This window comes from Pseudophryne corroboree, chromosome 8, assembly GCF_028390025.1.
Source record: "Pseudophryne corroboree isolate aPseCor3 chromosome 8, aPseCor3.hap2, whole genome shotgun sequence".
NCBI classification, from domain to species: domain Eukaryota; kingdom Metazoa; phylum Chordata; class Amphibia; order Anura; family Myobatrachidae; genus Pseudophryne; species Pseudophryne corroboree.
Window position 1 is genome coordinate 89,208,925 of NC_086451.1, and position 144,179 is coordinate 89,353,103.

Below are 144,179 nucleotides of genomic sequence, written 5' to 3' on the forward strand. Positions count from 1 at the left end.
TCCAGAATTTGGCCACAAACTGGGATCCGCGGTCAGAGACCACATCAAGTGGCAACCCGTGGAGACGCACAACATGCAGCATAAATAATTCAGACAGGCGTCTGGCCGATGGCAGCCCAACCAGTGGAACGAAGTGCGCCATCTTCGAAAACCTGTCAACGACAACCCAGATGGCTGTCATCCCCGAGGATTTGGGCAAGTCCACCACAAAATCCATTGAAATGTGGGTCCATGGCTTAGATAAAATAAAGAGTGGATGTAATGGGCCAACAGGAACCCCTCTAGGAGTCTTATTTCGGGCACAGATGTCACATGCCCGAACCCACTGATCCACATCCTTAGCCACCGAGGGCCACCACACCGCCCTAGATAGCAACTCCCGAGTTCTGGCAATACCCGGGTGACCTGCCGACTTCTTGGCATGGAATTCCAGGAACACTCGCTGTCTTAACCTAGGAGGCATAAACAAAAGACCTACCGGAAGGTCTGGAGGAGCCTGCTCCTGTGCTCTAAGGACTAATGACAAGAGGTCCTGGGTAATGCCCACTTTAATACATGATGGGGACACAATGGGCAACGGCTCCTCGGTGGTCTCTTGGTTTGGAGCAAAACTCAGCGAGAGCGCATCAGCCTTGATGTTTTTTGACCCAGGGCGATATGTTATCAAAAAATTAAAGCGTGCAAAAAACAAAGCCCATCGTGCCTGCCTGGCATTGAGACGCTTCGCTGACTCTAAATATGCCAAATTCTTATGGTCGGTGAGAATTGAGACCACAAACTTAGCCCCCTCAAGCCAGTGTCTCCACTCCTTAATAGCCAACAATTCCCGGTTACCCACGTCATAATTCATCTCGGCAGGCGAAAATTTACGGGAAAAGTAAGCACAGGGATGAAGGCGATTATCAGACACTCCCATCTGAGAGAGCACTGCCCCAATACCCATCTCAGAGGCATCCACCTCCACCACAAAAGGACACTCTGGATCTGGGTGTCGCAGCACCTTGGCCGAGACAAATGCCCTTTTGAGACGGGCAAAAGTCGATTTGGCCTCACGAGACCAGTGAGCAACATCCGCCCCTTTCTTAGTGAGTGCCACCAAGGGCGCCACTATAGACGAAAATCCAGCGATAAATCGTCTATAAAAATTTGCAAAGCCCAGGAAACGCTGAAGCGCCTTCACACTAGTGGGCTGCACCCAATCCAGGACTGCCTGTACCTTGGAACCCTCCATTTGGAAACCTTCTGGGGAGATAATATATCCTAGAAATGCGATTTGCTGAACTTCAAATTCGCACTTCTCCAGCTTCGCCCCAAGCCGGTGGTCTCTGAGTTTCTGGAGGACTAAGCGTACATGCTTCCGATGTTCCTCCAGGGAATGGGAGAAGATTAGGATGTCATCTAAGTATACGACTAAGAATCTATCCAAATATTCCCTGAGCACATCGTTCATGAAATCCTGGAAGACTGCTGGGGCATTACAGAGCCCAAAAGGCATCACCAAATATTCATAATGCCCTGAGTGGGTATTAAAGGCAGTCTTCCATTCATCCCCCTCTCTTATTCGGATTAGATTGTACGCACCGCGTAGGTCAATCTTAGAAAAAATGGTGGCAGTACGAAGCTGGTCAAACAAGACCGAAATGAGAGGCAGTGGGTATGAGTTTTTAATCGTGATACGGTTCAATTCCCTGAAGTCGATGCAGGGTCGCAATGACCCGTCCTTTTTACCCACGAAGAAGAACCCCGACCCAACTGGAGACTGTGAAGGTCTGATAAATCCTTTAGCCAAGTTCTCCTGAATGTACTCTGCCATAGCCTGAGTCTCAGGACGTGACAGGGAGTACAACCTGCTCTTGGGAAGCTTAGCATTCGGCAACAAATTAATGGCACAGTCATAGGGGCGATGGGGAGGTAGTACCTCTGCAACTTTTTTGGAGAACACGTCCGCAAAATCTGCATAACACCCTGGCAATCCTGGCAAACTTAGCTGCGAGAGCCTGACCGGAAGGCTCAAGCAACTCCTGAAACAATCAGTACCCCAACTAAGAATCTCCCCAGAGACCCAGTCAAATTGAGGATTGTGGGCCCTTAACCAGGGTAACCCCAACACCAATGGGGCAAAAGTACAGACAGTCACATAAAAGGACAATTTTTCAGAGTGTGTGGCTCCAATAAACAAAGAAATCTGGCTAGTGAAAGAAGTAATTTTACCCTGGGATAATGGTTCCCCGTTTAACCCACAAATCTCAATTTCCGACGCCAAGGGTACTAAGGAAACAGAGTGTTTCAGGGCGAATTGGCGGTCCATAAAAACCCCGTCGGCCCCACTGTCCACAAAGGCCTCAGTCTTGACAGTTTGACCGAGGATCTTCAAGGTCACCGGAATGATAAAAGTCTTCTTGGGAAATTCTGACTTCTGGCCTGACAGGATATTTCCCATCACCCTCAGGCCCTGAAGTTTTCCGGCTTTTCTGGGCATGATACTACCACATGACCCTTATTCCCACAGTACAAACACAACCCCTGCTGTCTCCTCCGCGTCTTCTCACGCGAGGAGAGGCGGGTAGCCCCAATCTGCATAGGCTCCTCGGAAAATTCCTCAGAGTCTGAGGTTCCCTTGGGAAAGAAGGAAACCTCGGTCTCCCTTTCAAGCCTACGCTCTCTCAGCCGTCTATCCACCCGGATGGATAACTGCATGAGCTGATCCAAGCTATCAGGCAAGGGATATTGTACCAGTTGGTCTTTTAGCTGGTTAGAAAGACCTCTTCGGTACTGGTGTCTCAGGGCTGGGTCATTCCACTGGGTATCATGGGCCAACCTCCGAAACTCTGTACAGTAAACCTCAACTGGCCTTCGCCCTTGCTTAAGGATCGAAATCTGAGCCTCGGCTGAGGCCGTCTTGTCAGGGTCATCATACAACATGCCCAGTGCCGTAAAAAAAGCATCAACACTTTTAAGCGACGGACAGTCAGGCTGCAACCCATATGCCCAGACCTGTGGGTCTCCTTGTAGCAAGGAAATCACTATGCCCACCCGCTGAATCTCTGACCCAGAAGACTGAGGCCTAAGCTGGAAATATAGCTTGCAGCTCTCCTTGAAACAAAAGAACTGCGAGCGATCTCCAGAAAAACGATCCGGAATATTTACTTTCGGCTCCTTAACCCCTGAAGGTGCTGCTGCTGCGGGAGCTCCGCCAGCGGCCTGGGAGGTGTGCATTTTAATGGACAAATCATTAAATTGTCGAGTCAGGACCTGCACCTGATCGACCACCTGTTGCAACGTATTTTGAGGGGTATGCTCCATATTCCCACAAAATTTCAACAGGAGTATTGGGCTGCTGAATACGTTATGCACACCAGTGCCTGCAGGAATGTACTGGTATTTGAACTGTTATGCACACCAGTGCCTGCAGGAATGTACTGGTGTCTGAACAGAGAGGGATGCAAAACAAATGAATTAACAGACAGACTGGGAAATATGACATTACGTACACAGAAGGTGATAGGGTAACAAAACCAACACAAAGTGAACAGAGAAGCCCAGAGGCTAAGAAACTGGGTGTCTCCCTAGTATTAGAAATGCTCAGATGGAAAAAGCAAGATGTTGTGTTTTAATATGTAGAGAACTCGAAATGCTGTTGCTAAGGGCAACAGCAAAACCCTAAAGGGTTACCAACGGGTGTGGCAGTAAACTACTTGGTCAGAGATGGAATAGTAGACACAAGGAGAGTCTCCACAATCCTAATTCTCACTTGCAGGGCCCAGGTTCAGCTTACTGCCACTAAACTGACACATGGACGCCCTGCACAGTGAGAGAGGATTAAGCAGGCAGGTCTGAAAGTACAGCACAAACCTGCTGGGTTCACAGAATAGCAAAAGAACCCCAGCAGGCTAAACGACTGACTCCAGTCTTACTGCTAGGTCTGGATTGGCAGAGTGTAGTACCAAATCCCCAGGCCTATTTGCAGTAAGCAACAACAAATACAAAGCTACACAGTACTGGCTAACTTTCAGGAACTGACTAACCAACAAAGATTCAGCAGCATCTGCTTAATCTGAGAAGAGGCCTTATAAAGCAGGTGCTGTCCACGCCCCACTCAGACCTCACAGACTGTGAGCACAAAAACCAGCACCGGATCCCCTGCCTGTAACCACTGCACAGCAAAAGACCCGAACCGGAGTATCAGCTGCGCTCAGGTTACTCCGCTAGCACTTGTCTCCCGGTTGCCATGACGACGTGGCAGCACAGGGCAGGAGCGCCTAACAAACCTGCATTGGTCTTCAAGCAGGATCTTGATTTGCTTTTGAAACGGGCAGTTGGTGAGGGGTTGATATCACAGGTAATTTGTGACAAGTTATCCACTAAATGGCCAGTGGTCCCATTGTTTTACACCCTCCCCAAGATCCACAAGGACGCACAGAGACCACCGGGCAGACCTATTATATCTGCCCGTGGGTCTCTGTGCGAGCCAGTAGTTGTGTTTCTTGACACATTCCTGCAGCCATGTATTCAAGCTACGTTTTCTTACCTCAAGGATACGAATATGCTGTTAGAGAGATTAGCAGGGTTGGGACCAGTGCCAGAGGTAACTAGCATGGTCACGTTGGACGTGACCAGCCTCTATACATGCATCCCCCATGAGGCTGGGCTGGAGGCGGTCAGACGGTTGATCACGGGCAATAGCCTTTACACGGGTCCAGACATAGATTTGTTTATTGAGCTGCTGACCTTCACACTGACACACAACTACTTTTTGTTTAACGGGAAGTTTTATAAACAACTCACGGGCTGCTCGATGGGGTCCCCAGTGGCCCCGTCATTCGCCAACAGCTTCATGTGGGAGGTGGAAAGGGACTTGTTTTTTCTGGATGGGAGCATTTCAAGTGCAATTCTTCTATATTTTCGTTACATTGACGACCTCCTGATGATGTGGAACGACGATATACAAAAATTGATTGGGCTCATTAATAAACATAATGATTCCAACAGTCCCATCAAATTGACTTTGGTATCTAGCAAATCAGACATCTGCTATCTGGATGTCTGTATTCAATTGATAGAGGGGAGAGCTGAGACATCCCTGTATAAAAAACCTACGGACAGGAATACACTGCTCCGGGCAGAGAGCTCCCATCCTAAGGCAATGATACGCAGCTTGCCCTACTCCCAATTGCTCAGGGTCTGCAGGAATAATACTGACCCAAATATACGAGAGGAGCAACTCGAGGAGATGATTCTCAAATTTAGTGAGAGAGGGTATGCACTATCAGAACTCAAAAAAGCTAGAGAGAGAGCCCTCTGTAATTTTCAAAAACAGGCCAAGCAGAGACACCGAACCGAATGTACCTTTTTGCACTTTTTTGTATTTTTGTGTATGGACTTTTTTATGTATATTAATGTGCACTGTGGTCTATATTGTACACATGGATTTGGGTGCAGGTCCCAGCCCTGTGTTCGGATCCCCTGCGATCGGCTCAGTATCACAGTCACGTGACCGGCCATGCAGTGACAGCCCTGGGTAGTGTGACGCGTCTTGGAACGCAGGCTTCCGCTCTTGTTGGAGCGCAGGCAGGTGGTTACCATGGCGACGTGACTACTTCCGCCGGGTGTACGTCACGCTCGTCAGTGCACAGCTGTGGACGCCGGCTTGACCGCGGGAGACTGTATTGGAGGTGATTGGTGATAGGGGGTTTAAATTGCGGGTAAGTTTGTTATTTCATTATCTGTCTTATCTGCTGTATAGTTCTGAGGACGGGGTGCTGTCCCCGAAAGTACTCAACTTCAATACAGATTCGTTTGCTTGTTTACTAATGCCGACTCTGAGTGCCATTTCTTACATGGAATTATCTATATATAAAGATAGAGAGAGAGAGAGAGAGAGAGAGAGAGAGAGGGAGAGAGAGAGACAGACTGCGTTTGGAATATAAACATTTATTAAATCAAAATTGAATAAAAACAATTAAATATCAGTTATTATGATACTATTGGACTATAACAATATGTTCTGATGTTTTTATATATATATATATATACACATATATATATATATATATATATATATATATATGCAATTTAAATTCCTCACATCAGTTGGAGGGTAAATAGATCAGTCTCTCTGTGATACAATGCCAATCTGTTTCTACATATATGTATACGAGAATTAAAAATCTCCAACTGAACTACCTTTTCATGGCTTGCTGGGTAATATACTGGAGATTTTTAATACTTGTATACATATGTGTGGAAAACATGACCTGTTGGGGGTAGCTATGTATTGGAGTGGACACCCCCTGTACTAGGCATTGAGGGGCAGGGGTATGCTACACACCCTAAATTGTAACACATATCATGAATAGAGAAACCCTTTATTGCTTCACATGTCTTCTGTTTATTATTATATCCACTTTATAATAAGAATAGCAAGCAACTGTAATTGGGCTGACATGAGCCAAGTGGTGTAGTATGCTTCGCTGGTGCTTGGGATCCTGACGGCCAGCATACTGGCGTGGGATCCCGGACGCAGGAATGCTGGGAGCGGGGCGAGTGCAAAAGAGCCCCTTGCTGGCATAGTGGAGCGCTATGCATGCCACGCTATTTATTTTCCCTCCAGGGGGGTCGTGGACACCCCAAGAGGGAGAATAGTTTTCGGTATCTTGGTGGTCGGAATTCCGGCACCAGTATGGTGCGCGTCGTGATCCTGACAGCCGGTATATCCAGTGCCACCCGAGCCGGGTGTACAGTGTTGTAATATAAGGAATTGCTGTATAACTTCTGAACCAGAAGGTGGCGCTACTACAACAGATTGTATAGATGCAGGATATTTGTGTCCGTTCTTTCTGTGCGGCACAATTTAAGTAATAGCTGTGTTTATTAATGCCAGCCTGTCTCACTAGGATAGTGTGCCCATCTCTGCAAATAGGACAGAAAGCTATTGTATATTTACATAAATTGGAAAAAAAAGTGTGAAGACTTTTTTTTTAAAAGTATATTTTATTTCAATGTTTTCTGTCTCCATCACATGATGATGATGGTCACCACTATGTAAACATATAAACTGTAGTACACCAAGACCCCGATGACGAAACTGTAGAATATAAGGGAGCGCGCTTTACGTGAGAACTCCTTAGCTTGCAGCACGTCGCCCCTCCTCAGAGCGGTCCGGGTCTGTAAGAGACAGAGGTGCATTTGTGGTTACTCCTAGTGTTCTGCTATCACTGCTGGGGCTTCCGATAAAGCTCATGAATAAATGTAATCTCATCTATTTAATGCACAGTCTACTTCTAAAGACATGCTCATTTCCTTCTGTCTTGTGATCTCTGTAAAATGTAATTGTGTAAATTCTGCAATAACCTGCAAATGTCACCTACCACTGATCTAGCTAAGTAGTTTAGATTTTAAATGAAGGTAGTATAGCCCAAAGAGTGAGAATAAAAGGAACACGGTGGATGTGTTCAAGGGTGAGCTGGGTGGCACCCGGGAAAACCACTGGTTGGAGACCTGGGACTTCGACGTGGGTCATTTCTGTTCACACGCAGCAAAAACACAAGTTTCTCTAACGTCCTAGAGGATGCTGGGACTCCGTAAGGACCATGGGGAATAGACGGGTTCCGCAGGAGACATGGGCACCCCAAGAAAGAACTGAACTCTGGGTGTGCACTGGCTCCTCCCTCTATGCCCCTCCCCCAGACCTCAGTTTTTGACTGTGCCCAGTGGAAGATGGGTGCACTGCAGGGAGCTCTCATGAGTTTCCTGCTAAGAAAGCATTTTGTTAGGTTTTTTTCTTATTTTCAGGGAGCTCTGCTGGCAACAGACTCCCTGCATCGAGGGACTGAGGAGAGAGGAGCAGACCTACTTAAATGATAGGCTCTGCTTCTCGGCTACTGGACACCATTAGCTCCAGAGCTAGTGGAACACAGGTTCGTCCTGGGCGTTCATACCAGAGCAGCGCCGCCGTTCTCCTCACAGTGCTGGAAGAAACGAAGAAAGAAGACTACTGAGGCGGCAGAAGCCTTCGGGTGCTTCACTGAGGTAACGCACAGCACCGCAGCTGTGCGGCATTGCTCCCATACATATTACACCTCCCATACTCCGGTCACTGTAAGGGTGCAAGGAGCAGGGGGGGCGCCCTGGGTAGCAATAGAATCTCTCTCCTATGGCAAATTACTATATACATGTACAGGTGGGCACTGTACATGTATATAAAAGAGCCCCCACCATATTTTATTAAGTTTGAGCAGGACAGAAGCCCGCCACCGAGGGGTCGGGGATTCTCCCTCAGCACTCACCAGCGCCATTTTCTCTCCACAGCACCGCTGAGAGGAAGCTCCCCGGACTCTCCCCTGCTTGACACACGGTGAAACAGGGTTTTAAAGTAGAGGGGGGGGGGGGGGGGCACATATTTGGCGATTATACATTACAGCAGCGCTACTGGGTAAACATACTGTGTTTTTTCCTGGGTCATATAGCGCTGGGGTGTGTGCTGGCATACTCTCTCTCTGTCTCTCCAAAGGGCCTAGGGGGGAACCTGTCTTCAGATAAGAGATTATGTGTGTGGAGTGTGTCAGTACGCGTGTGTCGACATGTTTGACGATGAAGGCTCACCTAAGGATGAGGGGGAGCGCATGGTTGTCAGGTCGCCGTCGGCAATGCTGACACTGGACTGGGTGGATTTGTGGAATGTCTTGAATGCAAATGTAAATTTATTGCATAAGAGGTTAGACAAGGCTGAGGCTAGGGAGCAGTCAGGTAGTCAGACCATGCCTGCCCCAGTGACATCGGGACCTTCTGGGTCTCAAAAACGCACTCCCAGATTACTGACACAGATACCGACACGGACTCAGATTCTAGTGTCGACTATGAGGATGCAAAATTACAGACAAAGGTGGCAAAAGGTATTCGTTACATGATTATTGCCATTAAAGAGGTTTTGCATATCACTGAAGAACCCCCTGTCCCTGACACGAGTGTACACATGTATAAAGGGAAAAGGCCTGAGGTCGCTTTTTCGTCCTCATTTGAGCTCAGCGAATTGTGCGAAAAGGCTTGGGAATCTCCAGATAGGAGACTACAAGTTCCCAAAAGGATTCTTATGGCGTATCCCTTTCCACAAAAGGACAGGATACGATGGGAATCTTCGCCTAAAGTAGACAAGGCGCTGACATGCTTATCCAAGAAGGTAACACTGCCTTCCCAGGATACAGCTACCCTCAAGGATCCTGCTGATCGTAAGCAGGAGGTTACCATGAAGTACATTTACACACATTCCGGTACTATCGTTAGACCGGCTATGGCATCGGCCTGGGTGTGTAGTGCTGTCGCAGCATGGACAGATTCCTTATCTACGGAGATTGACACCCTAGGTAAGGATACCATTCTAATGACCCTAGAGCATATCAAAGATGCTGCTTTATATATGCGGGATGCTCAAAGAGACATTTGTTTACTAAGCTCCAGAATAAATGCTATGTCTATTTCTGCTGGGCGACTCTTGTGGACCCGACAGTGGACAGGGGATGCCGACTCAAAGCGGCATATGGAGTCGATGCCTTAAAAGGGGGAGAAGTTGTTTGGAGTAGGCCTCTCGGACCTTGTCTCTACTGCTACGGCCGGTAAATCGAATTTCTTACCTTATGTTCCCCCGCAGCAGAGCCGGCCCTAGGTATAGGCAAACTAGGCAATTGCCTAGGGCATCTGGTATGCCTAGGGGCACAAGCAGCTTCTGCTGATTAAAATTATATGTGGCATGCCTATATTCTGTGTGTAGCATTTCGTATGCAGATACAGCCACAGTCGCACACAGAATATAGGCATGCCACATATCATTTTAATCAGCAGAAGCTGCTTGTGCATCCAAGCCACATAGCAATGCAAATAAGATGTATTTTTATAAAAAATAGGCACCTGACATTAGCAGAGCTGCCAGTTGACTCATGCCAGGAACTACATGCGTCATTATGTGTATAAGGACATTAATAATGTGTAACATATATGTAAGGGGCACTGTGTGTGTCATTATGTGTAGAAGGGAGCTAATAATGTGCGGCATATGTGATAGCCGGGCAGCGGCAGATCCGTCAGTCATATTAAAAAGCATTGCACACCAGGCCGTCTCATCACATAAGAAAGCAGTTTATTCACAGTTCAGACAGGGTTATCACGACAGTAACATTTAACTCCTTGTTCTCCTCTCCAGCGCAATATTCATATGGGTTACATCAAGTTACATCTCCTTTCATTTGCTTCACGGGCAATAACAGCATTTATAGTGATATGGCAGCATTACAGTATAGTACATACCAGCGCAGTCTCTGGGAATCAGTAGTGCGGCTTCCGCAAACTGAGATTCATTTCAGTGTGTTCTCCCCCATTCGCTAGGGGCTCTATCTAAACGGGATCTCATGTACACGTTACTGGGGGCCTTCCGCCAAACGTGGTTCCTACCACTCACCCAGCTCGTCTTATCCCGCAGACTCACACCTCCCGTCCTGCTTCTTGGGTACCCCTGAAGGTCCTTCGTTCCTGGTTCCTTCCACTGTACTCTGCATACTGTGGCTCTCACACTGCACTCTCCATCTCTCGCTGAAGCCCAGATCCTTAAAGTTATCGTTTAGGGCTGTTGTTTCCCCCCATAACCCACAGGTTTGTTTTTTACTTTGGTTTTGTTTCTCCTCCACCCCCAGCAGAGGGCAGCGCACAGCTCCTGTAAATATCCACATTCTGTTTCGGAGGGAGGCAGAAGTAATGTTATATGTATTATTATATATATTATTTTTTTTCTTTTATGCTGTTGCATGATAAGTATACAGAGACTGATTGTGTAATGTATATAGAGGAGAAATTACATGCCAGATCCAGAATCTGTGCAAGTGACATACCATGGGAGCAGTGTCTCACAATAGGTCAAATAAATGTTTTAAGCAGTTCTGTGCAGTCCTGCCTGGCTTCAGGAAGAAAACGGTTCATCTGTGGCGATACATGTGACCTGTGCGCTCTGCAACCAAACATTTTCCTACCTCTGCCTTAGACAGAAGTGGGTCACAATGAGGACCTCTGGGTGAGAAGTTGTTTCACTCTCTGGTCCCAGTGACGGAGCTGGGACAGTGGATTTCTACCATCAGGTTAGTCTGTGGATAGTGATGTCACACGCTTACATTGTCTCACCAGCTTGATCAGGAAAACATGATGGTTTGTTCATTGCACACAGCCCATTAGGGACATGTATTGCTTCTCCAGCAGGTCTTATTACCTGGCCGGCTCACTGCACCCTACTCCATCAGCCAGCTTTCCCTGGCAGGGATTTAATTATGGTTTTGCCAAATATGGGTTTGTTTTATATGCTGCTGCCTTATTCATTGCGTTAGGGCAGTGTCCTCAAGGTGTGGCACAGTTTGGACTTCCGCAACTAACAGCAGCGACAGTGGTTTGGGGATAGGAGCCCTGGAGTGACTTGGCATTGGGCCGCGCAAATGATGCCATTGCTGGTGTTTAAACACAACAGCAAATCACACATGTAGCCCAGAATTTAACTGGCCCCTCCCCCCCTAAGACTTTCCAAGGAATCGATCCCTGCCTTACATGCCTAAATGACCAGGTCACCCAGTCCTGGATCCGCTACCTCATTCTCTAGCTAGAAGTTTATGCAGTTTACAACTTTCCTCATACAAGGGTATTTTGTCCTTTGACCAGGCAGCCTTATGGGAACCTTAAAGTGTTTCCAGACCAGGGCCTCCTTTTATGTAAGATCATTTGACTTCACACATTTGTGAAAAATGTGGAGAAAATAGGCTGAGAATGGCGCAACTATTTAGCAGCTGTTAAGGAGTGTGTGAAGCGCCTATATGGACAAGCAAATAAATTAACGGAAGAACGGCGCTTGGGGTTTCTGGATAGAAATATATATATCTATATATAAAATAAATCCATATATTGCCGGCACTCACTTGTAAGTCAGCATGCCCTGGTGCAGCAAAATCCAATTCGTAATTCCATGTAAGAAATGGCACTCAGAGTCGGCATTAGTAAACAAGCAAACGAATCTGTATTGAAGTTGAGTACTTTCGGGGACAGCACCCCGTCCTCAGAACTATACAGCAGATAAGACAGATAATGAAATAACAAACTTACCCGCAATTTAAACCCCCTATCACCAATCACCTCCAATACAGTCTCCCGCGGTCAAGCCGGCGTCCACAGCTGTGCACTGACGAGCGTGACGTACACCCGGCGGAAGTAGTCACGTCGCCATGGTAACCACCTGCCTGCGCTCCAACAAGAGCGGAAGCCTGCGTTCCAAGACGCGTCACACTACCCAGGGCTGTCACTGCATGGCCGGTCACGTGACTGTGATACTGAGCCGATCGCAGGGGATCCGAACACAGGGCTGGGACCTGCACCCAAATCCATGTGTACAATATAGACCACAGTGCACATTAATATACATAAAAAAGTCCATACACAAAAATACAAAAAAGTGCAAAAAGGTACATTAAAAAACATATGTTAAAAAACATATATGTTCAGGGGTAAAAGACCAGTGGCTGCTTTTAGGCGTGGGAGTAACCTTAAAGATCTGTTGGTACATACCGATATTACAGGTCGTAATATCCCACAGACCCCGTATGTATATAGGAAACCCTTTGGATGTTATTCATGTCACGACTGTACTACTTGTCGTTTTATGATTCAATGTACTAAATTTAAACATCCACATGTCGACAAAACGTATTATATGAGATTTGTCCTAACCTGCAATATGTCCTTTGTGGTATACGTGGTGGTCTGTCCGTGTGGGTTATTCTACGTGGGGCAGACCACACGTAAATTCAAGGAACGTATGAACGCACATAGGTCAGCGATACGTTTATCATTAGCGGGTAAAGATATCAACCAACCTGTTCCCCGTCATTTTAAGCTGCTTAATCATAAATTAGAGGACATCAGATATTTTTTGATCGATCATGTCCCAGAATCACCTCGGGGGGGGGGGGGGGGGGGGGGGGGGGGTGATAGAGCTAAGGTTCTTTTATTTAAAGAATCTCAATGGACAGTGAGGCTTGGTACCATTAAGCCAGGCGGTCTCAATGACAAGATAAATTGGAACAGTTTAAACTAGTCCTGTCTGGGTTCCTGCCTCTTATTGTACGATTGGCCCCCTTATATATTGGTGATTTCCTGTTTATGAGCATTATGGATATAATGGTTTATTGGTTGTTTGTGTTATCCTATGGTGGGTGTATAGATCACCCTCTCTTTTTGCTCTATAGTGGATATGTACTTTTTAGTCTTATCCTGTCTCCTTCTGTGCACTTGTTCTCTCTGTATATCGAGGGAGCATACTGCTCGGTTTGAGATAGTCTCCACAACATTGTTGCTAGTATATATGTTTTTTAACATATGTTTTTTAATGTACCTTTTTGCACTTTTTTGTATTTTTGTGTATGGACTTTTTTATGTATATTAATGTGCACTGTGGTCTATATTGTACACATGGATTTGGGTGCAGGTCCCAGCCCTGTGTTCGGATCCCCTGCGATCGGCTCAGTATCACAGTCACGTGACCGGCCATGCAGTGACAGCCCTGGGTAGTGTGACGCGTCTTGGAACGCAGGCTTCCGCTCTTGTTGGAGCGCAGGCAGGTGGTTACCATGGCGACGTGACTACTTCCGCCGGGTGTACGTCACGCTCGTCAGTGCACAGCTGTGGACGCCGGCTTGACCGCGGGAGACTGTATTGGAGGTGATTGGTGATAGGGGGTTTAAATTGCGGGTAAGTTTGTTATTTCATTATCTGTCTTATCTGCTGTATAGTTCTGAGGACGGGGTGCTGTCCCCGAAAGTACTCAACTTCAATACAGATTTGGTTGCTTGTTTACTAATGCCGACTCTGAGTGCCATTTCTTACATGGAATTATCTATATATAAAGATAGAGAGAGAGAGAGGGAGAGAGACAGACTGCGTTTGGAATATAAACATTTATTAACTCAAAATTGAATAAAAACAATTAAATATCAGTTATTATGATACTATTGGACTATAACAATATGTTCTGATGTTTTTATATATATATATACACATATATATATATATATATATATGCAATTTAAATTCCTCACATCAGTTGGAGGGTAAATAGATCAGTCTCTCTGTGATACAATGCCAATCTGTTTCTACATATATGTATACGAGTATTAAAAATCTCCAACTGAACTACCTTTTCATGGCTTGCTGGGTAATATACTGGAGATTTTTAATACTTGTATACATATGTGTGGAAAACATGACCTGTTGGGGGTAGCTATGTATTGGAGTGGACACCCCCTGTACTAGGCATTGAGGGGCAGGGGTATGCTACACACCCTAAATTGTAACACATATCATGAATAGAGAAACCCTTTATTGCTTCACATGTCTTCAGTTTATTATTATATCCACTTTATAATAAGAATAGCAAGCAACTGTAATTGGGCTGAACATAACATGAGCCAAGTGGTGTAGTATGCTTCGCTGGTGCTTGGGATCCTGACGGCCAGCATACTGGCGTGGGATCCCGGACGCAGGAATGCTGGGAGCGGGGCGAGTGCAAAAGAGCCCCTTGCTGGCATAGTTGTGCGCTCTGCATGCCACGCTATTTATTTTCCCTCCAGGGGGGTCGTGGACACCCCAAGAGGGAGAATAGTTGTCGGTATCTTGGTGGTCGGAATTCCGGCACCAGTATGGTGCGCGTCGTGATCCTGACAGCCGGTATATCCAGTGCCACCCGAGCCGGGTGTACAGTGTTGTAATATAAGGAATTGCTGTATAACTTCTGAACCAGAAGGTAGCGCTACTACAACAGATTGTATAGATGCAGGATATTTGTGTCCGTTCTTTCTGTGCGGCACAATTTAAGTAATAGCTGTGTTTATTAATGCCAGCCTGTCTCACTAGGATAGTGTGCCCATCTCTGCAGATAGGACAGAAAGCTATTGTATATTTACATAAATTGGAAAAAAAAGTGTGAAGACTTTTTTTTTAAAAGTATTATTTATTTCAATGTTTTCTGTCTCCATCACATTATGATGATGGTCACCACTATGTAAACATATAAACTGTAGTACACCAAGACTCCGATGACGAAACTGTAGAATATAAGGGAGCGCGCTTTACGGGAGAACTCCTTAGCTTGCAGCACGTCGCCCCTCCTCAGAGCGGTCCGGGTCTGTAGGAGACAGAGGTGCATTTGTGGTTACTCCTAGTGTTCTGCTATCACTGCTGGGGCTTCCGATAAAGTGCATGAATAAATGTAATCTCATCTATTTAATGCACAGTCTACTTCTAAAGACATGCTCATTTCCTTCTGTCTTGTGATCTCTATAAAATGTAATTGTGTAAATTCTCCAATAACCTGCAAATGTCACCTACCACTGATCTAGCTAAGTAGTGTAGATTTTAAATGAAGGTAGTGATAGGGTATGTTAACCTATTCAGGTCTGGTCTATAAACTCTCTGCAGTCATCAGTCAGAATTCTGTTTCCCTTAGCAACCGGTTGGAGATCAGTGAATGAAAAGGTGACACAGGATCATTGTGTAACCTAAGCAGTTCATAGTTGATCTGTCTTAGGGGCCATATAAGGTTTATTTTATAGTAAAAGAACAAAGGATTCATGTGTGCCAATACATTTAGCCAATCAGAATACACCATGTATGTCTTGAAAACTGAAACACATCAATTGTCACACAAGATTATAATTAGCAATTAAAATATATTTATTGCTTTGCGATTATTGGTTTTCCCGGAACATCCTCTCTGGAGGTCAGGACAGGTCAAAATCCTCCTCGATGTTCAGAACTTTTGGCGATATGCTTGACTGGCCTTGGATACATCTGGCGCTATGACATTGAACAATTCATGCTTTGAATATAATTTTGAAAATATCTGTGAAGCTTTTAAGGAAACACGAACCTAATTGTGAGCAAGAGTAAATATCTTAGTTAATACGAAAAAGCTTGAATCAATATATATTTGCTATACTAAGAAAACCCCTACACCATCATTTCCCCTCTTTTTGATTCCACTTTTTCTCCCTATGTTACAGAAGAATCTCTTGGGCATTTCTGATCGCGTCCATTTTGTTCACATGTTTCCGGAATTTACAGGAAAAATAACAATTCCAAGCAACCAGCCCTATTAATATTATGACTATTGCTAGTAGTGGGTGTAGGAGAGTTTTCATTAATCCTGTAACCGATGGGGATTTTCCTGTGAATATATCCCACCAGTGATGCTGTAGATTGTTTTTTAGCTGTGTGGCCATGTGTTTTAATTCCCCAGCCTCTACTATTGTTTGCATCTGTGCATGCCTTGTAGAGTAATTAACTTTCCTTAGGTGCTCTTCCAATTTTTCTGTATTGTTGATTATGTTAATGATATCCTGTATGCTTACAGTTATGTTATGGGGGGACAGAGTTAATGGCTTAAAAGCCTGATCTAGGTAGTCAGTTTGGTCCTTATAGAAAACAATGGTCTGATTTTTCCATATTAAATGAGTTACATTGAACAGGCATCCTGAAAAAGGGTTTGGTAGCTGATATAGCTGACTGATCTGTTTGTCATATGTAATCATACAAACTATTTGTGGTGCCACTTCTATGAAGATGTCATCTTTTGGATCATGCAACTCCCAATTACAAACACTGGTAGGGTTCTTAAGCTGACATGATTCTGGTATGTATGTAGTATGAGGACATGCCAGCCCATTATCAGTGCTAGTGCATAGGGATAGGTCATGAGTTTTGTTGTTTGGATCAATATACTGCCCTCTGAACTGAGGTGTCCATAAATCTGAGTTACCTGCTTTTGTGGTGAAGAGTACTGCTAAAATGAAGTATTTACACATGATCTTAGGCTTTGTTATGTTGTAGGTTTCTATTTGGCCCCAACACCACCTGTCTGTGCAATAAACCTCATGTCCATATAGCCTAACCCATAATTCAGATGCTATATTAAACATTTTTCTATAAACCTGTATGTTCCCAGTCATTAACTGGGTCTGGGCTAGATTTTTCTGTTGCTCCTGATACACAGTTCTTATGGAGCACTCTGTCCACTTGAACATACTAGAGATGTTTTTGGTCAGTTTTAACGTGTTCATAAAAGAACTGTTGACCAAGGTTAGAAAAGAATGATCCCAATTGATGACCTTTAAAATCGGATTAAAGACAGTGGGCATCCATTTTGCCTGCATGTGAACCACTCCTTCCATATCACTGCCTGCGTCACTCATTTTGTTAGTCAGTGTTTCTATATCTATAGAATTTAGTGCTCCCATGGTTGTTCCTGCCCCTCCCAACAGGATATCATACCATTCTCTTTTTATCCGGTTACACTTAGGGCCTTTGGGGAATGAAATATTAAATTGATGTAGTATCCTAAATTGCTTTATACCCACTTTCTGACAGGTTGCTGGTATTTTAATCAAAGTTTCATTTCTTATTTCTGGCTTATTCTGCAAAATATAAAATTTTGATCTATGTCCTGTAGCATTACCAGGAAAACTGGATGTGTTAGTACACACAATCACTGTGCTTGAGTAGTCCTGCGCGGACAATTCAGCATTAAAAGGTAGTTCCTTAGAGCCATTTATACATCTCGATATAGCTTGAACTACCCCCTTATTTCTTATTGGGTTAGTGAATGGCTCTTCACAGCATTTCATTTTCATTCTGGTACCACGGGACAGTGTAAATGTGGTGCGGTTACTGGGCAATAGAAAAAGATGTATTTCTGCACCAATTCTTTTTTTATACATTTTTCCCTCATTTATAATAATCTTAAGAGCTTTACATGCTCTCCACCTCTTTACAGCTTTTTCTGACATGTTTTTTGGTGTCTTGTAGTTGAGAACTCCACCTTTTTTATAAAAGTAAAAACAGACAGAGGGTTGTACAGTTAGATTATAGTAATTCCACCGCTGGTCATCAAAGTTCCAGCAGCAGGAATCTGGTTCTCCCTTATTGACAGTTCCATCATTATGGCACTCCCTTTCAGTAAACCAGTCCCCTGGACTTATAGCACAAACCATGGGGATTACCCCTAACAACAACCAAAGGATAAGCGACTTCATTCTTCTGGTTGGAGAGTCACTGTCAGCTTCTTCGAGTGCGAGGCGTGTATCCAAATGTCACGACCTTTCACCTTGATCAAAGTAGGCGTGGTTAGCAGCACTTGATATGGACCATCATATCTTGGTTCAAAGGTCTTTCTCACATGTCTCTTTAAATAGACCCAATCTCCTGGATGTAGCTTATGCGTAGCTGATCCCTCTGGGTCTGGAATGGAAGACAACACTTGGCAATGGAGGTTAGTCAACGTTTTACAGACCTCCTGTACATAACCTGTTAAATCACCATGATTATGTTGTAACTGTTGTGGATAATAACAACCTGTTCTTGGAGCTGATCCAAACAATATCTCATATGGAGTCAGCTTACTAGGTCTCATAGGTGTGGTCCTAATATTGAACAAGACTATAGGTAGGCATTCTGGCCAAGTTCTTTTGGTTTCTGTCATCATTTTCTGTAGTTTTAGTTTAAGGTCAAAGTTCAAACGTTCCACCCTCCCACTCGCCTGGGGGCGGTAAGGCACGTGGAAGGCCTGCTGTATCCCCAAATCTTTCATTATGTGCTGCATGACTTCTCCCGTGAAATGTGTACCTCTATCTGATTCTATAACCTCAGGTACCCCAAATCTACATACTACTTCAGCTATCAGTTTCTTTGCAGTGGTTTTTGCTGTGGCTTTGCTCACTGGCCAGGCTTCGGCCCAGCGACTAAACATGTCCGTTGCTACTAGTACATATTCATATGGACTGCTTCGTGGCCAGTGTATATAGTCAATTTGTAGTCTTTCAAATGGGTAAGAGGCTTTGGGTATAGTTCCTAGAGGTGTCTTCCAGGAGCCATGGCTTCCTTTGAATGATGTACTTGTCCATGAGCTACTTGTAACATAGGTGGAAATAGAGCTGCTGGTAGACAGTACTTTAATTCTCTTGACTTCCAAAGTCCATGTTCATCTTCTTCTGCCCCCAATCATCTCCATTTCTCCTTTTCTCCTTGTGATGTTTGTTGTTGAATTTTGATCAACTCCTCTCACTGGGCATTTGCTTCACATATTGAGCTACTAAGACTTGCTCAAGTTCTTTTGATTGTAAGGCAATTCTCTTGGCTTCTGCATCTGCAAATGCATTTCCTTTAGCTTCCATGGTTCGGCTCTTAGTATGTGCTTGTACCTTGATTATGCCAATCCTTTTAGGTAGTTCCAATGCTCTGAAGAGTTCCATAATCAAACTGGCATGTTTGATAGGTTTTCCATTTGCACCTTTGAAGTCCCTACTTTTCCAAATAACAGCGTAATCCTGGGACTAGATGTTAGCTGTCATGTTTTCAGCATGTATGCAGGCTCTGGTCATTGCTATGAGTTCTGCTTCTTGTGCTGTCATTCTTGGTAGCAATGGTCCAGAGTCTATGACTTAAGTTTCAGTTGTTACTGCATATCCTGTCCTTGGGGATCCATTATCATAATATCTTGATCCATCGACGAACAGGTTCATGTCTGGATTGTCCAGTGGTGTATCTTGGACATTAGGAAGAGGTAAAGTCTCTAATTCCATGAGGGCTAGGCAATCACTTCATTTTTGGTAAGTCTGGCTGCAGAAAGATGCTTGCTTTTTTCTTGACTTAGTATTTCTGTTACAGCGTGCGGTACTTGTATACACAGTGGATGATCAAACACAATGATGTCTGTCACCTTTTCCTTCATTATTGCTGCTGCTGCCACTGCTCGGACACAGGATGGTGCTCCTCTGATAATCGGATCCAGCTGGGCTGAATAGTATGCCACTGGTCTTTGTTTTGGTCCGTATTTCTGGGTGAGCACCCCTAAAGAATGCCCTCTGTTTTCATGGCAGAATAGGTTAAAAGGCTTTTTGTAATCAGGCAATCCCAATGCTGGGGCTGTTATTATGGCTTGCTTTAGTTTTTTTTAGTTTTTTTTACTGCTTCTTCAATGGTGTCCCTGTTTTCTGCTGACGCCTCCTTTTTTGTTAATTCATATAGAGGTTGCATCAGTAATGAAGCTGAGGGTATCCATTCTCTGCAATAACCAATAAGGCTCAGAAAAGCTCTGATTTAATTTAATGTTCTTGGGGTTTTTGCTTGAGTTATTGCTTTTGTTCTTTCATCAGTAAGATGCCTTGTTCCTTGAGATATGCAGTGTCCTAAGAAGACAACTTTTTTCTGTACTAGCTGAAGCTTGTCTTTTGACACTCTGCAATCTTCTTCTGCCAAAAAGATGAGCAGTGATGCTGTTGTCCTTTTTTTTTTACTTCTCTTCTGTCTGTGCAGCAATAAGCAGATCATCGACATATTGAACTAACTGGATGTCTGTAAAGTGCGGTCTCCATTTCTGCAGGATTAATGCCATTGCCTCTGAGAAATCTGATGGACTGGTTGCTCCCCCTTGGGGTAATCGTGTCCAACAATATTGTTTACCTTCGTGAGTGAATGTTAGAAACTCCTGGCTTTCCCATTCATCAGTAGATAATCTGTTTTTCCCTCCTTTTGAATCTTGAGATTCAACACCTTTATTGATTAATGTTGGAAAAGGGTTGCTGCGTTGAGGGTAATACATCTTCTGATGGTTACTTGTCGCACTTTGGCAGTGCTACTTCATACATGGTTAGCCTTGCCACTGACAGGTGTTTGGTTCTTGCTTGTTGAAGCTTATATGTACCTGCATGTGGACCCTGGGTGATAAGTTCATGATTCAGCACTATGCCTGTGCTCTTGTCCTCTTCTAGGACTTCTGATTCATCACTGTCTCTGTGCTCTTATACTCTTCTAGGACTGTTGCTGCTATTACTGCTCTGATGCCGGTAGGTGCTCTTTGATTACCGCTGTCAAGTTTGCTTAAGTTGTAGGCCACTGGTCTTCACCTCAGTCCATGATTTTGCATAAGGACTTCTATGTATGGCCTCCTTCTTTAATAGTCAGGTAGTTCTAGGGCTTGAGATGAGGCAACTGCTGTTTCCAATTGTTCAATAGCTGAATTCATCTGTTGCTGTATGTAGGATGCGGACCCTCCTCCCTTTCAGTGTTGTCATACAATGCTTGCATGTAGACTGGTGCTAGAGGTATCCGTGTTCTGTAGTGTCCTACTAGGCCCAGGAATGATCATCTGACTTGCTTGACACTAGTTGGCATCTTAGCTTGCAGTCTGAATCTTTTCCTTCTCACTTTTGTTAGATGTCGGGTACCTTGGGTGTCCTAGGAAGATTAACTCTTGCTTGACTAGCTGCAATTTCTCCTTCTGAGGCTCTGCAGTCTTGTTCTTCCAGAAACTTCACTAAGGACACTGCCCCTTCTTGGTACTTCTTTTAGTGGTGGTGGCAATCAATAGTTCATTCACATCCTGTATTTAGCTGTGTGTTTTGTGGATAAATCACTTGGTGATATAGCCCCTCCACAAAGCTATCCTGGTCCAGTAGTATTGCTTCCTTTCTTCTACAACTGGTACTGCGGGAATGAGCCAATACTGAACTTCTGTTTTAACTTGCTTCTAAATGGCTTTTAGTTCTTTCCTTTGATAAGTTGCTGGAAAGTTAAACTTCTGCTGGTGTGTACTGTATTCTCCTTGGATAAGCTTTAGTACATTGTGCTTCAGCAAAGTCACTGGACATGTACTCCGAGGTCAAGAACTGGGCTGGTATTGGTGACTGCATTTCTCTCATCTCCTGTCCCTTTAAGAATTTCTGATATCACCAGTTCTTGTGGTATCTCCCTCTGCTGTCTTCTGCGTGTGCCGGCTCCAGCATTCATTAGGCACAAACGTATTTATCCAGTGGGCAAGGTGACTGTAATCATACCTTCTGCTGTTTCCTCTGGAGACATTATGTTCACTGGGGAGTACCCGAAGAAGCCCGTACCTCATATTGGCAGAAGAAGCATCATTCATTTGTCTTCTGGAACTTTTTCTGTCTTGTATCTTATTATTTGCTTTAAACTCCGGAGCTTCTGTTGCTTTAAATCATGGCATTATCTCTGTAATCTTGCCAGGTAGTACTGACCACTTGTCAGATGTCTTTCTTTGTCCTTCTTAAAGCAGACTTCCTTTAGTCTCCAAACTTTCATGCAACCTTCATATTGTTTCTCAACTTTTCTTTTTCCAAGTCCACCCAGGCTGGTGTTTAACATAATGATGTTTATGCTGGGAGTTGTTGTTCCTCTTTGTCTTACTTTTCCTGTGAGAGATAGTCTTGTATAGCAGCTTGTATTTCAGGTTACATCTTTGCTTTCTTGCAGGGGTAGGGCTTAACCTCCCAATCCAGTCGTTGCAATGGCTTGATCTGTAAGTAAACGTAGAGGAATCTGGTTGTGCATAAAAACAGCTCTTGAAACCCTTGGGTCTCCTGTGGGTAAAGTCACTTTTAGCGAACTGCCAGTGGTGACTGAGTACACTGTTGCCGACACAGGAGTTGCACACCTTCATATTCTATCATCTTGTGTGTCGTATAGTGACTTTATCATAGTAAGTTCTGATGGACTCAGTCTTTTCCTGTTTCAAATCTGGGGCTGCTGGTGCCCTGAGTGTCTGTGCATGACACCATCTCTTAAGTCTTGTCATGTACATCTTTCCACTTTCAAACGTTGTTCTATTTTTCTCTGTCGGAACGTCCGTTATGGCTGGGCAATCATCTACTGCATCTTCTTTTAACATGGTGCTTACTGTTTAAGCAGTTGCAGGTCCTAGTATAGCCTCACACAACTAGTGGTAGTCGACCCATGCCGGTGTCCATATGGTTTGAATTCTTTCCATACAGGCATAAAATGCTATTGGGTTTTTTCTAGGATCTGGGGACTCTGCAACTATATTTGCGAGGCCATTGCCATACCATGGTTTGTGGTGTTGGCTCTGTACGATGTATGGTTCGTTCGTCCTGGCTGCATTATCTGGGTTGCGTATTCTCTGTACTTGTGCTGGATACAGAGAAATAGGCAATGATGACCGTCTTTCAGTATTTCTAGTCGCATAGATATCTTGGCATGGTGGTTCACGGTGTGAAATCCAGTTTCCACAATTTGGGCAATGTTCATATCCTTCTGGAACGCAAAACTGACATACCGGACACAATCTTTCTGGAAAATATGTCAGTTTATTCTGTACATTATGCACCTGGGCATAAAAAGCTGTAGAGGCTGTGTCTTGACCCCTTGCTTCTCCTCTTCACCTGATTTGCACCCTTTCGCCTATAGTTCCTGATTGTGGACAATTGTTTACTGGACTCATAGCTTGATTCCAGGTGTCCACCACTCGTTTAAACATGAGGGGAACTTTAGCTGCCCAGTTTCTTTGGTTGGACTTGTTGGGGTTTCTTGTGATAAAGTATCAGGACACTGGGGCATACTCTGTACACATAGCTCAGGTAAATCATTCGGATTTTCAACCACAGATCCTTCTAAGATAGGGCTGATTATTCGTCACTCTTTTCCTGGCTCATCTTTTTTTCAATTTTACTGTTAGTGAGCTTGCAGATGATTTCATTCTGTTCATACTATGGGTACCTTGGTGTGCATGCATGTCTGGGTATAGGGGTGGGGTATAGTGTGCAGGTGCTGTTGCTGCAATTACAGGCAGTGAGTTTAACGCTGGTTGTGGTGCTATTGAGTACTCTGGTACAATGGGGAAATCATTTTCCTCATCTCTTCTTCTATTCTCTGCTCCTAATTCTTTTGCTACAGTGATCCAGATGGATGCTTGATCTCTACTATTATGCTTAATTATCCAATTCTTGTTACAGGAGGCAAATTTTTCCCATTTCTCTAAGTCTAGTGTCCCTTCTGACGGAAAACCTGCTCTTTTGAAAATTTTACTTATACCTTTCAGAGATTTCCTGTTACTAACAATATCCACGGGTTTGTCGGGCCCTGACATCTTTACAGACCGCGCTCCCATGCCTGGGTGAACGTGCGCGGAACCTCTCCTGATGTGGTATTTTAGTAACTCCTTATGAGGGACTTAAAATCTCCTTTTAAAGCTTTTCTTACCCTCCCTGTTACTAACAATATCCACGGGTTTGAACCCATCCTGATGTGGTATTTTAGTAACTCCTTATGAGGGACTTAAAATCTCCTTTTAAAGCTTTTCTTACCCTCCCTGTTACTAACAATATCCACGGGTTTGAACCCATCCTGATGTGGTATTTTAGTAACTCCTTATGAGGGAATTAAAATCTCCTTGTGAGACGCTGACTCTGAAGAATCTCTTCTATCCTTGTACCTAAAAAGCTCCTTAAATCCGTCTGTGGACAAATGACTGGGGTTGTAGTGTTGCCCCTTCCTCCCTGCTTTTGTGGAAAATCTGTTAGTACTGCTCCCCAAGTGAGACCTGCATAATAGATTATTTCTTCTGGATCACTGAGATGCGTCCCTAATATTTATTGTTAAGTCACTCCAAGGGTCTATCCCTCTGCCTATATAGACTCCTGCTTGTACCTTGTGTTCTTGGTAAACTCCCCACTATTCTTGGAATACGTTCACCTTGTGTCTCTTTCAGACAGTAGCTGTTCTTTATTACTGACCCAATCCTACCCCTTTAACTGTCTTGCATAGGGACATACAATATATACAGTACAATGTGTGCAGCAGAATCTAGTTACACTGGTTTCATTATTCAGCAGACAACCCGACTCCCCCCCACCTTTTCAAAAGCATATTGACAGAGTACATATAACAGTGCAAGGATACAAAAACAAGGATGACAAATGCTATATCTCTTATCTGTGTGCACGGCAGCTGTTTGAGGCTGCACGGGCACATGGGTCTTAGACCTGGGATTATGTGGTTCCTAGGCCAATAGGTTATGATGTTAAATCAATCATTCTCAATGTAATGTTCCAACAATTCCCTTTTTAAAATGACAACCTTTTGTACAATAAAATTCATCATAATTTTCCACATAACCAAATGAGACTTCAGTGCTTGTAATTGCCACCAATCTCGGTGCTACAGACCCTTTGTATTTTCTTAACACAACAACACAGGTACAAGATTTGCATACACCTCTTTGGTTATTTATCAATTCAAACTGGTTATCAGCATTAGAACATATCTTGGCCATGCGCCACCTTTATAAAACGGCTCTATTTTCTTAATAAACATGTATTAGTACTTTCACAATTTAAAAGTTTTCTGCATATTTGATTAATTCCCCCTGTGCACTTGTGACAAATTATCTGAAATTATTTACCCACAATTCAACAATATAACATAAATGTATGGTACCTTTAAAGAATTTCTTCTGACTGACACTGGGCTCTTTAAGATATTCTCTGACCTTCCCGACTGGACTTCCCCAGATTTCAAGAAACGCTGAGTTCAAGTGAGCAGGTAGAAATCTACACAATAAATCTCACTTACCGGTTTTTTTTATCAGCGGTTCCTGAAAGATCAGAGGATTTATTGCCAGTGGAGGAGATGCTGGAAGATCTCCGGACAAGGTCCCAAATTGACCATGGCCATATAAGGTTTATTTTATAGTAAAAGAACAAAGGATTCATGTGTGCCAATACATTTAGCCAATCAGAATACACCATGTATGTCTTGAAAACTGAAACACATCAATTGTCACACAAGATTATAATTAGCAATTAGAATATATTTATTGCTATGCGATTATCAGTTTTCCCGGAACATCCTCTCTGGAGGTCAGGACAAGTCAAAATCCTCCTCGATGTTCAGAACTTTTGGTGATATGCTTGACTGGCCTTGGATACATCTGGCGCTATGACATTGAACAATTCATGCTTTGAATATAATGTTGAGCTTATGAAATATCTGTGAAGCTTTTAAGGAAACACGAACCTATATTTGTGAGCAAGAGTAAATATCTTTAGTTAATGCGAAAAAGCTTGAATCAATATATATTTGCTATACTAAGAAAGCCCCTACACCATCACTTCCTTGGGGTGTGAAAAGTGTAGCCAGAGAGAGATGAGAGACTCAGATATACAAGCATGAAGATGGTGTTTTTACCTCCATAATTATTATAAATGCCATTTTTGCAGCCAGTATATGCCAGAACTGCATGGTGTGTAAGTATCTCTTCTCGTGGTCGGGAGGATAACGATAGTCTCTGTACCTGCAAAATGTAACATTCATTATATTCTCCAGCGGCATGCTGATGTTATTGAAATCATTGATGTCAAACACGGACAGACTGCTGCTGATATAACCCGAATCGCCGCTTTCCGAGTAGGCGTAATAGTACACCAGGCGGGGGATCATGTCGGAAGTAAAGGCGACAATAAAAGCATTCGTCACCACGGACAGAATGGCCACTGCGTTCAGGATCTCCTGCCACACCCCGATGCTGTGGGCTTTGGCCGCAAACGGGCACCTGAACTGCGTGGTCAGTTTCCAGGAATCAACGCGGATTTTCAGGATGATGTTGAGCAGAGCGAGAAGCGGTGCCAGTGGGAAAGACGCCACGAACAACATGATGAACCCAAACTGAATTACCATTTCAAGGTATTCATAGAAGAGGCCCAGAGGACCAAACACCTGCAGCTCGTAGTCCTGCTCCCAGCGGCTGCATAAATTCTCTGGGCTGTGAGTGGTTTTCCGTCTCCTCCACCAGTTCATCATCCACGGAACAAGGGCCTCTTGAATATTCCCCCAGATCTGCTTTCCATCCATGACGATAGTGAGCTGAGTGGTGAGTTCTATTAGACAGCCGGCCGGATCGCACTCCTCATTGCGCCAGCGGCTGAACATATAGGTGTATTCTCCGGAGAAACCCACAAACTTGCCCTTGAAGAACGCCACGTAGAAACAAGACGAATAGTAATTGACGAACTGGAAGAGGAACATTTTCATGGTGAGGCGGTTCTCGTACTCCAGGTGCGTCCTCGGGATTTCCATGTCGGTAATCCAGATCGCCACGCGTTCATACAGGAAGTTCAGGATCATGATCATGATAAAGTTCAGACAGGACGCGGTCACTGAGGTGGCCAGCTGCGGGGTCAGCAATCCGCTGATGGGTTCCAGCGTGTCGTTGTTCTCCATGACACTGGCGAACGCAGCATAGACGGCCAGCCGATACACTATAACCGCGATCGTGCTGGCTATGATCAGGGTGATCCAGAAGAGCACCATGGTTCCAGAGAAGCAGAACCGTGCTACCTTGCTAGTTACGGGCAGGTAAGGCTCCAGCTCCTGAGTGACTGGATTTTTTTTTCTTCTGAGTACATTTGGCTTCATATTCCGGTCTTAGCTGAAGTTGTTGCTGTTCTTCTTCAAAATCCACCAAGTCCCATTCGTACTCCAGCCTGGCCTGTCTCCGCTTCCAAAACTCCAGGAACAAAGTTACCCATATTCCCATGTATATTGCAAAGAAAAGCGTTGCCACATTATCAAACAAATGAGAATACTGCGAGGGTTCACAGGTGGAGTTTAGCCTCCAGAACTCACATCTCTGATCGCATAAAGGATACATGATAATCTGACCGCCAATGTCCTTATCACAGATTTCTTTACTACTGTTGCTGTCATCCATGGTTACCAAGCCATAAAGGAAGCATAAAAATCCCACAACCGCAGCATAAAATAACATTTCCGTGTAGAAACCCAACCAGGCAAAATAGATTCCGATCTTCTCTCCGTAATATTTCCTAATGAGGTCCAGAGGCTGCTCTTTGTAAAACTTGCCAAACCTAGCCCAATGACTGTACAGGGTGTAGCGCTCATTGTCGCACTTCTCCTCCGGAGACTTCTTCCAGTACTGACAATCATGGAGTGGAAAGGTGGCGTTGTAAGTCCCGTTGCTCAGTAGCCTCTTCAGTCCAAACTTTCTCTTATCTTCTGATGTTCCGTACGGGCAGCGGGAGAGGATGTAATACACTATCCTGTTCCTGGTGGCCGGGGAGAAGAACGTGTTCTCATCATGGATGAGGAACAGCTCCTGTCGATGCTTGCTGAATGGGGCGGTGAAATAGTCCGGCTCCAGGTTCATGACTTTGTCCGGCAGTCTGAAGAGCTTCAACACGTAATTCAAAGGGTTGCCAGCTTTGTCGTCCAGGTCATTCTCCTTAATGGGCACCTTAATGTTCAGCACCTCCGCGTAGGTGGAGAGGACCTCCCAGGGTGCGTGGATTTTAACAAAATAGATTTTTCCATTTTCAGATTCCTTCTTGTCTTCAGTCTCTAGCTCCAGCCCTAGGCAATACTAGGCAAATGATGCCCCAAACTCACCCAGTTGCTGCCAGCAGATGTAACTTACCCCCCTCACACACACAGATGCCGTCCCTGTCCCCACTGATCCCTATTACTAACACATAGCACATATATGTCTGACTTTCATCACTGTTAGTTACCTGTGTCTATAGGAACATAAGGGTCTTCTGTCCCCTGGACACCGGCATAGTCAGCGGACCCAGCCTGGAGGGACGACAGCTAGGGGAAAAGAGACATTGTCACCGTGTGCCCACTCCTTCCACGACGGGGAAAGTTGGCACACCGGGGTGGCCGCGACGTTCACCGGTTAGGTGAATGTCATCACTGGCCCGCGGGCCTCAGCCACCCAAATGTCACCTACTCGGCACTTGCGCACCTAGGTGAAAGCGAGCCCGCTAGGCCTAGCCGGGTTTCGCCAACCGACGCTCAATGCGAACCAAGACACACACACACAGAGTATACTCACACTGGAACTCTTGTCAGCTTGCCTGCTGTGAGTCGCTGTTCCTGGAAAGAGAATGACAGCAGCCTCCCTACAAACTAATAAACCGCAAACAACGGAACTGAGCCAATTTACTTTAAATTCTAAACAGTACAACCTGGTTAGCTACTTTATCTAACTCCAGCAAACAGTACAAGCAAATACAGGGTGACAGAATGACAATAGCACGAAATGTGAATTACCTCTCTAGTCCGGTATGGTGAAGATTCAGCTGCTTCGCGCCTGGAGGATAAGTGCTGGTGCAACCCAATCCCCTATGGGGGGGTGCCGCACACTCTAGAGTCTCGGAAATGACCGTGGGAGGCCGGACAGTCTCTCCACAGTTCCTCCAGACCCCAAAGTGGTGACGATGTGCCAACCCCAGACTAGAGCTCCCTACAGTAGAGATCACAACCCAATCCTATCCTTACCGTGGCCAAATGTCAGTATTACCCCTCGGGCCTAATGCCCGCCTCCCTAGGGCCGCAGGCCTAGCGCCTGCCCTTCAGGTGAGAGGTAGCCTTGGCCTAATGCCAAGGCTACTTGTACCAGTTGTGGCCTCCTTACTCCTAACTGTGCCACAGGCCTAGTGCCTGACTGCAGCCTCAGGCCTAGTGCCTGCCTGTCAAGTGGGGTGTAGACTTGGCCTAATACCAAGTCTACTTATGCTGGTTGTGGACGCCTTCCTCCTAACTGACACAGGCCTAGCACCTGACTGTAGCCTCAGGCCTAGTGCCTGCCTGCCAAATGGAGGTGGGGTGTAGACTTGGCCTAATACCAAGTCTACTTATGCTGGTTGTGGACACCTTCCTCCTAACTGCCACAGGCATAGCACCTGACTGTAGCCTCAGGCCTAGTGCCTGCCTGCCAAATGGAGGTGGGGTGTAGACTTGGCCTAATACCAAGTCTACTTATGATGGTTGTGAACTCCCTCCTTACTGCATCACAGGCCTAGTGCCTGCCTACTGGGGGGAAATTAGTAATCCCGACCTAATGCCAGGATTACTTAATTGTGCGGGGCCCCTCTTTTCCTACCTGCTGCTCGGATCTATTGCCCGTCTGTGGCCACAGGCCTACTGCCTGACACCCTGGTGTTCTACGGGGAGTCCACGCTTGGCACGAGGCTGCTTACCCTGGCCGTAGGGAGAGGCTGCAGTGGGGAGCTTCGTCAGCTCTTTTGCTACCCACACACTGCAGCACTCTCTGCCGGACCTCCGCGCTGGATCCCGGGCTCCACCTCCTCTTCTTTCCGCCGCCGCTTCTTCTCCTTCTCCGGCCACCACTTCCTCTTCTTCCCGCCGCCGCTTTTTCCGTCATTGCCAGGCCTTCTTCCGTCTTCTTCTCTTCTGGAGCTCTTCACCACTCCGTCTCCGGCGCCCAACTGACTGCTCCCGCTCCGCAGCGTCTGTTATATGACGCTGGGAGGGGCCGGAGCTATGATGCGACGAGCCCTGGTTGGCTTGTCGCAGCCCGTTCTTATTGGCTGACCGGGCATGAGCCGCGATTGGCTCACGCCCGGTGCCAAATTCAAATGGCCACGACGCGATTGGAGGGGCTTGAATCCCAGCGGATGCAAGCCCCTCCGTGACGGAAGCGCGCCGCGATGCCACTTCCCGCCGCGTACTGCCGCTGCCTGCCCGGGGAAAACGGAGGTAAGAGACCTCCCTCGTTCCCCCAGCCTGGTGCCCGCTCACACCTACACCTGCTATAGGCACAGGTGAGTAGGCCTGTGTAAGTCACACATGTCACCCCAGTACTATTCTCACACAGTATATTTAGTATAACACTCAGTATGTAACTAGCGCTATATAGGGTGTGATATAGACAGTATAGTTGTATGTATGTCATGCTTGTAGAGGTCTGTATGTTGTGTATTATGTACTGTGCGCCCTTATAAATGCCGAGGTATACTTGGGTCTATGGCTCTATTTGGCCAAATAATATCATTTATTTGTACTTAGTAACAACTCTTACAATAAGGAAGATGGCGCTTACCTTCAGTTGCCACAATAGGTGCTCCCTGACCAGCCGTAATAATGAGAAATATCCACAAAAATGTCTGTAAGCACGAGAACATCTCTGCATGTCTTTCTCTGCCAAAAACTACCTATCAAAATGCTAACACTCTAACAGTCTGTGACATCACCCTGGCCTCAGCTGCATTGTGATGCGGCTGTGATGTCATAATGACAGGAAGGGGCTGGGGCCTTATTAGGCATTTCACAGTGCAGTGTATAGAGGCACATTATATAACACGGTAGCATAATGTATTACAGTACAGCACAGGAACACAGGGCAGCCTATGATATCACAGTATAGCACAGCAATGCAGGACTGGTTGTGTTCTACTTTCCACTATATATCCTGCTAAGTGCAAACAAGAGTTCTGATAAAAGGGACAGGTCTGCAAGTTATTGTCACTCTATTGGCTGTGCTAATATAGCATATTACTGTATATTAGTGTGTCAGTAAAATCATATTCTCATACGCTGACAGCAGAGTGCCTGTATTAACCCTTTCTATTATACTGGTAATAACGAATACTCCTGTTGTCTACTGTAGGTAAATAAACTGTAACATTGAATGTTATTCAGGTTTATTAGCAAACCAAAAAAGCCCACTAATGGGTAAAATCATGTTGCTCTGTGGGTAGGGCAGATGTAACATGTCCGGAGAGAGTTAGAATTGGGTGGGTTATATTGTTTCTGTGCAGGGTAAATACTGGCTGCTTTATTTTTACACTGCAATGTAGATTTCCGTTTGAACACACCCCACCCAAATCCAACTCTCTCTGCACATGTTACACCTGCCCCACCTGCAGTGCACATGGTTTTGCCCATTAGTGGGCTTTTTCGGTTTGCTATCAACTTTGAATAGGGCCCTTTATCTGTAAATGATATCACTGAGTTACCAGATGTAAATGCAGAAGGCCAGCATTACCGCCAATGAGAAGAAACAGAAACATGTAGCGGCAATCAGGAATCCTGCAAGAAAGAAACAGGTTCTGTGAATAAGCGTCATGTCATTTACAGCCGTGTTACACGTGGATCAATTCCTTATATGAAACAATTCTGAAAACAGCTTTGTTGTCACTAGTAAGTGCAGAATATGCTGAAGCTCAGCGTATATCATTTCCTAGAAATCCTGCGTTTGCCCCTGATGGTGTGTAACCGTCACATGTATTTTGGGGAGTAACCTGCGCCCTAACCTGGGAATGCCTCACTGAGTACTCTGCACCTGCTGATATATTATATTCTGCAGCACAAAGCTGATTTATGGGCATAAGCGCAATAGAATCAGAATCAGCTTTATTGGCCAGGTGTACTCACGTACACTAGGAATTCTTTGTGGTACAATGCATCGCCAAGCAGCAACATGAAGGGGGAGTACATAGCATAAGAAGGGGGAAGAACATAGCATACATTACACACATCACACGTATGAGTTGATACTGCACATTGCAACTGTACAATAGACTCAACATATTAGACATATTATACATGTAAGACTAAACACAAAGGCTGCTTGGCAGAGCAGCACCGAGGCAGCCATCCGCGGCGCCAACTAGAACTCAAACAATGCACATAATACAGAAGATTTAAGTATTACATCAAAAGATAAACCACACAGACAATAAAGACAGAAAGCATAATGCAGGGTTGGTGTAAGCATTTCTGGTAATAACCTCCAGGGGTTGTGTATTCCACCCTCACAGGGTACCAGGTGCGGCAGCCATCTTAGGCGCACTGCGTAGGATTACCCAGGGTGGAATAGTCCACCCCTAGAAGAGAACACAAAACGGGGAGATTGCAGAGTCCTTAGGTTCAGAGTAGGGTTCCAATAAAACCATCAGGTCCATGTATTTTTCATCCCATCCACAAGTTTACCAGATAAGGCTGCCATGTTGGGCGCACTAGGAAGGTTACACAGTGGGAGATGAGCCATACAAGGGCCAAATGCATTTATGGGAAAACTGACACGTGTGTAGGAGTATGCTATACCCTGCATGGAAAGATCCAAATGAAGCACACCCTGCCCATGGAGGAACCATCCGAGGCAGCCATGTGAGGCGCACTGTGTAGGTTACTGCTGGCAGGGTGTGCAACCAATGGAGGTACACATTACAGGAATAGCACACAGTGGGGGGAAAGTACCCTGTAAGAAGAAAGAAGAGAAAGACACATTTGCAGGAAAACATTAATTTGTGAAAATGATAAATGTCCTGGTCTCAAGAGAGCAGTGCGGGTGGGTGTGAGAGTGTGGGGAGCAGTGCAAGTGGGTGTGAGAGTGTGGGGAGCACACTAATGTCCAATGGAACTGACCCAGCAAAATCTGGTCCTGATGCGCACGCCCCTCAGTTCCCTGCTCAGCTTGAGGGGTAGTCTTGGGGGCAGTCATGATGTTCTTGGACAGAGAAGTAGTAGGCATTGGTCCTGGTGTTCTCAAGGCAGAGGTGAGGAGAGGCCACATGATGGTCCTGAGTTGCAGTGTTTGGGGAAATTGTTTTATTCGAGATTTTAGCGTAGTCCAAATCCAGTTCAAACTCCGGTTCTAACTCCATTCTTAAAACACATTCTTAACAAATGCATTCTTCACAATTGCAAGCAGGCCAAGTCCTGACTGCAGGCCTTGATAATATTGCTCTTAAATGCTCCAACTATATCAGCTCGCAAAGGGGGAGTTATGCAATCAGAAGTTCAGCTAATTAACAGAGGTTATTTTGCATTGAAGAAGGGTCACAGACATTTGCAGACAAACTTCCTTGGAGTGTGAAAAGTGTAGCCAGAGAGAGATGAGAGACTCAGATATAGATGGTGTTTTTACCTCCATAATTATTATAAATGCCATTTTTGCAGCCAGTATATGCCAGAACTGCATGGTGTGTAAGTATCTCTTCTCGTAGTCGGGAGGATAATGATAGTATCTGTACCTGCAAAATGTAACATTCATTATATTCTCCAGCGGCATGCTGATGTTATTGAAATCATTGATGTCAAACACGGACAGACTGCTGCTGATATAACCCGAATCACCGCTTTCCTAGTAGGCGTAATAGTACACCAGGCGGGGGATCATGTCGGAAGTAAAGGCGACAATAAAAGCATTCGTCACCACGGACAGAATGGCCACTGCGTTCAGGATCTCCTGCCACACCCCGATGCTGTGGGCTTTGGCCGCAAACGGGCGCCTGAACTGCGTGGTCAGTTTCCAGGAGTCAACGCTGATTTCCAGGATGTTGTTGAGCAGAGCGAGAAGCGGCGCCAGTGGGAAAGATGCCACGAACAACATGATGAACCCAAACTGAATTACTATTTCAAGTTATTCATAGAAGAGGCCCAGAGGACCAAACACCTGCAGCTCGTAGTCCTGCTCCCAGCGGCTGTATAAATTCTCTGGGCTGTGAGTGGTTTTCCGTCTCCTCCACCAGTTCATCATCCACGGAACAAGGGCCTCTTGAATATTCAACCAGATCTGCTTTCCAGCCATGACGATAGTGAGCTGAGTGGTGAGTTCTATCAGACAGCCGGCCGGATCGCACTACTCATTGCGCCAGCGGCTGAACATATAGGTGTATTCTCCGGGGAAACCCACAAACTTGCCCATGAAGAACGCCACGTAGAAACAAGACGAATAGTAATTGACGAACTGGAAGAGGAACATTTTCATGGTGAGGCGGTTCTCGTACTCCAGGTGCGTCCTCGGGATTTCCATGTCGGTAATCCAGATCGCCACGCGTTCATACAGGAAGTTCAGGATCATGATCATGATAAAGTTCAGACAGGACGCGGTCACTGAGGTGGCCAGCTGCGGGGTCAGCAATCCGCTGATGGGTTCCAGCGTGTCGTTGTTCTCCATGACGCTGGCGAACGCAGCATAGACGGCCAGCCGATACACTATAACCGCGATCATGCTGGCTATGATCAGGGTGATCCAGAAGAGCAGCATGGTTCCAGAGAAGCAGAACCGTGCTACCTTGCTAGTTACGGGCAGGTAAGGCTCCAGCTCCTGAGTGACTGGATTTTTTTTCTTCTGAGTACATTTGGCTTCATATTCCGGTCTTAGCTGAAGTTGTTGCTGTTCTTCATCAAAATCCACGTGTTCTCATCATGGATGAGGAACAGCTCCTGTCACTGCTTGCTGAATGGGGCGGTGAAATAGTCTTTCTCCGGGTTCATGACTTTGTCCGGCAGTCTGAAGAGCTTTAACACGTAATTCAAAGGGTTACCAGCTTTGTCGTCCAGGTCATTCTCCTTAATGGGCACCTTAATGTTCAGCACCTCCGCGTAGGTGGAGAGGACCTCCCAGGGTGCGTGGATTTTAACAAAATAGATTTTTCCATTTTCAGATTCCTTCTTGTCTTCAGTCTCTAGCTCCAGCCTTAGGCAATACTAGGCAAATGATGCCCCAAACTCACCCAGTTGCTGCCAGCAGATGTAACTTACTCCCCTCACACACACAGATGCCGTCCCTGTCCCCACTGATCCCTATTACTAACTGTCAAAGTCAGAAAAATATCTCTATGCACACTGCCATATTTGCACCTCATACAGGTCCGTGCTGCGCATGCGTACGCTCTCCCGTGTGTGCGCATACTCACAGTCGCGGGCACCCGCAGGCGCACGGTATGCGCATTTACGGTAGAGTTTGTGATCGTAGCGTGCGACTCAATCGTTACATATTTTCACTATATAATGTATTTTGTAGATAATGGTCCCTTTGATAGATTCTGAAAGTTTAGTTAATATAGCATGTTCCTGGACAGAGAGATCCCTCTTTGTATTGTACGAAGGGTCCCACAGGGGTCATACAGTGGTGTTTAGTACCCATCGGAAGAGTATTTAATCAGCAATATTCCGGTGTTGGTTTGGAGCGAATTAATCGCTCATGCGAATAGTTATGGACATAAGAAGTTTATGTCCATTTACTATTATTTGTTCTTATTTAGTCATGCGGCGGGAAACCCAGTATCCCACCCACCTGAACAGTTGGAAGTAGCCACAGCCCACCTGTATGAATCAACCTATGACCTTTTGTTATAATGCAAAGCCGAATTCCTGTGTCCAATGAACAATGGGATTGTAGGGACCATTGAATTGTATTGTGTGTGGGGCATAAATAGACAAGCCGACCATATCCAGTTCACTCTCTTCAACGGTTCTCATTGCTGATAATCGGGAGCTGGATATCGAGGCGCATGCGATCGTTTCCCCTTGTGCGTAAGTGTTTCTCCGCAATCATATTGATCTTCTTGTTATTGTGAGCCATTTCTTTCTCTCTCTCTCTCTTCTCCTCTTTCTCTCTTATTTTCCCTTAAACGTAATTGTATTGTATTGTATTTTCTGTGTAGTTATCTGGTTAGGTAGTCTATGTTATATTGTAGTGTATGACTTGTATTGTGTTAAATTCTTTTGCAAGTATATCATTCATAATATATATATTAGGCGTTGGACCCTGAGCACGGTATCTGTGTATTTCTTATAGTGTTAAGTATTCTCAGAGCGTCGGTGACGCTCGAACAGCTTTAAAGGTAATAAGGTTATACTGTGTTGCATTTACACTCTATCGTTACAATAAGGTTTTACTGCACAATACACTGTTTATGGTTTAGATACAAAGGTTTAACATTGTGAGCGTCTGCGCCGCTGGTGATCTCCTCGTGGTCCCTAGCGTCCGCTACGCTATAGCGAATCATTACGTTAGTCGTCAGCCAATAGCGTGCCTGCCTGTGATCTCTTGGCCGTGAGCGAACGTGACGCTTGAGCGTCTCGACTACGGCTAAGCGATTGTTACGCAACTAGCGTACCCTTACGGTACTCCATACGTAAATAGCGTACATTGTTCTTAGACCTCATAAAGGGTTTTATATAAGATAAATATTTAGCTTTATCAATTGGCGGCTCGTCCGTCCTTCACATATCTGCACTAGGTAGATACAGCAGACATTATCCATCAGCAAAGGGCGGGAGGTTATATTCCTCGTAGTGCTGTCTGGATAAGCGTCTGCTTCGCTTAAGTAAAGAGTGCTGAAGGAATCCGGGAACCGGAGGTAAGAACAAAAACACGTGTCTTTTAAAACTGTTTATTCTTCTGTCTTGTGTACGCACACACGCATATCTGCATTTCTTTTCATTTGTGTATTTTCGTATATCACTCTCCTGTTTGCCAGTTTTATAGTTGATAAACGTGCTAAAAGAGATTTGCCGCTATTTCAGAGTTTAAGAGTAAAGGTAATATAGTTAAAGTATAGACAAACGCACAGCTTTGCCTGGGAGACAAGGCGAAGTCAGTGTGGAGCGCGGTAGATGATAAAGGATCATCTGCATTGATAAACGTATAAATTGTGTTACGTTGGACATTTGCTTTGCGTCCACGTGTCTCTAACAAAGGGAGACTCGCGTACGCAACCCAAAGGCCGACGCACGCAGCGTATATTACGCAACGGAGCGTCCGTGTACGCCCACGTAACTCAAATCACACAAGTGTTGTTTTTACAGGCGATAAGTAGCGCAACGCGATAAATAACGCAACAGGCGATAAATAGCGAAAAAAAAAAAAAATTTCAAAATTTCAATTAATAGATCCTTCTCCTAACTTGTAACACATCTGGTCTAAAGAGAAATTTCTGCGCAGAAATAGAAATAGAAACAAAAGTGTACATGTGGTGAGTGAGTGTTTTCATACTTTTATACAATTTTGAGGTTGAACCAAAAGAAATCATCGAGTTCTCGTGAGGTACATACGTGTAAGTGACATGCACGGTGGCTAGGGAGGCATCCTTGGTTAAACATAATATATGAGCATTAGAGTATAGCGGACCAGGAGGTCATACGGTAACAGACCAGGAGGTCATACTGCAACAGACCAGGAGGTCATAACAGACCAGGGGGTCATAGCAGACCAGCAGGTTCAGGTACAGTAGACAAGGAAGTCCGCTATACAGTCCACAGGCACAACACCGAAAAGGGTTGGTGCAACACCCATATAGGCCATACAAGCTCTTGCTGAAGGAATTCGCAGCCGCAATTTTCGATTCCATTGGTCGCTCCGTACATAAGATTAGTTGCTTATGTACTGAACGATTGTACCGCACGTAATTGTGTGCATTAGTAAACCTGACCAGTACCATTTACGTACCCAAGGTCATAAACGCTATTTGTACATTCTGACGTGATTTGTGTAATTTTTTATTTTTACAAAGGGAAGTTCGCTGGTCACTCAGGAATTATCCAACAACCTCACCTTTACTGGAAAGAGTAAGTGTTCTGCGGATATCCCTCGCATGTTCCAGTAAACAAAGGTTAATAGGTGCCCTGGGTCGAGTACGCCAGCACCATATCGGTGTGATCAGGTCGTATTGGTCGGCGTGGGCAGAGTGAGTAAGGTGCTCGGTAAACCTTACCGTCAACCTATCGTGAATTTCTTGTTTTTTTGTAAGGGTCCGTAACACCTGCAAATTATGGGGGCCAGTTGTTCAGGAAGGGGGCGATCAACCTCGGTTCGGGTTGATTCCATAAACCGACCAGTCGGGTCGGCAAGATACGTAATGTGTGAAAAGTACGGGAGTCACACAGAAGCTTTATGTGATGAATGGGAGAGAATGACAGTACATGACGGGGAGAAATTCCCAAGAGTAGGTAGCTTCAGCTCAGAAGTGTTAGCGAATTTAAGGAGAAGGATATGTCTCATTAAATCAGCAAAGAGACGAATCAAGCATTATGATCATTTGCAGTTGTGGCAACAGGAAGGTGACATACAGAGAGGATTGGCTCAGGCGGCGGGATCTGGCTCTATCAGGAAACTGATCGCCACGGCCCCACCGCCACCATATATATCGGGAGAAAAATTGGTTGCGGAGAATGACGCACTAAGGTGTAACAAACAAACACTTAGCAACTGTGTAAATGTTAAAGATAATGTTAACCAATTAACCAATGCAAGTATTAACCCGTGCAAGTTGTATCCTGTTTTGAACTTTCCCCAAGAGTGTGATCAAGAAGATGAATCGACAACAATATCAGCTCTCTCTCTCGCAGCCACCATAGCAGAGACAACAGTAGGAACAGCTCAACCCCCGAGATTAGTAACAAAGGCCCCTAGCGGAGGGATAGGTGAGGTCGTATCAACGGGTAAGTACGGCACCATACACTATGCTGAAACTATTTCACCACAGGCTGTAGAATCTACACCAAATGATGTTGTTAGAATTACTCCTGTTAGGGTAATAGCAGTGCCAAATGGGAAAACGGACATCTCAGGAGCCACTCCCATTAGGAACATAGCCATGTACAGCCCATTTTCCCGAATGGAATTAAGGACCATAGTGTCTGAATTCCCTGACCCTAGAAAAGACTTAGTTGCCAGCCAAAAATACATCAGAGACCTAGGTAACACTGTAGAGCCCAACAATAAAGACTGGCAGATATTGCTGAGAGCATGTTTACCCTCCAATGTCGATGCAGCTCAATTTTTAGCTGACTGTGGATTAGATCAGGATGTACCTCTTACAGATGTGTACAACAAAGATAATGTAAAAAGAATAAGCTTACAGTTAAAGGAATATTTCCCAGCGGTAGTTAAATGGAACAAGATATTCTCCATTAAACAAAAGGAGTCAGAAACAGCTACAGAGTATTTTCACAGAGCATTATTAAGAGATGGCAAAATACACAGGCATAGAGGACATTAAAACAAACATAAACCATCGAGAAGTAGCAGTATCGGTACTGATGGATGGTTTAAAAGAGTCATTGAAGACTAGGGTACAGACCACACAACCATGTTGGCGAGGTCTGTCTGTGGCTACTTTGAGAGAGGCTGCTATTGATCACGACCGGAACATCACCAAACACAGGGAATCGCAAGGTGATAAGTTAATGGCAGTAAGTATACAGGCCCTGACCACAAAACAGCCTGTGTTTATATCACCGAACCCTGTGGGTAAGTCAAATGTGGTAACATGTTATTCTTGTCACAAACAGGGACACTTTGCACGAGACTGTAGATCGAGAAATATACACAAATCTTATCAACCCCCTAGACAACGACACGACACACGACATTGGGACCAGGGTCCACAGAAACGGAGTTATGAGCCACATACAGGGGAAACAAAAAGATACCCCCCGAACAGAGACTGGCACGCCTCTGATAGTTCCCAGCTAACTCCCGCACAAGTAGTTGCTGCCAGCGGGATTCAGGGAGGTCACCATACCCGATAGGGGTGTGGCCACACCTGTAATCTGCAGCCAGTAAAATTGATTGCAAGCCTTGGAAATGAACCCGAAATTGCAATTAATGTAGCTGGTAAATCATTAAACTTTCTTGTAGATACGGGGGCGGCCAAATCAGTGATAAATTCGACAGTGGGCATGAGAACCACTGGTAGGACAATTCCAGCCATGGGAGTAACAGGAGTAGTCCAGCATTACCCTGTTAGCAAACCAGCCGAGATTACAATAGGGCCTTTACATACCAAGCATTCCTTTTTGCTGGCTGCATCGGCACCGACCAATCTCCTGGGTAGAGACTTACTGTGTAAAATGGGGTGCGTCATTTATTGTACTCCTGAAGGTGTATTCTTGGACATACCTGAGAATCACGCTCAGGAAGTGCGAGACATGTTAGACTCCCCATCAAAATTAATGTCACATACCATTATGACAAATAGAACTCCATCCCAAGTAGAAGAAATGACATCTCAGATACCAGAGTCACTTTGGACTAAAGACGGACAGGACACTGGATTAATGGCAAACGTAGCTCCGGTAGTTGTACAAGTAAAAGATGGTAGGATAGCTCCAAAAATCCCACAGTACCCTCTGAAGCCAGAGGTGGAGTTAGGAGTTTACCCAGTAATAGAGCGCTTGCTACAACAGGGCATTCTGGTAAGAACGTCCAGCACTGCTAATAGTCCCATCTTCCCTGTGAAAAAGAGTGGGGGGAGGGGTTACAGGCTAGTGCAGGATCTAAGGGGGATTAACAAAATAGTTGAGAGTCAGTTCCCCGTAGTGCCAAATCCAGCTGTCATCCTTATGCAAATCCCTCCCACTGCGAAATTTTTCACTGTTATTGACCTCTGCTCCGCTTTCTTTTCGGTACCTCTGCACCCTGACAGCCAATATTTGTTCGCATTTACATACAGAGGAGTCCAATACACATGGACTCGATTACCACAAGGTTTCATAGACAGTCCAAGTATATTTTCCCAGGCTTTGCATGATTGTTTACAGTCTTTCCAACCAGAGAGTGGATCAGTATTGATACAGTATGTGGATGATTTACTGCTGTGTTCAGATTCATTGGAAGCATCCCTGAAGGATACGAAACAGCTCCTGTTTCATCTTTCAGACACAGGACACAAGGTTTCCAAAGACAAGTTGCAATTATGCCAAACTAAGGTAAAATATTTGGGACACTGTCTAACACAAGGACTGAGACACCTGACCGCTGATAGAATTCAGGCAATTAGAGACATGACTCTGCCACAAACCCAGCAACAGATCAGAACATTTTTAGGAATGTGTGGGTATTGCCGTAATTGGATTCCAGGATTTTCCATTCTAGCGTTACCTTTGCAGGAGATGGTCTCCTCAAACAAACCTGATCGGATTTCGCATACAGACGAGTCTGAGACAGCATTTGAGAGACTTAAACAGTGCCTAACGCAGGCACCAGCATTAGGTATGCCAGACTATGGGAAACCCTTTGAGCTATACGGAACAGAAAGTGCTGGTTGCGCGGCAGGCGTACTAACCCAAAAGCACGGTGATGCCAGCAGGCCAGTAGCATACTACAGCGCTCAGCTAGACACGGTAGCGCGATCCCTCCCCACATGCTTGCGAAGCGTTGCAGCGATAGCATTGCTAGTAACGAAATGCGAAGATGTAGTGCTAGGTCACAACCTCACAATTCATACGCCACATGCAGTGTCAGCCTTGTTAAATTCTGCCCAAACCAGGCACGTCTCATCAGCGCGGTTTACAATATGGGAATTGGCACTAATGGCCCCCGTAAACATCACCATAAGGAGATGCAGTGCATTAAATCCTGCAACATATCTCCCAGGTGTGCCTGGACAGGCACAAAGGGTGGAGGATGAGAGTGGTGGGGAAGGAGGATTTAATACAAAGGAGGACACTCATGATTGTATGGAATATTTGACCCAAAATTTTACCGCAAGGCCTGACATCAGTGACAACCCACTGGAAGATGTAGAACTTACGTTCTACACGGACGGTAGTTGTCACAGACAGTCAGACTCGGGAGACTTGTGTACTGGATACGCAGTCGTAGATGACCAAGGCACCATAGAAGCGGAACCGCTAGGCCCACCTCACTCAGCCCAGGTTGCTGAACTGGTCGCCCTAACCAGAGCATGCGAATTGGCTAAGGGTAAGTCAGCCAATATCTACACCGATTCTAGATACGCATTCGGGGTAGTCCATGATTTCGGAGCCCTATGGCGCCTCAGAAATTTCATGACGGCAGCTGGTACACCGGTAGCGCATGCAGCTCACATAAAAAGACTTCTAACAGCGATACAGGAACCCGACAGAGTGGCTGTTATCAAGTGTAAAGCACACACATATAGCCAAGACCCAGTATCACTTGGTAACAGCCGAGCAGACGAAGCTGCTAAGTTAGCAGCTGCTACCCCCAGACATACAGACACCACACAACTGATGGTATTTAATACCATCAACACACAGAAGTTGTGTGAAATGCAAAATTTGTGTTCCACACAGGAAAAGGCAGTCTGGAAGGCAAAGGGATATGGCCAGGAGTCCTCAGGACTCTGGACGGATGGACATGGTAAACCAGTGGCCCCCAGAGCATACCTTCCATGTTTAGCTGAGGCAGCTCACGGGCTGACTCATCTGGGCAAGGAAGGGATGTGCAAGTTGGTAAGAGCATATTGGTGCGCCCCAGGATTTTCATCTCATGCGAGTAAAAGAGCAATGTCATGCCTTACCTGTTTGAGAAAGAACATCGGAAAGGCAATACCAACAGAACCATCTCATATCCCACCTGCAGGTGGTCCTTTCCAGGTAATACAGATTGACTTCATACAATTACCCCCTTGTCGGAATTTGAAATATGTACTTGTTTGTATAGATGTTTTCTCAAATTGGGTCGAAGCATTTCCTGCGGCCACAAATACCGCTATGTTTACTGCTAAGAAAATTGTGCAGGAATTTGTATGTAGATATGGTATCCCTAGAATAATCGAAAGTGATAGGGGTACCCATTTTACAGGTGATGTCTTTCAAGGAATGTGTAAGTTGATGGGAATTGATAGCAAGCTGCACACTCCATACCGTCCACAGGCGAGTGCGAAAGTGGAAAGTGAACAGCACTATTAAAAATAAACTGAGCAAAGTTATGGCAGAGACAGGATTGACATGGCCAGAAGCTTTACCCATTGTACTGTACAGCATCAGAACCACTCCCAGGTCCCCTCTTAATCTGTCTCCTTTTGAAATCTTGTTTGGTCGACAACCGCATGTTATGATTAACCCTCAGGAAGATTTGAAGTGTAACAATGAAGTGACTGTAAAATACTTGATTAACATGAGTAAACAGTTAAGGAATCAAAATGATAATCTGAAGTTGGTGATTCCTGATTTACCAGATAGTAATTGTCATGACATTGAACCTGGGGATTATGTAATGATACGGAATTTTCTACGCTCAGGTTGCCTTATTGACAGATGGGAAGGACCATACCAGGTCTTATTGACTAGCACTACAGCATTGAAGGTTGCTGAGAGAGAGACTTGGGTTCATTCGTCCCACTGTAAGAAGGTCGCTGATCCAGAGAGGTCCCGTGATAAGGAACAGACGGTAGCGGTTGTATCACTGGAGTGTCTGTTCCAGGAGGACTAAGGCGGCACCTGAGCATTGAAGATTACAAGACCGAAAGCAGTTGTCGATCCCCTGTTCCCTTTTATTGTTTTTCTCCAACTTCCCACCCCATCTCCCTCAATTATTTTTTCCCCCTTCTCATTCTTTTTCGTTTCCTCCTATAAGATGGACTTGCCCCAAGAGACTGTGATCCGGATTTTCCTGTTGACCATGATGTTGACCAGAGCAGTCTGTTCCGGCGAGAGTACCATGGAGGTCGAGAGAGGTTCTGGAATGGGTTCTGATGATAAAGATGGAGGCGTAGTTTTCCAAGAACAACTTAACCAACAAGTAAAGGCGAGTATCAGAAAACGATCCGATAGCATTGACCATAGAAGGAATTGTGAAGGATTGTTAGCTGAAGAAAACTGTATCTGTAGGCTCTGTAACAACGTAATTGAGGATGGGTGCATTAAGAAATGCCAATCCAGTTTTAATATCCATATGGACCGGCATCCATTGAGTGACTATCACTCCTTAGTGGGTAGTGTGTTAAATAAAACAGATTGTTGGGTATGCTCTCAAGTACCTCAAGGTCATAGCAAATCAGGGCTAGTACCATTTCCTTTAACGTTAGGGGAGGTACTTGAGCTAAGTGGTGGGAGACCGGTGGACAGGAGGTTTAATATCTCCATCCCTCCTAGTTTGAAGCTCCACCAATACCATGTGGATAGGTCCCTATTATGTTTTAACATCTCCAATCCCCGAAAGCCGGGAAATTGGGAAGTGTCATGGAGTAACCAAACCATGACCTTTTCGCATAGAGCAGATAGAATGCCTACAGATACAGAGCTTATACGCCACATAGCCAGTAGAGGAAAATCTTTTCGGTATAGGTATACCTTAGGAAATAGGATTACGAGAGTTGGAGAGGTATCACCAGGATACTGTGCACATATCGTACAACCTGATACGTGTACTAAGCAGATGGAAGAATTAGGGTTAGGAGATTTCACATGGAAGGTGTGTAATATGGTTATGTCCTACTCCGTCCCATATGTTCTCCCCGATGATGCATATTTCATATGCGGGAGAAAGGCGTATAAGTGGCTTGCCCCAAACTCTGAAGGATTGTGTTATATTGGAAAAGTACTGCCTGAAGTAATGACTGTATCACATGACAAAATGAAAGACATACACCGTGGTGCCCAAGCTCCTTATACTCACACCCATTACGAGCACGTTGTTAAAAGGCAACTGACAGAGAGAACAGAGCATTTGGCCTCTGACATGATCCATGAATCCACCGGGATTCAGGTTCTACTCGCGTTAGACTTCACTCGCACCGCTCGAGGAGTGATGAACTATAGATACATTTCTGCGCTTGCAAATTTGTTAGATAATATCACTGAAATGTATGATGACACGTTTAGGTATACTGGAAGAGAACTTCAAGCTTATAAAACAGAACTAGTACAGCATAGAATGGTTCTCAATTACCTCACAGCAGTGACAGGCGGATATTGTGTCACACTGGCAACACAATACGGCGTGAAATGTTGCACATATATTACGAATAGCACCGAGGACCCGGTCGAGGTCATAGATCAAAAGATGGACGATATTCTCCAACTGAAGTGGGAATTTCGCAGGAGACACAATCTCACTCTTGCTGCTGTAGGTAATGAGCTGACTGGTTGGGTGTCATGGTTGAACCCGCGAAATTGGTTTTCTGGTTTAGGAGAATGGGCTCAAGGAGTCATAATGGATGTTGGGAAGTTCCTCCTATGTATCTTAGGTGTTGTCATATCAATTGGTTTGATATTTAGATGCGGTCAGGCATTAATGAAGTGCAAACGTCGTACCAGGGTAATGATTTTGAGGAGTGAGGAAACTGTAATCCCAATGGACTTGATTTATGACCCAACGGTAGAAACAATGATGTAATGAAAATGCGATTATACGGTCCGTTTCTTTCACCTGTTTTTCCGTTTTCCTCCAAGGTAAAAAGACCCACTTGGACGAGGAATTTGATGAGCCGATATGCAGACAACAGATAGATTAAAGAAGAAGTTTTGACAACCTTATACACAGATTTTTGATGAACAATGCCATGGGTCCCCAGTTTCCCTAGAAATTTTAAAATTACGCTAGCCCAACACTTTTGTAAATCTATGGACATTGACAAAGCTTTTTGCTCGCACCTAATGGGCAAAAGCGCAAAGAAGACTACAACCAACAGACACCGAACAAGACTTCAACCAACAAATGTACATTAACCTGACATAGAATACCACTGCATTTACCATAAGTGTTCTTTATCTTCATTTCTACAACCCTCAGGTAATGACACACATAGTCGATAGGGAATACAGGCACAGATATCAGCAATCACATATCTCCCCCATTCATGTATCATCAACTAAAATGTGCTCCCCCATTTTGTTGCAACCACAGCCGAAAAGAGCTCGGTAGAGTTTGACAGCCCATCCACAGACCCTTAATACGGGATAAGAAGGAATTCAAATGTATACTTCGCAATACCTCGAAGCTTGATGTACAACACGTACAGCACGATGATACATGACCCCCCCAAACATGGATTCATACACACATGCTTCTGCTATCTCACTAGGTCATACCCTCTTCACACCTACTCCTCTCTCCTCCCTTACCCAACCATGGAAATGTATTAACCCCTGACATATATTTTTCTCTTTTTGAAATGTTTTAGAAGGTGGCAGTTATTATTGACTGCCAAAGGGTGGACTGTCAAAGTCAGAAAAATATCTCTATGCACACTGCCATATTTGCACCTCATACAGGTCCGTGCTGCGCATGCGTACGCTCTCCCGTATGTGCGCATACTCACAGTCGCGGGCACCCGCAGGCGCACGGTATGCGCATTTACGGTAGAGTTTATGTGATCGTAGCGTGCGACTCAATCGTTACATATTTTCACTATATAATGTATTTTGTAGATAATGGTCCCTTTGATAGATTCTGAAAGTTTAGTTAATATAGCATGTTCCTGGACAGAGAGATCCCTCTTTGTATTGTACGAAGGGTCCCACAGGGGTCATACAGTGGTGTTTAGTACCCATCGGAAGAGTATTTAATCAGCAATATTCCGGTGTTGGTTTGGAGCGAATTAATCGCTCATGCGAATAGTTATGGACATAAGAAGTTTATGTCCATTTACTATTATTTGTTCTTATTTAGTCATGCGGCGGGAAACCCAGTATCCCACCCACCTGAACAGTTGGAAGTAGCCACAGCCCACCTGTATGAATCAACCTATGACCTTTTGTTATAATGCGAAGCTGAATTCCTGTGTCCAATGAACAATGGGATTGTAGGGACCATTGAATTGTATTGTGTGTGGGGCATAAATAGACAAGCCGACCATATCCAGTTCACTCTCTTCAACGGTTCTCATTGCTGATAATCGGGAGCTGGATATCGAGGCGCATGCGATCGTTTCCCCTTGTGCGTAAGTGTTTCTCCGCAATCATATTGATCTTCTTGTTATTGTGAGCCATTTCTTTCTCTCTCTCTCTTCTCCTCTTTCTCTCTTATTTTCCCTTAAACGTAATTGTATTGTATTGTATTTTCTGTGTAGTTATCTGGTTAGGTAGTCTATGTTATATTGTAGTGTATGACTTGTATTGTGTTAAATTCTTTTGCAAGTATATCATTCATAATATATATATTAGGCGTTGGACCCTGAGCACGGTATCTGTGTATTTCTTATAGTGTTAAGTATTCTCAGAGCGTCGGTGACGCTCGAACAGCTTTAAAGGTAATAAGGTTATACTGTGTTGCATTTACACTCTATCGTTACAATAAGGTTTTACTGCACTATACACTGTTTATGGTTTAGATACAAAGGTTTAACATTGTGAGCGTCTGCGCCGCTGGTGATCTCCTCGTGGTCCCTAGCGTCCGCTACGCTATAGCGAATCATTATGTTAGTCAGCAGCCAATAGCGTGCCTGCCTGTGATCTCTTGGCCGTGAGCGAACGTGACGCTTGAGCGTCTCGACTACGGCTAAGCGATTGTTACGCAACTAGCGTACCCTTACGGTACTCCATACGTAAATAGCGTACATTGTTCTTAGACCTCATAAAGGGTTTTATATAAGATAAATATTTAGCTTTATCACTAACACATAGCACATATATGTCTGACTTTCATCACTGTTAGTTATCTGTGTCTATAGGAACATAAGGGTCGTCTGTCCCCTGGACACCGGCATAGTCAGCGGACCCAGCCTGGAGGGACGACAGCTAGGGGAAAAGAGACATTGTCACCGTGTGCCCACTCCTTCCACGACGGGGGAAAGTTGGCACACCGGGGTGGCCGCGACGTTCACCGGTTAGGTGAATGTCATCATTGGCCCGCGGGCCTCAGCCACCCAAACGTCACCTACTCGGCACTTGCGCACCTAGGTGAAAGCGAGCCCGCTAGGCCTAGCCGGGTTTCGCCAACCGACGCTCAATGCGAACCAAGACACACACACACAGAGTATACTCACACTGGAACTCTTGTCAGCTTGCCTGCCGTGAGTCGCTGTTCCTTGAAAGAGAATGACAGCAGCCTCCCTACAAACGAATAAACGGCAAACAACGGAACTGAGCCAATTTACTTTAAATTTTAAACAGTACAACCTGGTTAGCTACTTTAACTCCAGCAAACAGTACAAGCAAATACAGGGTGACAGAATGACAATAGCACGAAATGTGAATTACCTCTCTGGTCCGGTCTGGTGAAGATTCAGCTGCTTCGCGCCTGGAGGATAAGTGCAGGTGCAACCCAATCCCCTCTCTGGGGGGGCGCCGCACACTCTAGAGTCACGGAAATGATCGTGGGAGGCCGGACAGTCTCTCCATAGTTCCTCCAGACCCCAAAGTGGTGACGATGTGCCAACCCCGGACTAGAGCTCCCTACAGTAGAGATCACAACCCAATCCTATCCTTACCGTGGCCAAATGTCAATATTACCCCTCGGGCCTAATACCCGCCTCCCTAGGGCCGCAGGCCTAGCGCCTGCCCTTCAGGTGAGAGGTAGCCTTGGCCTAATGCCAAGGCTACTTGTACCAGTTGTGGCCTCCTTACTCCTAACTGTGCCACAGGCCTAGTGCCTGACTGCAGCCTCAGGCCTAGTGCCTGCCTGTCAAGTGGGGTGTAGACTTGGCCTAATACCAAGTCTACTTATGCTGGTTGTGGACGCCTTCCTCCTAACTGCCACAGGCCTAGCACCTGACTGTAGCCTCAGGCCTAGTGCCTGCCTGCCAAATGGAGGTGGGGTGTAGACTTGGCCTAATACCAAGTCTACTTATGTTGGTTGTGAACTCCCTCCTTACTGCGTCACAGGCCTAGTGCCTGCCTACTGGGGGGGAATTAGTAATCCCGGCCTAATGCCAGGATTACTTAATTATGCGGGGTCCCTCTTTTCCTACCTGCTGCTCGGATCTATTGCCCGTCTGTGGCCACAGGCCTACTGCCTGACACCCTGGTGGTCTACGGGGAGTCCACGCTTGGCACGAGGCTGCTTACCCTGGCCGTAGGGAGAGGCTGCAGTGGGTAGCTTCGTCAGCTCTTTTGCTACCCACACACTGCAGCACTCTCCGCCGGACCTCCGCGCTGGATCCCGGGCTCCACCTCCTCTTCTTTCCGCCGCCGCTTCTTCTCCTTCTCCGGCCACCACTTCCTCTTCTTCCCGCCGCCACTTCTTCCGTCATTGCCAGGCCTTCTTCCGCCGTCTTCTTCTCTTCTGGAGCTCTTCACCACTCCGTCTCCGGTGCCCAACTGACTGCTCCCGCTCCGCAGCGTCTGTTAGATGACGCTTGGAGGGGGCGGAGCTATGATGCGACGAGCCCTGATTGGCTTGTCGCGGCCCGTTCTTATTGGCTGACCGGGCGCGAGCCGCGATTGGCTCACGCCCGGTGCCAAATTCAAATGGCCGCGACGCGATTGGAGGGGCTTGAATCCCAGCGGATGCAAGCCCCTCCGTGACGGAAGCGCGCCGCGATGCCACTTCCCGACGCGTACCGCCGCTGCCTGCCTGGGGAAAACGGAGGTAAGAGACCTCCCTCGTCCCCCCAGCCTGGTGCCCGCTCACACCTACACCTGCTATAGGCACAGGTGAGTAGGCTTGTGTAAGTCACACATGTCACCCCAGTACTATTCTCACACAGTATATTTAGTATAACACTCAGTATGTAACTAGCGCTATATAGGGTGTGATATAGACAGTATAGTTGTATGTATGTCATGCTTGTAGAGGTCTGTATGTTGTGTATTATGTACTGTGCGCCCTTATAAATGCTGAGGTATACTTGTGTCTATGGCTCTATTTGGCCAAATAATGGGGGTCATTCCGAGTTGTTCGCTCAGTAAATTTTTTTGCATCGCAGCGATTTTCCGCTTAGTGCGCATGCGCAATGTCCGCACTGCGACTGCGCCAAGTAAATTTGCTATGTAGTTAGGAATTTTACTCACGGTTTTTTCTTCGTTCTGGTGATCGTAATGTGATTGACAGGAAGTGGGTGTTTCTGGGCGGAAACAGGCCGTTTTATGGGTGTGTGCGGAAAAACGCTACCGTTTCTGGAAAAAACGCGGGAGTGTGCTGGAGAAACGGAGGAGTGTCTGGGCGAACGCTGGGTGTGTTTGTGACGTCAAACCAGGAACGATAAGCACTGAACTGATCGCACTGGCAGAGTACGTTTCGAGTTACTCAGAAACTGCACAGAGATGTCTTCTCGCAATATTGCGAATCTTTCGTTCGCAATTTTAAGAAGCTAAGATTCACTCCCAGTAGGCGGCGGCTTAGCGTGAGTTAATCTGCTAAAAGCAGCTTGCGAGCGAACAACTCGGAATGAGGGCCAATATCGTTTATTTGTACTTAGTAACAACTCTTACAATAAGGAAGATGGCGCTTACCTTCAGTTGCCACAATAGGTGCTCCCTGACCAGTCGTAATAATGAGAAATATCCACAAAAATGTCTGTAAGCATGAGAACATCTCTGCATGTCTTTCTCGGCCAAAAACTACCTATCAAAATGCTAACACTCTAACAGTCTGTGACATCACCCTGGCCTCAGCTGCATTGTGATGCGGCTGTGATGTCATAATGACAGGAAGGGGCTGGGGCCTTATTAGGCATTTCACAGTGCAGTGTATAGAGGCACATTATATAACACGGTAGCATAATGTATTACAGTACAGCACAGGAACACAGGGCAGCCTATGATATCACAGTATAGCACAGCAATGCAGGACTGGTTGTGTTCTACTTTCCACTATATATCCTGCTAAGTGCAAACAAGAGTTCTGATAAAAGGGACAGGTCTGCAAGTTATTGTCACTCTATTGGCTGTGCTAATATAGCATATTACTGTCTATTAGTGTGTCAGTAAAATCATATTCTCATACGCTGACAGCAGAGTGCCTGTATTAACCCTTTCTATTATACTGGTAATAACTAATACTCCTGTTGTCTACTGTAGGTAAATAAACTGTAACATTGAATGTTATTCAGGTTTATTAGCAAACCAAAAAAGCCCACTAATGGGTAAAATCATGTTGCACTGTGGGTAGGGCAGATGTAACATGTCCGGAGAGAGTTAGAATTGGGTGGGTTATTATGTTTCTGTGCAGGGTAAATACTGGCTGCTTTATTTTTACACTGCAATGTAGATTTCCGTTTGAACACACCCCACCCAAATCCAACTCTCTCTGCACATGTTACACCTGCCCCACCTGCAGTGCACATGGTTTTGCCCATTAGTGGGCTTTTTCGGTGTGCTAACAACTTTGAATAGAGCCCTTTATCTGTAAATGATATCACTGAGTTACCAGATGTAAATGCAGAAGGCCAGCATTACCGCCAATGAGAAGAAGCAGAAACATGTAGCGGCAATCAGGAATCCTGCAAGAAAGAAACAGGTTCGGTGAATAAGCGTCATGTCATTTACAGCCGTGTTACACATGGATCAATTCCTTATATGAAACAATTCTGAAAACAGCTTTGTTGTCACTAGTAAGTGCAGAATATGCTGAAGCTCAGCGTATATCATTTCCTAGAAATCCTGCGTTTGCCCCTGATGGTGTGTAACCGTCACATGTATTTTGGGGAGTAACCTGCGCCCTAACCTGGGAATGCCTCACTGAGTACTCTGCACCTGCTGATATATTATATTCTGCAGCACAAAGCTGATTTATGGGCATAAGCGCAATAGAATCAGAATCAGCTTTATTGGCCAGGTGTACTCACGTACACTAGGAATTCTTTGTGGTACAATGCATCGCCAAGCAGCAACATGAAGGGGGAGTACATAGCATAAGAAGGGGGAAGAACATAGCATACATTACACACATCACACGTATGAGTTGATACTGCACATTGCAACTGTACAATAGACTCAACATATTAGACATATTATACATGTAAGACTAAACACAAAGGCTGCTTGGCAGAGCAGCACCGAGGCAGCCATCCGCGGCGCCAACTAGAACTCAAACAATGCACATAATACAGAAGATTTAAGTATTACATCAAAAGATAAAATACACAGACAATAAAGACAGAAAGCATAATGCAGGGTTGGTGTAAGCATTTTTGGTAATAACCTCCAGGGGTTGTGTATTCCACCCTCACAGGGTACCAGGTGCGGCAGCCATCTTAGGCGCACTGCGTAGGATTACACAGGGTGGAATAGTCCACCCCTAGAAGAGAACACAAAACGGGGAGATTGCAGAGTCCTTAGGTTCAGAGTAGGGTTCCAATAAAACCATCAGGTCCATGTACTTTTCATCCCATCCACAAGTTTACCAGATAAGGCAGCCATGTTGGGCGCACTAGGAAGGTTACACAGTGGGAGATGAGCCATACAAGGGCCAAATGCATTTATGGGAAAACTGACACGTGTGTAGGAGTATGCTATACCCTGCATGGAAAGATCCAAATGAAGCACACCCTGCCCATGGAGGAACCATCCGAGGCAGCCATGTGAGGCGCACTGTGTAGGTTACTGCTGGCAGGGTGTGCAACCAATGGAGGTACACATTACAGGAATAGCACACAGTGGGGGGAAAGTACCCTGTAAGAAGAAAGAAGAGAAAGACACATTTGCAGGAAAACATTAATTTGTGAAAATGATAAATGTCCTGGTCTCAAGAGAGCAGTGCGGGTGGGTGTGAGAGTGTGGGGAGCAGTGCAGGTGGGTGTGAGAGTGTGGGGAGCACACTATTGTCCAATGGAACTGACCCAGCAAAATCTGGTCCTGATGCGCACGCCCCTCAGTTCCCTGCTCAGCTTGAGGGGTAGTCTTGGGGGCAGTCATGATGTTCTTGGACAGAGAAGTAGTAGGCATTGGTCCTGGTGTTCTCAAGGCAGAGGTGAGGAGAGGCCACATGATGGTCCTGAGTTGCAGTGTTTGGGGAAATTGTTTTATTCGAGATTTTAGCGTAGTCCAAATCCAGTTCAAACTCCGGTTCTAACTCCATTCTTAAAACACATTCTTAACAAATGCATTCTTCACAATTGCAAGCAGCCCAAGTCCTGACTGCAGGCCTTGATAATATTGCTCTTAAATGCTCCAACTAGGGGGGTCATTCCGAGTTGTTCACTCGGTAAATTTTTCGCATCGCATCGATTTTCCGCTTAGTGCGCATGCGCAATATCCGCACTGCGACTGCGCCAAGTAAATTTGCTATGCAGTTAGGAATTTTACTCACGGTTTTTTCTTCTTTCTGGTGATCGTAATGTGATTGACAGGAAGTGGGTGTTTCTGGGCGGAAACAGGCCGTTTTATGGGCGTTGGGTAAAAATGCTACCGTTTCTGGGAAAAACGCGGGAGTGGCTGGAGAAACGGAGGAGTGTCTGGGCGAACGCTGGGTGTTTTTGTGACGTCAAACCAGGAACGACAAGCACTGAATTGATCGCAGATGCCGAGTAAGTCTCGAGCTACTCAGAAACTGCACAGAGATGTATTTTCGCAATAATGCGATTCTTTCGTTCTCAATTTTAAGAAGCTAAGATTCACTCCCAGTAGGCGGCGGATTAGCGTGTGCAAAGCTGCTAAAAGCAGCTTGCGAGCGAACAACTCGGAATGACCCCTATATCAGCTCGCAAAGGGGGAGGTATGCAATCAGAAGTTCAGCTAATTAACAGAGGTTATTTTGCATTGAAGAAGGGTCACAGACATTTGCAGACAAACTTCCTTGGGGTGTGAAAAGTGTGGCCAGAGAGAGATGAGAGACTCAGATATACAAGCATGAAGATGGTGTTTTTACCTCCATAATTATTATAAATGCCATTTTTGCAGCCAGTATATGCCAGAACTGCATGGTGTGTAAGTATCTCTTCTCGTGGTCGGGAGGATAACGATAGTCTCTGTACCTGCAAAATGTAACATTCATTATATTCTCCAGCGGCATGCTGATGTTATTGAAATCATTGATGTCAAACACGGACAGACTGCTGCTGATATAACCCGAATCACCGCTTTCCGCGGATTTCCAGGATGTTGTTGAGCAGAGCGAGAAGCGGCGCCAGTGGGAAAGACGCCACGAACAACATGATGAACCCAAACTGAATTACCATTTCAAGGTATTCATAGAAGAGGCCCAGAGGACCAAACACCTGCAGCTCGTAGTCCTGCTCCCAGCGGCTGTATAAATTCTCTGGGCTGTGAGTGGTTTTCCGTCTCCTCCACCAGTTCATCATCCACGGAACAAGGGCCTCTTGAATATTCCCCCAGATCTGCTTTCCAGCCATGACGATAGTGAGCTGAGTGGTGAGTTCTATCAGACAGCCGGCCGGATCTGTTAGGCGCCGAGGGTCCGCCCGTCAGTGCGGCCCGGCGCCTAGCAACTAGGGACGCCGCAGGCAGACAGCCGCCGGCTTCCTAGCAACGCTAGACGCCGGGCGCACGGAGCCGCTCAGACCCTAGCAACGGGGACGCCACGTTCAGGCCGCGTTCCCCGTTGCTGGGTATTAATTATCAGTGCTTGTGTATTCCGGCCGTGCAGCATGCAGCTGCACGGCATCACTTTATAATTACCCTGTCTGGATCATGATTGGAGGGCTCCCAAATATAAGCACTCCCAGGACTTATCACAGACGCCGGTGATAGCTTCCTGTTGGCTGTGTCAGTTACTGAGAGTTTCCAGTCCTGCTCAACCCGGTTGTTCCTGTCCTCAGTGATCCAGTACTCGGAATTTGTCATCTATTCCTGGAGTCCGACCGAGCACCTTTGACATCCTGTGGTGTTCGTGAGTCGCGGCGTAGCCGTGTGTTGCGGCTTGACCGCTTACTATTTATTATTTGGTTTATTGTGTTCTGGAGCTTTTGCGGAGGATTCCGCTCCCACAAATCCACTCTGGTATCCAGCGGTGCTGGATAGGAGTAACGGATCAGTGGATCTTTGGTTGTCCTTTTCCCTGGCGGTTTGTCCGCACATACTTTTGGTTTAAGTTAGATAGCTTGTAACCCCTGGCCTGGTTGCTTAGTCAGAGGGCCCCTTGTTATCACCCTGTCTCGGATTTCCCTTTGTCTCCCATTAAGACCTGAGGGGGCATCGGGGTTGGGCAGACATAATCCGCCCTTCGAACGCGGCTGCCATGGGCTCAAGCAACCATAGTCTCGCAGGGGATTTCTGATAACACGGGCGAGACAACGGAGTTAGGGCGCCAGGGGTTACTAGGCTTTCCTGCTCCCGTACCAGCATATCTTTCCAGTACTCAGACCTCTGTCATTAAGATCTCCTCTGGTCTGGAGTACGGGAATCATAACATTATCACCGGCCAGACTAAAATTTAAAATTAAACAGGAGTTAATTTTTTCCCTTATTCTGTTGGGAGATTTGTCAGCCTCATGAATCCCTCCGGTGTTGGGCCAAATCCTGGCCAGCTTTTAGTTAGCCAGATTCAAGAGCTTACTCAGATGGTTCAGGATCTGTCCCTTCGGGTGAGGTCTCAGGAAGATCTGTTACGGACTTCCCCGAGGGTCATTCCTGAACCAAAAATGCATCTGCCTGACCGTTTTTCTGGGGATAGAAAGCAGTTTTTTAATTTTAAAGAGTCTTGTAAACTGTATTTTCGTTTAAGACCAGTCTCCTCAGGTACGGAATCTCAGCGGGTAGGAATTATTATTTCTTTGCTACAGGGGGATCCTCAGACCTGGGCTTTTGGCTTAAAGACAGACGATCCGGCTTTATTGTCTGTAGACGCCTTTCTGGGGTCTTTAGGGCTATTATATGACGACCCTGATAGAGAGGCATCCGCCGAGAGTCAGTTGCGTGCTCTCAGACAGGGTAGGAATCCCGCAGAGATGTATTGTACGGAGTTTCGCCGTTGGTCGAACGACTGTGGATGGAATGACCCAGCCCTGCGCAGTCAGTTTCGCCTCGGCTTATCCGAGTCTATAAAAGACAGTCTCCTTCAGTATCCCGCTCCTGAGACTCTCGATAAACTCATGGAGCTCTCTATTAAGATTGATCGTCGTCTCAGAGAGCGGAGGGCTGAAAAAGGAGCATCTGTCGGGTCTTCTCCTTGTGTTGTTTCCATTCCTGTGGACATAGAGGAGCCCATGCAGATAGGCCTCTCCAAACTGTCTCCTGAAGAAAGAACCAGAAGGCAAAATTCTGGTCTTTGTTTATACTGTGGGGGTAAGGGACATTTTGCCCGTAGTTGTCCGAACAAGTCGGGAAACGCCTCGACCAAGTGAGTTGTGAGGGGGTTCACTTTGGTCTGCAGCTTATCTCCTCAAATAATTCACTGTTGGTTCCAGCTAAAGTTTCCTTTGGCAGCCTCTGTTCCTCGGTCTCGGCTTTTGTGGACAGTGGAGCTGCAGGGAACTTTATGGATTTAACATGGGCTAAGGCCTTAGGTATTCCTCAGTTAGCCTTGGGTAGGTGTATCACCATGCATGGTTTAGATGGGAGTCCCTTGTCCAATGGGGTTATTTCTCTCTGTACCCCTTCTGTTCTTCTTTCAGTAGGAGCTCTGCATTCTGAAAAGATTGAGTTTTTCCTTACCCATTGCCCAGCAGTTCCTGTGGTTCTGGGTCACCCCTGGCTGGCCTTTCATAATCCCATCATTGATTGGCAGTCAGGGGAGATCTTACAATGGGGTACCATCTGTAATAAGGAATGTGTTACGCTTCCCATCAGAATAGCTGCTCTCATTCCCGCACCCATTCCTGTGGAATACCAGGATTTTGTTGATGTATTTTCCAAGGGCAATGCGGATATTCTGCCTCCCCATAGGCCTTATGATTGTGCTATCGAGTTAATTCCTGGTGCCACTTTGCCTAAGGGAAGGTTATATGCATTGTCCGGACCTGAAACTGTGGCCATGAATGAGTATGTTAAAGAAAGCCTAGGGAAAGGATTTATCAGGCCATCTAAATCCCCTTTAAGTGCAGGCTTCTTCTTCGTGGAGAAGAAGGATGGATCACTCAGACCTTGCATTGACTTTAGAGCCTTGAATAAAATCTCAGTGAAGAATACTTACCCTTTGCCGCTGATTTCTGTCCTCTTTGATCAGCTACGTTCGGCTGTGATTTTTTCTAAGATTGACCTAAGAGGAGCATATAACCTCATCAGAATCAAGTCAGGGGATGAGTGGAAAACGGCATTCAGTACTCAATCAGGCCACTATGAGTATCTGGTTATGCCATTCGGCCTGTCCAACGCTCCGGCAGTTTTCCAGGATCTCATTAACGATGTGCTCCGTGAATTTCTTGGAAGATTCGTTGTAGTCTACTTAGACGATATTTTGATATATTCTGACTCCATTGAACAACATGTTACCCAGGTGCGTCAGGTTCTAAAAAAATTACGTGAAAATCACCTATATGCCAAGCTGGAGAAGTGTGAATTTCATGTCACGGAGGTATCCTTTTTAGGGTACATTATTTCCCCTCGGGGATTCTGTATGGAACCAAAGAAGCTCCAAGCCATCCTTAGTTGGGCGCAACCCACCAATTTAAAAGCAATTCAGCGCTTTTTAGGGTTTGCGAATTACTATAGAAGATTTATTCACTCTTTCTCTGACCTAGTTGCTCCCATTGTGGCACTGACTAAAAAGGGAGCAGATCCTACCAACTGGTCACGTGAAGCGGAGTTATCTTTTCAGGCCTTGAAACAAGCCTTTGTCTCAGCCCCGGTCCTCAGACATCCCAACCCAGAATTGCCTTTCATTGTTGAGGTTGATGCCTCGGAGGTTGGAGTAGGGGCTATCCTATCTCAGAAGGATCCAGATTCCCTGGAATTACATCCTTGTGCCTTTATGTCCAGGAAATTCTCATCTGCTGAATCCAACTACGATGTTGGTAACCGGGAATTACTGGCTATTAAATGGGCTTTCGAGGAGTGGAGGCATTGGCTTGAAGGAGCCACTCATACCATTTCAGTTTTGACTGATCACAAAAATCTTCAATACATTGAATCAGCTAAACGGCTGAATGCCCGGCAAGCTCGGTGGGCTTTATTTTTTACTCGTTTCAAGTTCTTTATCACCTTCAGGCCAGGTTCCAAGAATACCAAGGCAGATGCCCTGTCACGCAGTTTTCTTCCAGTTCAAGACAACAGTCCTGTTACTCCCATACTTCCGTCTTCAGTCATTCGGGCAGGTCTCACACAAGATTTATTTACCCAGTTAAAGCAGCTTCAACATCAGGCTCCTGGAAATACTCCTGCTGGTCGTCTTTATGTCCCCGAGTTTTTGAGAGCAACGGTTTTGACGGAGTTTCATGATAGCAAGGTTGCCGGGCATCCGGGGATCGCTAAAACTTCTGAATTAGTTTCCCGCTCGGTATGGTGGCCTGGTCTTTCCAAAGACATTAAGGAGTTTGTTTTTTCTTGTCAGGTCTGTGCACAGCATAAGGTTCCCCGTTCCTTGCCTATCGGTCAACTTATGCCCTTGAATGTTCCTCTTAGGCCATGGTCTCATATTTCCATGGATTTTGTGGTGGACCTCCCTCTGTCAGCCGGATGCCGAGTCATATGGGTGGTAGTGGACCGTTTTAGCAAAATGGCCCATTTCATTGCTCTTCCCCGATTGCCATCTGCCCAGGGATTGGCAGTCTTGTTCCTCCGCCATGTTTTCAGACTCCATGGGTTACCCACTGATATCGTTTCTGATCGGGGTCCACAATTCATTGCACAATTTTGGAAGTCTTTTTGTGCCTCATTAAAGATGAAATTATCTTTAACGTCTGGCTACCATCCCCAATCCAACGGGCAGACTGAGAGAGTTAATCAATCATTAAAACAATATTTGCGTTTGTACTCGGCCAAACTCCAAAATGACTGGTCTGAGTTTCTTCCGTTTGCAGAGTTTGCTTACAACAATGCCTGTCATTCCTCCACCAATGTATCTCCATTTTTTACAGTTTTTGGTTTTCACCCCAGAGCTAATTCCTTTTTTCAACATTCCTCTGTCTCCTCACTGACCTTGACCTCTCATCTCAAACTCATTTGGAGAAAAGTGCACCTGGCTCTCAGAAAAGCGGCATTTCGGGAGAAAAATTTTTCTGACAGGCTCCGGCGGCCGTGCACTTTTAAAGTTGGAGATAGGGTTTGGTTGTCGACTCGCAACATTAAACTTCGACAAACCTCAGCCAGATTGGGTCCTAAATTTATTGGACCATTTCATATTATCAAAAAAGTCAATCCAGTGGCTTTCCGGTTACGTTTACCAAAAACTTTACGGATCGGAAATACCTTCCATTGCTCCTTGTTAAAACCATATGTTTCGTCCAGTAGATTTCCTCGCAAGATCTCTCAGGGGAAATCACCAATAGATGTACAGGGTCAGCAGGAGTTCTTAGTGGAGAAGGTTCTCGATTCCAAGTTGTCCCGGGGTCGGCTTTATTTTTTGGTACATTGGAGAGGTTATGGTCCAGAAGAAAGGTCTTGGGTCCTGAATGAGGATCTCCATGCCCCGAGGCTCAAAAGGGCATTTTTTCGAGAATTTCCTCAGAAAGCTGGCCGTAGGGGTTCCTTGACCCCTCCTCAAGGGGGGGGTACTGTTAGGCGCCGAGGGTCCGCCCGTCAGTGCGGCCCGGCGCCTAGCAACTAGGGACGCCGCAGGCAGACAGCCGCCGGCTTCCTAGCAACGCTAGACGCCGGGCGCACGGAGCCGCTCAGACCCTAGCAACGGGGACGCCACGTTCAGGCCGCGTTCCCCGTTGCTGGGTATTAATTATCAGTGCTTGTGTATTCCGGCCGTGCAGCATGCAGCTGCACGGCATCACTTTATAATTACCCTGTCTGGATCATGATTGGAGGGCTCCCAAATATAAGCACTCCCAGGACTTATCACAGACGCCGGTGATAGCTTCCTGTTGGCTGTGTCAGTTACTGAGAGTTTCCAGTCCTGCTCAACCCGGTTGTTCCTGTCCTCAGTGATCCAGTACTCGGAATTTATCATCTATTCCTGGAGTCCGACCGAGCACCTTTGACATCCTGTGGTGTTCGTGAGTCGCGGCGTAGCCGTGTGTTGCGGCTTGACCGCTTACTATTTATTATTTGGTTTATTGTGTTCTGGAGCTTTTGCGGAGGATTCCGCTCCCACAAATCCACTCTGGTATCCAGCGGTGCTGGATAGGAGTAACGGATCAGTGGATCTTTGGTTGTCCTTTTCCCTGGCGGTTTGTCCGCACATACTTTTGGTTTAAGTTAGATAGCTTGTAACCCCTGGCCTGGTTGCTTAGTCAGAGGGCCCCTTGTTATCACCCTGTCTCGGATTTCCCTTTGTCTCCCATTAAGACCTGAGGGGGCATCGGGGTTGGGCAGACATAATCCGCCCTTCGAACGCGGCTGCCATGGGCTCAAGCAACCATAGTCTCGCAGGGGATTTCTGATAACACGGGTGAGACAACGGAGTTAGGGCGCCAGGGGTTACTAGGCTTTCCTGCTCCCGTACCAGCATATCTTTCCAGTACTCAGACCTCTGTCATTAAGATCTCCTCTGGTCTGGAGTACGGGAATCATAACAGGATCGCACTCCTCATTGCGCCAGCGGCTGAACATATAGGTGTATTCTCCGGGGAAACCCACAAACTTGCCCTTGAAGAACGCCACGTAGAAACAAGACGAATAGTAATTGACGAACTGGAAGAGGAACATTTTCATGGTGAGGCGGTTCTCGTACTCCAGGTGCGTCCTCGGGATTTCCATGTCGGTAATCCAGATCGCCACGCGTTCATACAGGAAGTTCAGGATCATGATCATGATAAAGTTCAGACAGGACGCGGTCACTGAGGTGGCCAGCTGCGGGGTCAGCAATCCGCTGATTGGTTCCAGCGTGTCGTTGTTCTCCATGACGCTGGCGAACGCCAGCCAACACACTATAACCGCGATCATGCTGGCTACGATCAGGGTGATCCAGAAGAGCACCATGGTTCCAGAGAAGCATAACCGTGCTACCTTGCTAGTTACGGGCAGGTAAGGCTCCAGCTCCTGAGTAACTGGATTTTTTTTCTTCTGAGTACATTTGGCTTCATATTCCGGTCTTAGCTGAAGTTGTTGCTGTTCTTCTTCAAAATCCACCAAGTCCCATTCGTACTCCAGCCTGGCCTGTCTCCGCTTCCAAAACTCCAGGAACAAAGTTACCCATATTCCCATGAATATTGCAAAGAAAAGCGTTGCCACATTATCAAACAAATGAGAATACTGCGAGGGTTCACAGGTGGAGTTTAGCCTCCAGAACTCACATCTATGATCGCATAAAGGACACATGATAATCTGACCGCCAATGTCCTTATCACAGATTTCTTTACTACTGTTGCTGTCATCCATGGTTACCAAGCCATAAAGGAAGCATAAAAATCCCACAACCGCAGCATAAAATAACATTTCCGTGTAGAAACCCAGCCAGGCAAAATAGATTCCGATCTTCTCTCCGTAATATTTCCTAATGAGGTCCAGAGGCTGCTCTTTGTAAAACTTGCCAAACCTAGCCCAATGACTGTACAGGGTGTAGCGCTCATTGTCGCACTTCTCCTCCGGAGACTTCTTCCAGTACTGACAATCATGGAGTGGAAAGGTGGCGTTGTAAGTCCCGTTGCTCAGTAGCCTCTTCAGTCCAAACTTTCTCTTATCTTCTGATGTTCCGTACGGGCAGCGGGAGAGGATGTAATACACTATCCTGTTCCTGGTGGCTGGGGAGAAGTACGTGTTCTCATCATGGATGAGGAACAGCTCCTGTCGCTGCTTGCCGAATGGGGCAGTGAAATAGTCCGGCTCCGGGTTCATGACTTTGTCCGGCAGTCTGAAGAGCTTCAACACGTAATTCAAAGGGTTGCCAGCTTTGTCGTCCAGGTCATTCTCCTTAATGGGCACCTTAATGTTCAGCACCTCCGCGTAGGTGGAGAGGACCTCCCAGGGTGTGTGGATTTTAACAAAATAGATTTTTCCATTTTCAGATTCCTTCTTGTCTTCAGTCTCTAGCTCCAGCCCTAGGCAATACTAGGCAAATGATGCCCCAAACTCACCCAGTTGCTGCCAGCAGATGTAACTTACCCCCCTCACACACACAGATGCCGTCCCTGGCCTGTCCCCACTGATCCCTATTACTAACACATAGCACATATATGTCTGACTTTCATCACTGTTAGTTACCTGTGTCTATAGGAACATAAGGGTCTTCTGTCCCCTGGACACCGGCATAGTCAGCGGACCCAGCCTGGAGGGACGACAGCTAGGGGAAAAGAGACATTGTCACCGTGTGCCCACTCCTTCCACGACGGGGAAAGTTGGCACACTGGGTTGGCCGCGACGTTCACCGGTTAGGTGAATGTCATCACTGGCCCGCGGGCCTCAGCCACCCAAACGTCACCTACTCGGCACTTGCGCACCTAGGTGAAAGCAAGCCCGCTAGGCCTAGCCGGGTTTCGCCAACCGACGCTCAATGCGAACCAAGACACACACACACAGAGTATACTCACACTGGAACTCTTGTCAGCTTGCCTGCCATGAGTCGCTGTTCCTGGAAAGAGAATGACAGCAGCCTCCCTACAAACTAATAAATGGCAAACAACGGAACTGAGCCAATTTACTTTAAATTCTAAACAGTACAACCTGGTTAGCTACTTTATCTAACTCCAGCAAACAGTACAAGCAAATACAGGGTGGCAGAATGACAATAGCACGAAATGTGAATTACCTCTCTAGTCCGGTCTGGTGAAGATTCAGCTGCTTCGCGCCTGGAGGATAAGTGCTGGTGCAACCCAATCCCCTCTCTGGGGGGGCGCCGCACACTCTAGAGTCACGGAAATGACCGTGGGAGGCCGGACAGTCTCTCCACAGTTCCTCCAGACCCCAAAGTGGTGACGATGTGCCAACCCCGGACTAGAGCTCCCTACAGTAGAGATCGCAACCCAATCCTATCCTTACTGTGGCCAAATGTCAATATTACCCCTCGGGCCTAATGCCCGCCTCCCTAGGGCCGCAGGCCTAGTGCCTGCCCTTCAGGTGAGAGGTAGCCTTGGCCTAATGCCAAGGCTACTTGTACCAGTTGTGGCCTCCTTACTCCTAACTGTGCCACAGGCCTAGTGCCTGACTGCAGCCTCAGGCCTAGTGCCTGCTTGTCAAGTGGGGTGTAGACTTGGCCTAATACCAAGTCTACTTATGCTGGTTGTGGACGCCTTCCTCCTAACTGCCACAGGCCTAGCACCTGACTGTAGCCTCAGGCCTAGTGCCTGCCTGCCAAATGGAGGTGGGGTGTAGACTTGGCCTAATACCAAGTCTACTTATGTTGGTTGTGAACTCTCTCCTTACTGCGTCACAGGCCTAGTGCCTGCCTACTGGGGGGGAATTAGTAATCCCGGCCTAATGCCAGGATTACTTAATTGTGCGGGGCCCCTCTTTTCCTACCTGCTGCTCGGATCTATTGCCCGTCTGTGGCCACAGGCCTACTGCCTGACACCCTGGTGGTCTACGGGGAGTCCACGCTTGGCACGAGGCTGCTTACCCTGGCCGTAGGGAGAGGCTGCAGTGGGGAGCTTCGTCAGCTCTTTTGCTACCCACACACTGCAGCACTCTCCGCCGGACCTCCGCGCTGGATCCCGGGCTCCACCTCCTCAGAGAAACACGAGGCTGGAGATAGCTGTTAACATAAGCTGAAAGATTAGAGGTAAGAGAATTAACACCCGAAATAATAGGACGTCCCGGAGGTGAAGTGAGGGACTTGTGAATTTTAGGTAAGTGATAGTAAATAGGTATACAGCCATTTAATACAATATTTTTAATAACTTTGTGTATTAAACAAAGTTTGTGTACATTGAGCCATCAAAAAACAAAGGTTTCACTATCTCACTCTCACTCAAAAAAGTCCGTATTTCGGAATATTCCGTATTTCGGAATATATGGATATGGGATACTCAACCTGTAGTAGGAAAGGAAGGAAACAAAAACTGGAACTCCTCCCTGGATATGACCCCATCAGACATTGCTTCTGCCAATAGTTTCTTTAATTCCATGGTGAATAAATTAGATGGATCTGAAGTAAGTTTCTTATAAAAATTAGTGTCCTCTGTCTAAATGCTTCTTTAGTATAGTCTGCTCTGTCTTGAAGAACCAAACCGCCCCCTTTGTCTGCTTCTCTGATTATTATGGAGGTATCCTTGTTAAGTTTTTTGAGGGCTTTCCTCTCTTGTTTACTGAGATTACCATAGATCTTACATTTGCTATTGTTATCGCATAGATTTTTGAAATTATCTAGAGTTACCTTATAGAAACATTCTATACTATTGCTTTTTGATTTGATAGGAAAGAAATCAGATTTTAGTTTCATATTCTTCCTATTCACATCATAGAGTTTGCAGGCTTCAAGTGTATCTTTTCCTACAGAGTGTTCTAATGAATCTGTTTAACTCAACAAATAAATCAAATATATTGGGATCTGAAGTGGGGGAAAATTTTAAACCCTTACTCAGTAAAGATAATTCATTTGTTGTCAAAGTTCTGCTGGAAAGGTTAAAAATGCCTTTGTAGGATTTTTTTTGAAGATAGCAGTTTCCTTTGTTTCCTATGTTTCTCCTTCCCCCCCCCCCCCCCCCTTCTCCTTCTGAACTGATATTTCTGTTTCTTTTGGGTGTGTAGGGGGTTTCTTCTTCTGTATACGTGCTGTCTTTTCGAAACTGGGGTTGTTTTTGTCCTAAAAAAACTTCCTCAGTAGTTGTTCCCTGGTGGTCAGATTCTGACTTATTATAAATTTTGGGCACCTGTTTTTAACCATCTTACTGTGTCCTGTTTGTCAATTGGTTTAACACAACTGGGAGCAAGTAGCGTTTTCAAGGACCTATTTTTCTTGAAAATAAAATTAGGGTCTGTTGGAATGAGGTTTTTAAGAATTGGGTCAGAGTTCAAAATATTGTAGTTGTTCTTAATAATTTTTATTTTTATTTAGGACATGAAAACATCTAATAGATTCCATGGCAGCCAGTCTGACGCTGATCCTAGAATGTGTTACATTGCTACAAATGCAACAGTTGTTTCTATTGCAATCATGGATTAGTTTTTCCCTATAAAGTTGTTATTACAGGCAGTGCTGCAAGTATGGTGGCACGGGGCGGTACAGCGTTCCGGTAAGAAATTCCCAGCCGGTACGCTGTACTGCCGGGCCGTCCACCTTACCTGCATCCCGCTGGCTGCTGGCCTGCTCTCAATTCTCTGTGATGTCCGGTCTCCGCTCCGGCGACTGATCTCAATAAGACACCGGTTTGTCAGCTCACATACCGGCAGCCACGGCTCCTGATTGGCTGCCTGTCCACGAGCTCTGATTGACTAACGAACCGGCGCCTTATTTGAGATACCCGTCGCCGGAGCTGCAGAGACAGGACTTCACGAGCAATGAGGGGCAGGAGAGGCACTGCGCTCTCCGCCCCTCACACAGCACAAACAGAGGCAGCGGTGAGCAGAGGCGGGGGCACTCTGGGGCAATGTATATCTGGCACTGTGGGGGCATTTGTGTATCTGGCATTGTGGGAGCATTTGTGAATCTGGCACTGTGGGGGCATTTATGTATCTGGCATTGTGGGAGCATTTGTGAATCTGGCACTGTGGGGTATTTGTACATCTGGCACTGTGGGGGCATTTGTACATCTGGCACTGTGGGGGCATTTGTGAATCTGGCACTGTGGGGGCATTTGTGAATCTGGCACTGTGGGTGCATTTGTACATCTGGCACTGTGGGGGCATTTGTACATCTGGCACTGTGGGTGCATTTGTACATCTGGCACTGTGGGGGCATTTGTGAATCTGGCACTGTGGGGTATTTGTACATCTGGCACTGTGGGGGCATTTGTACATCTGGCACTGTGGGGGCATTTGTGAATCTGGCACTGTGGGGGCATTTGTGAGTCTGGCACTGTGGGTGCATTTGTACATCTGGCACTGTGGGGGCATTTGTACATCTGGCACTGTGGGGGCATTTGTGAATCTGGCACTGTGGGGTATTTGTACATCTGACACTGTGGGGGCATTTGTACATCTAACACTGTGGGGGCATTTGTATATCTGGCCCCCCATATGTGTATCACGACCCCATTTTCATTGGCCACGCACCATGTGGCATTTGACCACACCCATTTTTGGCGTGCGCACACAGTACCTATAAGACATTTTTTCTACTTGCACCACTGAGTACAGGAGAGACCATCACAGTGCCAGCCCAGTGGTCAGTGTGACAGGCAGGACGCATCACAATGCACTGTGCTCCAGGTGATGTCACAGACGCTCACAGCTTGTGTCTTTTGATATGAAGTTTTCAGAGGAGAAGGACACAATGTTTGGTGTCTGTGTTATATTGCTTTTACTACTGACAATTCCAGTCAGAGGAGTGCCTGTGCCATCTACACCATGTAAGTGCAATCTCCACTTATATCATTCACTTTTACATAGTGGAAAATAATGATTTATTTGGCCAAATAGACACATAGAGACAACTGTACCTCAGCAGCCAGATGTCAGGGCGCAGGATATATGTGTGTATGTATGTGTGTATAACATAGCATGATATAATGACATAAAAATCAGTAACACGATTGGACACATTAGATCACATGAGCATACAATAATTCCCAATGTAACCGCTCAGCTGCACTACTGCCAACTGTCACATGACAATCAGTAACCAACAACATTAGGGGTCTGACCGTGTTGCCCATATGCCACCTGTGCTGTGGACGAGGACTGACCGCGCTGACCATATGCTCCCTATGCTGTGGCAAGGACTGGCTGTGCTGCCCATACACCCCCTGTGCTATGAGGGAGGATGGACCGTGTTGCCTATATGCCCCCCTGTGTCATGGGGGTATAGGAAGGTAGTAATAATGGTGGGGGATATGGTGTGGGAGGGCCCTGCCTGTCGTTACTTGTACTGTGCCGCACAATACCTGATGGCAGCGGGTCACCCCAGCGATCACAAGCTGACTGCTGCGGATAGCAGTAAAGACGACGCAGGACTCCTCTGTATATGTCTGTGCTGAGTCAGGTGCAGTTCAGGCTCCTCCCCTTGGTCCAAACAAGAAATGAGAATTTAGCACAATATATGACTTTATTATATGTGTTATATTATTATTGCTGTGTGTAAAAGGTTCCTCGTTATCAGCACTGACCCAGTATCCTTTCTGTGTCTCATCTAGCTGCCGGGCACTCACCTACTATTGATCAGGCGTTTCCTGCTTTATTTGCGCTAGTTAGCACCAGCAACAGCTCGGCGGTGTCCCAGGGTCACTTCAATCATATGGTGCCCAGTCTACATGGGCACCATATGATGGGTAAAGGGGGGGTCTCCCGGGGCAGGGAGAGCAGGGTCAGACTGGCACATAGGGGTACAGAGAAAACCATCAGTGGGTCCCACTGACTGAGAGCCCACCCCCTCCTCTAGGGATCAGGTTTTGTGCACTTGAATTATACATTATACATTAGTTATATTATACTGGACAGGACTATGGTGTACTCACTACAGTGCATTGTGGTTGTTAATCTGCTACATCACCATGCATGCACTAGCGGTATTTACTATATATATTTATACAGGGGCCCAAATCATCCCATCTCTAATAGTTATCCAATCCTCTGTGGTGGATGGCACACCCCTAAGCATGGGCCCCTATCATTACATTCCCCCTGAGGGCCCTTTATGTCTCAGTACGACACTGAATGGGAGCGGTGTCTGGAGCAGACAATGGGCCTGGTGTGATTACAGCAGTTACAAGGAGGGGTTCAGAGACATGAACGGACTAGGGGGGTAATTCCAAGTTGATCGCAGCAGGAATTTTTTTAGCAGTTGGGCAAAACCATGTGCACTGCAGGGAGGCAGATATAACATGTGCAGAGAGAGATAGATTTGGGTGTGGGGTGTTCAATCTGCAATCTAATTTGCAGTGTAAAAATAAAGCAGCCAGGATTTACCCTGCACAGAAATAAAATAACCCACCCAAATCTAACTCTCTCTGCAAATGTTATATCTGCCTCCCCTGCAGTGCACATGGTTTTGCCCAACTGCTAAAAAATGTCCTGCTGCGATCAACTTGGAATTACCCCCTAGAACAGGGCATTTCCCTGACATGTTCCTGACTGTAACTGAGGAGGGTAAATGGCTTTAGAGCCGGCCGGAGCATCAGGGAGTGTGGGTGAAGGGTCTGCGCTGTTATAACAACTGGCTCAGAGACTGGTGTGCGCAGATTGCTATGTAGAGACTATGGGGGTCAATTATCATAGATTGCATATTCAGTGCGTTCTGGGCAGGATCTTACCACCCAGGATCACATTGCAATATGCAATCCTATCACCTGAATATATGATTGTTCACATGCAGAGACAGGGTCTACAAAATGAGCCCGTCCCTGTGATATGCTGTACATATAGGTACACATTATGCGACTGGCCGGGCCAGGGGAAATACACATCGTTGCCACCCGGCTCAGCCTCAACATACCAGTGGCAGGAGGGAAGGCGGGGCAGACCAGGGGTGGGATGGAGTAGAGAAACTGCAGACACCGAGGGGTTAGGCTGAGCCACCCCTATATTTTGCATATAGACACCAGGCTCCACCCCTATCTCCTCCGAACACCAGCATGCGAATTCCAGATCTCAGACAGCACTGGGGGAATACAGGAGATTTACTAAACTTTGCGGGGCAGCGTGAGAGTGGCACAGAAAACGGGAGCGCAGGAGGGTTGGCAAGTATGTGTCTGCCCTTCCCTGCCCACCTGGCACAAGGATGGTCCAGCACCACCATGACTGATGCAGGGATTTCCGCATCAGCTGTGCACACCTCCCAAAATTCCATTTTACTAAGGAGGGACACAAGCGCGGCAAAGCCACCCGCGCTCCCAGAAAAGGGGTGTGGCCTAAGAAAAGGGGCGTGACTGCACAGGAGGACCCGCGATCGCGAGCCACGCTCCCCGTTTTTGTCACTGAGGGGGCATGCCCAGTGCTCTGTGAGCCGCCGGCATGCCCCCTCTCTCCCTCTGACTCCAGTGAATAGACGCCGTGCGCAGCGAGTGCAATGAGTCTCCCAACTGCCCCCCCCCCACCGCTGGACACTGCTGCCCGCGGGTGGGACAGCGATCAGTCCCCAAAAAACGGGACTGTCCCATGAAAATCAGGACAGTTGGGAGGTATGGCTGTGTGTCACCCCATGGTGCTGCTGGCCTCGGGTACTCCCAGATCAATTGTTTTATATGGCTGCGCTGAGTTTATTATATTGTTTTATATTATTATTGCTGTGTGTAAAATGTTGATCTTTGTCAGCACTGATCCAATATCCTTTCTCTGTGTTCTCCTAGATCCAATCGAGGAGCGTAAGTATCACCCTGCACTACTTATGCTTTGGGTCCAGGCATGCTGTGTATCACTTGCAGCCGCCAGTCAGGGTTTCTGGATCACTCCCACCGGCGGCTGATGCACTGGGGGCACCCGGATCTGGATCTCAGATCTGGTTACCAGGCACAGATAGTAGTACCCCCCCCCCCCCCCCCCCCCCATCTCCTCCAGGCTGATCTCTGCTAATTTATCATAGCCGGCCCAGGCTTCCTCAGTCAGGGACAGTGTATAGAGTATATACAGATGTGTCCTCTGCTTTGTTGCTGCACAGTGTACACAGCGATACTCCCACCTCCCGAGATTAGCGGTGGCGAGTGTTTGCACGCACACGTGATCAATTCACTTGCATGGTTGCGAAAGCTAACAGCCTCTAGCAGCATAGCTGCAACGTTATAAGAGGAGACATCTGTAGGAGCCACGCTGCCTTATTCCCCTTACTACCTATATTACCAGCACTGCCCATAGTAAGGACGCTGCTCTATAAATGTATGACATAAGGGACTGATATGTGTGACCTGGCTGCAAGTTACAGGCATTTATTCAGCCAATCTCATTCTTCTTATATAGGTATTAAGTCTATGGTGCTTACAGGCATTGGGATCATGCTGGGCATCTTTATTCCAGTATTATTCATTCTGTGGATTGGGTAAGTCAGAAACATCGCCTACAAAGAACAGTACCTTTATATACAGAGATAGTAATAATACTATCAGCCATATTATTTATACAGAGCCCATCTGCAGGGAGCACATATATACCGTGTCCCATCCCTAGGGGGCAGTATACTGTACAGGGCAGTAATAGAGGGAGGTCTGTAGTAGGGAACGGACACTACACTCAGCACCACCTCTCATTCTATGTATTATATATACAGCCCCATCCCTAGGGAGCACATATATACCATGTCCCATCCCTAGGGGGCAGTATACTGTACAGGGCAGTAATAGAGGGAGGTCTGTAATAGGGAGCGGACACTACACTCAGCACCACCTCTCATTCTATGTATTATATATACAGCCCCATCCCTAGGGAGCACATATATACCATGTCATATCCCTAGGGGGCAGTATACTGTACAGGGCAGTAATAGAGGGAGGTCTGTAGTAGGGAACGGACACTACACTCAGCACCACCTCTCATTCTATGTATTATATATACAGCCCCATCCCTAGGGAGCACATATATACCATGTCCCATCCCTAGGGGGCAGTATACTGTACAGGGCAGTAATAGAGGGAGGTCTGTAGTAGGGAGCGGACACTACACTCAGCACCACCTCTCATTCTATGTATTATATATACAGCCCCATCCCTAGGGAGCACATATATACCATATCATATCCCTAGGGGGCAGTATACTGTACAGGGCAGTAATAGAGGGAGGTCTGTAGTAGGGAGCGGACACTACACTCAGCACCACCTCTCATTCTATGTATTATATACACAGCCCCATCCCTAGGGAGCACATATATACCATGTCATATCCCTAGGGGGCAGTATACTGTACAGGGCAGTAATAGAGGGAGGTCTGTAGTAGGGAGCGGACACTACACTCAGCACCACCTCTCATTCTATGTATTATATATACAGCCCCATCCCTAGGGAGCACATATATACCATGTCATATCCCTAGGGGGCAGTGTACTGTACAGGGCAGTAATAGAGGGAGGTCTGTAATAGGGAGCGGACACTACACTCAGCACCACCTCTCATTCTATGTATTATATATACAGCCCCATCTCTAGGGAGCACATATATACTATGTCCCATCCCTAGGGGGCAGTATACTGTACAGGGCAGTAATAGAGGGAGGTCTGTAGTAGGGAGCGGACACTACACTCAGCACCACCTCTCATTCTATGTATTATACATACAGCCCCATCCCTAGGGAGCACATATATACCATGTCCCATCCCTAGGGGGCAGTATACTGTACAGGGCAGTAATAGAGGGAGGTCTGTAGTAGGGAACGGACACTATACTCAGCATCACCTCTCATTCTATGTATTATATATACAGCCCCATCCCTAGGGAGCACATATATACTATGTTCCATCCCTAGGGGGCAGTATATTGTACAGGGCAGTAATAGAGGGAGGTCTGTAGTAGGGAGCGGACACTACACTCAGCATCACCTCTCATTCTATGTATTATATATACAGCCCCATCCCTAGGGAGCACATATATACCATGTCATATCCCTAGGGGGCAGTGTACTGTACAGGGCAGTACTAGAGGGAGGTCTGTAGTAGGGAGCGGACACTACACTCAGCATCACCTCTCATTCTATGTATTATATATACAGCCCCATCCCTAGGGAGCACATATATACTATGTCATATCCCTAGGGGGCAGTGTACTATACAGGGCAGTAATAGAGGGAGGTCTGTAGTAGGGAACGGACACTACACTCAGCACCACCTCTCATTCTATGTATTATTTATACAGCCCCATCCCTAGGGAGCACATATATACCATGTCATATCCCTAGGGGGCAGTATACTGTACAGGGCAGTAATAGAGGGAGGTCTGTAGTAGGGAGCGGACACTACACTCAGCACCACCTCTCATTCTATGTATTATATATACAGCCCCATCCCTAGGGAGCACATATATACCATGTCATATCCCTAGGGGGCAGTATACTGTACAGGGCAGTAATAGAGGGAGGTCTGTAATAGGGAGCGGACACTACACTCAGCACCACCTCTCATTCTATGTATTATATATACAGCCTCAGCCCTAGGGAGCATATATATACCATGTCATATCCCTAGGGGGCAGTATACTGTACAGGGCAGTAATAGAGGGAGGTCTGTAGTAGGGAGCGGACACTACACTCAGCACCACCTCTCATTCTATGTATTATATATACAGCCCCATCCCTAGGGAGCACATATATACCATGTCCCATCCCTAGGGGGGAGTATACTGTACAGGGCAGTAATAGAGGGAGGTCTGTAATAGGGAGCGGACACTACACTCAGCACCACCTCTCATTCTATGTATTATATATACAGCCCCATCCCTAGGGAGCACATATATACCATGTCATATCCCTAGGGGGCAGTATACTGTACAGGGCAGTAATAGAGGGAGGTCTGTAGTAGGGAACGGACACTACACTCAGCACCACCTCTCATTCTATGTATTATATATACAGCCCCATCCCTAGGGAGCACATATATACCATGTCCCATCCCTAGGGGGCAGTATACTGTACAGGGCAGTAATAGAGGGAGGTCTGTAGTAGGGAGCGGACACTACACTCAGCACCACCTCTCATTCTATGTATTATATATACAGCCCCATCCCTAGGGAGCACATATATACCATGTCATATCCCTAGGGGGCAGTATACTGTACAGGGCAGTAATAGAGGGAGGTCTGTAGTAGGGAGCGGACACTACACTCAGCACCACCTCTCATTCTATGTATTATATATACAGCCCCATCCCTAGGGAGCACATATATACCATGTCATATCCCTAGGGGGCAGTGTACTGTACAGGGCAGTAATAGAGGGAGGTCTGTAATAGGGAGCGGACACTACACTCAGCACCACCTCTCATTCTATGTATTATATATACAGCCCCATCTCTAGGGAGCACATATATACTATGTCCCATCCCTAGGGGGCAGTATACTGTACAGGGCAGTAATAGAGGGAGGTCTGTAGTAGGGAGCGGACACTACACTCAGCACCACCTCTCATTCTATGTATTATACATACAGCCCCATCCCTAGGGAGCACATATATACCATGTCCCATCCCTAGGGGGCAGTATACTGTACAGGGCAGTAATAGAGGGAGGTCTGTAGTAGGGAACGGACACTATACTCAGCATCACCTCTCATTCTATGTATTATATATACAGCCCCATCCCTAGGGAGCACATATATACCATGTCATATCCCTAGGGGGCAGTGTACTGTACAGGGCAGTAATAGAGGGAGGTCTGTAGTAGGGAGCGGACACTACACTCAGCACCACCTCTCATTCTATGTATTATATATACAGCCCCATCCCTAGGGAGCACATATATACTATGTCCCATCCCTAGGGGGCAGTATACTGTACAGGGCAGTAATAGAGGGAGGTCTGTAATAGGGAGCGGACACTACACTCAGCACCACCTCTCATTCTATGTATTATATATACAGCCCCATCCCTAGGGAGCACATATATACTATGTCCCATCCCTAGGGGGCAGTATACTGTACAGGGCAGTAATAGAGGGAGGTCTGTAGTAGGGAGCGGACACTACACTCAGCACCACCTCTCATTCTATGTATTATATACAGCCCCATCCCTAGGGAGCACATATATACCATGTAATATCCCTAGGGGGCAGTATACTGTACAGGGCAGTAATAGAGGGAGGTCTGTAATAGGGAGCGGACACTACACTCAGCACCACCTCTCATTCTATGTATTATATATACAGCCCCATCCCTAGGGAGCACATATATACCATGTCATATCCCTAGGGGGCAGTATACTGTACAGGGCAGTAATAGAGGGAGGTCTGTAGTAGGGAGCGGACACTACACTCAGCATCGCCTCTCATTCTATGCATTATATACAGCCCCATCCCTAGGGAGCATATATATACTATGTCCCATCCCTAGGGGGCAGTATACTGTACAGGGCAGTAATAGAGGGAGGTCTGTAGTAGGGAGCGGACACTACACTCAGCACCACCTCTCATTCTATGTATTATACATACAGCCCCATCCCTAGGGAGCACATATATACTGTGTCCCATCCCTAGGGGGGCAGTATACTGTACAGGGCAGTAATAGAGGGAGGTTTGTAGTAGGGAACGAACACTACACTCAGCATCACCTCTCATTCTATGTATTATATATACAGCCCCATCCCTAGGGAGCATATATATACTATGTCCCATCCCTAGGGGGCAGTATACTGTACAGGGCAGTAATAGAGGGAGGTCTGTAGTAGGGAGCGGACACTACACTCAGCACCACCTCTCATTCTATGTATTATATATACAGCCCCATCCCTAGGGAGCACATATATACTATGTCCCATCCCTAGGGGGCAGTATATTGTACAGGGCAGTAATAGAGGGAGGTCTGTAATAGGGAGCGGACACTACACTCAGCACCACCTCTCATTCTATGTATTATATACAGCCCCATCCCTAGGGAGCACATATATACTATGTCCCATCCCTAGGGGGCAGTGTACTGTACAGGGCAGTAATAGAGGGAGGTCTGTAGTAGGGAACGGACACTACACTCAGCACCACCTCTCATTCTATGTATTATATATACAGCCCCATCCCTAGGGAGCACATATATACTATGTCCCAGCCCTAGGGGGCAGTATACTGTACAGGGCAGTAATAGAGGGAGGTCTGTAGTAGGGAGCGGACACTACACTCAGCACAACCTCTCATTCTATGTATTATATATACAGCCCCATCCCTAGGGAGCACATATATACCATGTCCCATCCCTAGGGGGCAGTATATTGTACAGAGCAGTAATAGAGGGAGGTCTGTAGTAGGGAACGGACACTACACTCAGCACCATCTCTCATTCTATGGGTGATATTCAAATGACATATCATGCCCAATTTCCTTCTAAAATGATCTCCGTTATTGCGCATATTGCGCCCATAGTGATCAGGTTTAGCTGTGTAAAGGGTTGGGTGCCTCCATACTCCGGAGGTAGCAAGCTGAAATAATGATACCACGCCCCTGAGGGCAGAAACAGAATGGGTGTGAAGAGGGGTGAAAAGAATTTAATCTCCCCCTATGTATTATATATACATAGCGTGTCCTCCATTTCCATGCGATGGCCTATTCTACCCCACCAACCACAATCAGGAGGATGGGAGGGTCTCTACCAGCATACGGGAGTAAATAGCCTCAGAAGTGATACTCGGGTATTCCTAACCGATAGAACAGGAATCATGGACAGTCCCGCCAGATATGGAAGGGTTCTTGGTATAAGGCTCAGGGCTTAAAGTGGTCCTGAAGAGGTGGTGGAGCGCTTTATCCCAAACACCTACCCCCCCCCTCCCCTCCCATTAGGTGGAGCCAGGGCCAATGCATGGGTTTTCAGCACCCCCCTGCAAACTATACATTTGTGCCCTACCTCCCATACTTTCTAAAGGGACATATATATATATATAGCAGAGGGAATTAGGTGGCACTCACAGACTTGTAGCTTGTGGAATCAAACTTCACACAGTGAAGATGTTTAATGAAAAAACAGTGACGTTTCGGGGACGTATCCCCTTCCTCAGACAGTGAGACAATGCAATAACAGTGAATAAATACCCTAAAATGACCCCACTTACCCCCATGATCACGACTCCCAGCTGCGTGGACCACGGCGTGTCTCGGCGTCCCCCGACCCGCACTTCCGGCTTCGACGTGACCGCCTGACCGGAAGTGAGTCATACAGGCTTCGCCGGTCACCATGTCAACGCCCTGGGAGCGCTGCAATGTAAACAAAGCACAACACACTTGTATTATTAATGAAAAGGACTAACAAAGTGTAAAAAAACACACACATCTCAAAGATTGCTCGCCTGGAGCTGGAGTGTGTGGATAAAACCATCATATCTGTGATAAAAACAATACATATATATGTGCATACATGTTAAAAATACTTATTTTACAACACCCAGTCTGACACATCTGAACCTGAACTATTCCAAACTCGCCAATGTTACTACTTTCTGAATAAAACAATGATGATATATATGGAATGAAAATAGGAATAAAAATCACTGGCGATGGACAGGCATGGATGACTCTACTTTTGGAAAGATATATTTTATATGTTTATTAGCCAAAAGGTTTATTATGGGTGAATGGTTCTATTGCATATTGAGTCTTATTATAAAGGCTGCTATTGTTAATCTAGCTGCATTAGGCAATGAACCTGAAAAGGCTGGCCCATAACTAGGGACTCGCCTGCAAAAAGAAGGATGTATTGAAAAGTGACAACCTTTATTATATGTCTTTTAATCATTAATGTATAGTGACCTACAGAAAGTTACTAAGTCCTAAGGACTCGTTTAATCCTTTGGGGGCTAAACAATCCAGGCGAAAAATCCACCTGGATTCTAGTTGCAACAGTTTTTTCCCCCTGTCACCACCTCTTATGGATGCTGGAACATGATCAATGGCCCTATATCTCAAACTGGCCAACGTGTGATGCTGTGTGGCAAAGTGCCTGGCAACTGGTTGATCACTAGCCCCTGTTGACAGGGCTGCTCTGATGGCAGACCGGTGTTGGGTTAAACGGATCTTCAATTGACATTCAGTTTTGCCCACATAATAGAGCCCGCAAGGGCACACTATTATGTAGACCACATATCGGGAAGTACAGGTCAATGGCCACCTAATTTTCAGGCGTCGGCCCGTATGTGGGTGGGGGAAGGTCTCGCCGACTATAAAGAAGGAACAAGTCGTGCATCCCAGGCATTTAAAACAGCCATTCTTCTTGCTTCAAAAATGCCTGGGTGCACTCCTGGCATCAAAACCTGTGATATCAGTCTTGACAACTAAATCCTTCAAGTTCTTGCCCCTGGCGTAACTCGCCATGAGTTTGCTATTTTGGAAGCATTTCAGGTCAGGGTCCGAGGTGACCATTTGCCACGTGTCCCTGACTTGCTTGACCAGTGCCGGGCTGTTGGCATTGTACTCCGTCACCCATGGAATGATCTCCCTGGGTAGGGTTCGGTGACTCTGCTTGGCCTGTTTTTGAAAATTACAGAGGGCTCTCTCTCTAGCTTTTTTGAGTTCTGATAGTGAGAGAGGGTATGCACTAAATTTGAGAATTATCTCCTCGAGTTGCTCCTCTCGTACATTTGGGTCAGTATTATTCCTGCAGACCCTGAGCAATTGGGAGTAGGGCAAGCTGCGTATCATTGCCTTAGGGTGGGAGCTCTCTGCCCGGAGCAGTGTATTCCTGTCCGTAGGTTTTTTATACAGGGATGTCTCAGCTCTCCCCTCTATCAATTGAATACAGACATCCAGATAGCAGATGTCTGATTTGCTAGATACCAAAGTCAATTTGATGGGACTGTTGGAATCATTATGTTTATTAATGAGCCCAATCAATTTTTGTATATCGTCGTTCCACATCATCAGGAGATCGTCAATGTAACGAAAATATAGAAGAATTGCACTTGAAATGCTCCCATCCAGAAAAAACAAGTCCCTTTCCACCTCCCACATGAAGCTGTTGGCGAACGACGGGGCCACTGGGGACCCCATCGAGCAGCCCGTGAGTTGTTTATAAAACTTCCCGTTAAACAAAAAGTAGTTGTGTGTCAGTGTGAAGGTCAGCAGCTCAATAAACAAATCTATGTCTGGACCCGTGTAAAGGCTATTGCCCGTGATCAACCGTCTGACCGCCTCCAGCCCAGCCTCATGGGGGATGCATGTATAGAGGCTGGTCACGTCCAACGTGACCATGGTAGTTACCTCTGGCACTGGTCCCAACCCTGCTAATCTCTCTAACAGCATATTCGTATCCTTGAGGTAAGAAAACGTAGCTTGAATACATGGCTGCAGGAATGTGTCAAGAAACACAGCTACTGACTCGCACAGAGACCCACGGGCAGATATAATAGGTCTGCCCGGTGGTCTCTGTGCATCCTTGTGGATCTTGGGGAGGGTGTAAAACAATGGGACCACTGGCCATTTAGTAGATAACTTGTCACAAATTACCTGCGATATCAACCCCTCACCAACTGCCCGTTTCAAAAGCAAATCAAGAGCCTGCTTGAAGACCAATGTAGGGTCATGATCAAGCCGGCAATAGGTTTTACTATCACTGAGTAATCTGTCGCATTCTGCGACGTATGAGGAAGTGTCCTGAATGACAACAGAGCCGCCTTTATCGGCGGCCCTAATAATGATGTCAGTCCTCTGTTGTAGACTCTTAAGTGCTTGTCGTTCATCACTGGATAAGTTGTGTTTCACCGCTGGTGCTCTAGTTCCAATGGCCCCCTCCATTAATCTGTGAAAGGTTTTAAGAGTGGCGTTGTTTGACTGTGGGTCGAATCTGGACCGGTTCCCCAATCTGGAGATGCGGCTGGGTAATGCTGGTTCAGTGTTGACCGTGGGATGTTTAGAAAAGTATTCTTTGATCTTAAGTGAGCGTGCCAGTTTGAACGCCTCCACCTTCCATTTAAACGGATCCACAAAATTGGTGGGAATGAAAGTTAGTCCTTTGCTCAGCAGTCTCTGTTCGGACTCCTGCAGAGTGTGTGAAGATAAATTAAAGATTAGGTGGCTCTGTGCTTCGGTGGCCTTCCCACTGTTCTGCCTCCTCGTTTGGCCTCCCCGTCTTGTTTTGGTCTTCACCGGGTAGAGGCCACCGCCCGGGTGTTTGCCACTAAAGGTGTCACAGTGTGTCTAGCTTCCGTATCTGTCGCTCCAATTTCGTCGTTATCATTTGCTGAGGTGCTCGAGAAGCGAACCCGTTGTGGTCTCCTTGGGTTATTGGCTCCCCGGCCACGTCCACGGGCCTGATTTCCTTGTCCAAGCCAAGTGTAAACCCGATGTTGGGCGTAATCTGTCACAACCTTTCTGTGTTTTTCTTTCTTATATTTCACTAGGTTGTTTTTGTATTCATCCAATTGGATCTGTAATTTGGATGTCCAATCTGTAGATTTATCAGCTGCCATGGTGGTCAGATGTTCCTTTTCAAACGCATTGATCTTCTCTGTTGTTGATCTTAGCTCCCTCGTGGACTCCTCAATGACCAATAAGATAAGGTCCATGGAGCATTTGTTAAGTATTGATATCCAGCGTTTGCAAAAGGTCGTATTGTATCTGCCAATAGTTGGTGTGTTATGGACCGGGGCAGTTGTTTGGGAGTATTTGGTTCCACGCTCCGCTGCGGTGGATAAGTTCGTTGAACCAGCCCAGGGCACCCTCCCACAGGACCTCCTCCCTCGATTTTTAAACTTTTTTAGTTCACTGGGAGCACTTTATATGCACGCATTTGGCACTTTAATTACACCGACAACGCAACCCGGTCTGTTAAGGCATCCGGACGGAGGCATAGGATGGCCACCTCAGAAGGTGAGGGTGATTTCACATCGTTTCTATTAGAGTGTGACAATTATGAGACTCTCAGTTTCTCAGACATTGATGCTGAGAAAATTCTTCATAAGGACAGGCCACTGTCTGAAGATTACGTGGAATTCTGTGCTGATGTGTATCGTGAATTGTTCAAATTAAAGAAAAGAGAAATGGACTTCCTCTATCACAGTCGCACGTTATCTGATTACTACCGGGCTAAACAAATACCCCGGGGGTTCAGGGTCCATAACACACCAACTATTGGCAGATACAATACGACCTTTTGCAAACGCTGGATATCAATACTTAACAAATGCTCCATGGACCTTATGTTATTGGTCATTGAGGAGTCCACGAGGGAGCTAAGATCAACAACAGAGAAGATCAATGCATTTGAAAAGGAACATCTGACCACCATGGCAGCTGATAAATCTACAGATTGGACATCCAAATTACAGATCCAATTGGATGAATACAAAAACAACCTAGTGAAATATAAGAAAGAAAAACACAAAAAGGTTGTGACAGATTACGCCCAACATCGGGTTTACACTTGGCTTGGACAAGGAAATCAGGCCCGTGAACGTGGCCGGGGAGCCAATAACCCAAGAAGACCACAACGGGTTCGCTTCTCGAGCACCTCAGCAAGTGATAACGACGAAACTGGAGCGACAGATACGGAAGCTAGACACACTGTGACCCCTTTAGTGGCAAACACCCGGGCGGTGGCCTCTACCCGGGGAAGACCAAAACAAGACGGGGAGGCCAAACGAGGAGGCAGAACAGTGGGAAGGCCACCGAAGCACAGAGCCACCTAATCTTTAATTTATCTTCACACACTCTGCAGGAGTCCGAACAGAGACTGCTGAGCAAAGGACTAACTTTCATTCCCACCAATTTTGTGGATCCGTTTAAATGGAAGGTGGAGGCGTTCAAACTGGCACGCTCACTTAAGATCAAAGAATACTTTTCTAAACATCCCACGGTCAACACTGAACCAGCATTACCCAGCCGCATCTCCAGATTGGGGAACCGGTCCAGATTCGACCCACAGTCAAACAACGCCACTCTTAAAACCTTTCACAGATTAATGGAGGGGGCCACTGGAACTAGAGCACCAGCGGTGAAACACAACTTATCCAGTGATGAACGACAAGCACTTAAGAGTCTACAACAGAGGACTGACATCATTATTAGGGCCGCCGATAAAGGCGGCTCTGTTGTCATTCAGGACACTTCCTCATACGTCGCAGAATGCGACAGATTACTCAGTGATAGTAAAACCTATTGCCGGCTTGATCATGACCCTTGTTATGCACACCAGTGCCTGCAGGAATGTACTGGTATTTGAACTGTTATGCACACCAGTGCCTGCAGGAATGTACTGGTGTCTGAACAGAGAGGGATGCAAAACAAATGAATTCACAGACAGACTGGGAAATATGACATTACGTACACAGAAGGTGATAGGGTAACAAAACCAACAGAAAGTGAACAGAGAAGCCCAGAGGCTAAGAAACTGGGTGTCTCCCTAGTATTAGAAATGCTCAGATGGAAAAAGCAAGATGTTGTGTTTTAATATGTAGAGAACCCGAAATGCTGTTGCTAAGGGCAACAGCAAAACCCTAAAGGGTTACCAACGGGTGTGGCAGTAAACTCCTTGGTCAGAGATGGAATAGAAGACACAAGGAGAGTCTCCACAATCCTAATTCTCACTTGCAGGGCACAGGTTCAGCTTACTGCCACTAAACTGACACATGGACGCCCTGCACAGTGAGAGAGGATTAAGCATGCAGGTCTGAAAGTACAGCCACAAACCTGCTGGGTTCACAGAATAGCAAAAGAACCCCAGCAGGCTAAACGACTGACTCAAGTCTTACTGCTAGGTCTGGATTGGCAGAGTGTAGTACCAAATCCCCAGGCCTATTTGCAGTAAGCAACAACAAATGCAAAGCTACACAGTACTGGCTAACTTTCAGGAACTGACTAACCAACAAAGATTCAGCAGCATCTGCTTAATCTGAGAAGAGGCCTTATAAAGCAGGTGCTGTCCACGCCCCACTCAGACCTCACAGACTGTGAGCAAAAAAACCAGCACCGGATCCCCTGCCTGTAACCACTGCACAGCAAAAGACCCGAACCGGAGTATCAGCTGCGCTCAGGTTACTCCGCTAGCACTTGTCTCCCGGTTGCCATGACGACGTGGCAGCACAGGGCAGGAGACCCTAACAGTACCCCCCCTCTGACGAGGGGTCAAAGAACCCCTACCACCGGGTTTATCGGGGAACTGCGAGAAGAAAGAGCGTATCAGTCTGGGGGCATGAAGATCACAACTGCGCACCCACGACCGCTCCTCCGGGCCATACCCCTTCCAGTGCACCAAAAATGACAGCCGACCCCGAACCATCTTGGAGTCAAGAATCCTTTCAACAACAAACTCCCTCTGGCCACGTATCAGAAGAGGGGAAGGTCTTCCTCTGGAAGAAGGATTACTAATCGCCCGTTTTAAAAGGGAACAATGAAATGTTTTATTGATACCCAAAGAACGGGGCAGATCTAACTGAAATGCCACCGGATTGATAACCCTGGTTATCTTATAAGGGCCGATGAACCGGGGGCCTAACTTATGAGATGGCTGTCTCAACTTCAAATTCTTGGTAGACAACCAGACGAAGTCTCCTAATTTGAAGCTGCAGGGTCTTTTCCGCTTATCAAAAACCCTTTTGGTCACTAATGACACAGACACAAGGGCTTTCTTCACTTTCCTCCAAATACCTCTAAGGACCGAAACGACAGAGGAACCACCAGGCGTGGAGTCCAGGGGGTCAAAAGAATTGGCCTTAGGATGATGCCCATACACACAAAGGAAGGGAGATATCCCTGTAGCAGAGTGAGCCGCGTTGTTATAGGCAAACTCCGCCATGGACAGATGAGCAACCCAGTCAGTCTGACACTTGGAGACATAACACCTGAGGAACTGCTCCAAGGACTGGTTCACCCTTTCAGTCTGCCCATTAGACTGCGGATGGTAGCCTGACGACAAGCTGACAGAAATCTGGAGATCGGAACAAAATGCCCTCCAGAATTTGGCCACAAACTGGGATCCGCGGTCAGAGACCACATCAAGTGGCAACCCGTGGAGACGCACAACATGCAGCATAAATAATTCAGACAGGCGTCTGGCCGATGGCAGCCCAACCAGTGGAACGAAGTGCGCCATCTTCGAAAACCTGTCAACGACAACCCAGATGGCTGTCATCCCCGAGGATTTGGGCAAGTCCACCACAAAATCCATTGAAATGTGGGTCCATGGCTTAGATAAAATAAAGAGTGGATGTAATGGGCCAACAGGAACCCCTCTAGGAGTCTTATTTCGGGCACAGATGTCACATGCCCGAACCCACTGATCCACATCCTTAGCCACCGAGGGCCACCACACCGCCCTAGATAGCAACTCCCGAGTTCTGGCAATACCCGGGTGACCTGCCGACTTCTTGGCATGGAATTCCAGGAACACTCGCTGTCTTAACCTAGGAGGCATAAACAAAAGACCTACCGGAAGGTCTGGAGGAGCCTGCTCCTGTGCTCTAAGGACTAATGACAAGAGGTCCTGGGTAATGCCCACTTTAATACATGATGGGGACACAATGGGCAACGGCTCCTCGGTGGTCTCTTGGTTTGGAGCAAAACTCCGCGAGAGCGCATCAGCCTTGATGTTTTTTGACCCAGGGCGATATGTTATCAAAAAATTAAAGCGTGCAAAAAACAAAGCCCATCGTGCCTGCCTGGCATTGAGACGCTTCGCTGACTCTAAATATGCCAAATTCTTATGGTCGGTGAGAATTGAGACCACAAACTTAGCCCCCTCAAGCCAGTGTCTCCACTCCTTAATAGCCAACAATTCCCGGTTACCCACGTCATAATTCATCTCGGCAGGCGAAAATTTACGGGAAAAGTAAGCACAGGGATGAAGGCGATTATCAGACACTCCCATCTGAGAGAGCACTGCCCCAATACCCATCTCAGAGGCATCCACCTCCACCACAAAAGGACGCTCTGGATCTGGGTGTCGCAGCACCTTGGCCGAGACAAATGCCCTTTTGAGACGGGCAAAAGTCGATTTGGCCTCACGAGACCAGTGAGCAACATCCGCCCCTTTCTTAGTGAGTGCCACCAAGGGCGCCACTATAGACGAAAATCCAGCGATAAATCGTCTATAAAAATTTGCAAAGCCCAGGAAACGCTGAAGCGCCTTCACACTAGTGGGCTGCACCCAATCCAGGACTGCCTGTACCTTGGAACCCTCCATTTGGAAACCTTCTGGGGAGATAATATATCCTAGAAATGCGATTTGCTGAACTTCAAATTCGCACTTCTCCAGCTTCGCCCCAAGCCGGTGGTCTCTGAGTTTCTGGAGGACTAAGCGTACATGCTTCCGATGTTCCTCCAGGGAATGGGAGAAGATTAGGATGTCATCTAAGTATACGACTAAGAATCTATCCAAATATTCCCTGAGCACATCGTTCATGAAATCCTGGAAGACTGCTGGGGCATTACAGAGCCCAAAAGGCATCACCAAATATTCATAATGCCCTGAGTGGGTATTAAAGGCAGTCTTCCATTCATCCCCCTCTCTTATTCGGATTAGATTGTACGCACCGCGTAGGTCAATCTTAGAAAAAATGGTGGCAGTACGAAGCTGGTCAAACAAGACCGAAATGAGAGGCAGTGGGTATGAGTTTTTAATCGTGATACGGTTCAATTCCCTGAAGTCGATGCAGGGTCGCAATGAACCGTCCTTTTTACCCACGAAGAAGAACCCCGACCCAACTGGAGACTGTGAAGGTCTGATAAATCCTTTAGCCAAGTTCTCCTGAATGTACTCTGCCATAGCCTGAGTCTCAGGACGTGACAGGGAGTACAACCTGCTCTTGGGAAGCTTAGCATTCGGCAACAAATTAATGGCACAGTCATAGGGGCGATGGGGAGGTAGTACCTCTGCAACTTTTTTGGAGAACACGTCCGCAAAATCTGCATAACACCCTGGCAATCCTGGCAAACTTAGCTGCGAGAGCCTGACCGGAAGGCTCAAGCAACTCCTGAAACAATCAGTACCCCAACTAAGAATCTCCCCAGAGACCCAGTCAAATTGAGGATTGTGGGCCCTTAACCAGGGTAACCCCAACACCAATGGGGCAAAAGTACAGACAGTCACATAAAAGGACAATTTTTCAGAGTGTGTGGCTCCAATAAACAAAGAAATCTGGCTAGTGAAAGAGGTAATTTTACCCTGGGATAATGGTTCCCCGTTTAACCCACAAATCTCAATTTCCGACGCCAAGGGTACTAAGGAAACAGAGTGTTTCAGGGCGAATTGGCGGTCCATAAAAACCCCGTCGGCCCCACTGTCCACAAAGGCCTCAGTCTTGACAGTTTGACCGAGGATCTTCAAGGTCACCGGAATGATAAAAGTCTTCTTGGGAAATTCTGACTTCTGGCCTGACAGAATATTTCCCATCACCCTCAGGCCCTGAAGTTTTCCGGCTTTTCTGGGCATGATACTACCACATGACCCTTATTCCCACAGTACAAACACAACCCCTGCTGTCTCCTCCGCGTCTTCTCACGCGAGGAGAGGCGGGTAGCCCCAATCTGCATAGGCTCCTCGGAAAATTCCTCAGAGTCTGAGGTTCCCTTGGGAAAGAAGGAAACCTCGGTCTCCCTTTCAAGCCTACGCTCTCTCAGCCGTCTATCCACCCGGATGGATAACTGCATGAGCTGATCCAAGCTATCAGGCAAGGGATATTGTACCAGTTGGTCTTTTAGCTGGTTAGAAAGACCTCTTCGGTACTGGTGTCTCAGGGCTGGGTCATTCCACTGGGTATCATGGGCCAACCTCCGAAACTCTGTACAGTAAACCTCAACTGGCCTTCGCCCTTGCTTAAGGATCGAAATCTGAGCCTCGGCTGAGGCCGTCTTGTCAGGGTCATCATACAACATGCCCAGTGCCGTAAAAAAAGCATCAACACTTTTAAGCGACGGACAGTCAGGCTGCAACCCATATGCCCAGACCTGTGGGTCTCCTTGTAGCAAGGAAATCACTATGCCCACCCGCTGAATCTCTGACCCAGAAGACTGAGGCCTAAGCTGGAAATATAGCTTGCAGCTCTCCTTGAAACAAAAGAACTGCGAGCGATCTCCAGAAAAACGATCCGGAATATTTACTTTCGGCTCCTTAACCCCTGAAGGTGCTGCTGCTGCGGGAGCTCCGCCAGCGGCCTGGGAGGTGTGCATTTTAATGGACAAATCATTAAATTGTCGAGTCAGGACCTGCACCTGATCGACCACCTGTTGCAACGTATTTTGAGGGGTATGCTCCATATTCCCACAAAATTTCAACAGGAGTATTGGGCTGCTGAATACGTTATGCACACCAGTGCCTGCAGGAATGTACTGGTATTTGAACTGTTATGCACACCAGTGCCTGCAGGAATGTACTGGTGTCTGAACAGAGAGGGATGCAAAACAAATGAATTAACAGACAGACTGGGAAATATGACATTACGTACACAGAAGGTGATAGGGTAACAAAACCAACACAAAGTGAACAGAGAAGCCCAGAGGCTAAGAAACTGGGTGTCTCCCTAGTATTAGAAATGCTCAGATGGAAAAAGCAAGATGTTGTGTTTTAATATGTAGAGAACTCGAAATGCTGTTGCTAAGGGCAACAGCAAAACCCTAAAGGGTTACCAACGGGTGTGGCAGTAAACTACTTGGTCAGAGATGGAATAGTAGACACAAGGAGAGTCTCCACAATCCTAATTCTCACTTGCAGGGCCCAGGTTCAGCTTACTGCCACTAAACTGACACATGGACGCCCTGCACAGTGAGAGAGGATTAAGCAGGCAGGTCTGAAAGTACAGCACAAACCTGCTGGGTTCACAGAATAGCAAAAGAACCCCAGCAGGCTAAACGACTGACTCCAGTCTTACTGCTAGGTCTGGATTGGCAGAGTGTAGTACCAAATCCCCAGGCCTATTTGCAGTAAGCAACAACAAATACAAAGCTACACAGTACTGGCTAACTTTCAGGAACTGACTAACCAACAAAGATTCAGCAGCATCTGCTTAATCTGAGAAGAGGCCTTATAAAGCAGGTGCTGTCCACGCCCCACTCAGACCTCACAGACTGTGAGCACAAAAACCAGCACCGGATCCCCTGCCTGTAACCACTGCACAGCAAAAGACCCGAACCGGAGTATCAGCTGCGCTCAGGTTAATCCGCTAGCACTTGTCTCCCGGTTGCCATGACGACGTGGCAGCACAGGGCAGGAGCGCCTAACAAACCTACATTGGTCTTCAAGCAGGATCTTGATTTGCTTTTGAAACGGGCAGTTGGTGAGGGGTTGATATCACAGGTAATTTGTGACAAGTTATCCACTAAATGGCCAGTGGTCCCATTGTTTTACACCCTCCCCAAGATCCACAAGGACGCACAGAGACCACCGGGCAGACCTATTATATCTGCCCGTGGGTCTCTGTGCGAGCCAGTAGTTGTGTTTCTTGACACATTCCTGCAGCCATGTATTCAAGCTACGTTTTCTTACCTCAAGGATACGAATATGCTGTTAGAGAGATTAGCAGGGTTGGGACCAGTGCCAGAGGTAACTAGCATGGTCACGTTGGACGTGACCAGCCTCTATACATGCATCCCCCATGAGGCTGGGCTGGAGGCGGTCAGACGGTTGATCACGGGCAATAGCCTTTACACGGGTCCAGACATAGATTTGTTTATTGAGCTGCTGACCTTCACACTGACACACAACTACTTTTTGTTTAACGGGAAGTTTTATAAACAACTCACGGGCTGCTCGATGGGGTCCCCAGTGGCCCCGTCATTCGCCAACAGCTTCATGTGGGAGGTGGAAAGGGACTTGTTTTTTCTGGATGGGAGCATTTCAAGTGCAATTCTTCTATATTTTCGTTACATTGACGACCTCCTGATGATGTGGAACGACGATATACAAAAATTGATTGGGCTCATTAATAAACATAATGATTCCAACAGTCCCATCAAATTGACTTTGGTATCTAGCAAATCAGACATCTGCTATCTGGATGTCTGTATTCAATTGATAGAGGGGAGAGCTGAGACATCCCTGTATAAAAAACCTACGGACAGGAATACACTGCTCCGGGCAGAGAGCTCCCACCCTAAGGCAATGATACGCAGCTTGCCCTACTCCCAATTGCTCAGGGTCTGCAGGAATAATACTGACCCAAATATACGAGAGGAGCAACTCGAGGAGATGATTCTCAAATTTAGTGAGAGAGGGTATGCACTATCAGAACTCAAAAAAGCTAGAGAGAGAGCCCTCTGTAATTTTCAAAAACAGGCCAAGCAGAGACACCAAACCCTACCCAGGGAGATCATTCCATGGGTGACGGAGTACAATGCCAACAGCCCGGCACTGGTCAAGCAAGTCAGGGACACGTGGCAAATGGTCACCTCGGACCCTGACCTGAAATGCTTCCAAAATAGCAAACTCATGGCGAGTTACGCCAGGGGCAAGAACTTGAAGGATTTAGTTGTCAAAACTGATATCACAGGTTTTGATGCTAGGAGTGCACCCAGGCATTTTTTAAGCAAGAAGAATGGCTGTTTTAAATGCCTGGGATGCACGACTTGTTCCTTCTTTATAGTCGGCGAGACCTTCCCCCACCCACATACGGGCCGACGCCTGAAAATTAGGTGGCCATTGACCTGCACTTCCCGATATGTGGTCTACATAATAGTGTGCCCTTGCAGGCTCTATTATGTGGGCAAAACTGAATGTCAATTGAAGATCCGTTTAACCCAACACCGGTCTGCCATCAGAGCAGCCCTGTCAACAGGGACTAGTGATCAACCAGTTGCCAGGCACTTTGCCACACAGCATCACACGTTGGCCAGTTTGAGATATAGGGCCATTGATCATGTTCCAGCATCCATAAGAGGTGGTGACAGGGGGAAAAAACTGTTGCAACTAGAATCCAGGTGGATTTTTCGCCTGGATTGTTTAGCCCCCAAAGGATTAACCGAGTCCTTAGGACTTAGTAACTTTCTGTAGGTCACTATACATTAATGATTAAAAGACATATAATAAAGGTTGTCACTTTTCAATACATCCTTCTTTTTGCAGGCGAGTCCCTAGTTATGGGCCAGCCTTTTCAGGTTCATTGCCTAATGCAGCTAGATTAACAATAGCAGCCTTTATAATAAGACTCAATATGCAATAGAACCATTCACCCATAATAAACCTTTTGGCTAATAAACATATAAAATATATCTTTCCAAAAGTAGAGTCATCCATGCCTGTCCATCGCCAGTGATTTTTATTCCTATTTTCATTCCATATATATCATCATTGTTTTATTCAGAAAGTAGTAACATTGGCGAGTTTGGAATAGTTCAGGTTCAGATGTGTCAGACTGGGTGTTGTAAAATAAGTATTTTTAACATGTATGCACATATATATGTATTGTTTTTATCACAGATATGATGGTTTTATCCACACACTCCAGCTCCAGGCGAGCAATCTTTGAGATGTGTGTGTTTTTTTACACTTTGTTAGTCCTTTTCATTAATAATACAAGTGTGTTGTGCTTTGTTTACATTGCAGCGCTCCCAGGGCGTTGACATGGTGACCGGCGAAGCCTGTATGACTCACTTCCGGTCAGGCGGTGACGTCGAAGCCGGAAGTGCGGGCCGGGGGACGCCGAGACACGCCGTGGTCCACGCAGCTGGGAGTCGTGATCATGGGGGTAAGTGGGGTCATTTTATGGTATTTATTCACTGTTATTGCATTGTCTCACTGTCTGAGGAAGGGGATACGTCCCCGAAACGTCACTGTTTTTTCATTAAACATCTTCACTGTGTGAAGTTTGATTCCACAAGCTACAAGTCTGTGAGTGCCACCTAATTCCCTCTGCTATACATAGGTGGGCCGGCAAGGTCCACAAGGAAGGGCACCACAGCAAGCTGTTTTGGATGAGTGCCGGGGCAGTTGTTTGGGAGTATTTGGTTCCATGCTCCGCTGCGGTGGATAAGTTCGTTGAACCAGCCCAGGGCACCCTCCCACAGGACCTCCTCCCTCGATTTTTAAACTTTTTTAGTTCACTGGGAGCACTTTATATGCACGCATTTGGCACTTTAATTACACCGACAACGCAACCCGGTCTGTTAAGGCATCCGGACGGAGGCATAGGATGGCCACCTCAGAAGGTGAGGGTGATTTCACATCGTTTCTATTAGAGTGTGACAATTATGAGACTCTCAGTTTCTCAGACATTGATGCTGAGAAAATTCTTCATAAGGACAGGCCACTGTCTGAAGATTACGTGGAATTCTGTGCTGATGTGTATCGTGAATTGTTCAAATTAAAGAAAAGAGAAATGGACTTCCTCTATCACAGTCGCACGTTATCTGATTACTACCGGGCTAAACAAATACCCCGGGGGTTCAGGGTCCATAACACACCAACTATTGGCAGATACAATACGACCTTTTACAAACGCTGGATATCAATACTTAACAAATGCTCCATGGACCTTATCTTATTGGTCATTGAGGAGTCCACGAGGGAGCTAAGATCAACAACAGAGAAGATCAATGCATTTGAAAAGGAACATCTGACCACCATGGCAGCTGATAAATCTACAGATTGGACATCCAAATTACAGATCCAATTGGATGAATACAAAAACAACCTAGTGAAATATAAGAAAGAAAAACACAGAAAGGTTGTGACAGATTACGCCCAACATCGGGTTTACACTTGGCTTGGACAAGGAAATCAGGCCCGTGGACGTGGCCGGGGAGCCAATAACCCAAGGAGACCACAACGGGTTCGCTTCTCGAGCACCTCAGCAAGTGATAACGATGAAACTGGAGCGACAGATACGGAAGCTAGACACACTGTGACCCCTTTAGTGGCAAACACCCGGGCGGTGGCCTCTACCCGGGGAAGACCAAAACAAGACGGGGAGGCCAAACGAGGAGGCAGAACAGTGGGAAGGCCACCGAAGCACAGAGCCACCTAATCTTTAATTTATCTTCACACACTCTGCAGGAGTCCGAACTGAGACTGCTGAGCAAAGGACTAACTTTCATTCCCACCAATTTTGTGGATCCGTTTAAATGGAAGGTGGAGGCGTTCAAACTGGCACGCTCACTTAAGATCAAAGAATACTTTTCTAAACATCCCACGGTCAACACTGAACCAGCATTACCCAGCCGCATCTCCAGATTGGGGAACCGGTCCAGATTCGACCCACAGTCAAACAACGCCACTCTTAAAACCTTTCACAGATTAATGGAGGGGGCCACTGGAACTAGAGCACCAGCGGTGAAACACAACTTATCCAGTGATGAACGACAAGCACTTAAGAGTCTACAACAGAGGACTGACATCATTATTAGGGCCGCCGATAAAGGCGGCTCTGTTGTCATTCAGGACACTTCCTCATACGTCGCAGAATGCGACAGATTACTCAGTGATAGTAAAACCTATTGCCGGCTTGATCATGACCCTTGTTATGCACACCAGTGCCTGCAGGAATGTACTGGTATTTGAACTGTTATGCACACCAGTGCCTGCAGGAATGTACTGGTGTCTGAACAGAGAGGGATGCAAAACAAATGAATTCACAGACAGACTGGGAAATATGACATTACGTACACAGAAGGTGATAGGGTAACAAAACCAACAGAAAGTGAACAGAGAAGCCCAGAGGCTAAGAAACTGGGTGTCTCCCTAGTATTAGAAATGCTCAGATGGAAAAAGCAAGATGTTGTGTTTTAATATGTAGAGAACCCGAAATGCTGTTGCTAAGGGCAACAGCAAAACCCTAAAGGGTTACCAACGGGTGTGGCAGTAAACTCCTTGGTCAGAGATGGAATAGTAGACACAAGGAGAGTCTCCACAATCCTAATTCTCACTTGCAGGGCACAGGTTCAGCTTACTGCCACTAAACTGACACATGGACGCCCTGCACAGTGAGAGAGGATTAAGCATGCAGGTCTGAAAGTACAGCCACAAACCTGCTGGGTTCACAGAATAGCAAAAGAACCCCAGCAGGCTAAACGACTGACTCCAGTCTTACTGCTAGGTCTGGATTGGCAGAGTGTAGTACCAAATCCCCAGGCCTATTTGCAGTAAGCAACAACAAATGCAAAGCTACACAGTACTGGCTAACTTTCAGGAACTGACTAACCAACAAAGATTCAGCAGCATCTGCTTAATCTGAGAAGAGGCCTTATAAAGCAGGTGCTGTCCACGCCCCACTCAGACCTCACAGACTGTGAGCAAAAAAACCAGCACCGGATCCCCTGCCTGTAACCACTGCACAGCAAAAGACCCGAACCGGAGTATCAGCTGCGCTCAGGTTACTCCGCTAGCACTTGTCTCCCGGTTGCCATGACGACGTGGCAGCACAGGGCAGGAGACCCTAACAGTACCCCCCCTCTGACGAGGGGTCAAAGAACCCCTACCACCGGGTTTATCGGGGAACTGCGAGAAGAAAGAGCGTATCAGTCTGGGGGCATGAAGATCACAACTGCGCACCCACGACCGCTCCTCCGGGCCATACCCCTTCCAGTGCACCAAAAATGACAGCCGACCCCGAACCATCTTGGAGTCAAGAATCCTTTCAACAACAAACTCCCTCTGGCCACGTATCAGAAGAGGGGAAGGTCTTCCTCTGGAAGAAGGATTACTAATCGCCCGTTTTAAAAGGGAACAATGAAATGTTTTATTGATACCCAAAGAACGGGGCAGATCTAACTGAAATGCCACCGGATTGATAACCCTGGTTATCTTATAAGGGCCGATGAACCGGGGGCCTAACTTATGAGATGGCTGTCTCAACTTCAAATTCTTGGTAGACAACCAGACGAAGTCTCCTAATTTGAAGCTGCAGGGTCTTTTCCGCTTATCAAAAACCCTTTTGGTCACTAATGACACAGACACAAGGGCTTTCTTCACTTTCCTCCAAATACCTCTAAGGACCGAAACGACAGAGGAACCACCAGGCGTGGAGTCCAGGGGGTCAAAAGAATTGGCCTTAGGATGATGCCCATACACACAAAGGAAGGGAGATATCCCTGTAGCAGAGTGAGCCGCGTTGTTATAGGCAAACTCCGCCATGGACAGATGAGCAACCCAGTCAGTCTGACACTTGGAGACATAACACCTGAGGAACTGCTCCAAGGACTGGTTCACCCTTTCAGTCTGCCCATTAGACTGCGGATGGTAGCCTGACGACAAGCTGACAGAAATCTGGAGATCGGAACAAAATGCCCTCCAGAATTTGGCCACAAACTGGGATCCGCGGTCAGAGACCACATCAAGTGGCAAAACCCGTGGAGACGCACAACATGCAGCATAAATAATTCAGACAGGCGTCTGGCCGATGGCAGCCCAACCAGTGGAACGAAGTGCGCCATCTTCGAAAACCTGTCAACGACAACCCAGATGGCTGTCATCCCCGAGGATTTGGGCAAGTCCACCACAAAATCCATTGAAATGTGGGTCCATGGCTTAGATAAAATAAAGAGTGGATGTAATGGGCCAACAGGAACCCCTCTAGGAGTCTTATTTCGGGCACAGATGTCACATGCCCGAACCCACTGATCCACATCCTTAGCCACCGAGGGCCACCACACCGCCCTAGATAGCAACTCCCGAGTTCTGGCAATACCCGGGTGACCTGCCGACTTCTTGGCATGGAATTCCAGGAACACTCGCTGTCTTAACCTAGGAGGCATAAACAAAAGACCTACCGGAAGGTCTGGAGGAGCCTGCTCCTGTGCTCTAAGGACTAATGACAAGAGGTCCTGGGTAATGCCCACTTTAATACATGATGGGGACACAATGGGCAACGGCTCCTCGGTGGTCTCTTGGTTTGGAGCAAAACTCCGCGAGAGCGCATCAGCCTTGATGTTTTTTGACCCAGGGCGATGTTATCAAAAAATTAAAGCGTGCAAAAAACAAAGCCCATCGTGCCTGCCTGGCATTGAGACGCTTCGCTGACTCTAAATATGCCAAATTCTTATGGTCGGTGAGAATTGAGACCACAAACTTAGCCCCCTCAAGCCAGTGTCTCCACTCCTTAATAGCCAACAATTCCCGGTTACCCACGTCATAATTCATCTCGGCAGGCGAAAATTTACGGGAAAAGTAAGCACAGGGATGAAGGCGATTATCAGACACTCCCATCTGAGAGAGCACTGCCCCAATACCCATCTCAGAGGCATCCACCTCCACCACAAAAGGACGCTCTGGATCTGGGTGTCGCAGCACCTTGGCCGAGACAAATGCCCTTTTGAGACGGGCAAAAGTCGATTTGGCCTCACGAGACCAGTGAGCAACATCCGCCCCTTTCTTAGTGAGTGCCACCAAGGGCGCCACTATAGACGAAAATCCAGCGATAAATCGTCTATAAAAATTTGCAAAGCCCAGGAAACGCTGAAGCGCCTTCACACTAGTGGGCTGCACCCAATCCAGGACTGCCTGTACCTTGGAACCCTCCATTTGGAAACCTTCTGGGGAGATAATATATCCTAGAAATGCGATTTGCTGAACTTCAAATTCGCACTTCTCCAGCTTCGCCCCAAGCCGGTGGTCTCTGAGTTTCTGGAGGACTAAGCGTACATGCTTCCGATGTTCCTCCAGGGAATGGGAGAAGATTAGGATGTCATCTAAGTATACGACTAAGAATCTATCCAAATATTCCCTGAGCACATCGTTCATGAAATCCTGGAAGACTGCTGGGGCATTACAGAGCCCAAAAGGCATCACCAAATATTCATAATGCCCTGAGTGGGTATTAAAGGCAGTCTTCCATTCATCCCCCTCTCTTATTCGGATTAGATTGTACGCACCGCGTAGGTCAATCTTAGAAAAAATGGTGGCAGTACGAAGCTGGTCAAACAAGACCGAAATGAGAGGCAGTGGGTATGAGTTTTTAATCGTGATACGGTTCAATTCCCTGAAGTCGATGCAGGGTCGCAATGAACCGTCCTTTTTACCCACGAAGAAGAACCCCGACCCAACTGGAGACTGTGAAGGTCTGATAAATCCTTTAGCCAAGTTCTCCTGAATGTACTCTGCCATAGCCTGAGTCTCAGGACGTGACAGGGAGTACAACCTGCTCTTGGGAAGCTTAGCTTTCGGCAACAAATTAATGGCACAGTCATAGGGGCGATGGGGAGGTAGTACCTCTGCAACTTTTTTGGAGAACACGTCCGCAAAATCTGCATAACACCCTGGCAATCCTGGCAAACTTAGCTGCGAGAGCCTGACCGGAAGGCTCAAGCAACTCCTGAAACAATCAGTACCCCAACTAAGAATCTCCCCAGAGACCCAGTCAAATTGAGGATTGTGGGCCCTTAACCAGGGTAACCCCAACACCAATGGGGCAAAAGTACAGACAGTCACATAAAAGGACAATTTTTCAGAGTGTGTGGCTCCAATAAACAAAGAAATCTGGCTAGTGAAAGAGGTAATTTTACCCTGGGATAATGGTTCCCCGTTTAACCCACAAATCTCAATTTCCGACGCCAAGGGTACTAAGGAAACAGAGTGTTTCAGGGCGAATTGGCGGTCCATAAAAACCCCGTCGGCCCCACTGTCCACAAAGGCCTCAGTCTTGACAGTTTGACCGAGGATCTTCAAGGTCACCGGAATGATAAAAGTCTTCTTGGGAAATTCTGACTTCTGGCCTGACAGGATATTTCCCATCACCCTCAGGCCCTGAAGTTTTCCGGCTTTTCTGGGCATGATACTACCACATGACCCTTATTCCCACAGTACAAACACAACCCCTGCTGTCTCCTCCGCGTCTTCTCACGCGAGGAGAGGCGGGTAGCCCCAATCTGCATAGGCTCCTCGGAAAATTCCTCAGAGTCTGAGGTTCCCTTGGGAAAGAAGGAAACCTCGGTCTCCCTTTCAAGCCTACGCTCTCTCAGCCGTCTATCCACCCGGATGGATAACTGCATGAGCTGATCCAAGCTATCAGGCAAGGGATATTGTACCAGTTGGTCTTTTAGCTGGTTAGAAAGACCTCTTCGGTACTGGTGTCTCAGGGCTGGGTCATTCCACTGGGTATCATGGGCCAACCTCCGAAACTCTGTACAGTAAACCTCAACTGGCCTTCGCCCTTGCTTAAGGATCGAAATCTGAGCCTCGGCTGAGGCTGTCTTGTCAGGGTCACCATACAACATGCCCAGTGCCGTAAAAAAAGCATCAACACTTTTAAGCGACGGACAGTCAGGCTGCAACCCATATGCCCAGACCTGTGGGTCTCCTTGTAGCAAGGAAATCACTATGCCCACCCGCTGAATCTCTGACCCAGAAGACTGAGGCCTAAGCTGGAAATATAGCTTGCAGCTCTCCTTGAAACAAAAGAACTGCGAGCGATCTCCAGAAAAACGATCCGGAATATTTACTTTCGGCTCCTTAACCCCTGAAGGTGCTGCTGCTGCGGGAGCTCCGCCAGCGGCCTGGGAGGTGTGCATTTTAATGGACAAATCATTAAATTGTCGAGTCAGGACCTGCAGCTGATCGACCACCTGTTGCAACGTATTTTGAGGGGTATGCTCCATATTCCCACAAAATTTCAACAGGAGTATTGGGCTGCTCAATACGTTATGCACACCAGTGCCTGCAGGAATGTACTGGTATTTGAACTGTTATGCACACCAGTGCCTGCAGGAATGTACTGGTGTCTGAACAGAGAGGGATGCAAAACAAATGAATTAACAGACAGACTGGGAAATATGACATTACGTACACAGAAGGTGATAGGGTAACAAAACCAACACAAAGTGAACAGAGAAGCCCAGAGGCTAAGAAACTGGGTGTCTCCCTAGTATTAGAAATGCTCAGATGGAAAAAGCAAGATGTTGTGTTTTAATATGTAGAGAACTCGAAATGCTGTTGCTAAGGGCAACAGCAAAACCCTAAAGGGTTACCAACGGGTGTGGCAGTAAACTACTTGGTCAGAGATGGAATAGTAGACACAAGGAGAGTCTCCACAATCCTAATTCTCACTTGCAGGGCCCAGGTTCAGCTTACTGCCACTAAACTGACACATGGACGCCCTGCACAGTGAGAGAGGATTAAGCAGGCAGGTCTGAAAGTACAGCACAAACCTGCTGGGTTCACAGAATAGCAAAAGAACCCCAGCAGGCTAAACGACTGACTCCAGTCTTACTGCTAGGTCTGGATTGGCAGAGTGTAGTACCAAATCCCCAGGCCTATTTGCAGTAAGCAACAACAAATACAAAGCTACACAGTACTGGCTAACTTTCAGGAACTGACTAACCAACAAAGATTCAGCAGCATCTGCTTAATCTGAGAAGAGGCCTTATAAAGCAGGTGCTGTCCACGCCCCACTCAGACCTCACAGACTGTGAGCACAAAAACCAGCACCGGATCCCCTGCCTGTAACCACTGCACAGCAAAAGACCCGAACCGGAGTATCAGCTGCGCTCAGGTTACTCCGCTAGCACTTGTCTCCCGGTTGCCATGACGACGTGGCAGCACAGGGCAGGAGCGCCTAACAAACCTACATTGGTCTTCAAGCAGGATCTTGATTTGCTTTTGAAACGGGCAGTTGGTGAGGGGTTGATATCACAGGTAATTTGTGACAAGTTATCCACTAAATGGCCAGTGGTCCCATTGTTTTACACCCTCCCCAAGATCCACAAGGACGCACAGAGACCACCGGGCAGACCTATTATATCTGCCCGTGGGTCTCTGTGCGAGCCAGTAGTTGTGTTTCTTGACACATTCCTGCAGCCATGTATTCAAGCTACGTTTTCTTACCTCAAGGATACGAATATGCTGTTAGAGAGATTAGCAGGGTTGGGACCAGTGCCAGAGGTAACTAGCATGGTCACGTTGGACGTGACCAGCCTCTATACATGCATCCCCCATGAGGCTGGGCTGGAGGCGGTCAGACGGTTGATCACGGGCAATAGCCTTTACACGGGTCCAGACATAGATTTGTTTATTGAGCTGCTGACCTTCACACTGACACACAACTACTTTTTGTTTAACGGGAAGTTTTATAAACAACTCACGGGCTGCTCGATGGGGTCCCCAGTGGCCCCGTCATTCGCCAACAGCTTCATGTGGGAGGTGGAAAGGGACTTGTTTTTTCTGGATGGGAGCATTTCAAGTGCAATTCTTCTATATTTTCGTTACATTGACGACCTCCTGATGATGTGGAACGACGATATACAAAAATTGATTGGGCTCATTAATAAACATAATGATTCCAACAGTCCCATCAAATTGACTTTGGTATCTAGCAAATCAGACATCTGCTATCTGGATGTCTGTATTCAATTGATAGAGGGGAGAGCTGAGACATCCCTGTATAAAAAACCTACGGACAGGAATACACTGCTCCGGGCAGAGAGCTCCCACCCTAAGGCAATGATACGCAGCTTGCCCTACTCCCAATTGCTCAGGGTCTGCAGGAATAATACTGACCCAAATATACGAGAGGAGCAACTCGAGGAGATGATTCTCAAATTTAGTGAGAGAGGGTATGCACTATCAGAACTCAAAAAAGCTAGAGAGAGAGCCCTCTGTAATTCTCAAAAACAGGCCAAGCAGAGACACCAAACCCTACCCAGGGAGATCATTCCATGGGTGACGGAGTACAATGCCAACAGCCCGGCACTGGTCAAGCAAGTCAGGGACACGTGGCAAATGGTCACCTCGGACCCTGACCTGAAATGCTTCCAAAATAGCAAACTCATGGCGAGTTACGCCAGGGGCAAGAACTTGAAGGATTTAGTTGTCAAAACTGATATCACAGGTTTTGATGCCAGGAGTGCACCCAGGCATTTTTTAAGCAAGAAGAATGGCTGTTTTAAATGCCTGGGATGCACGACTTGTTCCTTCTTTATAGTCGGCGAGACCTTCCCCCACCCACATACGGGCCGACGCCTGAAAATTAGGTGGCCATTGACCTGTACTTCCCGATATGTGGTCTACATAATAGTGTGCCCTTGCAGGCTCTATTATGTGGGCAAAACTGAATGTCAATTGAAGATCCGTTTAACCCAACACCGGTCTGCCATCAGAGCAGCCCTGTCAACAGGGACTAGTGATCAACCAGTTGCCAGGCACTTTGCCACACAGCATCACACGTTGGCCAGTTTGAGATATAGGGCCATTGATCATGTTCCAGCATCCATAAGAGGTGGTGACAGGGGGAAAAAACTGTTGCAACTAGAATCCAGGTGGATTTTTCGCCTGGATTGTTTAGCCCCCAAAGGATTAACCGAGTCCTTAGGACTTAGTAACTTTCTGTAGGTCACTATACATTAATGATTAAAAGACATATAATAAAGGTTGTCACTTTTCAATACATCCTTCTTTTTGCAGGCGAGTCCCTAGTTATGGGCCAGCCTTTTCAGGTTCATTGCCTAATGCAGCTAGATTAACAATAGCAGCCTTTATAATAAGACTCAATATGCAATAGAACCATTCACCCATAATAAACCTTTTGGCTAATAAACATATAAAATATATCTTTCCAAAAGTAGAGTCATCCATGCCTGTCCATCGCCAGTGATTTTTATTCCTATTTTCATTCCATATATATCATCATTGTTTTATTCAGAAAGTAGTAACATTGGCGAGTTTGGAATAGTTCAGGTTCAGATGTGTCAGACTGGGTGTTGTAAAATAAGTATTTTTAACATGTATGCACATATATATGTATTGTTTTTATCACAGATATGATGGTTTTATCCACACACTCCAGCTCCAGGCGAGCAATCTTTGAGATGTGTGTGTTTTTTTACACTTTGTTAGTCCTTTTCATTAATAATACAAGTGTGTTGTGCTTTGTTTACATTGCAGCGCTCCCAGGGCGTTGACATGGTGACCGGCGAAGCCTGTATGACTCACTTCCGGTCAGGCGGTGACGTCGAAGCCGGAAGTGCGGGCCGGGGGACGCCGAGACACGCCGTGGTCCACGCAGCTGGGAGTCGTGATCATGGGGGTAAGTGGGGTCATTTTATGGTATTTATTCACTGTTATTGCATTGTCTCACTGACTGAGGAAGGGGATACGTCCCCGAAACGTCACTGTTTTTTCATTAAACATCTTCACTGTGTGAAGATTGATTCCACAAGCTACAAGTCTGTGAGTGCCACCTAATTCCCTCTGCTATACATAGGTGGGCCGGCAAGGTCCACAAGGAAGGGCACCACAGCAAGCTGTTTTGGATGAGTGCCGGGGCAGTTGTTTGGGAGTATTTGGTTCCATGCTCCGCTGCGGTGGATAAGTTCGTTGAACCAGCCCAGGGCACCCTCCCACAGGACCTCCTCCCTCGATTTTTAAACTTTTTTAGTTCACTGGGAGCACTTTATATGCACGCATTTGGCACTTTAATTACACCGACAACGCAACCCGGTCTGTTAAGGCATCCGGACGGAGGCATAGGATGGCCACCTCAGAAGGTGAGGGTGATTTCACATCGTTTCTATTAGAGTGTGACAATTATGAGACTCTCAGTTTCTCAGACATTGATGCTGAGAAAATTCTTCATAAGGACAGGCCACTGTCTGAAGATTACGTGGAATTCTGTGCTGATGTGTATCGTGAATTGTTCAAATTAAAGAAAAGAGAAATGGACTTCCTCTATCACAGTCGCACGTTATCTGATTACTACCGGGCTAAACAAATACCCCGGGGGTTCAGGGTCCATAACACACCAACTATTGGCAGATACAATACGACCTTTTGCAAACGCTGGATATCAATACTTAACAAATGCTCCATGGACCTTATGTTATTGGTCATTGAGGAGTCCACGAGGGAGCTAAGATCAACAACAGAGAAGATCACTGCGTTTGAAAAGGAACATCTGACCACCATGGCAGCTGATAAATCTACAGATTGGACATCCAAATTACAGATCCAATTGGATGAATACAAAAACAACCTAGTGAAATATAAGAAAGAAAAACACAGAAAGGTTGTGACAGATTACGCCCAACATCGGGTTTACACTTGGCTTGGACAAGGAAATCAGGCCCGTGGACGTGGCCGGGGAGCCAATAACCCAAGGAGACCACAACGGGTTCGCTTCTCGAGCACCTCAGCAAGTGATAACAACGAAACTGGAGCGACAGATACGGAAGCTAGACACACTGTGACCCCTTTAGTGGCAAACACCCGGGCGGTGGCCTCTACCCGGGGAAGACCAAAACAAGACGGGGAGGCCAAACGAGGAGGCAGAACAGTGGGAAGGCCACCGAAGCACAGAGCCACCTAATCTTTAATTTATCTTCACACACTCTGCAGGAGTCCGAACTGAGACTGCTGAGCAAAGGACTAACTTTCATTCCCACCAATTTTGTGGATCCGTTTAAATGGAAGGTGGAGGCGTTCAAACTGGCACGCTCACTTAAGATCAAAGAATACTTTTCTAAACATCCCACGGTCAACACTGAACCAGCATTACGCAGCCGCATCTCCAGATTGGGAAACCGGTCCAGATTCGACCCACAGTCAAACAACACCACTCTTAAAACCTTTCACAGATTAATGGAGGGGGCCATTGGAACTAGAGCACCAGCGGTGAAACACAACTTATCCAGTGATGAACGACAAGCACTTAAGAGTCTACAACAGAGGACTGACATCATTATTAGGGCCGCCGATAAAGGCGGCTCTGCTGTCATTCAGGACACTTCCTCATACGTCGCAGAATGCGACAGATTACTCAGTGATAGTAAAACCTATTGCCGGCTTGATCATGACCCTACATTGGTCTTCAAGCAGGATCTTGATTTGCTTTTGAAACGGGCAGTTGGTGAGGGGTTGATATCACAGGTAATTTGTGACAAGTTATCCACTAAATGGCCAGTGGTCCCATTGTTTTACACCCTCCCCAAGATCCACAAGGACGCAAAGAGACCACCGGGCAGACCTATTATATCTGCCCGTGGGTCTCTGTGCGAGCCAGTAGTTGTGTTTCTTGACACATTCCTGCAGCCATGTATTCAAGCTACGTTTTCTTACCTCAAGGATACGAATATGCTGTTAGAGAGATTAGCAGGGTTGGGACCAGTGCCAGAGGTAACTACCATGGTCACATTGGACGTGACCAGCCTCTATACATGCATCCCCCATGAGGCTGGGCTGGAGGCGGTCAGACGGTTGATCACGGGCAATAGCCTTTACACGTGTCCAGACATAGATTTGTTTATTGAGCTGCTGACCTTCACACTGACACACAACTACTTTTTGTTTAACGGGAAGTTTTATAAACAACTCACGGGCTGCTCGATGGGGTCCCCAGTGGCCCCGTCATTCGCCAACAGCTTCATGTGGGAGGTGGAAAGGGACTTGTTTTTTCTGGTTGGGAGCATTTCAAGTGCAATTCTTCTATATTTTCGTTACATTGACGATCTCCTGATGATGTGGAACGACGATATACAAAAATTGATTGGGCTCATTAATAAACATAATGATTCCAACAGTCCCATCAAATTGACTTTGGTATCTAGCAAATCAGACATCTGCTATCTGGATGTCTGTATTCAATTGATAGAGGGGAGAGCTGAGACATCCCTGTATAAAAAACCTACGGACAGGAATACACTGCTCCGGGCAGAGAGCTCCCACCCTAAGGCAATGATACGCAGCTTGCCCTACTCCCAATTGCTCAGGGTCTGCAGGAATAATACTGACCCAAATATACGAGAGGAGCAACTCGAGGAGATGATTCTCAAATTTAGTGAGAGAGGGTATGCACTATCAGAACTCAAAAAAGCTAGAGAGAGAGCCCTCTGTAATTTTCAAAAACAGGCCAAGCAGAGACACCGAACCCTACCCAGGGAGATCATTCCATGGGTGACGGAGTACAATGCCAACAGCCCGGCACTGGTCAAGCAAGTCAGGGACACGTGGCAAATGGTCACCTCGGACCCTGACCTGAAATGCTTCCAAGATAGCAAACTCATGGCGAGTTACGCCAGGGGCAAGAACTTGAAGGATTTAGTTGTCAAGACTGATATCACAGGTTTTGATGCCAGGAGTGCACCCAGGCATTTTTTAAGCAAGAAGAATGGCTGTTTTAAATGCCTGGGATGCACGACTTGTTCCTTCTTTATAGTCGGCGAGACCTTCCCCCACCCACATACGGGCCGACGCCTGAAAATTAGGTGGCCATTGACCTGTACTTCCTGATATGTGGTCTACATAATAGTGTGCCCTTGCAGGCTCTATTATGTAGGAAAAACTGAATGTCAATTGAGATCCGTTTAACCCAACATCGGTCTGCCATCAGAGCAGCCCTGTCAACAGGGACTAGTGATCAACCAGTTGCCAGGCACTTTGCCACACAGCATCACACGTTGGCCAGTTTGAGATATAGGGCCATTGATCATGTTCCAGCATCCATAAAAGGTGGTGACAGGGGGAAAAACTGTTGCAACTAGAATCCAGGTGGATTTTTCGCCTGGATTGTTTAGCCCCTAAAGGATTAAGCGAGTCCTTAGGACTTAGTAACTTTCTGTAGGTCACTATACATTAATGATTAAAAGACATATAATAAAGGTTGTCACTTTTCAATACATCCTTCTTTTTGCAGGCGAGTTCCTAGTTATGGGCCAGCCTTTTCAGGTTCATTGCCTAATGCAGCTAGATTAACAATAGCAGCCTTTATAATAAGACTCAATATGCAATAGAACCATTCACCCATAATAAACCTTTTGGCTAATAAACATATAAAATATATCTTTCCAAAAGTAGAGTCATCCATGCCTGTCCATCGCCAGTGATTTTTATTCCTATTTTCATTCCATATATATCATCATTGTTTTGTTCAGAAAGTAGTAACATTGGCGAGTTTGGAATAGTTCAGGTTCAGATGTGTTAGACTGGGTGTTGTAAAACCATAAAATGACCCCACTTACCCCCATGATCACGACTCCCAGCTGCGTGGACCACGGCGTGTCTCGGCGTCCCCCGGCCCGCACTTCCGGCTTCGACGTCACCGCCTGACCGGAAGTGAGTCATACAGGCTTCGCCGGTCACCATGTCAACGCCCTGGGAGCGCTGCAATGTAAACAAAGCACAACACACTTGTATTATTAATGAAAAGGACTAACAAAGTGTAAAAAACACACACACATCTCAAAGATCGCTCGCCTGGAGCTGGAGTGTGTGGATAAAACCATCATATCTGTGATAAAAACAATACATATATATGTGAATACATGTTAAAAAATACTTATATTTATTCACTGTTATTGCATTGTCTCACTGTCTGAGGAAGGGGATACGTCCCCGAAACGTCACTGTTTTTTCATTAAACATCTTCACTGTGTGAAGTTTGATTCCACAAGCTACAAGTCTGTGAGTGCCACCTAATTCCCTCTGCTATACATAGGTGGGCCGGCAAGGTCCACAAGGAAGGGCACCACAGCAAGCTGTTTTGGATGAGTGCCGGGGCAGTTGTTTGGGAGTATTTGGTTCCACGCTCCGCTACGGTGGATAAGTTCGTTGAACCAGCCCAGGGCACCCTCCCACAGGACCTCCTCCCTCGATTTTTAAACTTTTTTAGTTCACTGGGAGCACTTTATATGCACGCATTTGGCACTTTAATTACACCGACAACGCAACCCGGTCTGTTAAGGCATCCGGACGGAGGCATAGGATGGCCACCTCAGAAGGTGAGGGTGAATTCACATCGTTTCTATTAGAGTGTGACAATTATGAGACTCTCAGTTTCTCAGACATTGATGCTGAGAAAATTCTTCATAAGGACAGGCCACTGTCTGAAGATTACGTGGAATTCTGTGCTGATGTGTATCGTGAATTGTTCAAATTAAAGAAAAGAGAAATGGACTTCCTCTATCACAGTCGCACGTTATCTGATTACTACCGGGCTAAACAAATACCCCGGGGGTTCAGGGTCCATAACACACCAACTATTGGTAGATACAATACGACCTTTTGCAAACGCTGGATATCAATACTTAACAAATGCTCCATGGACCTTATCTTATTGGTCATTGAGGAGTCCACGAGGGAGCTAAGATCAACAACAGAGAAGATCAATGCGTTTGAAAAGGAACATCTGACCACCATGGCAGCTGATAAATCTACAGATTGGACATCCAAATTACAGATCCAATTGGATGAATACAAAAACAACCTAGTGAAATATAAGAAAGAAAAACACAGAAAGGTTGTGACAGATTACGCCCAACATCGGGTTTACACTTGGCTTGGACAAGGAAATCAGGCCCGTGGACGTGGCCGGGGAGCCAATAACCCAAGGAGACCACAACGGGTTCGCTTCTCGAGCACCTCAGCAAGTGATAACGACGAAACTGGAGCGACAGATACGGAAGCTAGACACACTGTGACCCCTTTAGTGGCAAACACCCGGGTGGTGGCCTCTACCCGGGGAAGACCAAAACAAGACGGGGAGGCCAAACGAGGAGGCAGAACAGTGGGAAGGCCACCGAAGCACAGAGCCACCTAATCTTTAATTTATCTTCACACACTCTGCAGGAGTCCGAACAGAGACTGCGGAGCAAAGGACTAACTTTCATTCCCACCAATTTTGTGGATCCGTTTAAATGGAAGGTGTAGGCGTTCAAACTGGCACGCTCACTTAAGATCAAAGAATACTTTTCTAAACATCCCACGGTCAACACTGAACCAGCATTACCCAGCCGCATCTCCAGATTGGGGAACCGGTCCAGATTCGACCCACAGTCAAACAACGCCACTCTTAAAACCTTTCACAGATTAATGGAGGGGGCCATTGGAACTAGAGCACCAGCGGTGAAACACAACTTATCCAGTGATGAACGACAAGCACTTAAGAGTCTACAACAAAGGACTGACATCATTATTAGGGCCGCCGATAAAGGCGGCTCTGTTGTCATTCAGGACACTTCCTCATACGTCGCAGAATGCGACAGATTACTCAGTGATAGTAAAACCTATTGCCGGCTTGATCATGACCCTACATTGGTCTTCAAGCAGGATCTTGATTTGCTTTTGAAACGGGCAGTTGGTGAGGGGTTGATATCACAGGTAATTTGTGACAAGTTATCCACTAAATGGCCAGTGGTCCCATTGTTTTACACCCTCCCCAAGATCCACAAGGACGCAAAGAGACCACCAGGCAGACCTATTATATCTGCCCGTGGGTCTCTATGCGAGCCAGTAGTTGTGTTTCTTGACACATTCCTGCAGCCATGTATTCAAGCTACGTTTTCTTACCTCAAGGATACGAATATGCTGTTAGAGAGATTAGCAGGGTTGGGACCAATGCCAGAGGTAACTACCATGGTCACATTGGACGTGACCAGCCTCTATACATGCATCCCCCATGAGGCTGGGCTGGAGGCGGTCAGACGGTTGATCACGGGCAATAGCCTTTACACGGGTCCAGACATAGATTTGTTTATTGAGCTGCTGACCTTCACACTGACACACAACTACTTTTTGTTTAACGGGAAGTTTTATAAACAACTCACGGGCTGCTCGATGGGGTCCCCAGTGGCCCCGTCGTTCGCCAACAGCTTCATGTGGGAGGTGGAAAGGGACTTGTTTTTTCTGGATGGGAGCATTTCAAGTGCAATTCTTCTATATTTTCGTTACATTGACGATCTCCTGATGATGTGGAACGACGATATACAAAAATTGATTGGGCTCATTAATAAACATAATGATTCCAACAGTCCCATCAAATTGACTTTGCTATCTAGCAAATCAGACATCTGCTATCTGGATGTCTGTATTCAATTGATAGAGGGGAGAGCTGAGACATCCCTGTATAAAAAACCTACGGACAGGAATACACTGCTCCGGGCAGAGAGCTCCCACCCTAAGGCAATGATACGCAGCTTGCCCTACTCCCAATTGCTCAGGGTCTGCAGGAATAATACTGACCCAAATATACGAGAGGAGCAACTCGAGGAGATGATTCTCAAATTTAGTGAGAGAGGGTATGCACTATCAGAACTCAAAAAAGCTAGAGAGAGAGCCCTCTGTAATTTTCAAAAACAGGCCAAGCAGAGACACCGAACCCTACCCAGGGAGATCATTCCATGGGTGACGGAGTACAATGCCAACAGCCCGGCACTGGTCAAGCAAGTCAGGGACACGTGGCAAATGGTCACCTCGGACCCTGACCTGAAATGCTTCCAAGATAGCAAACTCATGGCGAGTTACGCCAGGGGCAAGAACTTGAAGGATTTAGTTGTCAAGACTGATATCACAGGTTTTGATGCCAGGAGTGCACCCAGGCATTTTTTAAGCAAGAAGAATGGCTGTTTTAAATGCCTGGGATGCACGACTTGTTCCTTCTTTATAGTCGGCGAGACCTTCCCCCACCCACATACGGGCCGACGCCTGAAAATTAGGTGGCCATTGACCTGTACTTCCTGATATGTGGTCTACATAATAGTGTGCCCTTGCAGGCTCTATTATGTAGGAAAAACTGAATGTCAATTGAAGATCCGTTTAACCCAACACCGGTCTGCCATCAGAGCAGCCCTGTCAACAGGGACTAGTGATCAACCAGTTGCCAGGCACTTTGCCACACAGCATCACACGTTGGCCAGTTTGAGATATAGGGCCATTGATCATGTTCCAGCATCCATAAGAGGTGGTGACAGGGGGAAAAACTGTTGCAACTAGAATCCAGGTGGATTTTTCGCCTGGATTGTTTAGCCCCTAAAGGATTAAGCGAGTCCTTAGGACTTAGTAACTTTCTGTAGGTCACTATACATTAATGATTAAAAGACATATAATAAAGGTTGTCACTTTTCAATACATCCTTCTTTTTGCAGGCGAGTCCCTAGTTATGGGCCAGCCTTTTCAGGTTCATTGCCTAATGCAGCTAGATTAACAATAGCAGCCTTTATAATAAGACTCAATATGCAATAGAACCATTCACCCATAATAAACCTTTTGGCTAATAAACATATAAAATATATCTTTCCAAAAGTAGAGTCATCCATGCCTGTCCATCGCCAGTGATTTTTATTCCTATTTTCATTCCATATATATCATCATTGTTTTATTCAGAAAGTAGTAACATTGGCGAGTTTGGAATAGTTCAGGTTCAGATGTGTCAGACTGGGTGTTGTAAAATAAGTATTTTTAACATGTATGCACATATATATGTATTGTTTTTATCACAGATATGATGGTTTTATCCACACACTCCAGCTCCAGGCGAGCGATCTTTGAGATGTGTGTGTGTTTTTTACACTTTGTTAGTCCTTTTCATTAATAATACAAGTGTGTTGTGCTTTGTTTACATTGCAGCGCTCCCAGGGCGTTGACATGGTGACCGGCGAAGCCTGTATGACTCACTTCCGGTCAGGCGGTGACGTCGAAGCCGGAAGTGCGGGCCGGGGGACGCCGAGACACGCCGTGGTCCACGCAGCTGGGAGTCGTGATCATGGGGGTAAGTGGGGTCATTTTATGGTATTTATTCACTGTTATTGCATTGTCTCACTGTCTGAGGAAGGGGATACGTCCCCGAAACGTCACTGTTTTTTCATTAAACATCTTCACTGTGTGAAGTTTGATTCCACAAGCTACAAGTCTGTGAGTGCCACCTAATTCCCTCTGCTATACATAGGTGGGCCGGCAAGGTCCACAAGGAAGGGCACCACAGCAAGCTGTTTTGGATGAGTGCCGGGGCAGTTGTTTGGGAGTATTTGGTTCCACGCTCCGCTGCGGTGGATAAGTTCGTTGAACCAGCCCAGGGCACCCTCCCACAGGACCTCCTCCCTCGATTTTTAAACTTTTTTAGTTCACTGGGAGCACTTTATATGCACGCATTTGGCACTTTAATTACACCGACAACGCAACCCGGTCTGTTAAGGCATCCGGACGGAGGCATAGGATGGCCACCTCAGAAGGTGAGGGTGAATTCACATCGTTTCTATTAGAGTGTGACAATTATGAGACTCTCAGTTTCTCAGACATTGATGCTGAGAAAATTCTTCATAAGGACAGGCCACTGTCTGAAGATTACGTGGAATTCTGTGCTGATGTGTATCGTGAATTGTTCAAATTAAAGAAAAGAGAAATGGACTTCCTCTATCACAGTCGCACGTTATCTGATTACTACCGGGCTAAACAAATACCCCGGGGGTTCAGGGTCCATAACACACCAACTATTGGTAGATACAATACGACCTTTTGCAAACGCTGGATATCAATACTTAACAAATGCTCCATGGACCTTATCTTATTGGTCATTGAGGAGTCCACGAGGGAGCTAAGATCAACAACAGAGAAGATCAATGCGTTTGAAAAGGAACATCTGACCACCATGGCAGCTGATAAATCTACAGATTGGACATCCAAATTACAGATCCAATTGGATGAATACAAAAACAACCTAGTGAAATATAAGAAAGAAAAACACAGAAAGGTTGTGACAGATTACGCCCAACATCGGGTTTACACTTGGCTTGGACAAGGAAATCAGGCCCGTGGACGTGGCCGGGGAGCCAATAACCCAAGGAGACCACAACGGGTTCGCTTCTCGAGCACCTCAGCAAGTGATAACGACGAAACTGGAGCGACAGATACGGAAGCTAGACACACTGTGACCCCTTTAGTGGCAAACACCCGGGCGGTGGCCTCTACCCGGGGAAGACCAAAACAAGACGGGGAGGCCAAACGAGGAGGCAGAACAGTGGGAAGGCCACCGAAGCACAGAGCCACCTAATCTTTAATTTATCTTCACACACTCTGCAGGAGTCCGAACAGAGACTGCGGAGCAAAGGACTAACTTTCATTCCCACCAATTTTGTGGATCCGTTTAAATGGAAGGTGGAGGCGTTCAAACTGGCACGCTCACTTAAGATCAAAGAATACTTTTCTAAACATCCCACGGTCAACACTGAACCAGCATTACCCAGCCGCATCTCCAGATTGGGGAACCGGTCCAGATTCGACCCACAGTCAAACAACGCCACTCTTAAAACCTTTCACAGATTAATGGAGGGGGCCATTGGAACTAGAGCACCAGCGGTGAAACACAACTTATCCAGTGATGAACGACAAGCACTTAAGAGTCTACAACAAAGGACTGACATCATTATTAGGGCCGCCGATAAAGGCGGCTCTGTTGTCATTCAGGACACTTCCTCATACGTCGCAGAATGCGACAGATTACTCAGTGATAGTAAAACCTATTGCCGGCTTGATCATGACCCTACATTGGTCTTCAAGCAGGATCTTGATTTGCTTTTGAAACGGGCAGTTGGTGAGGGGTTGATATCACAGGTAATTTGTGACAAGTTATCCACTAAATGGCCAGTGGTCCCATTGTTTTACACCCTCCCCAAGATCCACAAGGACGCAAAGAGACCACCAGGCAGACCTATTATATCTGCCCGTGGGTCTCTGTGCGAGCCAGTAGTTGTGTTTCTTGACACATTCCTGCAGCCATGTATTCAAGCTACGTTTTCTTACCTCAAGGATACGAATATGCTGTTAGAGAGATTAGCAGGGTTGGGACCAATGCCAGAGGTAACTACCATGGTCACATTGGACGTGACCAGCCTCTATACATGCATCCCCCATGAGGCTGGGCTGGAGGCGGTCAGACGGTTGATCACGGGCAATAGCCTTTACACGGGTCCAGACATAGATTTGTTTATTGAGCTGCTGACCTTCACACTGACACACAACTACTTTTTGTTTAACGGGAAGTTTTATAAACAACTCACGGGCTGCTCGATGGGGTCCCCAGTGGCCCCGTCGTTCGCCAACAGCTTCATGTGGGAGGTGGAAAGGGACTTGTTTTTTCTGGATGGGAGCATTTCAAGTGCAATTCTTCTATATTTTCGTTACATTGACGATCTCCTGATGATGTGGAACGACGATATACAAAAATTGATTGGGCTCATTAATAAACATAATGATTCCAACAGTCCCATCAAATTGACTTTGGTATCTAGCAAATCAGACATCTGCTATCTGGATGTCTGTATTCAATTGATAGAGGGGAGAGCTGAGACATCCCTGTATAAAAAACCTACGGACAGGAATACACTGCTCCGGGCAGAGAGCTCCCACCCTAAGGCAATGATACGCAGCTTGCCCTACTCCCAATTGCTCAGGGTCTGCAGGAATAATACTGACCCAAATATACGAGAGGAGCAACTCGAGGAGATGATTCTCAAATTTAGTGAGAGAGGGTATGCACTATCAGAACTCAAAAAAGCTAGAGAGAGAGCCCTCTGTAATTTTCAAAAACAGGCCAAGCAGAGACACCGAACCCTACCCAGGGAGATCATTCCATGGGTGACGGAGTACAATGCCAACAGCCCGGCACTGGTCAAGCAAGTCAGGGACACGTGGCAAATGGTCACCTCGGACCCTGACCTGAAATGCTTCCAAAATAGCAAACTCATGGCGAGTTACGCCAGGGGCAAGAACTTGAAGGATTTAGTTGTCAAGACTGATATCACAGGTTTTGATGCCAGGAGTGCACCCAGGCATTTTTTAAGCAAGAAGAATGGCTGTTTTAAATGCCTGGGATGCACGACTTGTTCCTTCTTTATAGTCGGCGAGACCTTCCCCCACCCACATACGGGCCGACGCCTGAAAATTAGGTGGCCATTGACCTGTACTTCCCGATATGTGGTCTACATAATAGTGTGCCCTTGCAGGCTCTATTATGTGGGCAAAACTGAATGTCAATTGAAGATCCGTTTAACCCAACAGCGGTCTGCCATCAGAGCAGCCCTGTCAACAGGGACTAGTGATCAACCAGTTGCCAGGCACTTTGCCACACAGCATCACACGTTGGCCAGTTTGAGATATAGGGCCATTGATCATGTTCCAGCATCCATAAGAGGTGGTGACAGGGGGAAAAAACTGTTGCAACTAGAATCCAGGTGGATTTTTCGCCTGGATTGTTTAGCCCCCAAAGGATTAAACGAGTCCTTAAGACTTAGTAACTTTCTGTAGGTCACTATACATTAATGATTAAAAGACATATAATAAAGGTTGTCACTTTTCAATACATCCTTCTTTTTGCAGGCGAGTCCTTAGTTATGGGCCAGCCTTTTCAGGTTCATTGCCTAATGCAGCTAGATTAACAATAGCAGCCTTTATAATAAGACTCAATATGCAATAGAACCATTCACCCATAATAAACCTTTTGGCTAATAAACATATAAAATATATCTTTCCAAAAGTAGAGTCATCCATGCCTGTCCATCGCCAGTGATTTTTATTCCTATTTTCATTCCATATATATCATCATTGTTTTATTCAGAAAGTAGTAACATTGGCGAGTTTGGAATAGTTCAGGTTCAGATGCGTCAGACTGGGTGTTGTAAAATAAGTATTTTTAACATGTATGCACATATATATGTATTGTTTTTATCACAGATATGATGGTTTTATCCACACACTCCAGCTCCAGGCGAGCAATCTTTGAGATGTGTGTGTTTTTTTACACTTTGTTAGTCCTTTTCATTAATAATACAAGTGTGTTGTGCTTTGTTTACATTGCAGCGCTCCCAGGGCGTTGACATGGTGACCGGCGAAGCCTGTATGACTCACTTCCGGTCAGGCGGTGACGTCGAAGCCGGAAGTGCGGGCCGGGGGACGCCAAGACACGCCGTGGTCCACGCAGCTGGGAGTCGTGATCATGGGGGTAAGTGGGGTCATTTTATGGTATTTATTCACTGTTATTGCATTGTCTCACTGTCTGAGGAAGGGGATACGTCCCCGAAACGTCACTGTTTTTTCATTAAACATCTTCACTGTGTGAAGTTTGATTCCACAAGCTACAAGTCTGTGAGTGCCACCTAATTCCCTCTGCTATACATAGGTGGGCCGGCAAGGTCCACAAGGAAGGGCACCACAGCAAGCTGTTTTGGATGAGTGCCGGGGCAGTTGTTTGGGAGTATTTGGTTCCACGCTCCGCTGCGGTGGATAAGTTCGTTGAACCAGCCCAGGGCACCCTCCCACAGGACCTCCTCCCTCGATTTTTAAACTTTTTTAGTTCACTGGGAGCACTTTATATGCACGCATTTGGCACTTTAATTACACCGACAACGCAACCCGGTCTGTTAAGGCATCCGGACGGAGGCATAGGATGGCCACCTCAGAAGTGAGGGTGATTTCACATCGTTTCTATTAGAGTGTGACAATTATGAGACTCTCAGTTTCTCAGACATTGATGCTGAGAAAATTCTTCATAAGGACAGGCCACTGTCTGAAGATTACGTGGAATTCTGTGCTGATGTGTATCGTGAATTGTTCAAATTAAAGAAAAGAGAAATGGACTTCCTCTATCACAGTCGCACGTTATCTGATTACTACCGGGCTAAACAAATACCCCGGGGGTTCAGGGTCCATAACACACCAACTATTGGCAGATACAATACGACCTTTTGCAAACGCTGGATATCAATACTTAACAAATGCTCCATGGACCTTATCTTATTGGTCATTGAGGAGTCCACGAGGGAGCTAAGATCAATGCGTTTGAAAAGGAACATCTGACCACCATGGCAGCTGATAAATCTACAGATTGGACATCCAAATTACAGATCCAATTGGATGAATACAAAAACAACCTAGTGAAATATAAGAAAGAAAAACACAGAAAGGTTGTGACAGATTACGCCCAACATCGGGTTTACACTTGGCTTGGACAAGGAAATCAGGCCCGTGGACGTGGCCGGGGAGCCAATAACCCAAGGAGACCACAACGGGTTCGCTTCTCGAGCACCTCAGCAAGTGATAACGACGAAACTGGAGCGACAGATACGGAAGCTAGACACACTGTGACCCCTTTAGTGGCAAACACCCGGGCGGTGGCCTCTACCCGGGGAAGACCAAAACAAGACGGGGAGGCCAAACGAGGAGGCAGAACAGTGGGAAGGCCACCGAAGCACAGAGCCACCTAATCTTTAATTTATCTTCACACACTCTGCAGGAGTCCGAACAGAGACTGCTAAGCAAAGGACTAACTTTCATTCCCACCAATTTTGTGGATCCGTTTAAATGGAAGGTGGAGGCGTTCAAACTGGCACGCTCACTTAAGATCAAAGAATACTTTTCTAAACATCCCACGGTCAACACTGAACCAGCATTACCCAGCCGCATCTCCAGATTGGGGAACCGGTCCAGATTCGACCCACAGTCAAACAACGCCACTCTTAAAACCTTTCACAGATTAATGGAGGGGGCCATTGGAACTAGAGCACCAGCGGTGAAACACAACTTATCCAGTGATGAATGACAAGCACTTAAGAGTCTACAACAGAGGACTGACATCATTATTAGGGCCGCCGATAAAGGCGGCTCTGTTGTCATTCAGGACACTTCCTCATACGTCGCAGAATGCGACAGATTACTCAGTGATAGTAAAATCTATTGCCGGCTTGATCATGACCCTACATTGGTCTTCAAGCAGGATCTTGATTTGCTTTTGAAACAGGCAGTTGGTGAGGGGTTGATATCACAGGTAATTTGTGACAAGTTATCCACTAAATGGCCAGTGGTCCCATTGTTTTACACCCTCCCCAAGATCCACAAGGACGCAAAGAGACCACCGGGCAGACCTATTATATCTGCCCGTGGGTCTCTGTGCGAGCCAGTAGTTGTGTTTCTTGACACATTCCTGCAGCCATGTATTCAAGCTACGTTTTCTTACCTCAAGGATACGAATATGCTGTTAGAGAGATTAGCAGGGTTGGGACCAGTGCCAGAGGTAACTACCATGGTCACATTGGACGTGACCAGCCTCTATACATGCATCCCCCATGAGGCTGGGCTGGAGGCGGTCAGACGGTTGATCACGGGCAATAGCCTTTACACGGGTCCAGACATAGATTTGTTTATTGAGCTGCTGACCTTCACACTGACACACAACTACTTTTTGTTTAACGGGAAGTTTTATAAACAACTCACGGGCTGCTCGATGGGGTCCCCAGTGGCCCCGTCGTTCGCCAACAGCTTCATGTGGGAGGTGGAAAGGGACTTGTTTTTTCTGGATGGGAGCATTTCAAGTGCAATTCTTCTATATTTTCGTTACATTGACGATCTCCTGATGATGTGGAACGACGATATACAAAAATTGATTGGGCTCATTAATAAACATAATGATTCCAACAGTCCCATCAAATTGACTTTGGTATCTAGCAAATCAGACATCTGCTATCTGGATGTCTGTATTCAATTGATAGAGGGGAGAGCTGAGACATCCCTGTATAAAAAACCTACGGACAGGATTACACTGCTCCGGGCAGAGAGCTCCCACCCTAAGGCAATGATACGCAGCTTGCCCTACTCCCAATTGCTCAGGGTCTGCAGGAATAATACTGACCCAAATATACGAGAGGAGCAACTCGAGGAGATGATTCTCAAATTTAGTGAGAGAGGGTATGCACTATCAGAACTCAAAAAAGCTAGAGAGAGAGCCCTCTGTAATTTTCAAAAACAGGCCAAGCAGAGACACCGAACCCTACCCAGGGAGATCATTCCATGGGTGACGGAGTACAATGCCAACAGCCCGGCACTGGTCAAGCAAGTCAGGGACACGTGGCAAATGGTCACCTCGGACCCTGACCTGAAATGCTTCCAAAATAGCAAACTCATGGCGAGTTACGCCAGGGGCAAGAACTTGAAGGATTTAGTTGTCAAGACTGATATCACAGGTTTTGATGCCAGGAGTGCACCCAGGCATTTTTTAAGCAAGAAGAATGGCTGTTTTAAATGCCTGGGATGCACGACTTGTTCCTTCTTTATAGTCGGCGAGACCTTCCCCCACCCACATACGGGCCGACGCCTGAAAATTAGGTGGCCATTGACCTGTACTTCCCGATATGTGGTCTACATAATAGTGTGCCCTTGCAGGCTCTATTATGTGGGCAAAACTGAATGTCAATTGAAGATCTGTTTAACCCAACACCGGTCTGCCATCAGAGCAGCCCTGTCAACAGGGACTAGTGATCAACCAGTTGCCAGGCACTTTGCCACACAGCATCACACGTTGGCCAGTTTGAGATATAGGGCCATTGATCATGTTCCAGCATCCATAAGAGGTGGTGACAGGGGGAAAAACTGTTGCAACTAGAATCCAGGTGGATTTTTCGCCTGGATTGTTTAGCCCCTAAAGGATTAAGCGAGTCCTTAGGACTTAGTAACTTTCTGTAGGTCACTATACATTAATGATTAAAAGACATATAATAAAGGTTGTCACTTTTCAATACATCCTTCTTTTTGCAGGCGAGTCCCTAGTTATGGGCCAGCCTTTTCAGGTTCATTGCCTAATGCAGCTAGATTAACAATAGCAGCCTTTATAATAAGACTCAATATGCAATAGAACCATTCACCCATAATAAACCTTTTGGCTAATAAACATATAAAATATATCTTTCCAAAAGTAGAGTCATCCATGCCTGTCCATCGCCAGTGATGTTTATTCCTATTTTCATTCCATATATATCATCATTGTTTTGTTCAGAAAGTAGTAACATTGGCGAGTTTGGAATAGTTCAGGTTCAGATGTGTCAGACTGGGTGTTGTAAAATAAGTATTTTTAACATGTATGCACATATATATGTATTGTTTTTATCACAGATATGATGGTTTTATCCACACACTCCAGCTCCAGGCGAGCGATCTTTGAGATGTGTGTGTGTTTTTTACACTTTGTTAGTCCTTTTCATTAATAATACAAGTGTGTTGTGCTTTGTTTACATTGCAGCGCTCCCAGGGCGTTGACATGGTGACCGGCGAAGCCTGTATGACTCACTTCCGGTCAGGCGGTGACGTCGAAGCCGGAAGTGCGGGCCGGGGGACGCCGAGACACGCCGTGGTCCACGCAGCTGGGAGTCGTGATCATGGGGGTAAGTGGGGTCATTTTATGGTATTTATTCACTGTTATTGCATTGTCTCACTGTCTGAGGAAGGGGATACGTCCCCGAAACGTCACTGTTTTTTCATTAAACATCTTCACTGTGTGAAGTTTGATTCCACAAGCTACAAGTCTGTGAGTGCCACCTAATTCCCTCTGCTATACATAGGTGGGCCGGCAAGGTCCACAAGGAAGGGCACCACAGCAAGCTGTTTTGGATGAGTGCCGGGGCAGTTGTTTGGGAGTATTTGGTTCCACGCTCCGCTGCGGTGGATAAGTTCGTTGAACCAGCCCAGGGCACCCTCCCACAGGACCTCCTCCCTCGATTTTTAAACTTTTTTAGTTCACTGGGAGCACTTTATATGCACGCATTTGGCACTTTAATTACACCGACAACGCAACCCGGTCTGTTAAGGCATCCGGACGGAGGCATAGGATGGCCACCTCAGAAGGTGAGGGTGAATTCACATCGTTTCTATTAGAGTGTGACAATTATGAGACTCTCAGTTTCTCAGACATTGATGCTGAGAAAATTCTTCATAAGGACAGGCCACTGTCTGAAGATTACGTGGAATTCTGTGCTGATGTGTATCGTGATTTGTTCAAATTAAAGAAAAGAGAAATGGACTTCCTCTATCACAGTCGCACGTTATCTGATTACTACCGGGCTAAACAAATACCCCGGGGGTTCAGGGTCCATAACACACCAACTATTGGTAGATACAATACGACCTTTTGCAAACGCTGGATATCAATACTTAACAAATGCTCCATGGACCTTATCTTATTGGTCATTGAGGAGTCCACGAGGGAGCTAAGATCAACAACAGAGAAGATCAATGCGTTTGAAAAGGAACATCTGACCACCATGGCAGCTGATAAATCTACAGATTGGACATCCAAATTACAGATCCAATTGGATGAATACAAAAACAACCTAGTGAAATATAAGAAAGAAAAACACAGAAAGGTTGTGACAGATTACGCCCAACATCGGGTTTACACTTGGCTTGGACAAGGAAATCAGGCCCGTGGACGTGGCCGGGGAGCCAATAACCCAAGGAGACCACAACGGGTTCGCTTCTCGAGCACCTCAGCAAGTGATAACGACGAAACTGGAGCGACAGATACGGAAGCTAGACACACTGTGACCCCTTTAGTGGCAAACACCCGGGCGGTGGCCTCTACCCGGGGAAGACCAAAACAAGACGGGGAGGCCAAACGAGGAGGCAGAACAGTGGGAAGGCCACCGAAGCACAGAGCCACCTAATCTTTAATTTATCTTCACACACTCTGCAGGAGTCCGAACAGAGACTGCGGAGCAAAGGACTAACTTTCATTCCCACCAATTTTGTGGATCCGTTTAAATGGAAGGTGGAGGCGTTCAAACTGGCACGCTCACTTAAGATCAAAGAATACTTTTCTAAACATCCCACGGTCAACACTGAACCAGCATTACCCAGCCGCATCTCCAGATTGGGGAACCGGTCCAGATTCGACCCACAGTCAAACAACGCCACTCTTAAAACCTTTCACAGATTAATGGAGGGGGCCATTGGAACTAGAGCACCAGCGGTGAAACACAACTTATCCAGTGATGAACGACAAGCACTTAAGAGTCTACAACAAAGGACTGACATCATTATTAGGGCCGCCGATAAAGGCGGCTCTGTTGTCATTCAGGACACTTCCTCATACGTCGCAGAATGCGACAGATTACTCAGTGATAGTAAAACCTATTGCCGGCTTGATCATGACCCTACATTGGTCTTCAAGCAGGATCTTGATTTGCTTTTGAAACGGGCAGTTGGTGAGGGGTTGATATCACAGGTAATTTGTGACAAGTTATCCACTAAATGGCCAGTGGTCCCATTGTTTTACACCCTCCCCAAGATCCACAAGGACGCAAAGAGACCACCAGGCAGACCTATTATATCTGCCCGTGGGTCTCTGTGCGAGCCAGTAGCTGTGTTTCTTGACACATTCCTGCAGCCATGTATTCAAGCTACGTTTTCTTACCTCAAGGATACGAATATGCTGTTAGAGAGATTAGCAGGGTTGGGACCAATGCCAGAGGTAACTACCATGGTCACATTGGACGTGACCAGCCTCTATACATGCATCCCCCATGAGGCTGGGCTGGAGGCGGTCAGACGGTTGATCACGGGCAATAGCCTTTACACGGGTCCAGACATAGATTTGTTTATTGAGCTGCTGACCTTCACACTGACACACAACTACTTTTTGTTTAACGGGAAGTTTTATAAACAACTCACGGGCTGCTCGATGGGGTCCCCAGTGGCCCCGTCGTTCGCCAACAGCTTCATGTGGGAGGTGGAAAGGGACTTGTTTTTTCTGGATGGGAGCATTTCAAGTGCAATTCTTCTATATTTTCGTTACATTGACGATCTCCTGATGATGTGGAACGACGATATACAAAAATTGATTGGGCTCATTAATAAACATAATGATTCCAACAGTCCCATCAAATTGACTTTGGTATCTAGCAAATCAGACATCTGCTATCTGGATGTCTGTATTCAATTGATAGAGGGGAGAGCTGAGACATCCCTGTATAAAAAACCTACGGACAGGAATACACTGCTCCGGGCAGAGAGCTCCCACCCTAAGGCAATGATACGCAGCTTGCCCTACTCCCAATTGCTCAGGGTCTGCAGGAATAATACTGACCCAAATATACGAGAGGAGCAACTCGAGGAGATGATTCTCAAATTTAGTGAGAGAGGGTATGCACTATCAGAACTCAAAAAAGCTAGAGAGAGAGCCCTCTGTAATTTTCAAAAACAGGCCAAGCAGAGACACCGAACCCTACCCAGGGAGATCATTCCATGGGTGACGGAGTACAATGCCAACAGCCCGGCACTGGTCAAGCAAGTCAGGGACACGTGGCAAATGGTCACCTCGGACCCTGACCTGAAATGCTTCCAAGATAGCAAACTCATGGCGAGTTACGCCAGGGGCAAGAACTTGAAGGATTTAGTTGTCAAGACTGATATCACAGGTTTTGATGCCAGGAGTGCACCCAGGCATTTTTTAAGCAAGAAGAATGGCTGTTTTAAATGCCTGGGATGCACGACTTGTTCCTTCTTTATAGTCGGCGAGACCTTCCCCCACCCACATACGGGCCGACGCCTGAAAATTAGGTGGCCATTGACCTGTACTTCCTGATATGTGGTCTACATAATAGTGTGCCCTTGCAGGCTCTATTATGTAGGAAAAACTGAATGTCAATTGAAGATCCGTTTAACCCAACACCGGTCTGCCATCAGAGCAGCCCTGTCAACAGGGACTAGTGATCAACCAGTTGCCAGGCACTTTGCCACACAGCATCACACGTTGGCCAGTTTGAGATATAGGGCCATTGATCATGTTCCAGCATCCATAAGAGGTGGTGACAGGGGGAAAAACTGTTGCAACTAGAATCCAGGTGGATTTTTCGCCTGGATTGTTTAGCCCCTAAAGGATTAAGCGAGTCCTTAGGACTTAGTAACTTTCTGTAGGTCACTATACATTAATGATTAAAAGACATATAATAAAGGTTGTCACTTTTCAATACATCCTTCTTTTTGCAGGCGAGTCCCTAGTTATGGGCCAGCCTTTTCAGGTTCATTGCCTAATGCAGCTAGATTAACAATAGCAGCCTTTATAATAAGACTCAATATGCAATAGAACCATTCACCCATAATAAACCTTTTGGCTAATAAACATATAAAATATATCTTTCCAAAAGTAGAGTCATCCATGCCTGTCCATCGCCAGTGATTTTTATTCCTATTTTCATTCCATATATATCATCATTGTTTTGTTCAGAAAGTAGTAACATTGGCGAGTTTGGAATAGTTCAGGTTCAGATGTGTCAGACTGGGTGTTGTAAAATAAGTATTTTTAACATGTATGCACATATATATGTATTGTTTTTATCACAGATATGATGGTTTTATCCACACACTCCAGCTCCAGGCGAGCGATCTTTGAGATGTGTGTGTGTTTTTTACACTTTGTTAGTCCTTTTCATTAATAATACAAGTGTGTTGTGCTTTGTTTACATTGCAGCGCTCCCAGGGCGTTGACATGGTGACCGGCGAAGCCTGTATGACTCACTTCCGGTCAGGCGGTGACGTCGAAGCCGGAAGTGCGGGCCGGGGTACGCCGAGACACGCCGTGGTCCACGCAGCTGGGAGTCGTGATCATGGGGGTAAGTGGGGTCATTTTATGGTATTTATTCACTGTTATTGCATTGTCTCACTGTCTGAGGAAGGGGATACGTCCCCGAAACGTCACTGTTTTTTCATTAAACATCTTCACTGTGTGAAGTTTGATTCCACAAGCTACAAGTCTGTGAGTGCCACCTAATTCCCTCTGCTATACATAGGTGGGCCGGCAAGGTCCACAAGGAAGGGCACCACAGCAAGCTGTTTTGGATGAGTGCCGGGGCAGTTGTTTGGGAGTATTTGGTTCCACGCTCCGCTGCGGTGGATAAGTTCGTTGAACCAGCCCAGGGCACCCTCCCACAGGACCTCCTCCCTCGATTTTTAAACTTTTTTAGTTCACTGGGAGCACTTTATATGCACGCATTTGGCACTTTAATTACACCGACAACGCAACCCGGTCTGTTAAGGCATCCGGACGGAGGCATAGGATGGCCACCTCAGAAGGTGAGGGTGAATTCACATCGTTTCTATTAGAGTGTGACAATTATGAGACTCTCAGTTTCTCAGACATTGATGCTGAGAAAATTCTTCATAAGGACAGGCCACTGTCTGAAGATTACGTGGAATTCTGTGCTGATGTGTATCGTGAATTGTTCAAATTAAAGAAAAGAGAAATGGACTTCCTCTATCACAGTCGCACGTTATCTGATTACTACCGGGCTAAACAAATACCCCGGGGGTTCAGGGTCCATAACACACCAACTATTGGTAGATACAATACGACCTTTTGCAAACGCTGGATATCAATACTTAACAAATGCTCCATGGACCTTATCTTATTGGTCATTGAGGAGTCCACGAGGGAGCTAAGATCAACAACAGAGAAGATCAATGCGTTTGAAAAGGAACATCTGACCACCATGGCAGCTGATAAATCTACAGATTGGACATCCAAATTACAGATCCAATTGGATGAATACAAAAACAACCTAGTGAAATATAAGAAAGAAAAACACAGAAAGGTTGTGACAGATTACGCCCAACATCGGGTTTACACTTGGCTTGGACAAGGAAATCAGGCCCGTGGACGTGGCCGGGGAGCCAATAACCCAAGGAGACCACAACGGGTTCGCTTCTCGAGCACCTCAGCAAGTGATAACGACGAAACTGGAGCGACAGATACGGAAGCTAGACACACTGTGACCCCTTTAGTGGCAAACACCCGGGCGGTGGCCTCTACCCGGGGAAGACCAAAACAAGATGGGGAGGCCAAACGAGGAGGCAGAACAGTGGGAAGGCCACCGAAGCACAGAGCCACCTAATCTTTAATTTATCTTCACACACTCTGCAGGAGTCCGAACAGAGACTGCGGAGCAAAGGACTAACTTTCATTCCCACCAATTTTGTGGATCCGTTTAAATGGAAGGTGGAGGCGTTCAAACTGGCACGCTCACTTAAGATCAAAGAATACTTTTCTAAACATCCCACGGTCAACACTGAACCAGCATTACCCAGCCGCATCTCCAGATTGGGGAACCGGTCCAGATTCGACCCACAGTCAAACAACGCCACTCTTAAAACCTTTCACAGATTAATGGAGGGGGCCATTGGAACTAGAGCACCAGCGGTGAAACACAACTTATCCAGTGATGAACGACAAGCACTTAAGAGTCTACAACAAAGGACTGACATCATTATTAGGGCCGCCGATAAAGGCGGCTCTGTTGTCATTCAGGACACTTCCTCATACGTCGCAGAATGCGACAGATTACTCAGTGATAGTAAAACCTATTGCCGGCTTGATCATGACCCTACATTGGTCTTCAAGCAGGATCTTGATTTGCTTTTGAAACGGGCAGTTGGTGAGGGGTTGATATCACAGGTAATTTGTGACAAGTTATCCACTAAATGGCCAGTGGTCCCATTGTTTTACACCCTCCCCAAGATCCACAAGGACGCAAAGAGACCACCAGGCAGACCTATTATATCTGCCCGTGGGTCTCTGTGCGAGCCAGTAGTTGTGTTTCTTGACACATTCCTGCAGCCATGTATTCAAGCTACGTTTTCTTACCTCAAGGATACGAATATGCTGTTAGAGAGATTAGCAGGGTTGGGACCAATGCCAGAGGTAACTACCATGGTCACATTGGACGTGACCAGCCTCTATACATGCATCCCCCATGAGGCTGGGCTGGAGGCGGTCAGACGGTTGATCACGGGCAATAGCCTTTACACGGGTCCAGACATAGATTTGTTTATTGAGCTGCTGACCTTCACACTGACACACAACTACTTTTTGTTTAACGGGAAGTTTTATAAACAACTCACGGGCTGCTCGATGGGGTCCCCAGTGGCCCCGTCGTTCGCCAACAGCTTCATGTGGGAGGTGGAAAGGGACTTGTTTTTTCTGGATGGGAGCATTTCAAGTGCAATTCTTCTATATTTTCGTTACATTGACGATCTCCTGATGATGTGGAACGACGATATACAAAAATTGATTGGGCTCATTAATAAACATAATGATTCCAACAGTCCCATCAAATTGACTTTGGTATCTAGCAAATCAGACATCTGCTATCTGGATGTCTGTATTCAATTGATAGAGGGGAGAGCTGAGACATCCCTGTATAAAAAACCTACGGACAGGAATACACTGCTCCGGGCAGAGAGCTCCCACCCTAAGGCAATGATACGCAGCTTGCCCTACTCCCAATTGCTCAGGGTCTGCAGGAATAATACTGACCCAAATATACGAGAGGAGCAACTCGAGGAGATGATTCTCAAATTTAGTGAGAGAGGGTATGCACTATCAGAACTCAAAAAAGCTAGAGAGAGAGCCCTCTGTAATTTTCAAAAACAGGCCAAGCAGAGACACCGAACCCTACCCAGGGAGATCATTCCATGGGTGACGGAGTACAATGCCAACAGCCCGGCACTGGTCAAGCAAGTCAGGGACACGTGGCAAATGGTCACCTCGGACCCTGACCTGAAATGCTTCCAAAATAGCAAACTCATGGCGAGTTACGCCAGGGGCAAGAACTTGAAGGATTTAGTTGTCAAGACTGATATCACAGGTTTTGATGCCAGGAGTGCACCCAGGCATTTTTTAAGCAAGAAGAATGGCTGTTTTAAATGCCTGGGATGCACGACTTGTTCCTTCTTTATAGTCGGCGAGACCTTCCCCCACCCACATACGGGCCGACGCCTGAAAATTAGGTGGCCATTGACCTGTACTTCCCGATATGTGGTCTACATAATAGTGTGCCCTTGCAGGCTCTATTATGTGGGCAAAACTGAATGTCAATTGAAGATCCGTTTAACCCAACAGCGGTCTGCCATCAGAGCAGCCCTGTCAACAGGGACTAGTGATCAACCAGTTGCCAGGCACTTTGCCACACAGCATCACACGTTGGCCAGTTTGAGATATAGGGCCATTGATCATGTTCCAGCATCCATAAGAGGTGGTGACAGGGGGAAAAAACTGTTGCAACTAGAATCCAGGTGGATTTTTCGCCTGGATTGTTTAGCCCCCAAAGGATTAAACGAGTCCTTAAGACTTAGTAACTTTCTGTAGGTCACTATACATTAATGATTAAAAGACATATAATAAAGGTTGTCACTTTTCAATACATCCTTCTTTTTGCAGGCGAGTCCTTAGTTATGGGCCAGCCTTTTCAGGTTCATTGCCTAATGCAGCTAGATTAACAATAGCAGCCTTTATAATAAGACTCAATATGCAATAGAACCATTCACCCATAATAAACCTTTTGGCTAATAAACATATAAAATATATCTTTCCAAAAGTAGAGTCATCCATGCCTGTCCATCGCCAGTGATTTTTATTCCTATTTTCATTCCATATATATCATCATTGTTTTATTCAGAAAGTAGTAACATTGGCGAGTTTGGAATAGTTCAGGTTCAGATGCGTCAGACTGGGTGTTGTAAAATAAGTATTTTTAACATGTATGCACATATATATGTATTGTTTTTATCACAGATATGATGGTTTTATCCACACACTCCAGCTCCAGGCGAGCAATCTTTGAGATGTGTGTGTTTTTTTACACTTTGTTAGTCCTTTTCATTAATAATACAAGTGTGTTGTGCTTTGTTTACATTGCAGCGCTCCCAGGGCGTTGACATGGTGACCGGCGAAGCCTGTATGACTCACTTCCGGTCAGGCGGTGACGTCGAAGCCGGAAGTGCGGGCCGGGGGACGCCAAGACACGCCGTGGTCCACGCAGCTGGGAGTCGTGATCATGGGGGTAAGTGGGGTCATTTTATGGTATTTATTCACTGTTATTGCATTGTCTCACTGTCTGAGGAAGGGGATACGTCCCCGAAACGTCACTGTTTTTTCATTAAACATCTTCACTGTGTGAAGTTTGATTCCACAAGCTACAAGTCTGTGAGTGCCACCTAATTCCCTCTGCTATACATAGGTGGGCCGGCAAGGTCCACAAGGAAGGGCACCACAGCAAGCTGTTTTGGATGAGTGCCGGGGCAGTTGTTTGGGAGTATTTGGTTCCACGCTCCGCTGCGGTGGATAAGTTCGTTGAACCAGCCCAGGGCACCCTCCCACAGGACCTCCTCCCTCGATTTTTAAACTTTTTTAGTTCACTGGGAGCACTTTATATGCACGCATTTGGCACTTTAATTACACCGACAACGCAACCCGGTCTGTTAAGGCATCCGGACGGAGGCATAGGATGGCCACCTCAGAAGTGAGGGTGATTTCACATCGTTTCTATTAGAGTGTGACAATTATGAGACTCTCAGTTTCTCAGACATTGATGCTGAGAAAATTCTTCATAAGGACAGGCCACTGTCTGAAGATTACGTGGAATTCTGTGCTGATGTGTATCGTGAATTGTTCAAATTAAAGAAAAGAGAAATGGACTTCCTCTATCACAGTCGCACGTTATCTGATTACTACCGGGCTAAACAAATACCCCGGGGGTTCAGGGTCCATAACACACCAACTATTGGCAGATACAATACGACCTTTTGCAAACGCTGGATATCAATACTTAACAAATGCTCCATGGACCTTATCTTATTGGTCATTGAGGAGTCCACGAGGGAGCTAAGATCAATGCGTTTGAAAAGGAACATCTGACCACCATGGCAGCTGATAAATCTACAGATTGGACATCCAAATTACAGATCCAATTGGATGAATACAAAAACAACCTAGTGAAATATAAGAAAGAAAAACACAGAAAGGTTGTGACAGATTACGCCCAACATCGGGTTTACACTTGGCTTGGACAAGGAAATCAGGCCCGTGGACGTGGCCGGGGAGCCAATAACCCAAGGAGACCACAACGGGTTCGCTTCTCGAGCACCTCAGCAAGTGATAACGACGAAACTGGAGCGACAGATACGGAAGCTAGACACACTGTGACCCCTTTAGTGGCAAACACCCGGGCGGTGGCCTCTACCCGGGGAAGACCAAAACAAGACGGGGAGGCCAAACGAGGAGGCAGAACAGTGGGAAGGCCACCGAAGCACAGAGCCACCTAATCTTTAATTTATCTTCACACACTCTGCAGGAGTCCGAACAGAGACTGCTAAGCAAAGGACTAACTTTCATTCCCACCAATTTTGTGGATCCGTTTAAATGGAAGGTGGAGGCGTTCAAACTGGCACGCTCACTTAAGATCAAAGAATACTTTTCTAAACATCCCACGGTCAACTCTGAACCAGCATTACCCAGCCGCATCTCCAGATTGGGGAACCGGTCCAGATTCGACCCACAGTCAAACAACGCCACTCTTAAAACCTTTCACAGATTAATGGAGGGGGCCATTGGAACTAGAGCACCAGCGGTGAAACACAACTTATCCAGTGATGAACGACAAGCACTTAAGAGTCTACAACAAAGGACTGACATCATTATTAGGGCCGCCGATAAAGGCGGCTCTGTTGTCATTCAGGACACTTCCTCATACGTCGCAGAATGCGACAGATTACTCAGTGATAGTAAAACCTATTGCCGGCTTGATCATGACCCTACATTGGTCTTCAAGCAGGATCTTGATTTGCTTTTGAAACGGGCAGTTGGTGAGGGGTTGATATCACAGGTAATTTGTGACAAGTTATCCACTAAATGGCCAGTGGTCCCATTGTTTTACACCCTCCGCAAGATCCACAAGGACGCAAAGAGACCACCAGGCAGACCTATTATATCTGCCCGTGGGTCTCTGTGCGAGCCAGTAGTTGTGTTTCTTGACACATTCCTGCAGCCATGTATTCAAGCTACGTTTTCTTACCTCAAGGATACGAATATGCTGTTAGAGAGATTAGCAGGGTTGGGACCAATGCCAGAGGTAACTACCATGGTCACATTGGACGTGACCAGCCTCTATACATGCATCCCCCATGAGGCTGGGCTGGAGGCGGTCAGACGGTTGATCACGGGCAATAGCCTTTACACGGGTCCAGACATAGATTTGTTTATTGAGCTGCTGACCTTCACACTGACACACAACTACTTTTTGTTTAACGGGAAGTTTTATAAACAACTCACGGGCTGCTCGATGGGGTCCCCAGTGGCCCCGTCGTTCGCCAACAGCTTCATGTGGGAGGTGGAAAGGGACTTGTTTTTTCTGGATGGGAGCATTTCAAGTGCAATTCTTCTATATTTTCGTTACATTGACGATCTCCTGATGATGTGGAACGACGATATACAAAAATTGATTGGGCTCATTAATAAACATAATGATTCCAACAGTCCCATCAAATTGACTTTGGTATCTAGCAAATCAGACATCTGCTATCTGGATGTCTGTATTCAATTGATAGAGGGGAGAGCTGAGACATCCCTGTATAAAAAACCTACGGACAGGAATACACTGCTCCGGGCAGAGAGCTCCCACCCTAAGGCAATGATACGCAGCTTGCCCTACTCCCAATTGCTCAGGGTCTGCAGGAATAATACTGACCCAAATATACGAGAGGAGCAACTCGAGGAGATGATTCTCAAATTTAGTGAGAGAGGGTATGCACTATCAGAACTCAAAAAAGCTAGAGAGAGAGCCCTCTGTAATTTTCAAAAACAGGCCAAGCAGAGACACCGAACGCTACCCAGGGAGATCATTCCATGGGTGACGGAGTACAATGCCAACAGCCCGGCACTGGTCAAGCAAGTCAGGGACACGTGGCAAATGGTCACCTCGGACCCTGACCTGAAATGCTTCCAAAAGAGCAAACTCATGGCGAGTTACGCCAGGGGAAGAACTTGAAGGATTTAGTTGTCAAGACTGATATCACAGGTTTTGATGCCAGGAGTGCACCCAGGCATTTTTTAAGCAAGAAGAATGGCTGTTTTAAATGCCTGGGATGCACGACTTGTTCCTTCTTTATAGTCGGCGAGACCTTCCCCCACCCACATACGGGCCGACGCCTGAAAATTAGGTGGCCATTGACCTGTACTTCCCGATATGTGGTCTACATAATAGTGTGCCCTTGCAGGCTCTATTATGTGGGCAAAACTGAATGTCAATTGAAGATCCGTTTAACCCAACAGCGGTCTGCCATCAGAGCAGCCCTGTCAACAGGGACTAGTGATCAACCAGTTGCCAGGCACTTTGCCACACAGCATCACACGTTGGCCAGTTTGAGATATAGGGCCATTGATCATGTTCCAGCATCCATAAGAGGTGGTGACAGGGGGAAAAAACTGTTGCAACTAGAATCCAGGTGGATTTTTCGCCTGGATTGTTTAGCCCCCAAAGGATTAAACGAGTCCTTAAGACTTAGTAACTTTCTGTAGGTCACTATACATTAATGATTAAAAGACATATAATAAAGGTTGTCACTTTTCAATACATCCTTCTTTTTGCAGGCGAGTCCTTAGTTATGGGCCAGCCTTTTCAGGTTCATTGCCTAATGCAGCTAGATTAACAATAGCAGCCTTTATAATAAGACTCAATATGCAATAGAACCATTCACCCATAATAAACCTTTTGGCTAATAAACATATAAAATATATCTTTCCAAAAGTAGAGTCATCCATGCCTGTCCATCGCCAGTGATTTTTATTCCTATTTTCATTCCATATATATCATCATTGTTTTATTCAGAAAGTAGTAACATCGGCGAGTTTGGAATAGTTCAGGTTCAGATGTGTCAGACTGGGTGTTGTAAAATAAGTATTTTTAACATGTATGCACATATATATGTATTGTTTTTATCACAGATATGATGGTTTTATCCACACACTCCAGCTCCAGGCGAGCAATCTTTGAGATGTGTGTGTTTTTTTACACTTTGTTAGTCCTTTTCATTAATAATACAGGTGTGTTGTGCTTTGTTTACATTGCAGCGCTCCCAGGGCGTTGACATGGTGACCGGCGAAGCCTGTATGACTCACTTCCGGTCAGGCGGTGACGTCGAAGCCGGAAGTGCGGGCCGGGGGACGCCGAGACACGCCGTGGTCCACGCAGCTGGGAGTCGTGATCATGGGGGTAAGTGGGGTCATTTTATGGTATTTATTCACTGTTATTGCATTGTCTCACTGTCTGAGGAAGGGGATACGTCCCCGAAACGTCACTGTTTTTTCATTAAACATCTTCACTGTGTGAAGTTTGATTCCACAAGCTACAAGTCTGTGAGTGCCACCTAATTCCCTCTGCTATACATAGGTGGGCCGGCAAGGTCCACAAGGAAGGGCACCACAGCAAGCTGTTTTGGATGAGTGCCGGGGCAGTTGTTTGGGAGTATTTGGTTCCACGCTCCGCTGCGGTGGATAAGTTCGTTGAACCAGCCCAGGGCACCCTCCCACAGGACCTCCTCCCTCGATTTTTAAACTTTTTTAGTTCACTGGGAGCACTTTATATGCACGCATTTGGCACTTTAATTACACCGACAACGCAACCCGGTCTGTTAAGGCATCCGGACGGAGGCATAGGATGGCCACCTCAGAAGTGAGGGTGATTTCACATCGTTTCTATTAGAGTGTGACAATTATGAGACTCTCAGTTTCTCAGACATTGATGCTGAGAAAATTCTTCATAAGGACAGGCCACTGTCTGAAGATTACGCGGAATTCTGTGCTGATGTGTATCGTGAATTGTTCAAATTAAAGAAAAGAGAAATGGACTTCCTCTATCACAGTCGCACGTTATCTGATTACTACCGGGCTAAACAAATACCCCGGGGGTTCAGGGTCCATAACACACCAACTATTGGCAGATACAATACGACCTTTTGCAAACGCTGGATATCAATACTTAACAAATGCTCCATGGACCTTATCTTATTGGTCATTGAGGAGTCCACGAGGGAGCTAAGATCAACAACAGAGAAGATCAATGCGTTTGAAAAGGAACATCTGACCACCATGGCAGCTGATAAATCTACAGATTGGACATCCAAATTACAGATCCAATTGGATGAATACAAAAACAACCTAGTGAAATATAAGAAAGAAAAACACAGAAAGGTTGTGACAGATTACGCCCAACATCGGGTTTACACTTGGCTTGGACAAGGAAATCAGGCCCGTGGACGTGGCCGGGGAGCCAATAACCCAAGGAGACCACAACGGGTTCGCTTCTCGAGCACCTCAGCAAGTGATAACGACGAAACTGGAGCGACAGATACGGAAGCTAGACACACTGTGACCCCTTTAGTGGCAAACACCCGGGCGGTGGCCTCTACCCGGGGAAGACCAAAACAAGACGGGGAGGCCAAACGAGGAGGCAGAACAGTGGGAAGGCCACCGAAGCACAGAGCCACCTAATCTTTAATTTATCTTCACACACTCTGCAGGAGTCCGAACAGAGACTGCTAAGCAAAGGACTAACTTTCATTCCCACCAATTTTGTGGATCCGTTTAAATGGAAGGTGGAGGCGTTCAAACTGGCACGCTCACTTAAGATCAAAGAATACTTTTCTAAACATCCCACGGTCAACACTGAACCAGCATTACCCAGCCGCATCTCCAGATTGGGGAACCGGTCCAGATTCGACCCACAGTCAAACAACGCCACTCTTAAAACCTTTCACAGATTAATGGAGGGGGCCATTGGAACTAGAGCACCAGCGGTGAAACACAACTTATCCAGTGATGAATGACAAGCACTTAAGAGTCTACAACAGAGGACTGACATCATTATTAGGGCCGCCGATAAAGGCGGCTCTGTTGTCATTCAGGACACTTCCTCATACGTCGCAGAATGCGACAGATTACTCAGTGATAGTAAAATCTATTGCCGGCTTGATCATGACCCTACATTGGTCTTCAAGCAGGATCTTGATTTGCTTTTGAAACGGGCAGTTGGTGAGGGGTTGATATCACAGGTAATTTGTGACAAGTTATCCACTAAATGGCCAGTGGTCCCATTGTTTTACACCCTCCCCAAGATCCACAAGGACGCAAAGAGACCACCGGGCAGACCTATTATATCTGCCCGTGGGTCTCTGTGCGAGCCAGTAGTTGTGTTTCTTGACACATTCCTGCAGCCATGTATTCAAGCTACGTTTTCTTACCTCAAGGATACGAATATGCTGTTAGAGAGATTAGCAGGGTTGGGACCAGTGCCAGAGGTAACTACCATGGTCACATTGGACGTGACCAGCCTCTATACATGCATCCCCCATGAGGCTGGGCTGGAGGCGGTCAGACGGTTGATCACGGGCAATAGCCTTTACACGGGTCCAGACATAGATTTGTTTATTGAGCTGCTGACCTTCACACTGACACACAACTACTTTTTGTTTAACGGGAAGTTTTATAAACAACTCACGGGCTGCTCGATGGGGTCCCCAGTGGCCCCGTCGTTCGCCAACAGCTTCATGTGGGAGGTGGAAAGGGACTTGTTTTTTCTGGATGGGAGCATTTCAAGTGCAATTCTTCTATATTTTCGTTACATTGACGATCTCCTGATGATGTGGAACGACGATATACAAAAATTGATTGGGCTCATTAATAAACATAATGATTCCAACAGTCCCATCAAATTGACTTTGGTATCTAGCAAATCAGACATCTGCTATCTGGATGTCTGTATTCAATTGATAGAGGGGAGAGCTGAGACATCCCTGTATAAAAAACCTACGGACAGGATTACACTGCTCCGGGCAGAGAGCTCCCACCCTAAGGCAATGATACGCAGCTTGCCCTACTCCCAATTGCTCAGGGTCTGCAGGAATAATACTGACCCAAATATACGAGAGGAGCAACTCGAGGAGATGATTCTCAAATTTAGTGAGAGAGGGTATGCACTATCAGAACTCAAAAAAGCTAGAGAGAGAGCCCTCTGTAATTTTCAAAAACAGGCCAAGCAGAGACACCGAACCCTACCCAGGGAGATCATTCCATGGGTGACGGAGTACAATGCCAACAGCCCGGCACTGGTCAAGCAAGTCAGGGACACGTGGCAAATGGTCACCTCGGACCCTGACCTGAAATGCTTCCAAAATAGCAAACTCATGGCGAGTTACGCCAGGGGCAAGAACTTGAAGGATTTAGTTGTCAAGACTGATATCACAGGTTTTGATGCCAGGAGTGCACCCAGGCATTTTTTAAGCAAGAAGAATGGCTGTTTTAAATGCCTGGGATGCACGACTTGTTCCTTCTTTATAGTCGGCGAGACCTTCCCCCACCCACATACGGGCCGACGCCTGAAAATTAGGTGGCCATTGACCTGTACTTCCCGATATGTGGTCTACATAATAGTGTGCCCTTGCAGGCTCTATTATGTGGGCAAAACTGAATGTCAATTGAAGATCTGTTTAACCCAACACCGGTCTGCCATCAGAGCAGCCCTGTCAACAGGGACTAGTGATCAACCAGTTGCCAGGCACTTTGCCACACAGCATCACACGTTGGCCAGTTTGAGATATAGGGCCATTGATCATGTTCCAGCAATCCATAAGAGGTGGTGACAGGGGGAAAAAACTGTTGCAACTAGAATCCAGGTGGATTTTTCGCCTGGATTGTTTAGCCCCCAAAGGATTAAACGAGTCCTTAGGACTTAGTAACTTTCTGTAGGTCACTATACATTAATGATTAAAAGACATATAATAAAGGTTGTCACTTTTCAATACATCCTTCTTTTTGCAGGCGAGTCCCTAGTTATGGGCCAGCCTTTTCAGGTTCATTGCCTAATGCAGCTAGATTAACAATAGCAGCCTTTATAATAAGACTCAATATGCAATAGAACCATTCACCCATAATAAACCTTTTGGCTAATAAACATATAAAATATATCTTTCCAAAAGTAGAGTCATCCATGCCTGTCCATCGCCAGTGATTTTTATTCCTATTTTCATTCCATATATATCATCATTGTTTTATTCAGAAAGTAGTAACATTGGCGAGTTTGGAATAGTTCAGGTTCAGATGTGTCAGACTGGGTGTTGTAAAATAAGTATTTTTAACATGTATGCACATATATATGTATTGTTTTTATCACAGATATGATGGTTTTATCCACACACTCCAGCTCCAGGCGAGCGATCTTTGAGATGTGTGTGTTTTTTTACACTTTGTTAGTCCTTTTCATTAATAATACAAGTGTGTTGTGCTTTGTTTACATTGCAGCGCTCCCAGGGCGTTGACATGGTGACCGGCGAAGCCTGTATGACTCACTTCCGGTCAGGCGGTGACGTCGAAGCCGGAAGTGCGGGCCGGGGGACGCCGAGACACGCCGTGGTCCACGCAGCTGGGAGTCGTGATCATGGGGGTAAGTGGGGTCATTTTATGGTATTTATTCACTGTTATTGCATTGTCTCACTGTCTGAGGAAGGGGATACGTCCCCGAAACGTCACTGTTTTTTCATTAAACATCTTCACTGTGTGAAGTTTGATTCCACAAGCTACAAGTCTGTGAGTGCCACCTAATTCCCTCTGCTATACATAGGTGGGCCGGCAAGGTCCACAAGGAAGGGCACCACAGCAAGCTGTTTTGGATGAGTGCCGGGGCAGTTGTTTGGGAGTATTTGGTTCCACGCTCCGCTGCGGTGGATAAGTTCGTTGAACCAGCCCAGGGCACCCTCCCACAGGACCTCCTCCCTCGATTTTTAAACTTTTTTAGTTCACTGGGAGCACTTTATATGCACGCATTTGGCACTTTAATTACACCGACAACGCAACCCGGTCTGTTAAGGCATCCGGACGGAGGCATAGGATGGCCACCTCAGAAGGTGAGGGTGAATTCACATTGTTTCTATTAGAGTGTGACAATTATGAGACTCTCAGTTTCTCAGACATTGATGCTGAGAAAATTCTTCATAAGGACAGGCCACTGTCTGAAGATTACGTGGAATTCTGTGCTGATGTGTATCGTGAATTGTTCAAATTAAAGAAAAGAGAAATGGACTTCCTCTATCACAGTCGCACGTTATCTGATTACTACCGGGCTAAACAAATACCCCGGGGGTTCAGGGTCCATAACACACCAACTATTGGTAGATACAATACGACCTTTTGCAAACGCTGGATATCAATACTTAACAAATGCTCCATGGACCTTATCTTATTGGTCATTGAGGAGTCCACGAGGGAGCTAAGATCAACAACAGAGAAGATCAATGCGTTTGAAAAGGAACATCTGACCACCATGGCAGCTGATAAATCTACAGATTGGACATCCAAATTACAGATCCAATTGGATGAATACAAAAACAACCTAGTGAAATATAAGAAAGAAAAACACAGAAAGGTTGTGACAGATTACGCCCAACATCGGGTTTACACTTGGCTTGGACAAGGAAATCAGGCCCGTGGACGTGGCCGGGGAGCCAATAACCCAAGGAGACCACAACGGGTTCGCTTCTCGAGCACCTCAGCAAGTGATAACGACGAAACTGGAGCGACAGATACGGAAGCTAGACACACTGTGACCCCTTTAGTGGCAAACACCCGGGCGGTGGCCTCTACCCGGGGAAGACCAAAACAAGACGGGGAGGCCAAACGAGGAGGCAGAACAGTGGGAAGGCCACCGAAGCACAGAGCCACCTAATCTTTAATTTATCTTCACACACTCTGCAGGAGTCCGAACAGAGACTGCTGAGCAAAGGACTAACTTTCATTCCCACCAATTTTGTGGATCCGTTTAAATGGAAGGTGGAGGCGTTCAAACTGGCACGCTCACTTAAGATCAAAGAATACTTTTCTAAACATCCCACGGTCAACACTGAACCAGCATTACCCAGCCGCATCTCCAGATTGGGGAACCGGTCCAGATTCGACCCACAGTCAAACAACGCCACTCTTAAAACCTTTCACAGATTAATGGAGGGGACCATTGGAACTAGAGCACCAGCGGTGAAACACAACTTATCCAGTGATGAATGACAAGCACTTAAGAGTCTACAACAGAGGACTGACATCATTATTAGGGCCGCCGATAAAGGCGGCTCTGTTGTCATTCAGGACACTTCCTCATACGTCGCAGAATGCGACAGATTACTCAGTGATAGTAAAATCTATTGCCGGCTTGATCATGACCCTACATTGGTCTTCAAGCAGGATCTTGATTTGCTTTTGAAACGGGCAGTTGGTGAGGGGTTGATATCACAGGTAATTTGTGACAAGTTATCCACTAAATGGCCAGTGGTCCCATTGTTTTACACCCTCCCAAGATCCACAAGGACGCAAAGAGACCACCGGGCAGACCTATTATATCTGCCCGTGGGTCTCTGTGCGAGCCAGTAGTTGTGTTTCTTGACACATTCCTGCAGCCATGTATTCAAGCTACGTTTTCTTACCTCAAGGATACGAATATGCTGTTAGAGAGATTAGCAGGGTTGGGACCAGTGCCAGAGGTAACTACCATGGTCACATTGGACGTGACCAGCCTCTATACATGCATCCCCCATGAGGCTGGGCTGGAGGCGGTCAGACGGTTGATCACGGGCAATAGCCTTTACACGGGTCCAGACATAGATTTGTTTATTGAGCTGCTGACCTTCACACTGACACACAACTACTTTTTGTTTAACGGGAAGTTTTATAAACAACTCACGGGCTGCTCGATGGGGTCCCCAGTGGCCCCGTCGTTCGCCAACAGCTTCATGTGGGAGGTGGAAAGGGACTTGTTTTTTCTGGATGGGAGCATTTCAAGTGCAATTCTTCTATATTTTCGTTACATTGACGATCTCCTGATGATGTGGAACGACGATATACAAAAATTGATTGGGCTCATTAATAAACATAATGATTCCAACAGTCCCATCAAATTGACTTTGGTATCTAGCAAATCAGACATCTGCTATCTGGATGTCTGTATTCAATTGATAGAGGGGAGAGCTGAGACATCCCTGTATAAAAAACCTACGGACAGGAATACACTGCTCCGGGCAGAGAGCTCCCACCCTAAGGCAATGATACGCAGCTTGCCCTACTCCCAATTGCTCAGGGTCTGCAGGAATAATACTGACCCAAATATACGAGAGGAGCAACTCGAGGAGATGATTCTCAAATTTAGTGAGAGAGGGTATGCACTATCAGAACTCAAAAAAGCTAGAGAAAGAGCCCTCTGTAATTTTCAAAAACAGGCCAAGCAGAGACACCGAACCCTACCCAGGGAGATCATTCCATGGGTGACGGAGTACAATGCCAACAGCCCGGCACTGGTCAAGCAAGTCAGGGACACGTGGCAAATGGTCACCTCGGGCCCTGACCTGAAATGCTTCCAAAATAGCAAACTCATGGCGAGTTACGCCAGGGGCAAGAACTTGAAGGATTTAGTTGTCAAGACTGATATCACAGGTTTTGATGCCAGGAGTGCACCCATGCATTTTTTAAGCAAGAAGAATGGCTGTTTTAAATGCCTGGGATGCACGACTTGTTCCTTCTTTATAGTCGGCGAGACCTTCCCCCACCCACATACGGGCCGACGCCTGAAAATTAGGTGGCCATTGACCTGTACTTCCCGATATGTGGTCTACATAATAGTGTGCCCTTGCAGGCTCTATTATGTGGGCAAAACTGAATGTCAATTGAAGATCTGTTTAACCCAACACCGGTCTGCCATCAGAGCAGCCCTGTCAACAGGGACTAGTGATCAACCAGTTGCCAGGCACTTTGCCACACAGCATCACACGTTGGCCAGTTTGAGATATAGGGCCATTGATCATGTTCCAGCATCCATAAGAGGTGGTGACAGGGGGAAAAAACTGTTGCAACTAGAATCCAGGTGGATTTTTCGCCTGGATTGTTTAGCCCCCAAAGGATTAAACGAGTCCTTAGGACTTAGTAACTTTCTGTAGGTCACTATACATTAATGATTAAAAGACATATAATAAAGGTTGTCACTTTTCAATACATCCTTCTTTTTGCAGGCGAGTCCCTAGTTATGGGCCAGCCTTTTCAGGTTCATTGCCTAATGCAGCTAGATTAACAATAGCAGCCTTTATAATAAGACTCAATATGCAATAGAACCATTCACCCATAATAAACCTTTTGGCTAATAAACATATAAAATATATCTTTCCAAAAGTAGAGTCATCCATGCCTGTCCATCGCCAGTGATTTTTATTCCTATTTTCATTCCATATATATCATCATTGTTTTATTCAGAAAGTAGTAACATTGGCGAGTTTGGAATAGTTCAGGTTCAGATGTGTCAGACTGGGTGTTGTAAAATAAGTATTTTTAACATGTATGCACATATATATGTATTGTTTTTATCACAGATATGATGGTTCTATCCACACACTCCAGCTCCAGGCGAGCAATCTTTGAGATGTGTGTGTTTTTTTACACTCTGTTAGTCCTTTTCATTAATAATACAAGTGTGTTGTGCTTTGTTTACATTGCAGCGCTCCCAGGGCGTTGACATGGTGACCGGCGAAGCCTGTATGACTCACTTCCGGTCAGGCGGTGACGTCGAAGCCGGAAGTGCGGGCCAGGGGACGCCGAGACACGCCGTGGTCCACGCAGCTGGGAGTCGTGATCATGGGGGTAAGTGGGGTCATTTTATGGTATTTATTCACTGTTATTGCATTGTCTCACTGTCTGAGGAAGGGGATACGTCCCCGAAACGTCACTGTTTTTTCATTAAACATCTTCACTGTGTGAAGTTTGATTCCACAAGCTACAAGTCTGTGAGTGCCACCTAATTCCCTCTGCTATACATAGGTGGGCCGGCAAGGTCCACAAGGAAGGGCACCACAGCAAGCTGTTTTGGATGAGTGCCGGGGCAGTTGTTTGGGAGTATTTGGCTCCACGCTCCGCTGCGGTCGATAAGTTCGTTGAACCAGCCCAGGGCACCCTCCCACAGGACCTCCTCCCTCGATTTTTAAACTTTTTTAGTTCACTGGGAGCACTTTATATGCACGCATTTGGCACTTTAATTACACCGACAACGCAACCCGGTCTGTTAAGGCATCCGGACGGAGGCATAGGATGGCCACCTCAGAAGGTGAGGGTGATTTCACATCGTTTCTATTAGAGTGTGACAATTATGAGACTCTCAGTTTCTCAGACATTGATGCTGAGAAAATTCTTCATAAGGACAGGCCACTGTCTGAAGATTACGTGGAATTCTGTGCTGATGTGTATCGTGAATTGTTCAAATTAAAGAAAAGAGAAATGGACTTCCTCTATCACAGTCGCACGTTATCTGATTACTACCGGGCTAAACAAATACCCCGGGGGTTCAGGGTCCATAACACACCAACTATTGGCAGATACAATACGACCTTTTGCAAACGCTGGATATCAATACTTAACAAATGCTCCATGGACCTTATCTTATTGGTCATTGAGGAGTCCACGAGGGAGCTAAGATCAACAACAGAGAAGATCAATGCGTTTGAAAAGGAACATCTGACCACCATGGCAGCTGATAAATCTACAGATTGGACATCCAAATTACAGATCCAATTGGATGAATACAAAAACAACCTAGTGAAATTAAGAAAGAAAAACACAGAAAGGTTGTGACAGATTACGCCCAACATCGGGTTTACACTTGGCTTGGACAAGGAAATCAGACCCGTGGACGTGGCCGGGGAGCCAATAACCCAAGGAGACCACAACGGGTTCGCTTCTCGAGCACCTCAGCAAGTGATAACGACGAAACTGGAGCGACAGATACAGAAGCTAGACACACTGTGACCCCTTTAGTGGCAAACACCCGGGCGGTGGCCTCTACCCGGGGAAGACCAAAACAAGACGAGGAGGCCAAACGAGGAGGCATAACAGTGGGAAGGCCACCGAAGCACAGAACCACCTAATCTTTAATTTATCTTCACACACTCTGCAGGAGTCCGAACAGAGACTGCTGAGCAAAGGACTAACTTTCATTCCCACCAATTTTGTGGATCCGTTTAAATGGAAGGTGGAGGCGTTCAAACTGGCACGCTCACTTAAGATCAAAGAATACTTTTCTAAACATCCCACGGTCAACACTGAACCAGCATTACCCAGCCGCATCTCCAGATTGGGGAACCGGTCCAGATTCGACCCACAGTCAAACAACGCCACTCGTAAAACCTTTCACAGATTAATGGAGGGGGCCATTGGAACTAGAGCACCAGCGGTGAAACACAACTTATCCAGTGATGAACGACAAGCACTTAAGAGTCTACAACAGAGGACTGACATCATTATTAGGGCCGCCGATAAAGGCGGCTCTGTTGTCATTCAGGACACTTCCTCATACGTCGCAGAATGCGACAGATTACTCAGTGATAGTAAAACCTATTGCCGGCTTGATCATGACCCTACATTGGTCTTCAAGCAGGATCTTGATTTGCTTTTGAAACGGGCAGTTGGTGAGGGGTTGATATCACAGGTAATTTGTGACAAGTTATCCACTAAATGGCCAGTGGTCCCATTGTTTTACACCCTCCCCAAGATCCACAAGGACGCAAAGAGACCACCGGGCAGACCTATTATATCTGCCCGTGGGTCTCTGTGCGAGCCAGTAGTTGTGTTTCTTGACACATTCCTGCAGCCATGTATTCAAGCTACGTTTTCTTACCTCAAGGATACGAATATGCTGTTAGAGAGATTAGCAGGGTTGGGACCAGTGCCAGAGGTAACTACCATGGTCACATTGGACGTGACCAGCCTCTATACATGCATCCCCCATGAGGCTGACGATCTCCTGATGATGTGGAACGACGATATACAAAAATTGATTGGGCTCATTAATAAACATAATGATTCCAACAGTCCCATCAAATTGACTTTGGTATCTAGCAAATCAGACATCTGCTATCTGGATGTCTGTATTCAATTGATAGAGGGGAGAGCTGAGACATCCCTGTATAAAAAACCTACGGACAGGAATACACTGCTCCGGGCAGAGAGCTCCCACCCTAAGGCAATGATACGCAGCTTGCCCTACTCCCAATTGCTCAGGGTCTGCAGGAATAATACTGACCCAAATATACGAGAGGAGCAACTCGAGGAGATGATTCTCAAATTTAGTGAGAGAGGGTATGCACTATCAGAACTCAAAAAAGCTAGAGAGAGACCCCTCTGTAATTTTCAAAAACAGGCCAAGCAGAGACACCGAACCCTACCCAGGGAGATCATTCCATGGGTGACGGAGTACAATGCCAACAGCCCTACACTGGTCAAGCAAGTCAGGGACACGTGGCAAATGGTCACCTCGGACCCTGACCTGAAATGCTTCCAAAATAGCAAACTCATGGCGAGTTACGCCAGGGGCAAGAACTTGAAGGATTTAGTTGTCAAGACTGATATCACAGGTTTTGATGCCAGGAGTGCACCCAGGCATTTTTTAAGCAAGAAGAATGGCTGTTTTAAATGCCTGGGATGCACGACTTGTTCCTTCTTTATAGTCGGCGAGACCTTCCCCCACCCACATACGGGCCGACGCCTGAAAATTAGGTGGCCATTGACCTGTACTTCCCGATATGTGGTCTTGTTAGGGTCTCCTGCCCTGTGCTGCCACGTCGTCATGGCAACCGGGAGACAAGTGCTAGCGGAGTAACCTGAGTGCAGCTGATACTCCGGTTCGGGTCTTTTGCTGTGCAGTGGTTACAGGCAGGGGATCCGGTGCTGGTTTTTGTGCTCACAGTCTGTGAGGTCTGAGGGGGGCGTGGACAGCACCTGCTTTATAAGGCCTCTTCTCAGGTTAAGCAGATGCTGCTGAATCTTTGTTGGTTAGTCAGTTCCTGAAAGTTAGCCAGTACTGTGTAGCTTTGTATTTGTTGTTGCTTACTGCAAATAGGCCTGGGGATTTGGTACTACACTCTGCCAATCCAGACCTAGCAGTAAGACTGGAGTCAGTCATTTAGCCTGCTGAGGTTCTTTTGCTATTCTGTGAACCCAGCAGGTTTGTGGCTGTACTTTCAGACCTGCCTGCTTAATCCTCTCTCACTGTGCAGGGCGTCCATGTGTCAGTTTAGTGGCAGTAAGCTGAACCTGGGCCCTGCAAGTGAGAATTAGGATTGTGGAGACTCTCCTTGTGTCTATTATTCCATCTCTGACCAAGGAGTTTACTGCCACACCGTTGGTAACCCTTTAGGGTTTTGCTGTTGCCCTTAGCAACAGCATTTCGGGTTCTCTACGTATTAAAACACAACATCTTGCTTTTTCCATCTGAGCATTTCTAATACTAGGGAGACACCCAGTTTCTTAGCCTCTGGGCTTCTCTGTTCACTCTGTGTTGGTTTAGTTACCCTATCACCTTCTGTGTACGTTATGTCATATTTCCCAGTCTGTCTGTGAGTTCATTTGTTTTGCATCCCTCTCTGTTCAGACACCAGTACATTCCTGCAGGCACTGGTGTGCATAACAGTTCAAACACCAGTACATTCCTGCAGGCACTGGTGTGCATAACATATTCAGCAGCCAAATACTCCTGTTGAAATTTTGTGGGAATATGGAGCATACCCCTCAAAATACGTTGCAACAGGTGGTTGATCAGGTGCAGGTTCTGACTCGTCAATTTAATGATTTGTCCATTAAAATGCACACCTCCCAGGCCGCTGGCGGAGCTCCCGCAGCAGCAGCACCTTCAGGGGTTAAGGAGCCGAAAGTAAATCTTCCGGATCGTTTTTCTGGAGATCGCTCGCAGTTTTTGTTTCAAGGAGAGCTGCAAGTTATATTTCCAGCTTAGGCCTCAGTCTTCTGGGTCAGAGATTCAGCGGGTGGGCATAGTGATTTCCTTGCTACAAGGAGACCCACAGGTCTGGGCATATGGGTTGCAGCCTGACTGTCCGTCGCTTAAAAGTGTTGATGCTTTTTTTACGGCACTGGGCATGTTGTATGATGACCCTGACAAGACGGCCTCAGCCGAGGCTCAGATTTCGATCCTTAAGCAAGGGCGAAGGCCAGTTGAGGTTTACTGTACGGAGTTTCGGAGGTTGGCCCATGATACCCAGTGGAATGACCCAGCCCTGAGACACCAGTACCGAAGAGGTCTTTCTAACCAGATAAAAGACCAACTGGTACAATATCCCTTGCCTGATAGCTTGGATCAGCTCATGCAGTTATCCATCCGGGTGGATAGACGGCTGAGAGAGCGTAGGCTTGAAAGGGAGACCGAGGTTTCCTTCTTTCCCAAGGCAACCTCAGACTCTGAGGGATTTTCCGAGGAGCCTATGCAGATTGGGGCTACCCGCCTCTCCTCGCGTGAGAAGACGCGGAGGAGACAGCAGGGGTTGTGTTTGTACTGTGGGAATAAGGGTCATGTGGTAGTATCATGCCAAGAAAAGCCGGAAAACTTCAGGGCCTGAGGGTGATGGGAAATATCCTGTCAGGCCAGAAGTCAGAATTTCCCAAGAAGACTTTTATCATTCCGGTGACCTTGAAGATCCTCGGTCAAACTGTCAAGACTGAGGCCTTTGTGGACAGTGGGGCCGACGGGGTTTTTATGGACCGCCAATTCGCCCTGAAACACTCTGTTTCCTTAGTACCCTTGGCGTCGGAAATTGAGATTTGTGGGTTAAACGGGGAACCATTATCCCAGGGTAAAATTACCTCTTGCACTAGCCAGATTTCTTTGTTAATTGGAGCCACACACTCTGAAAAATTGTCCTTTTATGTGACTGTCTGTACTTTTGCCCCATTGGTGTTGGGGTTACCCTGGTTAAGGGCCCACAATCCTCAATTTGACTGGGTCTCTGGGGAGATTCTTAGTTGGGGTACTGATTGTTTCAAGAGTTGCTTGAGCCTTCCAGTCAGGCTCTCGCAGCTAAGTTTGCCAGGATTGCCAGGGTGTTATGCAGATTTTGCGGACGTGTTCTCCAAAAAAGTTGCAGAGGTACTACCTCCCCATCGCCCCTATGACTGTGCCATTGATTTGTTGCCGAATGCTAAGCTTCCCAAGAGCAGGTTGTACTCCCTGTCACGTCCTGAGACTCAGGCTATGGCAGAGTACATTCAGGAGAACTTGGCTAAAGGATTTATCAGACCTTCACAGTCTCCAGTTGGGTCGGGGTTCTTCTTCGTGGGTAAAAAGGACGGTTCATTGCGACCCTGCATCGACTTCAGGGAATTGAACCGTATCACGATTAAAAACTCATACCCACTGCCTCTCATTTCGGTCTTGTTTGACCAGCTTCGTACTGCCACCATTTTTTCTAAGATTGACCTACGCGGTGCGTACAATCTAATCCGAATAAGAGAGGGGGATGAATGGAAGACTGCCTTCAATACCCACTCAGGGCATTATGAATATTTGGTGATGCCTTTTGGGCTCTGTAATGCCCCGGCAGTCTTCCAGGATTTCATGAACGATGTGCTCAGGGAATATTTGGATAGATTCTTAGTTGTATACTTAGATGACATCCTAATCTTCTCCCATTCCCTGGAGGAACATCGGAAGCATGTACGCTTAGTCCTCCAGAAACTCAGAGACCACCTGCTTGTGGCGAAGCTGGAGAAGTGCGAATTTGAAGTTCAGCAAATCGCATTTCTAGGATATATTATCTCCCCAGAAGGTTTCCAAATGGAGGGTTCTAAGGTACAGGCAGTCCTGGATTGGGTGCAGCCCACTAGTTTGAAGGCGCTTCAGCGTTTCCTGGGCTTTGCAAATTTTTATAGACGATTTATCGCTGGATTTTCGTCTATAGTGGCGCCCTTGGTGGCACTCACTAAGAAAGGGGCGGATGTTGCTCACTGGTCTCGTGAGGCCAAAGCGGCTTTTGCCCGTCTCAAAAGGGCATTTGTCTCGGCCAAGGTGCTGCGACACCCAGATCCAGAGCGTCCTTTTGTGGTGGAGGTGGATGCCTCTGAGATGGGTATTGGGGCAGTGCTCTCTCAGATGGGAGTGTCTGATAATCGCCTTCATCCCTGTGCTTACTTTTCCCGTAAATTTTCGCCTGCCGAGATGAATTATGACGTGGGTAACCGGGAATTGTTGGCTATTAAGGATGCACTCGAGGAGTGGAGACATTGGCTTGAGGGGGCTAAGTTTGTGGTCTCAATTCTCACCGACCATAAGAATTTGGCATATTTAGAGTCAGCGAAGTGTCTCAATGCCAGGCAGGCACGATGGGCTTTGTTTTTTGCTCGCTTTAATTTTTTGATAACATATCGCCCTGGGTCAAAAAACATCAAGGCTGATGCGCTCTCGCGGAGTTTTGCTCCAATCC

At 46.5% G+C, this 144,179-nt stretch overlaps 1 protein-coding gene and 2 pseudogenes across 2 annotated transcripts; all 3 read right to left on the reverse strand.

The window, feature by feature from the left end:
* Positions 1–15,557: 15,557 nt before the first annotated feature.
* LOC134948664 (uncharacterized) lies at positions 15,558–31,252 on the reverse strand. 2 transcript variants are annotated; one of them, XM_063936783.1, is made up of 2 exons: positions 30,740–31,252; positions 15,558–18,306 (listed from the first exon to the last, which is right to left on the reverse strand). In XM_063936783.1, the coding sequence occupies exon 2, from the start codon at positions 18,099–18,101 to the stop codon at positions 16,068–16,070; it is 2,034 nt and encodes a 677-aa protein (XP_063792853.1). In that variant the 5' UTR covers positions 18,102–18,306; positions 30,740–31,252; the 3' UTR covers positions 15,558–16,067. The 2 variants fall into 2 exon arrangements, with proteins under 2 accessions (XP_063792853.1, XP_063792852.1); XM_063936782.1 differs by lacking the exon at positions 30,740–31,252 and adding an exon at positions 25,315–25,514.
* On the reverse strand, positions 25,552–30,829 carry LOC134948010 (anoctamin-5-like; annotated as a pseudogene).
* Positions 31,253–33,430: 2,178 nt separating the features above from the next.
* LOC134948011 (anoctamin-5-like) lies at positions 33,431–75,892 on the reverse strand (annotated as a pseudogene).
* Between the last annotated feature and the right edge of the window lie 68,287 nt (positions 75,893–144,179).

Bases quoted from the DNA above. Each gene is read 5' to 3' on its own strand.
- LOC134948664 (XM_063936783.1), bottom strand. From the start codon at position 18,101: ATGAAGTCGCTTATCCTTTGGTTGTTGTTAGGGGTAATCCCCATGGTT.